Here is a 113,056-nt window from a genome sequence, read left to right on the forward strand (position 1 = left end):
TGCATTCCCCAGAGCGAATAACATCCCCGATGGTGTCCGCGTCCGTCCCACAGCCGACCATCCAAAAAGGCGCCGTGTGCTTTCGCGACCGGCCGTCTGTGTTATTACAGCGCGGAGGCGAGCGGAGCTGGCATCGCGAACGCTGATTCCCTATCGCCAAGAAGCGCGCCGATGACCATCGAAGTGAGCTGCCCCTTCCCCGGGCTCGCCGTCCCCGTCATCTTGGGATATTAATTGCGATTCGTGGCGTTTCCGCAGAAGGACATGGCCAGCCCCGTCGCACCAAGTGAATAAAGTTTATTTCCACTCACTTGCGGTGACGTGCCAAAGCATTACAAAACACCGGTTGAAAAAGGGAGGAATAAAAATACAAACCCCCCCTCAAAAAAAAAAAAAAAAAAAAAAAAACAGAAACAAACAGGAAGGATCCCAGCAGAGTGGCTGAAATCCGACCCACATCCAGCTGAAGGCGGTATCGGGAGGATGCAGCAGTTTTGCGCGGAGAGATTCAGATCAGCTCAGCAGCACCGTCTGGCTCTGTGTCCGGGAGGATGCACGCCGCTGGGGCAGCGATAAACGTCTGTCTGTCCGCCTAATCACGGAGCCACCGCCCGGTCCCCGGTCCCGTCTCCGCTTGCGAAGGGCACGGATCGCGATCCCACACGGGCTACGAGCTTCTGGGGCTGCGGAGATCCGGTGGATGTGCTCCTCGGTCATCGCCGGTAACGCGATCCCTTCGAAACGCACAGCATCGCTGCCCCCCTCCCTCCCCCGGTGTCTGCCCGCTTTACGCGCGTACCCGATCCGTGCTCGTTCACCGCGGCTGACTGACGGAGGGGGTGGTTTAAATGTAACAGTGACCGAAACGCAGGCTGCTAAAAAATCCAGGGGGCTGGTCATCCAGTTGATGAATTTCCAGAGCAGTTTAGGGAAACACACTATACATATAAATCAAAAGGACACAAATGAATATTTGTAACAATCACAACGAAATAACGGCGCGCAGATCCGCCCCCGGACTGAAAATATCGCTCTGTGGGCGGTCTTCCTCGAAACGTGCCTGATGATCTCAAACATCAGGGGAGCAGAGATGGTTTTCATCCAGATTAAACGCAGCATCAAACCAGCTAATATATCCCACCGTCTTATTTCCGGTGGATTACGACTCCAAACTGGGTTTTAATAGTGGGAGGCTCCGCTGATCTGGGTGGATTCAAAACATTGTTTTATATATAAATAGATTCATTTGTTTATTCCTTATTAATTAACTGAGTAAATTGTGCGAAGCACGCCCAGTATATATAGAGAGCATAACAATAGGTATTAAAGCTGCGTTTTCTGCTGTTGGTTCGAGTTTAAAAATACCAAATGAAACTCCATCACCCGGATGCCTAATATATAATCACACACAAGGCAATAACATGTAAAATGGGGTAGCCCAAGTACCCGTACTGGGCGTCAAACGTCCTTATGAAATCAGATTCACTTACTGCGGAGACATAAAGCGAAAAGGCGGCGGCTGCAGCAAACCGCTCCGATGAGAACGTCTTACTTTGACGAGGAATACAAGAATGCCTCTTAGCGTATATTACGGGACATGAGCAGAATATAAAAAGTTTATTCCGTACCTGTAAGGAAACATGCCTTTGCGTTATGATATTTGTCACTGACGTGTTACTCGGTCTGCAAAAGACAGGCTCCTTTTCACTGATCCAGCAGGTAAACGTTACTCTCCCGAGAGTTTGGGGGGGTGGGGGTGGTGAAGACAAGGTTTACCTGGGTCATCTGCTGGGGAGTTAACAGGGGTGTCTGCATGTCCTTGGCACTGTGTCAGAGATTTTCCATTTTCAGTGGTGCCACTTTCTTAAGTGTTGGGGGGGTTTTCTGGAGTATCACTGGGTGCGGTTAGGAGTCTTCCAGCCTTGCATGGTTGGGGGTGGTGGGGGCCATCATCACACACTACTGAAATGGAATGACCAGCCCATAGAGCCAGGAGCGCCCCCCCCCCCCCAGCAATGGTGAAGATGAAAAGTTGTCAATGGAGAAGCAGAATGTAGCTTTAGGTTACCAGATAAGGACTGGCATGGACTCCCAAAATACCAGAATCAGCATGAAACACCCAGAATGGGGGGGGGAGGCTTAAAAAAGCCTGGGCCATGTGGGTAGGGGGCACTGAGGGGTGCGGAGGTTAGTCAGTTAGATGTGTTAGTATAAATGGCTGAGTTTCTCAAGAAGAAAAGAAAACATAAGTAGGTTACAGTGAAACAAATGTATGCATGTGTTCAGCTCAGACGAGGATGGCGGTGAGAAGCGTTTGGGGGAAATGAGATTGATCGCCTGAATTAATTCCTCGCCCGGCTATTAACGAAGGATCCTAGCCGAGAGCAATTAAGGCACAGGCAGGCCCACGGCACCGCCTGAAATGAGGGAAGGCCCCCTTCCCCATCTCTCTTTGTTTCCAGCATCGCCCACCCCCCCCCGCTAAAGCCCTCCCCGCTCGCGCCCCCGTCTCTGCCAGCTTCCCCGCTACGGTCTGAGTGAGATATAAAGCCGCCTGGCATTTCACAAATGCCACGGCAATGTCGGACTTTGTCGCAGCATCTGAACAAACAAGAGGGCACCGGGCAGGGACGACTGTCGCAGATCTTCAGAGCAGAGATGCGTGTGTGTCGAAATGTTTCTGGCCCTGCAGCAACGAATGAACTGGTGACAAATATCCACGTCGTCGCAGAATCCCCTTACCTTCATCAAGCTTTTCTGGGTCGCCATGTGAGGGAGCGTGTCACGGCCCTGTACATCACGCCATATCGTATATACGATATCTATAAATGTCATAATTTTATTAGGGAGAAAACTAATGTTCCACCTTGTTCCCAAAGCTATTTCCCAGTGCAAAGTGTTTGGGGGGGCTGCGTCCTCAGCACATCCAAGGTAGCGGGACGTGCTTCCTAATCAAGACAGCAAAAGGTGGTCATCCCTCTTTGCGGAATGTTCCGGAAAGCTTCTCCGTTCAGTTTCTTCTGCTTCAAGTGCATCTGTACATGTTCACTCCTGTTCATATATGTATATCACGTCTGTATATATCTATATTCTCCTTTACTGCATAATTATGCTGCATTTATTCCTCTTGTACTGTCTTTTTGGGTGTTGTAACAATGCAAATTTCCCTACTGTGAGATTAATCTTATCTTATCGTATCTTACGTCGTGCCTGCTGGGAGGGATCGACAGTTTGCCATTTATAAATGGGTTTTATGAAGCAGAATAACACCGAGGCTATATCTGTCATGCGAGCTAAAGCTAGTAAAGTATAAATAAGCCCTGGCCTTCTCCCAGAGTCGCCCCGTAAGTCAAAGTTACGACAGATTCGACTCCGTCAGGCCCCGCACGTCTCACTGGGCAGGCCGGCAGAGGTCAGAACTGAACAGACCCCTGGGTGGATCTGCAGAGGTCACTCTGTGTCTCGCGCTGCAGTCAATTAAAGTTTATTGCAGTTTGGGCCTTTTTGGAGGCTTCCGTCTCTGCGGGGCCAAAATAGCCTCATTTTTCAGCTGGATTGATTCTCCCCGCGCCGACGCTGCTCCCCTCGTTAATTTGTATTTCTGTTGCCTTCGCCGATGCCCTAATTTTGTCCTCGCCGTAGTTTCAGCCTCACCTCAATCCATACAAGGTATCGATTAAGCGGAGTCTAATGGGAGATTACTTTTCTTTAATTAACCTAATTTTGATTAAACCAAAGGCCGCCTGGTGATGTTACCGTCTAGTCCATCTGTCTCCAGTCGAGCTGCCGCCGCCGGTCTGTTTTGATGCCCCATTTCCGACGTCCCGTTTGCAAGGTAAACTTAAGATGGAAAGCGGTTGATTTGTAGAACGATTTGTGCTGCAGCCGGAGTATTAATCTTCAGGCATATACTGGGAACTGAAGTCCAGTAATGGTTTGTGTTGAAATAATGCATAAATATAAATCTTACTGTAAATGTAATAAATCTCACACATATAAGATTTCAAGTCGAACGTGTCAGCAGGGGCAAATCTAGGATTTTTCTAAGGTTGGGGGGCATAAGAGGAGCCATAATTTATACAGAGGGGCTAACTTTATCATTAGCCAATGATAGGTTTTGAAGCGGTGAGTGACAGGGAGGGTCTACTCTGGGGGCCAATCAGCTTTCAGCTGGGGTCAGCGCTCCTGTGGCTCAGCCCCTGTACTTCGTTACCAAATGGCCTCGTTTTGGCACTTGAGACTCGTACGTGCTTCTCCATCCTCACCTGGGGATTTGGGCCAAATTGGGTATTAATTGGACCCCCCCCCCGCCCCCCCCCAGATGTGTTGTCTCGTGGCTGTGGCCATCAGCAGGATAGATGGGTGTAGACCAACCAGATCTGGCTTTGCGCCGCAGTGCCCTACCGGGTGCGAGTAAGCTTGCTCTAAACCTGGACACATGCCTCCTTCTGACATCAGCAAACAGTTTTTGCTGCCACAGCTGATTCGGGATCGCTGCAGGAACGTCAGCGAAAGGCGTCGCATTCGTTTGCACCGGATGCCGTCCCAAATCGCATCCAGCGGGCGCTAGCAAGTGAGAAAAATGTACGATCATTGGGGCGGCGCATGGCCAAACAGGGTCATTAAGGTTGTGTACATGTGAGAAACATCTCGGCGGTTTTATCGAAAAAGCTAGCAGCTTTTGGCCCCCATCTTTTCAAAGCCCTGACGACAGGTATTCACTTCACGGTCTTAAAAAGGATGATTACATTTGATGAAGGTGATTCTATTCACCTCGTGCTCCAGGAACCACAAAAGCTCTCTGCTGATGTGAACATTGGAGTGGGTTTGTAAATGTCTTTCATGGAGGACATAACGAATTATAATCACGCATTCCGGTTTGCTTACCTCAGCAAAGCATATACGTACACCGATTTGTGCAAATCTAAAAATTATAAAAACAATTATTGTTTAGTCAACCACCACTTCCTTCCTAAGAGAAAGTGTCAGCTTATGGACAATTTCTTGCACTGTGAATTATATTCCTTCCAGACCTTACTGGAGAGAAATGTTGACCTAATTAGTTAACCCATTATTAAAAAAAGAAAAAGAAAGAAAATTAAACATCTGACAGAATTACACTGTATGCTACATAAGCCATCAGAATGACCCCTTTTGACAACTTTATTAGAAGAAGACAAGTGATAGAGAAAAAAAATTGGAAGGGAAGACGAGTTTGGTGCGTGTGACCGCGTGTTGCCGCCATGAGAGGTGAGGCAAACAGCGAGCAGGGCTCCACCCCCTCCCCTCCTGTTTGCCTCTGCGATTATAGTGTTCAGGCAACTTCAGGGCAAACTGTGGATCAGGGGAAAGGATTTCAGGAGAGAGGAGTCTGGTGAAGAGAGAGAGCAGCTCTTACAGATGGAGATAAAGGTGTTCGCGCCCTCGCTTAACCCTGCCAAGAGCAGGAAGCTGAAAGCCAAGCTGAAGCTGAAAGCCAAGCCCGGCTCGCTTGTAGCATCGAATCGGCTTCGCTGCAGAGATTCTTCGGGGCCCTTTAATTCATCTGTGCCCATGACCCGTGCCCTGGCCCGTGCCCTGGCCCTCGTAGAGCGTGCGGCCGCAGCCTTAACTAATGACTCTGGGGGCCCAGAGGTTCCATGTGTCCAAAACTCTGGGTTCGAAGAGCAGGCAATTAGGTCCAGTCAGAGCGGAACTGACGTAAGGATGGTTAGTGGCCAGGAAGGAACCGGCCCAACTGATTTCTGTTTCTCAGCTTGTTGGGAGAGGGAACATACTAAAAATGAGAAATTGAGGTCTTGCAGCTCATACATGTCTAAAACGGCTCACCGCAAGCCCGCTGCTCTCCAGCTGCTGCAAGGCATTATGGTCCATGAGTTATGTAACCGCGGTACCTTCTGCCACGCCACCTGGTTCATGTCTCCTAAACGGTGTCTTTTTTATTTTCACCTTGATAAATTTTACAGGAACGTTTGCCTGTTACGTCAAAGCAGTGATGGGGTGGGGGTGGGGGGGTCGGTATCACCCCAGGTATTTTTTTTTCACTCAGCGCTCAGATTATCCGTAATGAAGGCTTTTACAGACGTGCTTCTGCCTGTCAGCAGTGACTGGGAGTATCCAAGTGGTGGGGATGGGTGGGTCGGGGGGGGGTGGGTTCGCCTTACTATTGCATCACTCGGCCACAATAATTCCAATCATTGTCAGCTTCTGGCCATTCACCTCCCCCTTCACAATGCCCTGATGGGGGGTTAAGATAATGACACTGACGGACTGCATTTTCAGGAATGGGGCCGTCCCCTCTCAGGACGGAGCTTTCCGAGGCCCTGATTGGTAGATGCGTGACCACAGATGACCCTGATGACCCATTCACCAATGAAGCAGGTCATGACATTTATTACTGCCTGGAGGCTGGGTTAAAAAACTAGCGGCCACCTACCTCTGCACCCTGTAAACCTTCAAGGCCTTGCAGATACGGTGCCTGTAGATCTGTGGCCGTAGGCTGCCATCTACTGGCGATTGTGGGGAGTTTCAGCCAGTGCACTGCAAACGATTCCCTAAGACATTCAGGATGTGAGGCCACAATCTGGCATCCCCGTTGACCAGCGGACTGGACAAAGGTCACAGGACAGTAACAAACATTGTTCTTAGAAATCACACTCTTGCTTCCGGTAACAAGGGAGGATCCCATCAAGTCTAAAAGGTCAACAGGCTCCCACTTAATGGAGGGTGGCACGTGGGCTCATAGTATAAACAGGCTGGACGAGCTCCACCCAAACAACTCAACTGTCTGAGGGGTCCCTTCCAGGACAGCCTGGACGTAATCAACTAATGGAGAAGGGTCAAATCCAGCATTCTAGTGTCTGCAAGTGCATTTAATACAAATAACACTCCCCGAAATTAGCTTTCAATATCAAATAAAAGAAGGAATGTGCTTTGTTAATCTATAAATCAAGAGTCTGCAGCTGTCCTGTATGTAAAGCGGTCTAAAGATCTATTACTTTGTCGTAGCGAGAAAGTGAATGTGAGATGAATGTTTGGTCATGAGAAATATTAGACAGATTAAGATGCAGCTTTACCTGAGGGAGTGTGAGTCCCATCAAACAGAGGTAAGGCAGGATGGTGGGACATGTGCAGCTAGGTCACGTACATGCGGTCTCTGCAACGCTACACTGCAGTAAAGTGTCCTGGGAGGACATCCACACCGGCTTCCAGGAAAAACTGGCTGTCGAGATGATGCAAGCAGGCATCCGCTGCACCCCACTGCCCGGGCCAAGGTAACCATGAGCATTTGACGTCAACAGGATGCAACCCTGTGAAAGGACAGCGCAGGTGATGCGATGGCAGGGAAGAGCGCCATGGGGCAGCGTGACAGACAGGATCCAGTGTCATCGTCACACGTGTCCCATTCTTATACTACAGGTGCTGGGTAGGGCTTTGAAGAACAGTGCCTTCGGGTGTGAGACTCCTGTGGGAAGTGGCTCTGAGTCAGTCACAGCGACGTCTGCACTTCCGCCCATCAGTAAGCCTCAACCGGCGATAACAGCGGCAAAATGCCACGAGGTTACAGACGGGGGGGGGGGGGGGGGGGGGGGGCTCATCATACTGGAAACGTACATCAGCATCGTGGCGAGGAAACCAGTAGGGTAGCTGGATCCGGGGTCTTGTTTCTTGGCTTTGCAGTAACTGCATCACGAATGCAAGTTAGATAATTCTTAGTCGTCTTTACCTTCGGTCATAAATCGGGCCGCTGGTGTCCATCACTGGGCCAAAGCAAGTCAGGCGGAACTTACTGGCTAAGAGCCAGATGAAGATCCTGTGGGTCACATGACCTCTTCAGAAGTATGCGTGTGTTGGAGACCTTCATCTGGCTGAGGGTTGTGATAAGACATGATTTTGTCTCGTCTTCCTGGAAGGCAAATGAAAGTGAATCCCTTCTTTCGGAGCAAGCGTGACCTTCGTCGTCCTCTCGGGCGGAGCGTCGAACGAGCAGAGTCACGCCGATTTGGGCACCGGGGAGCTGGAATAAATGAACACGGACAAAGCAGGAGCGTGACGTCGCTCGCGCCATGCACCTTCATGCTTATTTACCCCCCACGCGTCCCGCCAGGAAGGGCGTATTTAAATCGGGCAGAATCACAGCCCTGCTCTCAGTTTGATTTAGACCGTCAATAAAACGCATCGCCCGATGAATCTGAATGAGTCCTTACCAGATGGGGAGCAGGGGGAGGGGGGAGGGGGGCAGGTAAGTCCATTTGCTTACCTGCGCCAAACTGCCAGTGACAGGAGGCCAACTACCAGTTCGTCTGCCACCCCGTGATTCCGCTGGTTGTCCATTTCATCCCCCCCAGAATGGTTCCCACATTTATTGCACCCAGATTGACTTCCAGATCAGCAATCATGTCCCCAGCACATGGTTCCGTTCATCGTGTCTAATCTTACAAAGATCTGGTGAAGTTTTTAAAGTGTTACTATCGATATTATGGCATTTGATGAATCTGCGGCAGGTTTCTGTATCATGACAGAGCAGCACCCCCCTGGGTAAATATTAACACATCCATCAGGGACTCTTTGTGCTGAACGTTACTCATTTAGGCAAATGTCTCTCTAAACAGTGAAATTCACTGCGATTTATGCAGAATAGCCTGCACTGCGAGCACTCTGCATATTTTAAAAGTGAAGAGGGCTTGACAAATGTCAGATCTGCGGGTTGTCAATTAGGCAAAGAACAGCCAGAGCTAATTTACTTCGTTAGTGTGATGGCTCGTGGCACATTCCCACAAAAGGTCACCACGTGTCACACGTCCAAAATAAGGACCTTCGCATATTTTAACCGTCCAATCGCGCACCCTCGTTTTCTCTCTGCCACACCCTCATCTCCACCTGATTGCAAACAGCCACTGATAACAGACCCTTGTTGCATACAAATCAGCATCAAAAAAGAAAAAAAATCTCATTATTAATGAATTAATTCACTGTATCGATACAGCATTTCCCTCCTATACACAGCTGCTCGTATGACTTGTAAAAGATGTTTACACAAAACAAAATTAAGCCAGCCGCTCAAAACACACCGCAACAAGACAGACCGCAGATGCATTTCCCATGTATTATAAATTAAAACTTTAATTTGGTATATTTTCTTTAAACCATTACAGTACATTAGTTTTCAAAATACAGGGATGAAATGCAGCCTTGGGGAGGGAATGTGCAGATTGGCCTTTGTCCTAATGCTTCGTATTACACACCAGTCCCACGCCGAACACCGTAGGTTCACACAGTTTTCAATCCATAAATCCTCTATTCATAGTATACAAAATAAAATTTTTCAATATTATTGCAATTTTTTTTTGCATTTTGCCAGACAATGAATCAGCAGTGTGAGCAAAGAGGGAGTGTTTTAGCGGGGCGGGCGGGGGAGAGCTGAGCCGGGGAGGGGGTGTGTCCCCTCTGGAGGATCCTCCTGGGCTTCGTGTATCTTCTCCCGTCGCCAGGTCGACACGCTGCTCTGCAAAGCGGTGTCCCTTTTGCAGTGAAGTATTGCTCTTACTTAACAGTTCCATTATAAAGGTTTCATGCTTTTTGTATGCACAGTGTAGGGGGGGGGGACACTATTTCTAAGTGGGAGAGAGAAAGGCACCGTCCAGAGAAACCAGGTCCTCTGCGGTTCACAACCGCTAACCAACATCCATTCTGACGGACAAAACTCGGAGGAAACTTCCGGTGCTGGGCCCTGCTTACATAAGTTGGGGAGCCACGGACGGATAAGGTAACAAACAGTGGCACTCCACTGTTCCCCCCAGTGACGGCGACCCAAGGGCAACAGGCCGTGCAGAAATATCAGGAACAGATATCAAGAGGAGAGACCAGAAGAGGAGGAGATGAATGCATTGGTCAGGTATAGTCTTTACGGAAGATAAAGAGGAGGTGGGGAGGAGGTGAAGGAGCTAAGCCCAGATGTGGGACAACCCTGTTACATCTACATGTTCATAAAAAGAGCACTGAGACGACAGGGGCGGGAGGCTAGTAGGGGATGCTGTGCTGGGAAGGGGAGGTTATACAGTGTATCACATATACTTGGGGGGAGGGGGACGCTCAGCAGGATCTTACAGGGAGGATGGTACACAAAAGCATACTGGAAAACACACACTAAGGATGATAACAGACTTGAAACTGACAAACAGAGGGTTTGGGATTTCCCCGGTTAACAAAAATGGAACCACACACTTACAGGATTAAGAGGTTACATCTACTGACATCCCAGTAACAGCAGGGCACAAGGCCCCTGATGAGAAAACTCTGTTAAAGTACTTTGTTGGACACCCCAAAGTGAACTTTGAGAGGATATACGAGTACTGTGCACGCTTTCATTTGTTTGCACCTGGTCTGGGACACTGAACATGTACATTCTTCTGTGCCCTACATACTTGATGCTTTATGAACAAGCATTTCCCTGTGGGATCAATAAAGTTCCTTAAATTTTAAATCTTAAATCGCTCAATAGACGATGCTAAGAAAAAGTGCGGATCAGATCCAACAAGCAGATCTGAACTCCAACCAGCTTCTCTCACTTAACTGGTCCAATTAGTCTCCACTGGTAAAATTATTTCCTAATTATCATCATCATCTGCTTCCGTTTTCAAACGGCACAGCACAGGACGACAGGTGCATTGCACACAGGTGGCTGCTGATCTCCAAACGCACATGATCATTTAATTCATCTACCCCACAGAGTGAGCTGGCTGTTACAAATCACCGACTCCCACCACAAGAGGGTCTGCACCATCTCTACTCACCGTTACCCAGAATGCCCCTTCCAACTCTACACAGCCACTGAAAATTGGGGCATTCAGATAATTGCATCACTATATTCATGTCACACAGGCACACACAGCGAATAATGCATGGATTCTGCGCCGGCCTGTGGTCTCTGCTATGAAAACATATGGCGCATTGGTCAGAATCCGCATTTCCTCTTGTGGCCAGCAGGGGAGCTTTGGAGTGTGGTGACATTTTTGACCTGTCCTACTGTGTTCATGTGTGGTACCAGCCTTAAAGGAGTCACACATATACAATACAGAGCAGTTTGCAATAGTATGGCAAAAATCACAGTCTATTAACCATATATCCCAATTTTGCCATTTTACATACATCATCGTTTACCCCTCACTCCCACAACACCCACCCTGCCATTCAATAAATAACAAACATACGTGAAATGTGTGTTGCATAAACTTATTTAATTCTTATTGTATTTAGTTGCACGGAACATTGCTGTGCAAAAGCGTTAGGCAGTGAAATAAAGTGTTTAAATCTAGTCTTATCTGGGTAGCAAGTATTTGCTCAGAAGCACAATTGAACATCAGAATACATGCAACTGAGCAATAAACAAAATAAATGTATAAAACATGATCTCCAAAATAACTGATATCTAAGAACACAGCATCAGGTCCCAAAACTCTCCCTCAGCTCAATTAATCAATTAATTAGTTAAAGGGTTAATTAGTTAAGTAACTCAATGAAGTACTGATTAGCCAAACATGGTGGTGTCTCGGTTGGGGTGATATGATCATTTTCTTTGACTGCCTAAAACTTTTGCACGGTAATGTAGGTCTCGTCTATTTAAAATGTTGTCTATCCAGTGACATGGTTCGTTCAGGTATTAGCCTTCGCATTGTTTTAGCAGGTTAGCTTACAGATGACTCAGATTTCGAACAGCGGAGTAATGAGACAAAAGTCAATATCGCAGCTGGCGTGTGACGTTTCGTCCATTACAGCTTTACACGCTGGCAAGTCACTCTCTACAAAAACTTCCTTCAAACAGGGCCCACATGGCTCATGGTCAGGGTGCAATTTCCTGCTAACATCACTAGCACCTCTTAGTATCTTTAGACCGTTGGGCAGCTAACCGAAGTATGACGTCCGCTGTGGGAGAACGTGTGGCGTCTGCACACGTGTTACGAAAATGATCACGATCTGGAATTAACCTGAATTCATGTGAATTGGGAACATTAAAAAGTAACTGATATGCATGTGATAATACATAATTAGCGCATGTGTGAGGGTGACGGATAGTAACACTTCATGACGTTATTGTTAGGGGGGCACAGCGAACACTGCTGCCTCACATCAAAAAGGCCCTGGGTTCGACCCCGGGTCCTTTCTGTGTGGAGCGCACACACTCTCCCCACGTTCACATGGATTTTCACCAGGGGCTGATTGGCATGTCTCAATTGTGTGTGACCCACCCAGGTCTGGTCCCCGCCTGTGCCCACTGTTCCTGGGATAGGCTCCAAGCCCCCACCCCCATTAAGCGGTCATGATGACAGATATTGTTATTTTAGCATCGATATAAAACAACATTAATGCTACAACCATTTCCATTTTTTTTTATCCTGGTTAACCATCATACCGAAACACCCCTGGTTTACACCCACAAACAGGACAGTCAGCAGGTGATCATGTCTGACATGAAGACAACAACAAAAAGCAAATATACAGATTTAGTTGTAAAAAAAATGTCAAATGACTGTAGCTATGATTTACAATTGATTTCGTTAAGCATGGGGTCCCTGAATGACTTAAACGACTCACAAAGACAAAGGAAAAAAAAAATAAAAAATTTTGTGCAGTTAGTTTGCACTCCCAGTACACGCTGGCAATTTTAACCTACCTGAGAGCTGACAATCTCCCCCCCCCCCCCCACCTTCAGTGCATTAGCGGTTCAGGTATAGTCACGAACCATGCAATGACTCAACATGGCCAGCAGGTGGGGCAAAGTGACAGAAGAAAAAGGGACACAGGAAAAAAATTACAAACTGCTGGAGTGGAGGCAGGTAATGCAGTGTGATGGTGGCCAAACTATACGTTCAATGAACACCCATCACCTCCCTCCCCCCCCCACCCCACCCCCAGCAGAGAGACTCAGAGAATCTGCTGGTAACCATTAAAACTGGACAGATAGGATCGGAGATCCTCTCTCTCAGACCGTTCTCAGGAAGATCATTAGTGGCTTTGGGTAAGACATTCAAGACAAATGGGAAAGGGAACTTCTGCAGGTATACAAAATAGTGTTTATAATATCATGGCAATAAATCTATATTTCTGAAGAAAAGAAATTTCTAATAGTTAGCGATTAATTTAGTAATAATTAGTAAGGACTGCTCGTCACTACGTTTAACATGGAGAAATGCCGAGATGGCTTGTTTTTCACATCCGTGAACGTGCCAGCGAATGAATTAGCAACACGGGCAGACAGAGACAAAACAGACACAGAGCAAGTGTCAGAGAGGGACAAGACAGACCACAAGCCGCACAGTCACACACCCCCAGTCAGCTGCCAAGCACCTCTACCGACACCCCCCGGAAATCACAGTAGTCAGTCGATTAGTACACAGATGATATTGCTTAAGAATGAGAGAGACACGACATAGAGCCGACAGGCGATGTTACAATACACCAAGGGTGCTTTTCCACTGCACTAGGTTCTGAACGTTTGGTACTTCAAAACAGTACCCAAGAGGATGGTACTTCCTGTGTTTGTTTTATACCGGTGTGATAATCTGGTACTGCCAGAAGCATTACACCATGAGGCAGGGTGGGCTGGGCTATGTGCAATATTAATAATCAACATCATGTGTTACGCACACGCGATTCTCACATTGCAAGGACAGCCACAGTCAGCTGGGTTGAGATCACACATTTCCACACCTTCATACTGTCCAGACATTACAGCGCAGGAGGTTCAAGTTCCACTCAAACATTTTTACGCTCTTAATAAACAAAACTTGGCAAGCTCTGCAATTTTAATGATTGCTTTTCAAGATTCTCGTACGAGTTTAAAAATCAGTTTAGTGCCTCAGTTTGCATGAGCTCTGCGTACATCTTGCGAGGCCCTCATTTTCAACCTTCCCATCCAAATCGCTCCTAGACAGGTTTGTGAAAAATTGTGGACCTATTTTGCTTTGTAAATATTTATTGCAACAAAATCACTTCGCGATATTTGATTTTTTTTCCCTATATTGTGCAGACCTAGTATAAGAACTGCTTTGAATCAGAAGTTCAGCACCTCGTGCAGTGGAAAAGCTTTCCCCGTAATTTAACATTTGGGTTTTTTTCCCTTTTTCCTTTTCCTTCTGAAGCGGATGCAACAACAATCATGGAACATAAACGAGATGAACTCTGACGTACAAGAAGAAAGTACGAGAGTGCCACCTGGTGGCGGCGGAGACGACAACACCACAAACACTGCATGAAAACGGCCCAAACCGGGGGTGTGGGGGGTGTCAACCCAGCCCTGAGTGGGTGCCGCTGAAGGGGGAGGTTGGACCCACGTCAGTCCTCCTGAAGCAGGAGCGCCACCCTTTGGTAATGCATAGTACTGCAACCTGGGCCTCCAAAGCACCAAAGGCTTATGACGCAGAGGACATTAAAAACAGACAACAACAATGGTACAAAATAAATGGCTGTATTGTGTTTTCCTCTTTCAGTGTCAGTTTTTTTTTTTGGCTTGTTTCAGTCTTTTAACTCAAAAATCATGGCGGGACAGCATGGAGCAGGGTAGTCTGCCACCTCCTTGGGGGGGGAGGGGAGCAGTGCTCGTCATGGGAGGAAGGGCTCGTCCTCTTCCTCAGCTCCGCCAGGCCCCGGGTCACTCAGGCACCGCATCAGGCGCTGCTGCTCCTTACCGCCGTTCTGCTCCTCCTGCCCCTCCTTTTCTGGGTCTCCGAGGGGCACCTTCATCGTCAGGCCGCCCATGTCCTCATCCTCTTCCTTCAGCGGCACGGCCTCCTTCTGGAACTCGTCCACCACGCTGACGTACTCCGGCGACTGCGGCGAGGCCAGGTCCACCTTGATGATGGGCACGTTGCCCAGGGTGGGTTTGGGGCCGTAGTTCTGGGGGTCTGGGGATGAGGCGACCCAGGAAAGGAAGGGGCTCAGACACTTCATCACGAGGATCACGGACAGACCATGAGCCCAGGGGCATAGCTGGAAATTCTAGGCCCCGCAAACAAAACGTCACCTTTGACCCCCCCCTCCTGGCTTATATTACAGTCTGCATCGAGACTTTCCCCACTGCAGAGTTGGCACAAGGAATTAAATGGGAATTTTATGGTGAAATAAAAGCCGCAGATGACAGATGAAGGCCAGCAGACGGCACACAAAGTTTGGTGACTCAGACACATAAAATATATGTACAGTGCTGCTTCGGAGGATGCCAGGTGTAGTAAGGGCAGCCTCATGTGATCTCACAGACATCTTTCTTACTTGCATTTGTCGTACCTTTTCACCAAGGGGACTGAAATTTTTTTTGCTGTTTTTCCAGATTGCCGATGGCCTCCGCCCCTAACACCCGCGATGGGAAGTACATCTTATAATTTTATGCATCGAAGGGCTCCTGAACACTACCAAAGTATGCATGCGCCTACTGTGCCTCTGTCAGGGACACAAAGTTGTGTGTGATAAAGGTCTCAAGACCTCCATGCCCACACCAGAAGGTCCCTGATTTCATGCATTGTGACTTCTCTGCATTACTTTCCATCTCAGAGTAAGGTCTGTCTCGTGAAGTTAGCAAGCTGTGAGCTCTCTCTGTCATTCATTGGGATAACAACTGTGGCAAGCGCAGCCATGGCCACTAGGGGGCTCTCTGCCCTCCCCCACTCACCTGATGCAAGACGGGACCGGCTAAGCGTGGGCGATTCTGGGGGAGCCGCTGGCACGGTGAGGTAATTACTCATCCTTGATATCTGCTACAGAGCGCAAATAAAAAAAAAAAAAAAAAAAAAAGATTGTGATTAGACTGGGCGGCGTCCATATCACAGACCGGTGCGGCCGTGACGAAAGTGGAATCTCACCTTGTCTATGTCCATTATTTTCCGCCTCTTGAGGAGCAATTCATTCCAGCCGTCCTCATCGGGGTCCCCCACCAGCGTGTGCCTGTTGTAGGAACGCAACTGGATCGGGGAAAGGGGAGGATTCAAGCTTTGTCTCACACACACACACACACACACACACACACACACACACACACACACACACACACACACACACACACACACACACACACACACACTGTACTACTGTGTATTGAAAAACTTGCCCACCTGCTGCCTGGATTGTGCTTGAGGAAACAGGTAAAGAAAAAACTAAATATTAAAAGAACAAAATAAACAGATAAAATTACTGCAAAATAGACAAAATCAGAAAGCAGTTGGAAATCCTCCAGAGCAGGCTAATTAGTGCATAAAGTGCTTGTTAGCTAAATGAATACTTGGACATTAACACAGTCTCAGGGTAGAAGCCTTTCCTGAGTCTCTTGGTTTTAGCCTTCAGGCTGTGAGAAAAACCTCCCCGACCACAGATGAGGCTGCTGGGACTGGCAAGGTCTTTCATTTTCGATGCTGTGCACCACTTACTGTGAGTGGCCTGCAGGTTCAGGAGATTACAACAGATGCGATGCTCTCAATGGGGCAGTTGTAGAATGGCATCAGGATCTTGGGAACCAGTGTGAACATCTTAAGCATTCTGAGGTAGTAGCAAGGCCGCTGGTGGGGGCCAGGTGGGGCTGTCCACGCCAGGTCCCCCATGATGTGGATACCCAGGTATTTGAAGCTGAACACCCTTCTCCACTAGAGTTACACAGACACCTTGTTTTCAGACCGAGTACGAGAACTTACATCTTTGTACTTGCCGATACCGAGTACCAAACAAGTACTTAATGTCAAGATTTGATTAGACAGCAAAAAGAAGAAAATGCCACAAATGTTACCGGCCCGATACCCAATGCCGGTGTTGCTGCATCCCTACTCTCCACAGGCAACGGACCTGATTGCGAGCGGGTTTTAGTGGCCCACCTATCAGCTCTATTGTCTCACCGGGCTCAGGAGGAGACTGTTTTCCTGACTCCTGCTTGCCTGGTTCCGCACCTCCTTCTGGTGGGCCGTTTCATCATTACTGAAGATCCAACTCGCCACGACCGCGTCATCGGCAAAGCGAACTATGATGCGACAACCCAGGGTCTGCACGTTTGAAAGCACAGCTACACAGGGTGGTGATCAGCCCCCAAGTCCTTGAGCTTGCTGATGAGTTTGTCAGGGATTATTGCGTTAAAAGCGGAGCAGTAAACAAACTGCAGCAGGACCAGACTGTGCAGAGCAGATCTATTCCAGTCTCCCACAGCACTACGCAACTGTTGAGGTGGGTAGGTAGCCGTTAGGGGTGATGTTGGTTCTTTTGAAGCACGGCGGTGCTCTGGCTTGGGACTATGTATGAAAACACCGGAGCTAGATATAACCGGAAAGCCTGCAGAGAATGTCTGGGAATGCTCTCTGAGCTTCGCATGTCATCTTTTGATTATATTTTGGTTATAAGAAAACAGCCAATCATCCAAACGGAGGTCGAGACAGATTTGTAACAAACCCTGATATGTGAATAGCAGTGATCGTTTTCTTCCTTCCAAGTCTGGCAGTTCCTTTTTCAAATCAACCTTGTCAAAGTCCCCGGCTATGATGAGGACTGAATCCAAGTTGTGGGTTTGGTGACTGCTGAACATTTATACAGCTCAGAATCTGCGATATCCGTTTTCGCATGGGATGGCAAGTAAACGGCTGAGAAGACAGAATGATCGGCATGTAACCGTTAGCTGCTCCAGGTCAGCTGAGCACAGATGAGAGAGTCATAACCTTCTCCGTTCATCTTAGCCCTGAAGTCATCAAGCTAGATTTCCGAGGTCTGCACGTTCACCAGCAAGAAAATGAACAGAGGTGGTTCATATGGTCAATGTGTCAGTTTTGTACCTCAGACTGCTTTCTTCAGGTCTCTGCTGGTTTGTTGTCGATCTGAAGCATGTCCACCAGCAAGGCGGAGTCGGTTCTTTAAAAAGCTGGGATACCGCGAGTAGACCGCAATCCTAAATTTATGAGTGTCAGACGATCTTAAGTGACAAACGCTAAAACACAAGCAAGTAAAAGCACAATCCAGTCGGAGCAGGCAGGACTGTGTCTGGACCAAGCCAAACCATCTCATGTATCTTGAAGTGAAGTCAACCAAATTGAAACCTTTGTGCTACACTACAGGGATCAAATCGACCTACAAGACAGGAGATTCCCAACTATTATTTTCGAATGAGCACCGTCTCTGGCAGACAACACGGGAGAAACTAAAAGCGGATACAGTGCCGAAAAATAAGCGTATACTTCGACGCAAGACCACAAGCTTTGCGGCTGCGCCCTAAGAACCTGACTATCGATCGGACATCAGTTAAAGCCCCAGGTTATTCTGGGTGGTGAAGGAACCCAGAAAATGCGTCTCACCCTCTGCCGGGTCTTCTGCAGGTTGTTCCGCAGGATCTTCCGGATCTCTTCCTCACGGCTCTTGGAGATTTGGGGCAGAGCGCGGTCAGAGTTGGGCTTCTTGGGTTGGATGTTCCTGGGAAAACGAGAGCACAACGTGAGGCACGCAACCGCAGTGCTTGTCGACGTCTCTCCGAAATACAACTTAGAAACCTAAGGAGATGTGCGCTCTCCCCATAAATCCTGCTTAATGAAAATCAGCAAGTTTTAGTGACCTGGTGGGCCGGAATAAATTCAGCATAGGAGGCACTTTCCAGCACCTCCATGGCCCATCACTGTTCATTAGGAGCTCGGGGTTCACCATGTAACAGCTGCCACTTACCCAGCAAATGCCAAGCTCTTAGTCATCGACCAACCAAACAATACAGACAATCGAAAGATTATTTTTGGAATGCATTTTCAAAACTATTTTTGTAAGAGGCTATATTGTGCCAAGCGGAAGCCGGCGGTAACCTGTGGTCTAGAGCTGGGAACATTTGTCTGATCCCGGGGGAAATTCTTGTGCATACAGCAGCAAGGTTCTAAAAGTAGACAAACCCGACATACACCTGAAAAGCTGGGGGGAGCTGTTAGGGTGAACTGTAGGACACCCTCAGCGGGAGTTTGGGGGCGTGGCTTGGGGCGTGGCATGGGGGCGGGGCTTACTGCATGGACACGGTAGAGGGCACAGCGGAGGGTAGCTTGACGCCGCCACCGCTCTCCACCAGCTCGATGGCTTGCTTCATCTCCATCTTGTGGTAGAAGGCGATGAGCTGTGGCTCCTTGGAGCGTTCTCCTGCGATCAGACACTTCTTCACGTACTTCTTATTGAAGCGGTTCAGCCTGCGGGTAAGACAGTCGCTCGCATGACATGTGCGAACCAAAAGACGCTGATAGCAGAGCACAGGAACCCTCCCCCCCCCCCCACCCACCCCCCCGTATCTCACACTAAAATGCAGTGTCACTGGCGGCTGTCACAGACGTTGAGTCAGCCCTCTAATCCTGTGAAGATTAAAAGCCTGCCAGCTTTGATGTAATCACGTGGGCTGTGTTAAAGAAGCTCCACGCTGGGGGGCTCAGCTGGGGGCCCTGCTAACATTATTTTATGTCGCGCAGCCCAAACATGAGCCAGTCTGTAATATTACTGCAAAATCCCAGACATAACTGTCCTGCAGTACATAAACACACAGACTCCCCATCCCGATCAGTAAAATATGAGCACATTCTTCTGCTGGAAATCCGATACAGGAAGAGAGACCCACTTGTCCTTCCAGTGATGGTGGCCGTAGTGCCCACAGATGTCCTCGATGCCTGTCAGTAGGTGGTCTAGGAACTGGAAAGAGGAGAGAGAGAGTAAGCTGTCATTCATGAGTGCCATCTGCATCAGAATTTGCCGCCGGAAACAGCCCCGAATCTGCGACAGAGACGCAGTGCTGCAGGCTGCAGGCCTCAGCTTCCGACATGCAGGCAGACGTTTGATGCTGCACAGAGCCACAGCAGCAGAATTCTGCTGACTCATGCATGCAACTGGAGGCTTGAACACAGCAGTCAGCTGTCACTTCCTGGGGGGGGGGGGTGGATCTCCCATCTACCCTAAGAGACAGCCAGCAGCCCGACTAGCATCTGCCCCAGAATAGCTAGTGCACCAGCTCCATGGGACCAGCAGGGGGTGCTATTGCGTGGTCTCTTGAATCACTACTGCAATAAGTCAGAAGCAGTACCCAGCACCACCTAGTACCTCAGTCCCACGCAAGCATAACGGCGAGAACAGGTTTGTGAACCGGATGCCCAGCAGGAGATTAGATGTCAATGGTGAGGAGTCGCTGCAAGGCGTCTGACGCCTGGAATCTGACGCCGACTTTGGCTCCAGCCAGGTCTAACCGGGTCTACTGGCCAGGGTAGTCAGCGTTCCGCTTCGCCCATCACCATGGCCACAGCGAGGACCTACCTGCGTGTGGATCTCCTCGTTGATGGAGCGCTTGGTCTCCTGCTTCTTCTTCACGGCCAGGAGATCCACCAGAGGTCGGATCGTCATGCCCTGGTGCATATGGGGGATTACACAGCAGGAGGAATCAGTCCGGAGAACTACAGGCATGATAAAACAAACTTGATGACGTCATCCTTAGCTGTGGCCACAATGCCGAGAGACCAGGTTCAGTAAAAAGTCTCCTATGGACCTTAATGAGCAATAGCAGGAGGTCCCCTCTGCACTCCGTCACCCCACATTGCCACAGGCCACGTGACGAAAAACACCATGACCAGGCATCCAAAAGGTGCAGATAAATTATTCACACTGAGGCAGAGCGGCTTCATCACCCAGCCTAACCTTCGTGACAATACCAGCCACACATAAAAACTACTTCTATTATTTTCCCCGATTTCTACCTATTGCACTCTCTCAGAATCTTGCCTCATATCCGCGAGATGTTTTAATAAATCACAGATCCAGGTGTCCTTGACCCAGCGAACGGCTTGCTGTGGGAGGCCGGAACAGGATTCAGAGATCCATCTCTAACCTACTCTGCAGCATCGGTCTCTGCAGCATAATATAATAGCAAAGGGTCTAAAGAAGGGATTTAATCATTTTTAAGCGAGACCCTTTTATCCGGAAGATTCCGGGGCTGAAAACACATTTAATCCTGGTAGACTGCTGAAGCGAACAAGAGCAGCTCTCCTACTGGGATTTGAACCTATCAGTCGCAAACCCAGTTTGCAAACAGGAGGCTAATGATCTGCCTTGGGAGGACACAGTACACAGATCTCCTACTGCCAGCTCTGCCAAAGGATCTCTCAATTCACATGCCGCAGTGGGATAGGGTCAGGGTTATGGACCTGTGCTATATCCGGAAGGTCACGAGTTCAAATACAGCAACTGGCTGAACAATATTATTACCATGGGGTGTCTGTGCAAGACCCTTAGAACCCTAGACTGCCGCAGGAATGGATGCTGGCTGAGTTCGTGCTCTGACCCCGAACTTGTGCTAACCTGTATATACAAGTGTCTCTCTCAAGGGAACATAAGCAAAGACTACCCAATTTCTCCATGGGGTTGAACAAAGCACAATCACTCATATTATTCCAATTAACTCTCTGAAAGGAGTCTGCATCACAGTAACTACGGCCTCAAGAGTGTTGCAGGGATTGCGGCTATACTTTTCACACAAGACCTACCTGCACAAAGACCGTGAAAAAGATGACGGTGATGATGGTGGTAAGGAACATGTTCCGCATGGGAAACTCTTCGGGATGCAGGAGGTAGCCCAGAGAGAACGCTATCGCCCCTCGCAGGCCACCGTAGGCTATGATGAACTGGTCTTTGTTGGTGAGCTTGACGATGCGGAACTTGTTGATCACGAAAGTGAGGCCCATCACCCCTTGGGGGAGCGAAAAAGGGGTATGAACAAGGGATAGTTAAAGGCAGACAGCTCAGAGGGTGATAAAGTTTTACACTAACACTGGGTAAGGGTGTCGATATGGGGACGGGGGGGGGGGCGGCTATTGTGGTTTTGACGACACAGTGGGCAGGACCGAAGATCGAAACTACTCAAGCCTCAATAGGAAATGCCGCCGGGTGTCGATGAGGAAAGGGGCCAAGAGTTACATGACCATAAACTGAGGCGATTCTAGGGACACTGGGGGACCTACACGAAAAAATTACTCCTTGCCACCCTCCCGCTCCAACTCCAACATGATGAAATTTATTACCACTATTTTAACATGAAGTCCCTGTCCTGTCACTATGCTCAGTATTCTATTCCCCAGAATGTCCGGGACACCCCAATGCCTGGTCCCAAGTACTTCACCACCCTTACAGACACATCACTGACATAGGGGTCAGTTGTGGCGGGTGCGGGCTCTCACCAAGCACACGAGCCACGAGGCAGAGGATGATGGTGACTGTGACGAAGGTCCAGTTCCACGCGTGGAGCCCAGCCACCGTGGAGACGCCGAGGAAGATGAAGATGAGCGTCTCGCTCACGCTACTCCACATCTTCAGGAAGTACTTGGTGGTGGTGTGCGACTTGTGGGAGATGTTAGCCTCCACATAGGGGCGCATGACGGCGCCACAGGCGATCAGCCTGATGGGCGACGTCAACGCGGACACAAGGGGAACAAGAGAGAGCCTTTGATCAGGACCATCCTTCAGAAGTACACAGGCTTAACTGGAATACGGAAAGTAAAACCTTCACCATCAACAGGGTCACCATTTTAACACAGCCATCCTTTATACGGACTCCTACCACAAATCCGTCACAACTCAAGACCACAACTCACCGTCTGCTTGCTGCCACCGGTTATGATACCACATGCTCCCCATAGGAGAACCACACCGGACACAGAAACCCATGAGCTGACCAAACAAGAGCCACCAGGAACCTACCACCCCCAAACCAAGCCTAACTTCTGCGAGATGATCCGGACACAACAAACCAAAACACAGGCTTGGGCATCATGCAGAAGCACCACTGTTACTGAACCACTTGACTGCAGAAGCTGAACTATGTCCGAGTCACAGAGTTCTGCAAACTCAAGTAACATTTTCCCCATCTCGTTCATTTCTTTCAAACTCCAGTTCATTTCTAAACTGGAGTTTCCACAATGTGGAAACCACACAACCCGAAAAGAGGGTATTTGACATCCCGCACGAAGAAGCGGAGGAAGGGAAAGACGGACAAACGTCCAAGAGCTTACGCCATGATGCCGGACAGGTGGAACACCTCGGCAGACAGGTACGACATGTAGCTGTAGACGAAGACGAAGAGCGGCTCGATGACGCGCGTGTGCGAGGTGAAGCGGGAGGTGAAGGCAGCCAGGATGCCGTAGAAAGCCCCCACCAGCACGCCGCCCAGGGACACCACCAGGAAGCAGACTATGCCAAGGAAGACGTCCAGGAATTCGACCGTGCCCACACCAGAGTACTCCTCAAACAGGTGGTACAGGACCTGGGGAGAAGGGGACGAGAAGGTAGTCACCCATCTATCCATCCATTCACTCAAAACTAAGAGACCAACAATTCTGGGACTGCAAAATTCTGGGAGTTTTCCCATTAATTCTGATAAATTCCCGTCAATTCCCATGGAAAGTTTCCAAACTGTGGGTGGGGTGGGGGAGGGGGAGGGGTTACCACTGGCCTACTGGTTACCTCACCTACTTGCTGGCACTGATGGGCAGATTGATATTATATAATTTTTCATTCTCTGTGGAAAACGGAAGACCAATTCCCAGGCCACATTTAATAAGGCCGGTAATCTGAGACCTCTTCTAAGTGATGAATGTGCCAACAATCCCTCGTCCTCCACTACAGAAAATGGCCGATCTCTGATTTTCCAACTGTCTGCATTATTTTAGCAGTTATATCTTTAGCTCTGGTGCTGCTGACTTTGAATATCGATGAAGTTTACATATTAGCTCACAATATCAACCAAGACTGGAGAGACTGGGTCTATGACTTGGCTTTTAACGAATATCGGCCATTAACCGATACATTGGCTTCTTCTCTAGGCTTCTTGTTTGCTGTCCGAGATCCTGAAATCAGTCAGAGCTCCTTGGGGTGTCATTCACACTGCAAAAATGACGGCATAACAAACTCTTTCTCACAGCCACACATCTGCAGTGCCCTGCAAGAGCCATTCATTGAGAGAGGCGGCAGCTAACACACTCCTTTATCTCCGAGGTATTCGGGTCCGGAACAGTCCGACTGCGCACAGTCCTCTGCCACAGAAAGGGTGCTGTGTGCAGAAAGGGCTCGGGCACGGCCTGAGGAGAGAGACGGGGACAGCGAGATCCCCAGAAAGGCTCAGAGAAGAGAGACAGCCGAGCGTGTGTGCAAGAGCGTGCCTGTGCAGGAATGCAGATACCCCCCCCCCGCCGCCTTGTGGGCACCTGTGAGCGTGACTCATCCCCAAATGAGTGTGACTCAGCCTTGCCATTAAGCCGTTTACATATCTTGATGACCATACAGAGACACTATTATTAGCATAGATGTCCTTCGTGCTGTGAGGGGAAGGTATCACTGCAGAATATCAATAAGACTGGGTCTAGCTAATCCTGAGCTGGGTCTGAGTTGGTTTGAACAAGTTCTTGTACAGGAATGTTTTTTTTAAGACCATTAAGGGTTTAACAAACCACAGAAACGTAACCCCTCTCTCTGCCCAGCCAGAGTCAGGACACGGCCTTCCCTCTCTGGACCGCAGTATTTTATTCCTCATCATCTCTGCTCTAGAACAGTTCGGGGCCTGCGGAAGAGTTGGCCCTTTAACAATGATGCAGAAGCACTGCACAACACTAAAGCTGGAATCAGGCCCAGGTACATCACCACCTCCCCCCCCCATGCCACTGCAGAGCTTCCCTGCATTCTGAAGACCCACAATGAAGCAGCTCCATGTCATTTTAGCTTTTATATTTATATATATATTAAAATATACTCAATATGACTCAAAGCAAGATATCAGATTCGGTCCAATGCGGCAATCGTGGCCGATACGGCACCAAAGGCGCACAGGCGCTTTCACACCACAGGAACTTTTTTCAGGAACCAGACATTTTTTTCCCCCCAGAACCAAGAACTTCCGACGTGTTCAGACCACAGGACCTCAGCCCAATTGTAGTTCCTCAGAGACAGTTCCAGAACCCATTTTTAGTACCTTCTCCAGACTTTTTCGAACATGAACTACCGGGAAGGCGCTTACAGCAATACGAGATGATTGGTTGACCACAAACACACTAAGCAATGCCAGTAAGGCAAAAGGTTTCACTGCCAGCATCAACCAAACCAGCTCAGCAAGTGGCTGAGAAGTAAGCAGGTTATGTTGGCAATGTGCAATATTAGGCAAAAATACATTAGTTACCAGTAGGGATGCCCGAATCAACAGTTTCGGAGCTAATCGCTGATCACTAATATAAAAAGACATAACTTATTATTATAAAGCTTAAATAAGAAACTTTGATAAACTGTCGATAAGGAGCAATGCTTGATAGTACTCTTGATCCGATCACGTTACAGAAACAATGCAATCCCCACCGTTCATATAGTCGTTTAAGAACAGACAACAAATGCACAGGTTGGTAGAGTTAGCCTGGCACGCCGTATACTACTCTTCTGGAAATATCACGGAAGAAATAAGCACTACCTCAGAAGAAACTTCAATTCTCGGTGAAGCCGACAGCTCAGCCACCACACAGTCTTTTATTTTGGAGACATTGTGGACAAACAAGCTGAAATGACATGGAGCTTCTATGTTGGTGAGCCACTACCGTTAACCCACAATGCCCAACCAGCATGATAGGACCAAGAGGAAGCAGAACACATGAAGGGGGAACACAACTGACCATGGAAGCAATGGAGTGTGGAGGAGTCACGAGGAACTGAGAGAAAGGTGCACTTCTAATATATAAGGGGCAGAGGTGGAAAATTTAGGTCCAGAAAGTACAAATCCAGACCAAGGTTTTGTTTCAACCAACCAGTACTCTGTGACTAAGTTTTCATACTCGGTGGGTTGGCTGAAACAAAACCTTGGTCTGGATGGTGTACTTTCTGGACCTGAACTTTCCACCTCTGGTAAGGGGTAGGGAGTGGGAATGTAGGGCTTTGTCTATCCTCATGAATCATTTCTTGTGGTATCTCAGGGGTTGAGGTTCAGCAGATCACTATGAGGGAGACACAGGCATCCTGGGGACGGGTTGGGGGGGGGGGGGCGGGCGGGGGGTTCTGAGCGCCTACTCACGACAGTGACTGCATCATTGAGTAGTGACTCCCCGAACACCAGGATGTGCAGGAGCTCGTTGATGTGGATCTCCTCGAAGACGGCCAGCACCGCCACAGGGTCCACGGCGGAGATGACGGAGGCGAAGAGGAAGCAGGGCAGCAGGCCGATGGATTGCAGGTCGGTGCCTTCTATCTGGCAGACGGCATACAGCAGGCCCCCGATGAAGAAGGAGTTCCAGAGCGTGCCCACCACGGCGAACATCAGGATGGTGCCCAGGTTCTCCGAGAAGGGCCGGATGGGCAAGAAGTAACCGGCGTCAAGGATGATGGGCGGCAACAGGTAGAGGAAGAAGACGTCCGACTGAAGCTCTGGTGGAGCCCCGCCCACCAGCTTCATGAGTCCGCCCACCAACAGCCCCACTACGATGAGCAGGCAACTCTCGGGAACGATGGAGGAGAGACGCGGGATGAGGTGGAAGCCTGCCGAGAAAGGAGAGAGAGGGAGAAGAGATGGGTTGTCAGGTCTATCTTCATCCGTTTATTGCAAACCAAGATGGACGCTTGTGTGTACACGCCTCAACCTGAAGGTACAGTGGAAGGCCTATTTTTAAAAGTGCTTCATGCCAAAACACATTGCACCACTTCTGTCTCCAACGTTTTTTCCAAGGAACCACATTGCTGTAGCATTTCCAATCAGACTTAAGTAGGGATCCATTACAGACCTTTTACAAACAAGGACATGGTTATGAATCGGTGAGCATACGGGAGCATAAAGACCTCGAACAATGCTTATACACTCTTTCAGCTTATTCATTAATGTGGGAACATGGCAATGGTAGTCTGCAAACTCGGCATCCATTTCAGTGTCTAAAATGATTTTATGCCACCCAGCAATTTCTGGTGTCGTATTACTTGCTGGGATTCCCACTCATTCCCCATGGGGGAGCAAAAATCGGTAAAGGTGCGACCAGCAATTCTGCTGCCTTCACCTTTGCCTAAATTCTACACATTCTAACAATTCTTAATGCATTCACATCCTGTGAACATGTTGCCAAACCTGTTTCTCTCTACGTTTTATGCAAGTATGTAGCACCGTGGTCTTCAGGAAGTGTTATTTCATGCCACAGTATGCCGAGAGCTGAAAATCACTAGACTTGATTGTGCAGTGGCATACGGAAATGCAGGAAGTGACATCAGGACGTCTCCACTGGACAAGCAGAGGCCGAGAGTGTAGCATGCCAAGCCACATACAGGGGCAGAGGGGGCTATGATAAACTTCCTTTCAAAACATTACACACACGATTTGATTAGTTACACCAGCATCTTCTTGAACCAGTCCAGCCAAGAGGGGAGTGAAACCGTATCCCATTGTTCTCAAAGCAGACACCACAGGAAAGATGGCTGGTACTTAAAGTGGGTGTTAACTGTGTCAGTCAGCATTATGAAGACCTCCCAAATCCTGAATGCTACGCCCTTTGATCTTTCGGCTCCCCACCAGAGAAAGCTCTACGCTGTCGTTCGCTTGTACAGGCTAACGGGACGTTCTGAGGATGCGGTTTCACAGCCGACAGGCAGGGGGCAAATTATGCAAATAAATAAGTAAAAGAAAAAAAATACAAAAAAAAAAAAAAATTCATAAATATTTAGGAAAATTAAGAAAATAAAAGAATCACAAAACATTGAGAAAACTAAATTTTGTTTTGCAGTTTCTTTCGATTTTTTGTGTTTCGCACGTCCAGCCCACTGTAGAATCTCCACCACAAGATCTGGATGCTGAGTATTAGCCAGCACCTGCCTCTGGAAACCCCTCGTTGAGGGCAGCGTGTGGCTCAGTGGGCTATCCCTGGGTGCCTGTCATCAGAAGGTCGTCAGTTCGAGCCCCGCCTCAGCACATCTACGGCATCTTGAGCACGGGCCTTAACCCCCCCCCCCCAGCTCCCTGGGCGCTGCTATGGCTGGCTGCCCTTCACAGCCAGATTGCTCTCACCTACAGTTAGCTAGTTGGGGGAGGCGTGAAAAGAATTTCGCCAGGGGGACTAATAAAATATCTTATCACATGTCATTACCCTGTGCTTTTCCAGTTAACGTTTATCTGTAGCCTTCTACCTCCCACATCACATGACCATGAGGATGACCTTTAATAATACGACACGTGTATGAAACGCTGAAAGCCAATGCAAGTAAAATGCTTTAAAAGAGAAAAGCTCTACGTGAGAGTAAAACATCACAGCGAACCCTAATACCGAAATTTCAATATCTAGTGCAGGTACAGAATAACACATGAAAGGGGAAAATGTGATGCCATCTTCCCATCCACCTGTCAGACACGGGGGGGGGGGGCGTTTTCTCTGCAGATTAACGGGCTTCACGCTGACGTTCCCGGATGACGCAGACCCCCAGACGAGGAGCCCTTGGGTGTCCCTTCGCCCTCTGTCCTGCGAAGAGGATGACTCACACGACACGCCTGCACCAAGATGGCGGATCGTCGCTTCTGTACCGACTTCTAGGGGGCGGATTGGGGACAGAAACAGGTGCGAGATCACGCACGGATTGGGTGCAGCAGGACCCATGGCACCCTTCTGGTCACCATACCCCCTCCAAGGAACCCCTAGGGGCCTGTGAGACAAAACCATACTACCCCCTGGGGGACTTCCAATCAAAAGTATTTAAGAAATTCCTGACCAACAGCCTCACTAATACCCAAAAACGGAACACAGTCCTGTGGTCACACCCTACACAAACGTTAAGCAATACTGAAACATCCTCGCACCTCAGCTTGTGCAACCTGCTGCCTGCAAAGTAAACAGCACAGAAACCCAGTGCAAGATATACTGGAGGAATGGGCAAGCAGATCAAATACAGCGATCGCCTCCCCGCAGCACGACCACTTCACCCGGAAATTACCCAGGGTGCAGTTCAGGGGCGATAACATACACGCATGTACCAAGTAAATAAACAAACAGGAAACCTATACCAGGCATCTTCAGTCACTACAGGTCATGCTTTAATTCTGGTACCTCAACCTCCCATTCAACTCATATAGCTGACGAACAATTAAACGTAAGAAAGAGTGCAGTAACCCCTTCACGTTCGCGCATTTGACATTCGCGAATTGGCCGAAAGATGACAGAAACACGCAGACGACGCGGCAGCCAAAAATAATACCGAAAATGATTCAGAGCACTTAAAATATTATATATCGTATTAAATCGGGTACGCCGCGCGTTTTTGTCTCGGTAATCAGCATTACTCCCTTAGATGTCTTTGTGACCGCGGAATCTCACGTTTCTTGTAGCAAGTTAAATTTTACACTGCCGTTAATTTTACGTTTTGTAATAATGGGTCCAGAACGCAGTACCCCCATTACGAACATTAGTAACTTTGCACTTACTGGGATATAACTTGAATGGTTTGTATATTAACCAAATGTCTAGATAAGAACTGAACATGCGAAGTGTACAGTACAATACTGGTGGGAAATTGGTGGTAAATAATGTTCAGGCTAGCAGACTGTTATGAGTTGAGATAAGGTGTTCCCCCCCCCCCAAAGTATTTTTCGCGAATTTTTAGATTCGAGGGCATCTAACGTGCAACGTAACTGCGGCCAGCAGCACTCTGCAACAACCCACCGTGCAGCAAACACTTGCACTGAGACAGAAAATGTCAAACGATAACCCCCGTGCAGTGAAAATAACGGAATGTTACCCAGCATATTGCTCTTAATGACCAGCCATTATCGGCCGCTAATGACGTCGGATTTCACCACCATCTGAACGTGTCGGAACCAAAGTACAACACTGGCAGTCTTAACAAGGAAGCATGACTGGTGTCAGCAGCTTAATGCGTGAAATAACTGCAATCAGCTTCGCCGGTGACATTACCTACGCAGCGGATACGTGAGTATCACTCGCCAGCGGGTTGTGCTACAAGCAAAGAAGTTTCAAACATTTGAGATCTGAGCCATTTATTTTATGCAGCCTTGTTCCGACTTACATTCGCGTTCGGACCGGGACCAACGGCCGCAAGATAAATTTGGGCGTCCCTCGATATTGTAGCTGTCCATCACATATACATACTGAATTATAAGTTAGATTGGGGGGGGGAGCATGGTCACCTCAGACCTCTGGGACCCGGGTGCGAGTCTCCGCCAAGGTTCCATGTGAGTGGAGTTCGCATGTTCTCCCCATGTCATCTCCTCCGGGTACTCCAGTTTCCCCCCCACAGTCCAAAAACATGCTAACTGGAGTTGCCAAATTGCCCATAGGTGTGCCTGTATGAGTGAATGGTGTGAGTGTGCCCTGCATTAGGTTGGCGCCCCATGACCCTGTACCTGTTCCAGAAAATAGATGGATGGTACATGGACAGCAGGTCATGACACGCCTGGCAGCGCTGCCCATTCTCCTGTATCTGTTACACACAGCTGCTGATGACCTACATCTGCTTTTAGGCAATCAGTGTATATTATTCACTGTGGACCGCAGACATAACTATCAGGTGTAACTAAACACAAGACTGTATTTTATTGTATTAAATGGCATTGCCATAAACGGGGTGGCATGGTGGCGCAGTGATTATTGCAGCCGCTTCACAGCGAGAAGGTCCTGGGTTCGATCCCACGTCGGGCGTCGGGCCTTTGTGTGGAATTCACATGCTCTCCCCGTGTTCGCGTGGGTTTCTGCCGGGAACTGCCTTTTCCCCCCCACAGTCCAAAAGTGTGCAGGGCAGGTGGATTAGCGAGTCTAAATTGGGCCGGTGTTAGTGTGTTAAGAGTTTTCCTCCAAGCATCAGTCTCTTTTGTCATTTTCTAAATTGTACAAATAAAATAGCGGTATCAGTACTGATACCGAGTACCAATAAGCGAGCGTCGGTACTCATACTCAGTTTTCTTTTTTAAAAAAGGTACAGAACATCCTTATTACACATGCAAAAACAAAAAAGACAATGTTACCAACGAACAGTTACGAATGGGGGATTAGGGGTCGGGGGTAACAGGGGCCAGAGTACGAAAGCAGTTTCTGGAAAAACTTTGGAAGGAAGCAAAGCATGTACCAAAATGAAGTCATTCAGCTGTCAGGTTGACCGTTTCTTTAATGCAAGCGGTAAACAGCGGCATGTTCAAAAGAAGAAATAAATCAAAACGCCATTACTACTACCGACATCTACGCAACATCAGATTCTCGCGCAAACTTAGCAATCAAGTGATTATCTCAGAAGAGTCATTTCAGCAAGATATTTTATAACATTCTGTAGAAAGGGCAAGTAAATATTGTGGTAGGACATCCACACATAGGGGCGGCATGGTGGTGCAGTGGTTAGCACTGTTTCCTCACACCTCTGGGACCCGGGTTCGAGTCTCTGCCTGGGTCACATGTGTGTGGAGTTTGCATGTTCTCCCCATGTCGTCGTGGGGTTTCCTCCAGGTACTCTGGTTTCCCCCCCACAGTCCAAAAACATGCTGAGGCTAATTGGACTTGCTAAATTGCCTGTAGGTGTGAATGTGTGCGTGAATGGTGTGTGAGTGTGCCCTGCGATGGGCTGGCCCCCCATCCTGGGTCGTTCCCTGCCTCATGCCCATTGCTTCCGGGATAGGCTCCGGACCCCCCCCAACCCAGTAGGATAAGTGGTTTGGAAAATAGATGGATGGATGGACATCCACACATGACATACCTTGAGAATTAAAGACAAGAATTATAGACACAGAATTACAGACTAACTCAGACATGAAGCACGACATTATTGGCCCACACTGCTGAAGTTCAGCGAAGTTCAAAGCACCGCTTATCAGGTAACATCCATCCCACAGGACTACTGGCCAACAAAAGTTTCCCACCATTTCGTCAACAAGCTCTGAAGACAAACAAAAAATGAGATGTTTCGGTACCTATGGGGGGGGCATAAGCTCAGAGTGTTGCTGAAGCTGGACACTCAGAGGTCATCTCCCATAATACAGTAAAAAATGGGGGGGGGGGGGGGGCGTTAGCCAGGTGAAGTTCAGGCCTTGGGGAGAATAGTCGCACCTCTATTACAAATTACTTCCTTAAATAAATGGTACGTTTATCCAGTTCGGCTGATGGGTGCTTAAGCAAGGCCCTTCAGAAAAGCATTACAATGTATTGGTCAAATAAAAAAAACATACCCAGTTCGGGAGAAACTAGAAAACGCAGACAGTACAGTTAGTTGCTAGGTTCTCTCTCCACCTGCCTCGCTGCTTTGAGTTGCCACCCGTCCCATATTGAAAAAGAAAACCCCGTTTCCCGCTTTTTAACCAGTACGGGACACAGCTTGTCTTGTATTTCTTCAGGTTGGAAGTGGAGATCCTGAATACTGGTGTCTGCGGTGATGTTTCACGTGGCGAAACAGGTTTGCCGTATTTCACGTGTTAGTTGGGAAGTTTTCGGCAGAGTTCACAGCACGCGTCCCGCCTGTCGGACTTTAAGTCGGTAGAGTACAGCTACGCCACCAGTATCTTAAGATGCTGTGGCAGCTGAGATGTTGCTTTCTTCACAAACACCAACATTTCCACTACGGCAGTGCTTATCACTTCCACAATACAGTTCCCTGTGGATACCGAGGGTTAACTGGCTCCAAGAAACCGTGGATGCACAATTCTCATATAAACTGGTGTCGTATTTGCATATGACCTACACCAATCCTCCTGTATACTTTAAAACCTCTCTAGATTACTTAGCACCTAATACAATGCAAATAAACAGGGGAAAATACAGCTGATAAATAAAAACGGCCTGATAATGTAAAATAATCTTCCTGCCTTCACTCTAAAGACTAGTTATCATATACACACTTCAACTAGTGTCCTTTGTCATCGGCGCACCAAAGCATTATGGCGCAAACCAGAAAGGAGAGGGAGCCACTCCGGCATTCAGCCTCACCGGTACGCCAAACCAGAACAGTAGGAGCAGAAAAGGATTAATTAAATCACGTTACATTTCATGCTGCACCCACAGGTGACTGAAAATCATGACAGCCCACCCAAATCACGCCTGCAGCGTAGTGCTCAGCAAATGGAAAGCTTAGATTTAAAAACACCAGCATGTAGCGTGCTCTGCCAACTCAACCAACCTTGCTATGCATTTGTCACGCACAGGCCGTCTGTTCTTAAAAGATGATCATACAATTGGCTGGAGTTGCATTCGTTTCTGTGCCATCGAGCAGTGTTCCTGAACGACAGCTTAAAGCTTTTAATTTTATCATTTGAAATGCATATTTTGCTCGTATCACCCAACCCTACTTGATATGAGATGACAAAGCGGCACTCGAGAGTCACAGCCGGTTCTCGCCACCCGGATCCTGATTACCTCTGCGTGCTCCAAAAAGCCACACCCTCTGCTTCACTAGCACGCAAAGAAGTCATGAACACCTAAAAAAAAAAAAACCCCCATACTACTGCCTGGTATTCCCCTGCTGCATCAGTCAGGAAGTGGTCGCACTGCCGGGCCACAAATGGCGAGTTAATACCTTCCAGCATTTGGAAAAGACGCTGGAGAAGGGCAGGTTTTAACATATTTGTCGGTAACTAAAATCCCTGATGTCTACGCTCAACATCCTGGTTCTTCGGCAAAGCTCGATGACTCGGTGCTTCCTGCACAGGAGGATTACGGGAAACTCAACCTGATTTTCCAGGCGAAGAACAGGCACTAGCAGGTCTGCCAGGGACAATGCGTGTGTGGATGTGAGGCGAGAGGATCGCCGTAAAAAACAAGACGAGCTTGCACAGCAGGAGAAGGCGCGCTTTCACACCAAGCCTAATCCCGGCTACGGAACAACTCCAGAGCTGAAAACGTAGCCTAAGAATGCTACCAAACACAAGGCCACTGCCCCAACGCGAACCCTTACTTATGAGAGTGCGCCCATCAGATTATTAGTGTTATGGCCATTATTTAGGAAAAGAATTTGAGGAAATGAGCAAATTTTTAATTTGAGGATCTCACAAACTTATTTCAGAGGCAGACAAGAAGCTGGTCTCGTCAGCAGGCCCGGCTGAAAACAGGGAGGCCGCCGGTAGGATATTCTCTGATCAGCCAAGCGGCGAAAAACACAACACACTTCCTTCAACACACCGGCCGCTACATCTGGGCCCCCGAGGCAGGGAAACACACTTTGTCACACTTGAACTGGGGGAAAGAGATAAAAGTGGAGAACCTATAAGGGCAGTGGCGATGGTGGTGGAAGGGAGGCGGGCCGCTCTTGTAAAAGCTGTGGTGAACTTAATGTCACCAAGGACTGACGGGCATTAGCAAGAGGTGGAAACTACTGCAGGGGACTCCAAAGCACCGTTTTGTGTCATTTTGTGTCAGAACTATAAACAAAAAAGTCAGGCAGCACAAGCGAAGGAGCACATTATTAAAAGGCCAATACTTTGCTTGCAAGTTATAAATCTCACTTTTGAGATGACATTTCTTTTGCTTCAATGAGAAAAGTTTTGCTTGATAATATTGGCACAAACCTGATAGTCCCAGTTTATGATTATGGGTGCTGCTGGAGAAATTAGTGGAAGGACCAGCAGAGAGGAAGCTCTGGCAGATAAGATGCTACACCGTTTAGCCAATGACGGCGTGGGACACATGCCGCAACTCGGCACCAATCACAATCCAAGGAGCATTGTACATACGCAACCCAAAATTATGCCATTTGCAAAATGTACAAGGAGGTTCCCACAGAAAACAAACCCCAGACAACAAGGGACTGAAAGTCACTCTCTGACGACTTGCAGGGATGGAATGAATGACCGGAGCGCAGTGCCGATCTTTGACACACGAGCTGCACGTCTCACGCTGGCAGACTGCCAGATGTCTCCACTGACCAGCCAACTCGTAACTGCACCAAGAACTGATGGTGACACTCCTCCCCATCTCATCACCCCACACCTTCCGCCGGTGATGCAAGTTGGGCTAAAGCCATCAGAGAAAAATACGGCTTCACCCTGCCATTACAGGGCATAACTGCCGAGTGTGACCCAGCACCTACCACTTAGTCCAGCAGTAGTTTTGGACCACAAAGAGGTAGACTCCAATCTCTACATTATCCACCACATGCAATTAACCGGCCAGTTCATCCAGAAAAAAATACCAGAACCTTTCCCTGACAGTTGCTCCCACAACACTCCCATCCCCTCATCTCCAGAGGATCGTCCAAAGGACATTATGATCAAAAGGGGCCAATCTAACAAGCAGAACCCTAGAGCAACCTTCACACCCAAACGGAGACATCAGTACTTACTGAAAAATATTTAGCCTTCCAAGTGTGGAGGTTTCATCACTGCAGGACCTGGAATACCCACGGCACATTTTAAAATTGGCAAGTGCAATAAACACTACATGAGCCAAGAGAAAGATCTCTATGTCAAACCAACCCAGTCTGTAACCCATCCACATGCAGATTCTCTCAATTTTTATTGAGTTTAGGAAAAGCAGTCCTGCACTCCTGACTTGTAGCCGCTAAACATCGCACAACCAACTCAAGTTCAAACACAGCTGTGCAGATCATTTTCCTGATACCTCCTTGATTACGGTCTACAAAGGGTGTACTGCAGGGAGAAGTACATCTACTGAAAGCAAGCAGTGTCACATCCACAAAGGCAAGACTCGTACGCCTTAACTAAAAGATGCCGGCAAGTACACCTTGAAGACAAGCCAGGTATTATTAGTACATATTTGTTAAGCAAACAAATTAACCATAAACTGAAATCAAGCTTTTGCCGATAACCTAATTAAACACACACATGGATCGGAAAATCAGGGTGTGACGGACCTGTAATAGCAATGATTAATCCAGGTTGGCAGAAGATAGGTAGACATATCAACATGTAAATAACTTAAGTACAACATTAAATAATTTTTAATAAGCAAGCATCAAATTTCTGCCTGAAATGCACCATAGGCTTGGAGCACTGGGGACAGCATCCCCACTTCAGAGACACTGGGTAATTTGAGGTTTCCTAGAAAGGCTGCAGCTACTGAAGACCTTCCAGTTGTGCAGCTGCCACATCCCTTGCATCGCGAGTGCCCGGCGTGATTTGGCCAAATGTCCAGAGGCCAGGAGAGCACTGGCTGGTTGAGGAAAGGTCAACACAGTGTGATCGCCGGACAGCTGACGATGTAAATGACCACACACTACCACAAGGCCAACCACCGGTCATCAGGCAAAAGGTGATGCCTTTTCTCTCCACCCTCCTCCAAGGTGAAGTAAGCCCGCTATCAGTAACAACCAGTGAATCACCTCCCCAGTTAAACACAGACTTGACTTTTGAGACGGTACTTCAGCCTGCAATTTCGGATGACACCGATTTTGCCACATAAATACTGAGAGTAAACACAAATATATACTCCCTTAGGTAACCTTAACACTGACGCTGTGAGGTCACTTAGCCCAGGGAGGAATAACAACAAAGCCCAAATTGTTTTCGCAAGTCTACCCATCGTGCCGAGCAAGAGCATCTGCTAAGTGAATACAAACGCAAAACACTGATGTCATCCCTCGCAGGCAGCCATAAAGAAACACGAAAAAAAAACCACACACGTGCGAATCTGGACGGGTCGAAAACGAACCTAGATAAGCGTGAGAAGGTTTTTCCCAACGTCAAATCATTGAAATCTGGGAAAAACTGGTGGAGTTAAAAAAAATAAATAAATTCTAACTGAGCTGTGTGCTGTACTGTGGATTTCTGGGACAGGATAGAACAAGCAAGCAGTGATCACTTCCTGTTGCCATCTTCAGAAAGCTGTGCTTGAAGGATAATAAAGAAACCCTTTATTTGGTTTCTCCTTCAGTGTGTTGTATTTGCACAGCTGAGAAGGCAAGACGTCACTGTAAGGCATCCACAATGCACATCACTTGGACATTCAAACCAACGGACAGCCAGAATCTGACTGTCTTCAGCTAGCACTCCGTTCACCCAAGATTATCTTCTGGGATAAGACCACAAGCTTACCACTTCTACCACACATGCTGCAAGTCCTGCTACAGAAGCTGCCGGTATCTCGGTGCTTTGCAAAACACAATCAAGTTGGAGTTATTAAACGGGGAGAAACCAGAACTGTTGAAAGGTGATAGTCAACAGTCCACACCCAGATTAATGAAATGTACGTCACAAGGGGTGGGGGTCGGCAGAGCACACACCCCATCCAAAGTACAACCAGGTTCTCTTGTCGGAAACACACTGCACACAGCCCTACCCATAGAATTCCTACTAGGACCAAGAGAGAGACCAACCCTGAGGGCGTATCAATAGAGTCAAGTTAGTGGTATGCAGATTAGTGCTGGGGGAGGGATAAGATTGAGAAAAGCAGGTAAAAAGGCTGCAGGAGGGAGACAGGCAGCTGCACAGTGGTCCTACAGAACTTGATTAATTCTCATGCGAGTCTGCTCTTGATAAGTGAAAGAAATATGCAAGGTATTTAAACTCATGCAAATGTACAAAAACATCTCCTCCATCACCACTGAGGACGTTCGAGCTCACATTGCAGTGCATCCTGCACACAGGAGGTTTACTGCCTTTTTCTACTTCCAGAATCTCCATTTCCCAATGGGCCTCATCGGCCAGGCCTCAGCCCAGCATGCGGTGACCAAAAAGCGGCTGGGATCCGAGATTCTTCTGCACCGTCTTGCCTTATGTTCGACGTGCCGAGCCCTCAGGGCTCACTGGCCATGCAAAACAAGCCCCCCCCTCTGCCCCCGGGGCAAAGCAGATTAAAATTTACCACATACCGATTTCACGCATGCTCGGGAACAGGGAAGGCCTGACCTGCATACCACGACAAACATCCCAACACGCAGGAGAGTGTGACCCTCCCTTTGTTGTCACCTCTAGATACCAGCAAGCACAAAAAAAGCAAGTGACACAAATATAGTATCAATCAGGTGGAAGGTATGTGAGTGACAGCAAAGGGGGGGGGGGGAGGGGGGGGCACAGCTGCCAGGACGTGCGAAGGATGGGCAAACTGAAGGCTGCTTCATCAATCATCATCCACCACAGAGGCAAAACATCCACAGGAGAGCTGGAGAGGGCAGGGTGTACCTGATTGGGGGGGTCAGCTCAAGAGATCATAAATATCGGGGGGCCAGGGTCAGTGATACAGGAACAGACATGGGTGGGGCCAAAAAAAGAGGATTTAGCCAGAAACAGAGGGAGGAAGTCATAGAAGAGAAGGAGAGGAGAACAACACAGAAAGAGGAGATGAAAGAGGGAAGAGCATCAAATCGCACACCACTGAATAAATTAAGGAGGGGGCGGGACGACAATGGTTGCTAGGATATGATATCGCGGGGCATGTGCATGCAGGTGTAGGCCGAGCGACGGGGGCCAACGTACGGCGCACAAATCCCAGCGAGCACTTCCGCGGTAAACCTGCAGAGTCACGCGCATCTGACAGCAGGAGAACGAGGCATTGTTTCATCTGGACATGGGGGGGGCGTGTGACTCAGGAGAAACCGGCTAAGGAATTATCAGGGAGCACGCTGGCAATCCCCGGAATGCTGGGAGACCCAGCAGGCCACATTTCCGACGCTGAAACCATACATCCATTGGTCTCCTGTCCGCAGCCTCCCCTCCAGCTGTGATGTTAGGAGGACTTCCGCCAGAGGTGCATGCAAAGCAGGGCCCTGACCCAGCCACCGTTTCTCTCTCCTAAAGGGGAATGTGACTTTCCACCCTGTTTTAAACATTGATTCCCTTTAAAACCAAAACGTAGAAATAACTTCAGCACAGCGAAGGACGATCAAGACGGCAAGTAGTAAGAGAGAAAAGCTTAATTCGGTTACACTGACAAACTGACATAAAACATGCACTGTGATAAATTCTGGATGGAACAGATATCTGGTACATCTGCGCTCTGGGTACACTGTTCCTGGTGCTAAGAGTGTGTGTGTTTGGGGGGGGGGGTGCATCTTTTAAAGATTTATTTGGTGAACATGAAGACACCACCCTCTAAGGTAAAAGGTAAGATAAAAACTCTGTTCTCCAACAACCATTACATGAAGGTGCCCCAGACTGCCTGTGAAAAAGTCACCAGAAAAGGAAGTGTGACAGGCACTGATCCCACAGGAGGAGACGCACCTCCGAGGGGAGACAGCCTTACCGAGCTTCATGAGGGAGGCCAGCAGGACCCACAGCGAGATCTCGAAGGGGATTTTCACATGCGCGAAATCGAAGGTCAGGACGGGAAAGTTCTTCTTGGTCTTGTTGCCTCCATGCCCGCCGCCGTGCGAGTCATCCGGCGGCATCGTGACTCCGGTCCCGTGGCCGTCCCCCACCGACCGCCGGGGCTTTTCCGCGGCGCCCAGGGACAGCGCCATCGGCACAAGGAGCGCAAGCCCCAGGGCCAGCACCAGCAACAGCGCCCGACGGGTCCAACACGACATACTGGGCTGCATCCGAGAAAACCCGATCGCTGACTAGCAGGCTAAGTCTCATCCAGTTAAACCAGAGTTACACTTGTTTTATTTGCTCTGCGCAAAGTGATGGATGCCGGTCCGCTGCGGGCTGAAGTCGGAGACTGTGACGAGGCTGGACTAGCAGCCCGGGATGAAGCCGAGGATCGGCTAGTGCGCCCGAGCTCTGCCGAGGTCCGGGGAAGCGCAGCGCTGCACGCCTGCGGCCGACGCGGGGAGCCGTGCGAACGGACGCATCACTGCCGAGCCGAGCCGAGCCGATCCGAGCCCGTCAACACTCCGCCAGCTCTGCGCTCATCGCCGGGATGTCCCGCATGCTGCGTATCTTCCTCCTCTTCCTTCCCGCATCTGCTCCTTTTTCGTGGGAGAGTCTGTATGTGTCTCTTCCCCTCTATCCCCTACTGCCGGTGTACGCCGATCCACTGCATCTGCCACGCCGTGCACTTCCCTCAGTGCGCCCTTAAATACAACCTCCGGGGAGGCGCACATATTACACACCCTTTAGGGGAAGGGCAATTAAACGGAGGAGGGCGGTGGAAAGTTGGGGTTGGGAGTATTTTCCGCACGCAGCGACATCTACAGGAGAGGAGGGTCAACGCATGCGCCGTAACGTGGCAGGAATGCTGCCGAGCTGCGTCTTCGGTAGCTCCTCATTTAACCCTAATTTCGTGCGGCCGATCCTTGCAGCGACAGTCTGTTTGCCGAACCCTGATACTACTCATTGCAACCAGGAGGCTGCTTATCTTCAGCATCGGGTTTTAGATGTGTTTCTAACCCCGACATGTATATACACGTCAAAGATACGAACACCTACAAACACAGGTGGTGTGTGTGTGTGTGTGTGTGTGTGTGTGTGTGTGTGTGTGTGTGTGTGTGTGTGGCAGGCAGGCAGGCAGGCAACGCCCGGGGCAACCAGGGTCTATACTTGGAATTTGTTTAAGGTGGTAGGACATAAACAGGCTGTAATTCATTCAGATGGACCAACCTTATTATTAGCCAATGGTATGTTTTGAACCTGTGAGTGACTCGTCGGGGGGGTCAGTCGGGGGACAGATGGCCGTAACATTTTCGTTTACCTGACCTATATTATGTGAGCTCACTCTCCTGTTACGCTCCTTCAGCATTCCTAAAACTTTTTTTGCCAATAAAATAAAATTCTGAAGTTCTTTTTTTAAGCGATCCTCCACAGAGGCGATTCTAGGGACTCTGGGGGGCCCTAGGCAAAAATACTCCATGGGGCCCTCCACCTCCCCCTCCCCGTAAATTTATTACCGTTATTTTCAAAAGTCTCAATGAATACTATCAACAAAGAGAATGGAATGAACACAAGTACTTTAATTTATCTTTTGTGGGAAAACAGAATGCACAAATAAAGCAGACTTGTCATTGTAATCTGCTACACAATAGGTCGGCCTTGGGGGGCCCCTCCCAGCTCGGGGCCCCAGACAATTGCCTGCCTAACCTGTCCTGTCGTTACGCCTCTATCTGTCTATACCTCTGACCCCTCCCAACTCGGGGCCCTGGACAAAGGCCTGCCTGACCAGTCCTGTCGTTATGCCTCTATCTGTCTATGCCTCTGACCCCTTCCAACTCGGGGCCCCAGACAAAGGCCTGCCTGACCTGTCCTGTCCTGTCGTTACACCTCTATCTGTCTGTGCTCCTTACCCCTCCCAGCTCTGGGCCCCAGACAAAGGCCTGCCTGACCTATCCTGTCCTGTCGTTACACCTCTATCTGTCTGTGCTCCTTACCCCTCCCAGCTCGGGGCCCCAGACAATGGCCTGCCTGACCTATCCTGTCACTACACCTCTATCTGTGTGTGCCCCTTACCCCTCCCAGTTTCTGTTGTGGAGTAAAAATGAGGCGTCTGCAAAGCACACATTTCATTATGGCGACACCACAGACTGCGGCTTCTCTGTGGGGCTGTGGCGATCGTAGGTCTTTGGCAGAGGGAGCGAAAACAGCAAACAAACCGTAGAAAAGTTTGGGCTTCCGAGGGTCATATGTCAGTGCATCTAACTAAATATTTACTGAAATCTCGTATCACACCTCAGCAGGCACCCCAAAGGGACACAGGCCTTTTATCTTGAAAATGTCCCGTTCACAGTGAGTTTTGACATTGGCCCCAGAGATAACAGTACATGTTACAACTGGTGATGTGACTTCCTTTTGTTTGTTTTCAGTCTTTATTTACGTAAAATGGGAGCAGCAGTAGCTGTCTTGCCCAGGCTGGTACTGTCTTGACGACATGGAATTTTCTTATTATTTTTTTATATATATTTTTTTATATTATATTGACATGTCCATGGATGACATGGACGTTTGGCATCTCAGTGTGGTGTTTCTGCCAGTAACGTAGAGGTCTTCAGAAGTCTCCATAGCTAGGCTCCTACCTGGATGCATAATGAGAATTAAGCCCACATCACCGCCACACACTGACCCTGTGGCTTGTACTGCAGTTTTGAAGCTGTCTGACAGAATTCTTGAAATCTCAAATACATCACGCCGGTCTATTTAAAACGGTCAAAGTCCACCTGAGTCACACGAGGCAGGAAGGATGTGTGTGATCTTTTTCTCTCCTGACAGGAGAAGGCTCACTACTGTAAACAAGCAGTAATAAATTTTAATCTGTCATCTATCTTCATGAATATTACTGCTTCCCAGGCATATGAAACATACCTTGTTTTTTACTGAGCAAGCTGTCTACACTTAAATATAAATAAAAACTTTAAAATAAAAAAATTAGAAAAATAAAAACTGTTTTTTCACTTTTTCAAGTATGCATGTGTTTGATTTTAACTTGTGCTGTAAGACTGTGTTTTTCAATACCGGTTTCCTTTCACTAGTAGCTTTTTGTACTTTCTCCAGGCCTGTCTGTATTCAAGCATATAAATCAATGCACCTCCCTCTTCTTTTTGCTGTGGTTCTGGTCCCACTGGCAGCCCTCACTTTGCACAAGGGAACAGCCCTGCGATGCTGTCAGCTGCTTGAGGACCCAGGATCACGCACGTGGCCACGGTTGGGTGAAAATAGACCAAATTACCCAGCATGCTGCAGTTAAGGCCACGTTGCACTTTCTTTAAAATTGCATAGGAGCCGTGCCTTTATGTATGCTATGAGGTACTGGAAGGCCAGTTTATTCATTATTGCTGTAAACTGGCGAGGTTCCGATTTTTTCTAGTGACCCATAACCCACAAACATGTTCTGGTTCGACAATTTAAAAATAACATGAGATGCTTGAAGATCATCCATGTTGAAAAAAATCACAGAAAACAGAGCTGATGTTTTGGCAGAAGTCAACACGCTTCCTAAACCCCACATGAAAGACTTATTCTGAAGCGGGGGAAGATTCCTCTGCAGGTCCCTCACTGGAGTCACGTGGCTCTTTAAAAGTGCCTATTTTTGCATCTCCGATTGCAAAAATAATTTCCCCAAAACAATATAATTACAAAACACTAAACAAAACAATTGTGTCTCTTTGAAGGAATTTAATAAGAAAGAGGAAATTTCGAAAAAGGGGCCGGCTTCATCTGGCCGCTTCTCCCTTTGGCGTTATTGCGCGTCTCAGTCGCATTTGAAGCCGGCATGGATGTGGTCCAGACCCTAGAAGCTGGACGAATTTGGTGGGAGACACTGTACACACAGCCAGCCAAGTGGATCGATGGAGCCTCTGTGCATCGATTATGTCTGTGGTTTTTTAATTCCTCACCCAGGACGATAAATTAATGAAACTTCGTACAGACTCCATGTCCTTCTGATGTGATTTAAACCACAATGAGTATTTAATTTGTTAAGCTACTGAGTGCTCTACAGGGTATACAAATAGCATCTGTTCAGATGGAGGTTGGGGGCGGGGGGGGGGGGGGGGCAGAGCTGCTTGTTTCTGGAGTGAGACCTGAGGGAAGCGGCTTCCCCATACAGGCGACAGTCCTTAGGTCCCACAGTGTCCCGACAGCAAATTCCCCCCCCCCCACACACACACACACACATATATTTGCTGATGTGGCAAGATGGGATTGGCCAGGTCACCCTGCCACTGAGGACAGCATTCGGAGTTGAAACGCCAATAACGACAGGCTGGTACTTAGGAATACATGAGAAGTGATGGGAATTGTAGCGCCTATATTACAATAACTACTGCAGGCTGACATTCTCCCATTACGCTGTCGAGGGTGTACGGTGTCCCGCTGCATAATTCATCTCTGCTTATGTCAGCCACTCATATAGCATCCTCAGGGGAAACATGCTTTCTCAAGATGTTCGGTGCCCTGCAATGGGTTGGCGCCCCAACCTGGATTATTCCCTGTCTTGTGCCAGTAGCCCCCAGGACAGGCTCCAGACCCCCTGCAAGCCCGAATAGCATAAGTGGTTACAAAAATGAATGGATGGATGGATGGAAGATGTTCAGATGCTCCTAATTTTAATCACAAACCATAACCACAACCCCCAATACAGCACTGGAGACCTACTGGTGATGTAAAACAATTTCGCCTCTCCAATCCTTTCCAGTAACCATGTGTCCTTCACAGTTCCCAAATTCTGTATAAAAGTTTATCTTGTGTTTCCCTGGCTAAAATGCCAGCCTGTGTGGAGGGGGAAGTATCCAGTGCCTCCTAGGATCCCTGGTACTCGTTGTCCAGTTCTGGGGTCATCTTCAGCACCTTACACTGCTTCTCCGTGATGCTTGCACAGTCATGTGATGTAGTGGTATTGATGTGTGTTCACCTGGAGCCAGTTACAGGAAGCACAGGGGTAAATGGGCCCAAAGGGGACTAAGAGGCGAAGCGAGGGGGGGGCGAAGAGTGTGGGGAAGAGGGTCTTAAAGGGCACAAGGCAGAATGGGGGCAGACAGTGAAGCAGAATATGAGTCAGGGCACAAGACAGAATGTGAGGTAAAGATTGGGGAGAAAGCGAGGCAGGGCACGAGGCAAGGAGTGAGGCTGGGCGCGAGGCAGAATGTGAAGCAAGGTGCGGGGCAGGACATTTGGCAGGGTGCAGGGAAGAGCATAAGGTAGGGTGTGAGGCAGTGACAGAGGCAGGATATGAATGACATAGAGTGTGAAGCAGGGCAGGAGACAAAGAGAGAGGCAGATTGTGAGGCAGGTGAGAGGCAGGGAGTGGAAGCAGCGCTTCAGACAGGATGTGAAGCAAAGCGTGAGTAGGGGCGTGAGGCAGTACTCTTTCTCTAAAGTTCCGTGGAATTCTGGAGTTGAACAGTGATAAATTCACACAGAGATGTGCTGATAAAATGGCCTGCCAGTTCCAAGTAACCAAACATAGGCTTTCAATTCTGAATTCACTTTTATCCTGAAAATAAACAACCGAGTGAAAATGGAGGTTGAGTATAAAGAGAGACAGCTCTGTCGTCCACTGAATCCAAAAATACAAAATACACATTCGGCATTGAAGTCAGCAATGAATCTCATAAAGTTTATTTAGTTTTTGGAAATTAATCGTTTGGTCAGTAACAATATCTGAGCTAAGAGGGGAAGTATTGAGCAGCGGAATGTACATCACTGTACAAAGAGCCACAAAACGACTTCCGGAAGTTGGAAAGGACTTCTCCTTTATCACATGTGTATTTTGTCATTAAGAACCGGAAGCCCCATTGCAGGCTGCCCTCTCAACAGCCTGACATTTCATCGCTTGCCTATATCCCTCGCACTTTTCACAGAGAAGTTTAACCAGTTCCCAGTGAGACCGGCTGCCACCTGGCAGGAACTGGCAACGTCAAATATGATGCATGTGCCCCCTGCTGCTGGTTTTCCCTTATTACACCATGATAAGGAAGTGAGGATCAGTCTGGCCTAAGAGGACTTGACCTAGAACCTATGCAACACTTCCCCCCAAAACACCAGTCACACCAGATAGAAATTTTGAAATACTCTCAACATGCTTCCCACATTTAGGCTGTCTGAAAGCACCAGGCTTTGCTGATCACGATTTGGCCTCTTTTAGGGCTGGTGGTGAGAATCCTGTAAGATGCAAAATGAACAATTCATCATTTCTGCTGATATACTATCACATTATAAAAGCAGGTTTAAAATAAAATAAACCAAAGATGATTTAAATGTGCTGGATGAAGAACATTCCCTGAATGTTCTTATGATCCACCTCTGATCCTTGAATTTCTTATTAGGCTCTTGCTTTGTTAGACGTTGAGGTGTAGCTCTTGCTCCAGGACTGTTACACTTGTGCACTCATGCTTAGTTAACTCCTCAACAGAACATATATTTGCAATGTCAGCTAAATAGGAGCATGTTATATGTAAATGCATGTCAGAGGAACAATGACTGCGAAGATATTAAAGTGGCAAATCATCCTGCGGATATCGCCAGCAGTCAGGAACAGTGGAAAATAGTTTCTTGGCTGACTAATTGCACTGTAGTTTGAGATAAGTACTGCCACAGGAAGATATGATTTGGTTAAGGGCGTTAGTGTTTTTCGTGCAGTAGATGGCACAGTGGGTTCTAGGAATGCTTTGTGGAACTGAAGTCATCTACGTACGTAAACATTTCCTTCTCTGAAAATTGCTCCGAAGACCTTTTACATTTCCATAATGATCTGTCAGCAGATATTTGCAGAGAGTTGACCTAGTCACTGGAACTTAGTGGGCCCTGTTCAGACCTTTCGCATTATTTACGTCTCATCGAAATTCTGTTGAGTCATTTTAAGTTACGGTTTCCTGGTCACCAAAAAAGGCTCAGAACTCTATTTGTGGCATTTTTTTCTATCAATCACAGGGTCCTTTCAAATGATAAACAACAGCTGTGCAGTGACTGACTGACTCTGATGGACTATGAAGCTAAATGTTCGAATATATGTGACATTACAGGTGTACCTTGTCCTTTATGATAAATAATAAACCTTTCCTTTCACCCATCCAACCATCCACCCATCCATTCATCCATCTATCCATAATCCTTTCCTTAATTTAAACCTGCTTCACATAAACACTCCAGCTTTGTTCAGCTGTCTGCCATGTTTGGTGGCTGTTTACCTTTTCCTTACTGGATGTACTGGTTTCGTGCAGCATTTGTACTCTGCAACCACCGCAGTGCAAAGCCAGCGTTGTTCAGTTTATTTCTGCTGATGTTCTTGGCAGCTTTTGCTCCCAACGACGTCACTGTCCCAAAGGTGCGTTTTATCTGGCAGGGCTGAGAATGAATAGAAACGATTACTCTAAAGACGGCAGGCCACGTTAACTACTTCTTGTGTAATCGGATGCAATCTCAGTTTTAAAGGTGGAAGACTGTAAATGGAGATTGATCAAATGATTCGCTAGTCACTGTTTTCAGCGTAATGCGGTATACAATATCACGTGTAATTAACTTAATGTTGTTCCCTGAATGCCCAGAAGAGGGAGCTCTAAACATGCCGCAAAGACTTCAGACTGGGGGAGCTGTTTCTGTTCTCGGGAAACACACTTGCTCCTCTGCAGAGAAAAAAGATGATAACAATATGAAGCAGGCCACAAATGAATCGTTCCTTGAATTAATATTAATTAAATGCAGGATGCCCTTGGTGAATCTTAAGGTTGAATAATGTTTTGCAGAACAGCTGCTCATGGAGGTTTTGAGCCTGCAATGGGTCAGTCATGGCTTGACACTGGGAAAGGTGAGGTCGCATGAGGTCGTATGAGGTCGCATGAGGTCGTATGAGGTCGCATGAGGTCGTATGAGGTCGCATGAGGTCGTGCAGGCACATCATATTTGCTCATCTCTTCCAAAGCAATCATTCTGATGGTCAGGATGCTAGAAAATGCACAGAAAACAAAAGCAATTTAACATGATCTCTAGGTCTGTCCTCCCCCTTCATGCATCCCCAGAAGGGCCAGCATCTCCCACTACCTGTGAGTACAGGCTCTGGCTCTTCGAATACCCTGCAGGTTAGTGTAACGTTACCCAGAGCTCTCATTCCCAAAGCCAAGCCCAAACATCGGCTGTCACTTCTGTTTATTTCACTGTTCGTTTATCTCTTTCGGGTGGGGTGTAAATCGGGGCCATCGGCTCGCGGGTGGGGTTGCAGTTTCGGAGACATGGGAAGCTCCGCAGTGGTGGTGCATCGCGGCCGTCCCACATCCCACATGAGAGGTGTCCCGCGGCTATAAACGGAAAGTGGGGGGGCCCTCGGGGGCCGCGGTCTGCAGGAACCACCCACGGGCCAAACGCCGGCGCCTGAGCGGTGGCTGAAGCAGGGCCAGTATACCGGTATGGCATGAGATCCGAGCCTGGTTTTGTGCATGTTCACATAGACAGTGATCACTTACAGACCCAAAGTAACAGGACAACCACCCCAACAGCAGCTGTGGAAGTGTGCACAAGGCATTGTGGGAATTATTCCTTAAATTATGGGTAACTATCTATGGGTGCCACCAGAGATGAAACCATGCCATTTTGGGCCCCTATACAGGACCAATTAAATTATGCTGCAAAAATTTTAGGGCCCTTGTCACTCAGGGGCCCTTGGAATCTTCCTAACTTCCCCCCTTGATGGTGCCCCATAACTATGATTTTTTTTTTGCCTTTTCAGCATAACAACTATAAAAGAAAAAAAAAATTTTTTTTTAATGTGCAATGACCTCCCCCGGCACGAGGGGGGCGCTGCTCAATAGTGAGTCATCCAGATGCGTTTACCTTCTTAGACCAGCATCTCATTTTTGATCTAGCATACAGCAGCTCAGATCCTGCATATATGAAGTAAGAAGTGGAGATTAGATCACAGGAAGGGACAATGCCAGGTATCTGGCAGAACGATAACCGGCAGAATAATGTGTGATTAAGCTTTTAATTACTAATCAGCACCAAGAAAAACAGATGAATTATCGCTTAAAGGTAACTGCAGTGGGGCACAACTGTGGTGTGTCCCCTGATGGGCGGCAGCTACACGTCAGTGGTGTTTCGGCCAAATAGCATGCATCGGCTGCAGCCATGTTCGCTAAACCAGTAGCTACATCGTCATTGCCCTGGTTTAATTGGTCTGTTGGCCTTTAATGAATCACAGTGTTCAAAATTCATATTAAGCCCAATAAGGCAGAAGTGCAGCATACAGAGCTACAGGAAGTTTAGCTATAGGAAGTTTGGTCAGCTAGGTGTCTGGCTGGCAGAGACAGATCAACATCCAATCTGGTGTGATTACCCCACAACTGCACTAAACGTGTGACACTCATTAGCTGCCAGTTCTGAAGAGCAGGTCATGTGTATCCAGACTGAGCAAATGGTCACCAGATCAAGCTGTTGGACCACGACTCACACTGGCCAGCTCTGCTTCTATCATCACATCATCATCACTGCATGGCCTCCCAAAGACCCTTTGCGTGAGGATGGTGCTGTCATGATTGCTGAGGTGTCCCTGATGATGAAATTTGCTTAGAGACGCCTAATGATAACGTTGGTCAAGTTGGGGGACGGGGGCAGGGGGCTGTTCTCTGATGGTAGACATGATGCTCATCGGGCTTGCAGGGCTGATGGGGGAGCATCAACCTGCAGATGTGTGCAAAACAGCTACTGTAGCTTGACTAGGATGAGAATTCAGCTGTGTGTGTGCGTGCATGTTTGTGTATGTGTGCAACTGTGTGTGAACTTGTGTGTGTGTGTGCATGTTTGTGCGTGAGTGTGCGTGTTTATGTGTGTGTCTGTGTGTGTGTGTGTGTGTGTGTGTGTGCTACATTGAACATTGTTTTTCCACACGGCCCGGGGCAGACCACAAAAATGTGGGTGTAAAGCAAAAGTGTAGGAAGCATGAATCATCGCATGGGGGGGGGATGGGGCAACGGGGGGACGCGACACAACGGTGGTGGGGCTCCCCTAGCGAGCTAACCCCCTGCAGGGTACTTTAAGGAGGAGTGTGCTTGGTGCCTGTTTGGCTGACCCCTGGCCCTGGGTTCCCCAGTCGCCCCCTGAGGACCGCAACACTGCCTCCAAGGGGCCATACACGCAGTGACAGAATAAAGAGATCCCTGTTGTCCTGGGGTGGGGGCTCAGAGTTTTATTTTGAGACGTTGTCGTGGGTTTGGGACAAAACCACAGAACCGTATGTACAACAAACTGGGGGGGCAGGGATGGTAAAGCCAAAACGGGGAGGGGGATCAGGATGGATATGTACAGCATCCCGACGATGAAAGCGATGAGTTAGAAAAGAAAAACAGTACATGGACGTCGGACAATGTCGAGGATTTAGTGGTGACTCAAAAACAATGTGTTTTCTTAAGTTACGGCAGATTAAGAGTCGCGCAGGAGGAACATCTGGCAAAGAGTTTGAGTTAACGACCGTGCTTTATTGAACTCGACATGACTCAGTCGTTTGTAGTCCTCAAAGATCCAGAGCGGGGGGACGAGCAGAGCAGCGGGATGGGTAGAGTCACGGGACTGGGAGGCAGGGGAGGAGCATCCGGACAGCGATGGCCTGTGCTCCCACCCCCGCGGCCACGTGCCTCCGTCGCCATGCCAGAATGGTGAAAGGTCGCTGCCCCCACTACCACCCAACCTTACCGGAATTTCACTCCCACACAAATAACTGCCAGACAGAATCTTCTTAGCCGCTCACCGTCAAAAGGCTGGAGCCCCCACCAGACTAAAGGACAGCGAAGCAGCACAGACCGGCAGTCTGTTATCTCAGCCCCTTTGGGGCGGGGGGGGGGGGTTTATAGAGCAGCAGCCTCTTCAAGAGAGTGGCCAAAGGTGGACAAATGGGCACCCCCCCCCCAACAGAGACAGACCAAAGTTAAACAATCATGAGTGACTAACAGAATCATCCTAGAACCCCCCTCGTCGTCCCCCCCCCCGTGTAAGAGAGAAAAATAATTCAGTGCCACCCCCCCATCCAAAACCTCTGACACTGATGCCCACCAAGCATACTCACATGGCGACCCCTAAGCACCCCTAAGCTTCTTTCTGGTTCTTGAAGGGTTGGGTTGACCAGGGACCCAGGAGAACTCAGCGCCATGGCTGGTACTACCCAGATACACGGCCAAGACAGGAAGTCAGAGGCCTAAAAACAGCCTTTGTTTAGATTCGGTTGGCCAGCAGTAGCGCTGGGCCGAGACAGGGCGATGTTGCGGCTGAATTAATGATGCTGGGGGCGTGATCATGTGACACTGTCCAGCAGGACCAGGATGTTCTCCTGCTTAATAAATGATAATGTCCTCTCTTTGTTCTTCTCTAAAGGGCAGCTTGGTATCTGATGTAGGTGTAATAAGATGCACTTTTCAGTTGAGCTTGGACTGATAGTGATGGCAAGAAAAACATTTTCAGTTTGACCCCAAGCCTGTTTGGAATCTTTTCTGGTCACGTGCACAGACAGGTTGGTCTCCCGTATTAATGACTGTGCACCAGGAAGCAGGAGAATCTGAGAGATGGAGAGTAAGCAGGACCGGGTGGAAACGTCGCTGAGATTTTCATCCCATTTAGAAATCAGAGCTGATTTCGATAACAGTGGCATGAGCGAAGGTGGGCGGTGGGCCATGTGTCATCACCTCACCAGAAGGCTAAATGGCACCGTATGTCTGAACACTGTGTGCCGGACTGCTCCGGACATCTTAGGGAGGCAGATGAGGGCCAGTATTGGAATAGGGTTGCTTTTTAGGCGACCGGGAAAAGAGGATGCTGGGAAAATTCGCCAACCAGGTGGAGCAGGGTTGCCCTGCTAGAACTTCTTGTCAACCAGTTGTACTATCACCAGGTCACAGAAAGACAGATTTCTGGGAGATTGCACATCATTTGTGGGCGGCAGGGAAGCTGCTGTCAATTTCCAGGAGACTCGCGGAAAGCTGGGATTCTGCTGCTCCTGCACAGTGCTACATGCTGGTGACTTTTCAGCGCGGGTACCACAAACGGGACTGGACTTCTGTCAGCATGATTTATTTGCAGGCCTTGTCCTGAGCCGGGCCGTGCAGTGCACTGAAGCCACCGCTATAATTAGAGAGCCTCTTCTGCTTTGAAACGTTAGAGTCATCTACAGCTGGGACTTTCACCGGCGATGACATCAGCGAGATGCATGCCTTCGCGTTATTAAATGGCACATCCACGGCCTCATCCGGAATGTGCCGGAAATGCCTCTGGCCAGGAAGCGAAAACACACCTTTTATATTTTACTACCTTAATCCTAGCTGCACTTCACTGCAGCTTGCAGTGTTTTGAAATATTAAGCACAGGGTTCTTGCTCGCCCCGAAAGGGAGAGGCACAGCTGCAGGTGGCTGCACTCCCACATGTCATATTTGTGGTGTGATTTCGGAGCATTAGAAGTAGATAAGATTAGACGGGTAAATAGAGTGTGATGTCTCAGTCGTACACGGTAAACATCAGCCTGGTTCCCTGTCAGGTGTTGGCACAGTGTGTGGATGTCTCAGTTTACCGAGTGTGTCACTGTGCATCAGTGTGCCGATCTGAAGGCCTCGCCCAGTCATTCACGAGACTTTCACTTTCACATCTCTAACACATGCACACCCTTCATGACTGCGTTAGGCTGCACGTCGCATCTGCAAAATACCCTGAAATACAAGCTGCTTAAACTTTATCAGAACTGTGAGTCCGGGCTCTTTGTTGTAGCGGTCGGAACGTTCTTTAATTGGAATAACAAATTCACAGTCCGGGAGGCTTTCAGACACCGGGTGTCTCTGCCCATCGCTGGGGAACAGATGGGTGAAGCACACACAACCCAGGTGACAGAAGCAGCGATTCACAACTTCTGAGCTGCCCGGAATTAAACTCCTCTCATGGAGGTTTTCCGCACGATCGCCCCCACAAGGTCACATGCCTCTGTGTGTGTGTGTGACTGTCACTGCTGTACCTCTGGGCCTGTCGCCTGTCCTCTCCTTCCTGCCCCAGGGACTGTCCCCACATGCTCCAGATAACTTCAGGGGGAAGGAAACACCCCCTTCCTCCTGTTTCCTCTTCCCTGTACCCCAAATGATCCGTAGCTCATTCTGCCATCTTCTGCCCCCTGCGTTGACACAGCTGCTGCCCAGGGGATTTGAATGGACTCTACCAGACTCCATCTGTGACCTCCTGTTAAGGTGGGGGGGTGGGGTTTATCTGGGTCTCCGGGCCTCCTGCAGGAACATGCTTCCTTCCGATGACAGAGTACTTTACAGTGACTCACTGGTGCCCCATAAGGCTCAACCCCCGGTTATTGTAAGTGTTTGTTTTCATTCTGGAGAATTTCTGGAGACCAGGGCATGTAACCAGTACATGGCGCACATGGTGTGTTTCTGGTCTCGATTTTCCCAAATCGCGGTCATTCCATGCTCTTTGGAACCATCCATCCAGGGGCACCAGAGGGGTACGAATACCGTGACAAATTCAGGGGGGGCCCCTCACTTTGTAGGGGCCCCATGGTCGCTCGGCAAAATCAACTGAGCGACTGAAAGTGTCAACCAGAGCAGGGGGCCCAAGGTGACATTTTCTCAGGGGGCCTGGGATGTCTCGCTAGTCCCCTGCGAATATCGCTAGGGAAATAGCAAATAGCAGCTAGGGAACCCCCACTTCATGCGCAGCTCTCCCAGCTACAGCCACGGGCCACCAGCAACTCCTTACCTCTCCACGCAACATTTCCTGCTGGCTTCCTGGCGTCTGAGCCGACATTGTAAAGAACTGAAACAAGAGGTAAGAGAATCCCAGCTCTTGACAACATGCCATGCCTGCTTTCCCTGAGGGTGCGAGCCCTTCTCTCCTCCTGCTTTTTGTCACCCGACGACTGAAGCCTTTCAGAGATCTCCTCCTGGGTGGCTGCTCCCAGCAGCTCCTAGTGGACAAAGGGGTCCGTCTCTGTTCCTGTTTATAACCCTCCATCATTCATGTTTTGTGCCCAGAACGCAAAGCAGAAGGTGTGGAGAGATAAGGATGTGGGGGGGGGGGGGGGGGGGGGGGTTTGGGAATGGCTTGGTGTAAACACACAGATAAACAAGCATGCATGAAAGGTGGTCTGGCTTGGGGTCTATCCAGTCTGAGGAGGTCAGTGAAATTAAATGATGCTTTACTTGCCATGTTCTTAAATATGTTAGAATTCTTCTTTTGTCTGAGCTTTGTCTCTTTGAGACACACATATACTGTTGAGAGTAAAGCTTGGGGCACAGGGTCAGCCATTTATCTGGCCCTCCTTCAGCATTTTTTTTTTTTTTGGGGGGGGGGGGGTCAAGGGCCTTGCTCAGGGGCCCAATGGAGATGTGATTATTCAGGCGAGGTTGGGATTCGAACCAATGACCTTCTGATCAGGGGCACAGAGGCCTACCCTATAGCAGAGAGCCGCTTTCACTGTGTGGTTCCTACCCTGTGGTCTGCCTCCATGTCCGTGGAGAGCCTCCTCCCTGGTGGAGTGTCTCTCCAGCAAATCGTCTCCCCGACAGCATGACCATCCCCCCTACTGTGCTTCTCCAGGTAGAGCTCCTCCCCTATGGTGTGCTGGCACAGACGGTTCTGAAATTACTCCCTGCTCACAGGAGACTAGGGCTTCTGATACAGGCCATCTTCCCCAATACAGCATTAAACAGTTACTTCCTTTGAGGGGGGTGGTGTGTAGCTCAGTGGGTTAAGCCAGCTATGATCAGAAGGTTGTTGGCTCAAGTCTCATCCTTGGCAGAATATTTGTACCTCTGTTGGGTCCATCCAAATTGACTTGGCCCAAGCCAATCATTTATCCAGCATGATAAAACTGTATTTGAGTTTGTATTTAAAAACAAATAATTTGAATATAGCAATTCTGGATATCTACTGCCACTAGACTAGGAAAACTAGGGAAAACCCTCTAGTTTGTCTGCCTGATTTGGATGAGATCTAGGACTTAGAGGTTTCTACTATACTTTACTTCTCAAGCTGAAGACAGAGTGTCAGAGATCATGACCTTGCCGGCCAAACCCGCATGGTGTGCTACCCACACATCCAGAACACAACCTGGACAGAACTTCCCCACAACCAGGAGACAGTGGTTAGTGTGTAACGTGACTGGGTCACAAATTTAACATGCCCCCAGGTCCATAAAAATGTCATCCCACCAAAGGGGTCCAACAATGGGCCTCAATGTGTGAAAAGACTTCATCAGGTTCTGACTGGTGGTGCCTCCAAATCGTAGCGACGCGAGAAGATTTAAGGTTCCTCACCACTGAGACTGAATGTCCAGCCTGGTGCTGGTCACACTGACTGAATTCCAACAGTGCAGGCCAGCACACCTCAGGGTTGAAAGAAATTCAGGCACAAAGGGCCGCCTTCCGTTGCAAGCACAGAAGAAGCTGGAACGGCCCCTAAAACTGATTGATGGATCAGGAAGGGGGGTGTTTGCCCCCCCCGTCACACTCCACTGCACCATTTGGTGGAAGACAGCGGCAGAAACACAAAAGGTTACCAGCTCATGTGGTGGGCACTCCTGGTATCGCTGGAGTCCTGTAGTGCGGGAGATAAACACAGCACAATGCGGGACGTATTCACACAGGAAGGATCCGGGATCCGGGAGTTGGAATTAATGTTACAGGCATCTCACAAGCATACAGCGCTCCAGACGAGCTCTGGTGCGTTAACAAAACCCATCAGTGACACGTTGGCATTTTTTGTTGCTCCTTATAAACGCGGAGGAAGGACCACTTGAAAAGGCGTCTGGTAAACAGTGAGCAGAATCCGGGAAGTAATGAATGTTGTTCATCTCCGTTTTTGAGATGTAGCTGTGTTATGAAAGCTGTCTGATGATGAGAGGATGGCTGTAGAGAATACGCTTTGGGAACTCTTTCACCCTCTCGTCCTCCCGTTCTGTTTAAAAATTCGAGCTTGTTCGCCATCTGGCCTGAGTCACCTTAGGTCCGGCCGCTCTCAAAGCTAACAGGAGCTGCTTTAGTCTGACACGTGTTTCCCAGATGTCTTGACGAGGGAGGTCTACCTCAGGGCGGCCCCAAGCCTGACGGCATTTAGCTTGCTCGGGATGTTTGGCAGATAGCTGCAGGTGTCCAATGCAGCATGCATCTCTCACCGCCGAAACGACCCACAGTCTGGATACGGCTGTTTACATCCACGGCCCCCTTGGTCCTATGGAATTTCCTGGCTCCAATCCTCAGCCCCCATCTAAAGGAGGGGGCCCGGACCCGTGGTGAACAACCATGATGGCATCCTGATCCCGCCCTCCAAGACAAGAGAAGCGAGAAAGGGAGAGTCCAGTCCCATCTCCACTTAGTAGCTTCTGTTTGGAGACAAGGTGTGTGCTGACAGGACACATCCGCTGGTGTCACTGTTCCCAGAACAGAAGGAGGGCATGCCCATGCAGGTAGGACCCCACAAGAGCAGGTGTCCAGCTCACATTCTTGGGGGGGGGGGAATTGGCCCTCTCAGGTAACTGTTTAGTGTTATGTTCTGCAACATCGACACTGGGGAACAGGTGGAGGGACGTGTCTAAATGGATCCCACCTGTGTGCACCCCCCACTAAGCAGCAGAGGAGGTCTACTGCCAAGGATCGAGCATAACCATGGCTCTCCAGGGTCTGATATGGTGAAGACCTGTTTGGTTCAGTGCCATTCCTACCTTCTGCACAAAGATGTGCTGTTTCCAGATTGTTCTTTTTTCCCCCAAGACCCATCTGCAAAGCCGACTGGGCCTAAATATCTGATAGATGCCTTCTGCCGTCCCAGGGTTTTATTTTTTTAATCCATCTTTGAAGTCTGCTTCTCTTCCCCCTCTGCCTGCATCCTTCCCGAGTCCGTCTCTCCCCATAAAGCCTCACAAACTCAGAGCCGGTGCCGGCTGAGGTAACGACACTGGAGAAAATGCACGACATCCTCAGCGCTTGCATCTGTCAGATTAAAGTGCTTCAGTATTCTCAGCTTCCTGGAAGCAGGAGCCGTGAGTTTGAGAGTCCATTTGGTGAAGACTGTGACTCAAACAGCACTAGGCTTTGACACTGACCTCGGAATTTCTTCTGGGTGTGACTGGATAAATGCGTTTTTTACACTCTCACAGTGATGGTGTCTCCTGCAATATGGCCACCAAACACAAGCCCTATCTCCTGACAAGTTTCTAACCGCTTGTCAGTATTGGAGACCTTCACATGGCTGAACAAAGGGGAATCTTCAGAGTCCGATATCTTACCCTTGTGGCGTTAATGCAAATTGCTTTCAAGCGTGGGACAATGTGACTGCCGACATCCCATTGAGTCCTCTGTTCCCTCCCTGCCCCTTTAATTCTTTCATCGATGCATGAATCCTCACCTGAGGTTCCCTGGGAAGAAACCCCTACCTGCCATGTTGTTCCTCCCGCATGCTCAGGAAAACTATTGTCTTTTAGTAACAAAAAGATGACTGCTCTGCATTCCTTGTTCGTAAAAGACCGGCCCCTGACTTCCTCTGATCAAGAAGGACTCCTGTGGACAAAAGGCAGAGGATTCCACGTGTAAACACACCCCACATCCTTGCACATCTGCCATCCATCAGGACGCGCCATCCGCCAGGAAGCCGTGCGTCTGGATAGCCGAAACAGTGTCCTCTGCCGATCGGCCCTCCCCATGGTTCCGATCACCCATCCGTCTCCCATCAGTGACACAGACGTCCGAGGCTGTGAGCAAGCTGGGCATGTCACAGAGTGCAGAGAACCTGTGGGTCAACAGCTGCCCTGTTCTGGAAGCGTAAACCACATGCTAGGACGGACTGTAGAGGGAACAGCAGGGGTTCAATTGCTGTTTCACCATAGCCACATACTCTGGAGTCAACAACTAAGGCAGCACTTTTACGTCATCTTTGTTAAGAAACCAAAACCACTCATAAAAATAGAATACGGGACCAGATCATTTGTTCCTCAATTCTGTGTTTTGTAAGAGATGCTCCGTGTGTATGACTAGGATGAGAAGGTCTGTCACGTACGGTCCGAGAACGGAGCGTGACAGGAAGTCGAGGAACACGGGGTTTACTCAGGATCGCACAGAGAGAAACACACAACGACTGGGGAAACAAACGAGAAACAGCTGGTGACATTGGGATTGCACACGAGGTAGCGAGGGGGGCGTGGTGCACAGGAGGATCGGACGAGCAGGGCATGACAGGGTCAGGATTTTAAATAAGTAATTCCCTGCAGGGGGTCACAAACAACCAATCGAGGTGTAGTTCAGTCTGGAAAGGGGAGCGCCGGCTTGATCTATGCTTCAAAAGGCATTTCAAGGCCTCAGTGCTGAATCTTCCAGACTGGAGTAAATAGATACGTCACAGGTTTATACACATCCCTGAGTTGTGGAAAGGCACCCAAGCCTGCCTCTTTTTTACTGTCGAACAGGGTCTAGAAGTCAGCCACCAAGGAAAAAGACATAAACAGGCAGTGGAAATGTGGTGGGTGGGGGGGGGGGGGCAGGAAGCACACTCCCACCCTTGTAGGGGTTATTAATCACACAGGTGACCCCTAAGGACGACAGTCAACAATCGAGGTCCCTTTGCCTACATGTGTAGCCTGTGTGAATCACTCTGGGTTAGGTTTGGCTGAGGCGGCTGAAAACCTTTTATTTAGAGAATGCAGGAAAAGACAAGACCTGACAGCGACAATTCGGAAAGCATGAAAAAAGCTGCCAACATAAACCACTACATAGCTTTAGATATCCGTAGCTCACAAGCTGTGCAATACGACAGAAGTATGACGCCCTGTGTAATTCGGCTGAGAAAACCGACGTTGGGTGCGGGAAAAAGCACTTTTGACTGTCATTGAGTAGTTTTGCTCGGTCGAGACCTGTTTCTCAGCCAGCGTGTGCTGGCATCTGACAGGCAAACAGCCGGATGATTCAGTGTTGCTAAACACGCAGTGCTGCCAGCGGAGGCTTCCGGAAGCAGCAGTAACACGACCTTGCCGGTCTTGATAGCACAGCGATGTGCCCATAGCCACAAGACAGGATTCTGGGTAGGCTGCCCAAAGGTGGCTCTCTGCGAGCTGCGCTGATCCTGATCCTCCAGCAGGGGGCTCTGAGGGACCCCCAGGAAGATGCAGAGGCGGGGTGGTGCATGTCAGGCTAACATTAGCTCCCGTTAAAGCTGTGCTCTCGTCCCCCCCCCAACCCCCCACATTTCAGGAATGTGGGCGAAGGGCTGAGGCAGCGCGGTGGGCAAGCTGGGGACACGGCCCACCTGACATGGGCACTAAACCACAAGGTAGAAGCATCAGGTAATCTGATGCTAAGTCTCATTCCTTCTACTGTATATGTACCTGGTTGATGCCTCCGGCGGGATGTGAATCTATAGCCTACTGGTGTAATTCTGTTTTGTAGCCAATATAGCTCAGCAATTCCATGAGTCACACATCAGCAGCTCTCACTATGTCAGGACCAGAGTTCTCCAGAATTCCCAGAGAGTTCTAAAAGTGGGTGACGTGTACTGTCACGTTCCCAGACGCGACATAAACACACTGATCGGGACTCCTTGCCAAACCTTCGTGCGACATGCCGGCGATTGACAGAAACTCGCAGGATTGTGGGTTGTAATATAAGACCAGCGCCGGACAAACAAGCAGCCAAAGCTTTGAATGTCAGCCCACATGAGAGCGAGAAGCTTACGATCATGAAGACGGGAGCCACCACCTCCCTGCACCCCAAGGTGATAATGCAGGAAGCTTTTCCACCACACAAAGTACGGTACCTGGTGCAGTGGAAAAGCCCCCCCCCCCCCCCCCCCCCCCCCAGTAGCTGCTCTCTCAGCCAGACGGTGGATGAAAGACTCACATCTCAAAGGTCATCCATACGGAAGAAGGCAAACTAACATCTCCGCTCTTTTGACCTCATTTCTTAAATCGGATCAAATGTCTGAGTTTGACTACACTTGTAAAGAAGAAGTTCTATGTTTGTGACCTCAGCGTCCATATGTGTTTGTAGGTAGTGTGTGTATGGTGTGTTGGGAAGGGGACTGTCACTTAAGTGTGTGTGTGTGTGTGTGTGCGTGTGTGTGTGTGTGCGTGTCTGCCTGTCACTCTATCTGCCAGTCTGTCTGTGTGCTGATTCTGCCTGACTCCCAGGGAGAATTCTGTAGCCTGCTGCGATGCCTGTCATCTCGGCCTGAGTGATGAGGTGGTGATAAGGGACAGGTGTGCAGTCTGCAGATTCCCCCGTCGTCAGCCTTTTGCAGCAAGCAAAGTGGGATGCAAAGGATTCTGGGAAGAAAACCATGACACTGTTGCGCTGCATGGGGGGCTGGGAAAAGCCCATTGATTGGCTGGTCTTGGCACATGACTTTTCTGTGTGCAGATGGAGGACCACTCCTAGTTTGTCGATGTTTGTATGATCACTGGCCATGACCACGGCATCTCCCACAGCACCCCCCATACAATCACGCACCTAGAGCACCCACCAGGCAGTCTTTCCGGATGATTCCGGGCTGGTTCCGAGAAGCGGCATAGTCTCAGGAGGACAAAAAACAGGATCTGTTGGTGACTTTGGGATGTGGATTGGTTCTGCTTTTATTGCAGGTCCAGACATGCAGCAGACAGCTTGGCTGATGTGGAACATGCCCACCACTTACCAATGCAGATCATTTTGTCTAAAGTGGCATGCAGTTTTGATAAAGCAGGGTCAGGTATCTCGGTGCCTGAGAACCTCCCACCTCCTTGAAAGATTTTGAGTGGATGGTCCAAGAGGAATCACACCCCTGGACTTTGGGATCCCCTATGGTAAATTCTGCCAACTGGGGGGGGGGATTCCCCAAAAATACATTTTAGTAATTTTCTAATGCATACCACCATAATGCATTTTACTGACTGGGAGGGTTAGTTTGTTTGGCTGACCTGCTGGGAAAATGCCCTGATTGCTTCCAAATGATCTGTGGTATGAAGAAAGATTTCTGTTCAGCCTCTACAAGGGGGGCGGTTCTACATTAGAACGACCAAGACAGACGGAGAAGTAAAAACCAGATAAAACACCTAGACAGGGACTGCTCAGATTTGGGAGGGGGTGACATCACACAAGTGACCCCTAAGGATGACAGCCAATCGAGTGACACCCCTTTGCCTATTTCTGTAGCCTATGTGCAACAGCATACAGAGAAATTCTGGACCCCTGACATAATAACCCCCCACCCAGTTTTAAGTATGATTTCAGGCATTAGAGGACCCCTGTCAAGTGCTGGGTCCCCTGAATTTGACAGGATATCCCCCCAGGAAGACCCCTCCCTGTGTGAGTCTGAAACAAATGAACAACACAACCTCTTTCTGCACAAAAAAAAAACTCCATAGGTAGCAATATGTCTACCTCTTTAAATCTTCTCCGTAAAAACCGAGAAACCTTTCTCTCTTGGCCATTAAGCGGGCTTGTCCGGCGTGAACGCTGTGGATTTGTGGCCCAAAGCAAACTCACCCGATATGCGCTCAAAGGAACTGATGGGTGGTAGTAAGCGGACGGCGGACGATTAGATGTACTGACAGCTCTGCTCCCCAGACCGATGGTCCAATTAAATAAACGAGGAGGGAAAGGCCTCTTAGCAACCTGATGCTGCAAGGCATATCGGGCCATTTCAAGGTTTTATGCATCTAATACGACTTAATGGTTTTTGTGGAAACACATTTCAAGCCATAAATTACTCCGGACCCGATGCGTTCCACTTTCCGTGTTACTTAATTGCCTGTTTTTTTTCTGAATTAGCTTTTCTCTTTTTAGCCATTTTAATCAAGTCCGTATTAACGTGAAATATTGACACATGTGTTGCTTAATATATTTCAAGAGAGTGGAAATCATTTGCTACGCGATTGCTAAAATGTTAAAAATACAGTATATTTTTACACTGGGTATTTTACAAATAGGACCGCTTTAATAGAAAACAGAGGGGATATGACAAGCGTGATTAATTGTGCTGGTATTTCTGCTGTGAAGTGTAATTAAAACTGCATTATAATAATCCAAATTAGCGTCATTAATAAGATGCGTGGGCTCCCTGACACATAAGCTGCTCAAACACAACATTTCAGATTACGTCCTGTTAAATTCCTGAAAGGGTTTTGCGTTCAAATCGGGGTCCTTTTATGTTTTCAATAATTAGAGATAAAAGGGAAAATGTGACAGGGATGATAAATGCCCATAGTGGGGTTCCCTTCGTATTAAACAAAATCAACCAAAGTACGTGACGGGAATGAGGTATAGGCGGCACTGCAGCAGGGTATGCGGTAACGCGCCCGGAGCGCAGGGTACGGAAAGCCCCCTTCCCCCTGCCCAAAGTCTATCCCAACCCACCCCCATGCTAAAAGGTGGCAGGCGGCCACACCTGCCCTCCCCCCCCCATACACACACGCCGCTTTACAGGGCGATCCTCACTCGCCACTTCGCAGCGGACGCGCCAGCTCCGGGGCTGACTGATCAGAATAGCGGAGCTCGGATAAGATCCCGGACGGAGTACGGGGGCTGTACCGTAAGACGTGAGTAAATAACTTCATGTTTGCTTGTTGTGGTTAAACATGCTTTACATGTTTCATCCCGTCTGGCTCAGGGATGCCGGATGTCCATACAGAAGAGTGCATGGAATTAGAACCTGTCACTAAACTGACCATTGGACTCTAGCGGTACCGCTTGCAGTTTGACTGGAAAGAAACTTCATTAGTTTAATTCCAACCTGGGTGCAGACTACCTGTGACACAGCATATAAAAGCGGATGAAGTTAACTGTTTTTTTGGAGATCGGGTGTCTCTAGGGTATGGAGTGGTAAAGTACTTTAAAGCGGTGATCCAGTGCGGACGCGTCCGAATTCGTTATTCTGACATGTTGATACAAACGGACGGAAACATTTAAAGCAAATATATCGAAACTGAGTCCTGAGTGCCCATGCATGGTACCACGTATTGCGTTTCATATGCTTACATTGACACCTATATTAAGTTTGATTTCAAACTTGCTGGTAAGTTTAACTTCATTAACGTGAACACTGAGTTAATTTGGGACTAGAGTGAAAAAGTACAAAATTAATGCAATCCAAGCGTTAAATTGAACGTGGTTAAGATAATAAATACTATAGGTTGTTGATCTATGGGAACTCTCTGCGTGATGATTCCGATGGACCCGTTGGTTGTAAAATACCGGTAATTTAATTTTTGTTAAGTGGACCTGGTTTTTTTCCGTCGCTGTCTTGCCAGTAATTAATTTTGTGCGTATTTTTATTTTTTTTGTGGGGGGGTCGCTTGATGGATCTAAACACATATCCTTATTTGTTTGGCCACTTAAAACTTATATGTGCAGTCTGTTAATGTCGCGAGCTTTCTGTCAGCTAAAATGACTCTGTAACTCAGTCTTATGCCATAAATAATTTTTGGCGGAGTAAATTCAATATGCGGCCAATTCGCCGCGCACATTTTCCTTCTCCCGATTTTTATGTCTCTGGGACAGGCGATACAGAGACAGTGAGCTGATGCCGTTGTCCTTCACTTCGCTGCCTGCCGATTTGCGATACAAGGTCGCGGCATAATTATACAGAGGCGTGGCAGACCTTTAAGTCTGAGTGAATGAAATCAGTCTAGACATGAGAAATGTCTTAGGATGCTGCACATCTTGAAGATTAAAGAGGGCGATAGCAAAACGGTCAGTCTAAGCACCGCTAACATGCACTACTTTTCCCTGTAATTAGACATCAGGTTCAGCTGCAGTCTTGTGACATTATACATCTACACCTCAAGACTCCTGAGTTCACAGGGGCCACCAGTTGCAACTGAACACCTCTAGCAAGCACTGAGGAAGCGTGAATAGGATTTATAAGAATTTTTGGGCATATAAATGAGGAGAGTGTGAGTTCCAAATACTGACATACATGGTGAGAGGCCCACATACCGACCAGGAAGAAGGGTCTTGTTTGATATGTTCCTAGGGTACAAAAGTTGTTAACTGAGCTAACGAGGACATTTTGATGGAAGGGTAGTGTTAGAGATCACTGTACACACAGACAGACTCTGACAAACAGACCACAAGCCCAAACAAACTTCTCAGAGCAGAGACTAAACTTCTCAGGGTCAGCCAAAACTATACCGACGGCCTAGACCAATCTCAAGTGAACTTTCACTCAACCACATCTCCACAGCGATGTGTCTGACTTTGAAGCCAGTGGCTCATCACAAAATATCAATGCGTCAGGAGTCAGTGCTATCAAGAGTCTGTGCTACCAGGAGTCAGCGCTATCAAGGGTCTCTGCTACCAGGAGTCAGTGCTGCTATGAATCAGTGTTATGATGTGGGCACCAGGGTCTGTGACTGGCACTGGGGTGACATCCCATGACACTGAAGATACTGGGTGTCCCTTGTTAACTTGAGCACAGGAACTGCAAAACTGGGCATGGGGGGGCGGCTCATGTGAGCCCATACCCAGGTAACTTTTGGAGCATCATAAATAATGCTGTGATGAAGGATAATGAAAAAGTTTAATTATTTGAATTAAACAACTTAATGCAAACCAATGAAACTTTATCAATTAAAAACCTTAATTATACTGTTTTTTTTTTTTTAAAAAAAAGTTTATCAAAATAAAACTGACAAGTAAAAATGACTTTATGCCCCCTTTAAGCCCCCACTCCCTTTGTTCAGATGCATTCCGCTATCCATGGGTGAACCCCAGCCCCCCCCAATACATACTGCACAAGGCACACACCACACTTGTGAGTTTGTTCAGGTGTTACTCAGGAAAGCTGCAGAGAACATCAGACTGTTCCTCTCACAAGCGGCCAGGTCCTCCCAGCCCCCCCCCCAGTCTCACGGTCATCCCGTCCTGGGGGGGTGATGGGGTAGTCGTTGCCTTATTAAGCTGGTGGAAAGAGATTTGTGCACTTCTGCAGGGCTTAAAATTTTGTGAGGGGTTTCCGGACAGATTTCAGAGCCCACGGGGGGGGGGGGGGGCATCTCAGAGTGACCTCTTGGCCCTGTGTGTGCTGGGCCACGTGCTTCTGACACACAGTGCAGGCTGCCAGGGTTAGAAATCTTCACAGACCCCAAATAGCTGCGGTCGATGTCTGCAGTAACACTTCTCTAAAGTGTGGCACATGTGTAAGAGGGTGTCCCAAGTTAAGATTCATGCACTGGCGGGAGGGCAGTGTTAAAACCCATGCCTATGAGCAGATTGTTGCTGGTTCGAATCCCAGAGTCAGAAGAGTGATTTCAATGTTCCTGAGCAAGGCCCTTAGCCCCCCTGAGGGGCTGTGTGACCCAGCTTTCTCAAAAATGTTTTTCAGTTTGGATTAAAGCATCGATTGAATAAGTACCATGTAAATTGAAACATGTCCATTCTTGGTTTGTTGCTTTGTTTTTTCTTCCTTTCTTTTTTCGGAACGTCCTTAAACGTATAATCTTAAGGTCCAGTTCTGCTTTCGCAAATCTAGCATGTCTGCTGGCTGTGCTCTTCTCCGCCACACCATGGCTTTAGCTTACAAAACGCTGTCTGCGCGGGGTGAAGTTCCTACGGTCCCTGCCGCCCTCGCTGCTGTGAGCAGCTCGCATTTTCCCCTTTAGCAAATAGCTGTTTCCAAAAATTGAAACATTTGCTTTCATAATTCCTGCCTTCTGCAGTGGGGGGCGTGACTAGGTCGGTGGGTAAATGCTTTGAGTTACAGAGACACTCTCAAGTTTCCTAATTAGAGGGGATAGTGTCCCCCTAAGTGACATCACCTGCCCCCCCCCACCCCCACACCCTCCCCCGGCACTTTGGGGAAAGGTTGAGGTTCTTTCGTGTGTGAGAGACAGCTGGTTTGACAGCCTCGTCTGTGGCACTTCAAACACCGGGATCTTCGCACAGATCGCGAACGAGAATCGGCTGTTAATTTGCCTTCGTTATTCCCGCGGCTGCCTGCCCCACTGTCTCACCGTCTATGGGAACCTTCCTGCAGGCAACTTGGCAGAAAAAAGCATGAAAAAGCATGTGATGAAACTAGAGTTTACCTGCAGTGTCAACATAATTAATTGTATTAGGAAGTTCTGAAATCCTGATGCCGCCTTAGAGATTTTAACACGCTATATATCTATGCTTAAGATCTATGATTCACGTCTGCTTCCCTGATCCACATAAGTGACTCCTTATGTACATGTGATCTATTCATATTTAAATCAATATCTCTGATTGGTTAATTCTCCAGAGAGCCATTTCTTCCCTTGTTTTTTTTTTTGTGGTTCTGCCCTGTCTGATTGGTCCTTCCTTCTCTCCTTGTCTGTCCCCATCGACACGCATCCCAGGGAGAGTGACGCTGTTTATGGGGAATATGAGTAACAGGCCCCTTGCGGCCACATCGGGGGGTGTTGAGCCTGAGCTTGAGTAGAGCAGATTTTTTGCTAACGAGTTTGAGCCGATGACAGCTTCGCTGTGGTCAGCTCGAGTGTAGGGATGCAGGGCGGCTTCAGGGAGATCTCCGGCATTTTAATCCTTACAGCTGCTGTTTCTTTATTGGAGCGTGTAAAAATTAACCCCCCCAGTCTGGAAATAGGAACGCAACAGCAGGATCTATCCCCAGCAACATGTAGGCAGAAGGTCGAAAACAGTGTCGTCACAACATTATCCGGAACTTACTGCAAATGGCGGCATTTTGGAAGCACCGTCTTCTGCATGTCCGGACCTATGTGGGCGGTACTGCATAGTGCAAACGTCGCATGGCTGTTTGAGCCCATGGTCAGCGTTCCATCCTGCCAGTCGGTGATTAGCACGTGGATGCTACAGCCAGGCCACACCCACCTCTCAGGAATGGGGGGAGGGGGAGAGAGGTTAATCCATACAGCCCAAACATGTGTCCTCTGGGCCAGCAAAAGCCAACTGGATCTCCAAGGATCCCCCCCCCCCCCGCCCAGGCTCAGGGTTAGGATTAGGGTTAGGGTTAGGGTTAGGGTTAGGGTTATCTGCTGAAAGGACAAGGTGGATCTGCACCAGCCCGCGTCTTCGTTCACATGCTCTGGGTCCCCAGCCTGAAACGTGATAATGTAACACAGCCTTCACGTTCGCTAAGCTCCTTATTTGAAGAATGTATTTTTCTGATATGGGTTGAGTAGTTTGCACCAGCATGCATTGGAATGCTAACTTCTCACATTTCGGAGAACGAGACAGCAGGTAGGGCAGACTGTCCCGGGCCATGTGCATCTACTGTGAGCATGTTCGCATCCAAATCCCTAAGCCACCAATCGGATCACTTTCCCTTGAGATGATTGCCCATTTAAGGACACCATGATACCAGCGCTGGGGTCCTGCTGGGTTTTATACAGAGGTTTAAAGTAAAAATCCAGTCCAAGATTTTGTTTCAGCTGACAAGGTGAGAATAAAGAGTTACAATCGCAGATTACTCAACTGGCTGGTTGAAACAAAGTCTTGGTCTGGATTTTTTACTTTCTGGACCTGAACTGTCAATCTCTGGTTCTGGACATGGGAGCAGCACAGGCTGCAGGACCACAGCTGCACTACACCTGGGCTGTGCATGTGAGGGACAAAACGACAGAATGTGTGGGGGGCCCCAGGGGTGTGCAGTAAAACAGCACCCCCTCCCACGGCCGACCATCCTTCCCTCTGCTTGTGAGCTGTCTGATACGCTCCCAGCATCCCTTTCTTCACAGCCACCAGTATGGCGCACGTACCTGAAGTACACGGCCAGGGACATGCGTACATTTTCACCCGCACAACCCCGCCTCCCACCCTCCATCATCCCAGAGCGATATGGGGCAGCGTGCATTCCTGACTGCAGGGGAGGAGGGGCGGAATGTACGTGTGTCTGTGACACCCCCCCCTAACCCCCTCCTCATCCAGTGTAAAGGTCACACGGGGTTTGCGGTTGTAGGTTGGTGCCCCTGTCGGGATCGTCCCGCTGTCCCCGTAGGCGTGGTAATTAGTCCGGTTCCCAGCCAGGGAGTGAGAGGGTCCCGGAAGAGTCGGTGGGACAGCTGAGCCACAGGGACTGAGCGAGCGACGGAAGGTTCTGGATACGGGCGGGCAGCTGACCTGTTTGGCGCTATGGGTTTTCCGAGAGTGATCAGAGCGTCAGAAGGACGCCCACCGTCAGCTGGATCTCAGGTCCGACTTTGAGCTCGGAGTCACCCTGGTTCTCAGAGTGGTTCCTGGGCCCAACCGGACCATCTCGCCCTATTTCCCACGTAGTGATACTCAAATGTGATTTTTAAGATTTTTTTTAGGGTGGGGTTCATAAGAGGAGCCATTATTCATACAGGGAAACCGACCTTATCATTAGCCAGGGTTATGTTTCGAATCGGTGAATGACAGGGGAGGGGGAATTTCAAGGACCAATCAGCTTTTAACTGGGGCCCTGTGCCCCCCTCCCTAGTATATGTCCCATGCGATACTTCATGGTGACCTAAGGCCATTTTTGTGGGGGGGATGTGTCAGGGTTCGAGCTCCTGCCTTACAGTCATTAGTTCTGATAGACAAAGGGGCAGGGGCATTTGGGGTACTCAGCTCGTGTTGGGGACCCACTGAGCTGCCCAGTGACCTGTCAGTGTGTCACGTGGCAGGGCAAAGGGCAAGTAATGGCTCTGACAGTGTCTGTGTTTGACTCATTTTTGGTTGTTTTGTTTTCCGGGGGTTGGTCAAAGAGAACTGCTCAGCCCCCCCAGCCCATCTCTGCTGCCCGACATGCTTGTTGTCTGGCCCCATCAATAATGCTGTCGAAGAAAGGCTTCCCTCCCCCCCCCTCAGCAGATCCTTGGGACAATTAGCCCCCTTTGTGATGCTGTGCAGTGACTGAACGCGATTCGGAGCTGGCACTTCTCGCTGGGTAGTGGCCGATGTGATGGAGGCTCCGTGCTCCTTCGTCCACTTAAAGGAGCCGCTCGTTTGTAAACTGGGCTGTACCACCTTCTCGGAAAGGTGGGGGGGTCCATGCTCCGTGTCCCGTGTCCACAACATGCAGCATAAACCGGCAGATGTTTCCAAGGAAGGCAAGTACGTACCGTCAGCCTGTTTTGGTCCAGGAGCCGCCGGAGGTGGGTAGAGGGTGACTGGGGTCATGTGACGGGCTAAAAAAGAAGAGTTGTCCAGCATTTAAAGAGAAATCCTCCCTCTTTCGGCAGGAATGAATGAGGCGGTGTTCCGCTTTGCTTATTCCCCATAGAGGTCGCATCGGATATCTTCTTCGGCCGTAGATGGACTCCCCAGGAAGGACGGTCCAGTAAACCTACACAAAAGGTTAACAGAGACCAGTACAAAGAGGCTTCTTGTTTACCTCATTCAACTCAAGCATCCTGTGGTGAACTTTGGCATGACCCCCCCCCCCCCCCGCCCCCCCACAGACACACACATGTCTTAAACAAGAATGATTTTGCTGCCATCCAGACAATCCTGTTAATTAAGGTCCAAACAGAGTAAGAAAATGCATTTAAGGGGCCTTTTCTTTCTTGGAGGGGGGGGGGGGGGTATCAGTGCTCTAATGACCACTGGGGGCCTCCATGCTGCTGATGTTTGTCCAGTATCCTACCCCCGGACACAGAACATCTGGTTCTCCTTTCACGGCCCGAGCCTCAGCCCCCCCCCCCCCCACCCCACAGTGCCACAGGGGGTCGCATGAAAGGCTTTGGGGGGGCATGATCGGAGCTGAGAAGGTAATGAGGCCTTGGAAGTCAGTGGCGAGGTGCAGTGCTCATGTCTGTCCTGTCAGAACTGATGCAGGACATGTGACTGTGCAACATGGGGATGGGGGCTTCCGGTGGTCCTGAAGAAACAGCCAATAAAAAAACAGAATAGGTGACTAGCAGCCACTGCCTCCTATACATACAGTGAAATATCATCGCCAGTTACATTCCTCATGTCGGACAGTTCGGTTACCTCCGGTCCGGTCTGCCCAATGCAAACAGTGCTATTCTGGGTGATTGCAGTTTAAAAAGCACAAGACGGTTCAGCAGCGCTCTCTGGTTCTACGGCCAGTGTGGTGGACACTCAACTGGTTGCTCTGTAGACACCGGGAGCAGCGGCTGGTTGCAAAGCCAGACCTGTGGAAAGGCGGCTGCACCTTTCATCAGAACATTGGCGCAGCAACTGTGGGCTGCTTGTGCTTTTACCTTCAGCTTGATGTTAAGATTGAGATGCACTTAATTGGTCCCAAGGGGAAATTCTGGACCATACAGCAGTGAGAACGCAGTGTCATCAGGCAAGTTCCAGAGACAGCACACCAAGTAAATGCAGTGCAAACAGATTTAAAGAGTACACGATACACATACAAGTAAAATATCCCCCCCCCAACATGAAACAGAATACTGTGATACTATAGAAATAAATATTTAAAGAATAATTAGCGGTTTATCCGTGACTCAGCTAACAGTATGTAGTCAGGCAATGTTTGTTTTTTCTTTTTTAACCAATCATGGCTTCTCCTTACACTGCTGGGGTGGGGGATGGGGCTCCGGTTTGATATGGCTTGCAGTGGCTTATTTTCTGTCCTCTGCTCAATAAGGAAGTGGAGATCTGCACTGGGGCTGTACAGTAATCCCACCTTGTGATTTAATGCCCGGGTGCCTCCAGGTACAGTTGGGGGGGCAATGAGGTGGGGGGGGGGGGGGCTCTGGGGTAGCCTACACCAACACCCGCCATCAGTATTAGCACATTCCCCTGCATGCCTCCCCTCCTTCCCACAGCACCTGTTGACAGTTCCTTCCCAGGCTGCTCTCTCAGGCTGACGGACATCTGGAGGACATTGCAGACCCTTTTATACTGGATTTATGGCCGAAGCTTTGAAGGGAAAAATGGAAGAAGCAGAAAAGTACGAACCTGTCAAGTGGCTAGGGGGGTGGGGTGGTTGTGATTTGTTTTCTCAAAGGTGTGTGACCCAGCTTTTGGGGGGGGGGGGAATGCAGTTACTAGGTGTGCCCCAGACAAGGCAGCCGTTCCCACCAGACCTTCCCATAACATACATCCTGACCCGCCTTCTCCAAAAGGCCGGGAACATCACCTCCTGCAGCTGTTTAGCGGCTTGGGTAATTGTCACTGAGAACTTCCACTGGTTCCAAACGCCTGGTTCTGTTTGCCTGAGGTGAAGACGTCTTTCCCGGCAGAGGAGGTGAACTATTGTTCGTTATCGAGACGGGAAGCCTTGAAATAGCTCTGTCTGACATCTTGCATTACATATGACTCCTTTTGGTTTTAAGCATCGTTTTGGTGGCCCCATGAGAGCAGGCTGAGGTAAAATGAAGCATTCTGTACCAAGGACAAAATGTGTGATTTGCATTTAGGCCAGAGTCTAACACTGTGGTCAAGTCAGACGTAGCGTCTGTTGAGTACTTATTATCCCTTACCACCATATAAACATGGCTGTGAGAAGCGCAAGCCAATCAGAGATGTTGTCATTTTGGTGTGAAGTTGCCTGTTTCTCTCTTGCCCAATAATGTAACAAGATACTGAAACTCAGGCATTGCTAAATAGTTTGCTGCTTTTACAGTTTACATAATTTAAGGAAATCTAAAGCATTCTATTATTTAGAGACACCCTTTATGCCCTACAATTGTATGCATAATTAAGATCATTTCAAATGATTTCTATAGGATACATTACTATTAAGAAAATGATATTCATGTTGGCCGAAAATAATCTTCATTTTGGGGTAAAACTAGTCTTATGTCTATCAGAGTTACTCCATAACCATCTTTTTGCTGACTGGGCTATTAGCATATATTTGGCTAATCAATAAATCGTCACTTTCTTTAAGAAGTTAGGTTAATGGTTAAGCTGGTTTAACAAATCCATGGAATGGCTGGGGTGCCCCTGGGGAGAGATTTGGGAACCGAAGCGATGTTCATCTAGCCGTCCAAGAAGATATCAGTGACTTTTTGGAGAACAGGAAAAAATCTTCTTAGTTTTATTGTTACTTTTAATTTGCACATGGTCTATGTTTTTCTGAGCAAATATACACTTTTGCTCAGTACTCCATGTATTGTCTAAAAGTGCCAAATAAAAGTAAATATTTTTGAGAACGCAAAATCTGTAAGTTTTCAAGAACCTGAGCTCTAGCTGGTGAACTGCCTGCTTCTTTCGTCAATGCGAAATCTTTTGGAGGAAGATCTGGAGAAAAGGGAAAATAAGAGAGTGAGGACTGGAGTGACTGGGCGGCGCCAGGCTCGGTTGGCAGGATGGACCGCAGCCTCGCCGCCCTGCCCACAGTGGACCCTGATCCCCCGCTTTCAGTCACAATCCGTCGTCTCCGCCTCCGAGACTCGCTGTGGAGTACTGACGCATCGATACATACGCAATAACCGGGTGGGAGAGTCTTCCCAACTAAAAATATCCCGCGGCTATTCCGGGATGTCGCCGCTGATCGGACCCGTCCCGCTGCAAACGCCGCGTCACTCCATTCCCCTCAGCCCATCCAGGGCCTAAAAATAACACCCCCTGGTCTCTCGGCGTGGGCCGTTCTGTTGCCGTACCGACTCTCTGGGAAGGAGGCTGCCTCTTCACACTTTTAGTAGACCTTTCTTTCTTGTAGCTTGTTAGGAATTCACCGGCTGATGCATTATTTAGTCCCAGCTTGTGACTCGGGGCTCCCTGGGACTGAGTTGCGATTCCAGTGCCGTGGAGCTTCTGGGGCGGCTGCATGACGTGCCGACCGACTCTGCGCCTGCCAACCCGGGGAGAACCGATCTGCTTAATCCCCTCCTTCATTTATTGTCCCATGCTCATGGTTCTCAAGCATTTTATCTAGAGACCTGCCCCAAAAAACACAGGTCAAGTCTCGCAACCCCTTTAGATGTGATGAAAAATGGCAGCCGCAAGGGGGTCCAGCCTTGATCAATTTTGTTGGCCGGATGATAAAATTTAGTAACGGACTGCAATGGACAAAATATGTTGTGGGGGGGGGGCATTATGGTCTGTTGTCGAGGATTATGATGCAGATTCTCAGGCAGGAAAAGGTTTTGTCAGGAACAGCAGGAAATGGGGGTGAGGTGGAGGAGCCCACTTCCGGGTTCTGAGCTGCCCTGGATAGCGGGGGGCTGAGTGACCCCCCCCCCCATGATCCTGGAGACCGGAAGCTTCTGTCTACTAACGTGATTCATTTTCTCTCTCTCTATCTTTCTCTCTCTGTCTCTCACCCTTCCTTCCACCTAGTTTCTGACTTCACAGGGAGCATCGTGAATAAGACAAAGATCTGACACGGGTCACCCCATCAGCGGCGGTCAGGACGTCAGGCAGTCCCGAGACAGCCGACAAGGGCAAATATTTGAGTCAATTACACCTCCCTTTCCGGGGCCACCATCACAAAAGGAAGATCAAGGGGGAGGTGGAGCTCTTGAAGGGAGAGGGACAAGGCCAGGGAAAAATAGCGGCCCCTTCCCAGTGAACTCTGGAGGCTATTTCTGGTGCTTCGTGGGCAAACTGGCTACTCATTTAGGGAAACTTGGATGTTGGAAAAAGGATTTACCAGTTGCCTACCCATTCATCCCCGGGTCTGTGTAAGTGCTGGATATAGATATCAATTTGTACGGCTCCCAATCTGACCGACAAGGACGCTAACTTTAGCGAAGCTGAGAGTGAGCTCTGCTATTGCGGCTCCTGGAATTGGTACCCTTCTCCGGGACCGACTTCCGACACCACGGGGTCCTCTGTTTGTAGCTCTGTTTCTCTAACTGGGCTCTTGGAGTAAAATTCATGTCCATCTCCAGAGCCACATATCGTTAGCCTGTTGCTCTCTGGCAAAGTGTGTGAGGGTGTGCCGGCCCACATCAGAGTCACGCCCTCAGTGCCACCAGGCAGCCGTTTGCTGCCCCAGCTGCTTTGATGTCCTTTACCAGCAGGGCGGCGCACCATGAAGCCTCTGACGCCAATCGGCTCCCCGTCCCCCCTGAGGCTCCTGAACAAGGGTCCCGAATACCTGCGTAGGCAGATGGATGGCGGGGGCAGGGGCCCTGCACTCAGTGCCGTGGAGCGACTGGAGGCTGACAAGGCCAAATATGTGAAGAGCCAGCAGGTCATCAACACCAAGCAGGAGCCAGTGCTGGCACCCTGTGCCACCCCTCCCCCCGTGCCTCGGCGTCCCCTTGCTGTGTCTGGCGCCTCCACACCTCGCCCCAGCTCCCGCCGTACACCAGACTCTCCGTATTTAGTCCTGGGCTCCCTCGTCATTCGACATGAGGACGAGGAGGACGCCAAAAAGGAGAACTGGCGCAATGCTGGTGTGGAGGAGCGAAACTGGAGCAACACTGGGCGGGCATCCCCGGGGCCCATCGTCCTCATCTCCCCTCTGGTGGCCCCTCACAGCGCCCCGCTGCTGCGGCGCAGTACCGGCAAGCGTATGCTGCGGCCCGACTCGCTCGTCATCTATCGGCAGAAGAAGGAGTGCAAAAACACCAGTGGCAGTGGCAGCAGAGTCGAGGCTAAGACCTATAGCTTCGTGCGGCGGCTCTTTCAGGGGTCCATGCGGGATCGGGGCAGGCCCCCGAAAATGACCATCAGCGAGGAGAGGGCGCAGGACGAAGAGTCCCGCATGTCCTGGACAGACCAACGGGATGCGTCACAGGAGACCAAGAACTCGATCAAGATGGACCATGGCTCTATGTCGACCCCCAACAGCCCTCGTTCACCTGAGAGGATGCAGCACAGTGCGCCACAGGACCCCAGCGACCCCTGGAGGCTGGCTGTGCCTCAGGAGACAGTCGGGCTGCGGCGGACCAAATCGGACCTCCGCCTACGCTGTTCACTGGCACTGTCTGACAAGGAGCGCTTCTTTGACTACTGTGGGCTGGACTTGGAACTGGTGCAGAGGCTGGGCCCCGAAAACTTCCCATCAGGCAGCAGCTCCGTGGACACGCTGTCCCTGGTGCTGCGCAGCGTCAGCGGCGGTGGCGGACCTGGCTCAGAGGCCAGCGAGTTCTCCCGGCACTCGGGGGAGGGGCTCGCCGAGGAGGAGCTGACAGAGCAGTTGCCGTCGGTCGTGTCCATCATCGAGAGGAACGCCCGCGTCATCAAGTGGCTCTACGGTTGCAGGAACGCTGTCCAGCAGGGGCCCAAAGAGTCCACTGTATAGCCAAATGCCTCTGCGGATTGGCATCGCGTACTGTAAATTCTGGGGTGTGCCCCCGGTTTGGGATATCAGGAATCTCGGCAGTCCGAGAACATCCGGCTGGTGACAGTGTCCTCCCTCATCTTTTGACAGAGGCCAGTAACGACAAGGCACATAAATTCCAGAAGGGAAACTCGCAATAACGCCAACTGTGTTATTTACCAGTTGGTGGCTCTGCTGTTTTGGGTGACGCAAGCATCCCTCAGCAGCAGACAGATCGGCCCTGGCCTCCACCGTGCTGGATCTCTCTCTTCTTGTGTAACGTGGCCAAGAGACTACCTTCAGGCCAGTTAGAGTCCTGAGCTGTTTGGTGGGGGGAGAGGAGGGCAGAGGGGGGAGGGGAAGATTGGCGAATTGAAAAACAGGTTTATCTCTGCGCTGTAAACATTCACAGGGGACAGGGAGGCATCTGAGTGCGAGGGGAGTTGAAAACCCCATGGGTTATTTTAACATACTGCCTCTTTGGCATTTCTCATGAGTCTGGTAATGTGTGTGTGTGTGTGAGTGTGTGTGTGTGTGTCTGAAATGCATTGGCACCCCCATCCTGCCTAGATGCCCCCTGCCTCATAATCTGGGCTTCCTGGAATAAGCTTCAGGCCCTACATTGGTTAAGCTGTTATGGAAGATGGATGGAGATAGCGTGAACAAGTGGATGGAGGCTGGGTCTCCTTGTCCGGAGTTTGTGTCCTATTCTTCATGTATTTCTCGTCAGTCTGAGCAATGCAAGGTTGTCTTATAAATACAGTCATGAAACACAGCACACGAGTCCTTAGATCCATTAACAGGTGACTGGCAGTATTGTACCGAAATCAGAATCACATGAGCATCTGGAATGTGTCATTATTACCGTCATGGGGTACAGCTGCCAGCTTCTCGCCTGCTGTGTTAGGTCACTCCCTCAAGGTCCCTTCAGGACTTTCCCCTTTGGCCATCGTTCTGGGTGGGACCGAAGGCACGTAGTACACAGGGACACGGAGAAGGCTCACGACCTTCATCAGACATGCTTTTAGGGATCACTTCTTCTGCAGCATGTTGCAGCTTCATGAAAACCAAGCCAGAAGTGTTTAGTGATATTTCTGAGAAATGTTGTTATGCATGTTTACACCCACGGGTCTGTATATATTTGGTTTATTTCTGAGAGCTTTATTCTCACAGGAAACCAAATCACAATAAAGCAGTTTTTTTTCTGACTGTGAATGGCTATTTGTGATTCTGTTTTTGTCCACGTTCGTCTGAGTACCCGACCTCGTAATCTACTCACCACACAGCCACGTTGCACATTGACCAAAAACGAGTTCTCGGGTTATGTAGCACTAAAATACTGAATTTCTAATTCGAAAGTCTCTGTATTTAATTGTTGACATTTCAGTCTCAAAAAGGGCCCGGTGCTGCAGGTTCAGACGTGGGGCGTCCCACACAATCGGCCTATGACTCACAGTTCAGATGGGGCCTGGCTGGGGACCAGCGTGTGGCTCAGTGGGCAAGGGCACTGTGATCGGAAGGTTGCTGGTTCACGCCTCATGGTCAGCTGAGTAATTTCACCATTGGGCCTCTGAGCAAGGCCTTTACCCCCAATTGCTGAAGGGACTAATCTGCTAATTAAAAGTAACTGTAATTTTTTTTCCCCTCTAGCATCTCCACCCTCCTCGTCTCTCCTTTCACAACTCCAGCAGCATCGCTCTGTTCTTCCCTGCTCTCCTTTGGGAGAGAGCGGGGCAGGGGGTGGAGCTTAATTGATTGGCAGTGAGAACTGTTTGCACATAACAAAAGACCAGAAGCTGGTTCTGGGTCCCGGTGATCAAGTTACCTAGCCCCTGACGACAAACCCTCCCTGGGCTGTGGCCCCCCCTCGCACTCGAGGAGGACAATGGGCCCCCTGTCACTCACACTCGCTGTGGGGCCCCATGACTCATTCTGTTTAGGCTTGTAGAAAAAGGTTTTTTAATGCTCATTTGGATTTGGATCCCTCATCTCTCTGTGCCCCTCCCACCTTTGTTGGTCCCATGCAGACAAACAGCTGGTGTCTAGTCCTAGCCCCCCAGGCTTAAAACCTCAACTCAGGGTAAGCGGCCCCAGCCACCCTGGTCTCCAGGTGTGATTGCGGTTGCAGTTCTGCTCGCTAGCAGGACCCAGCAGGACGTGGTGTTTCTGACAGCTCGAGGCTTTTAAAGCACCACCACGTCTCCTGGGTGGGGAGGTGGGCCGGTCACGAGGTCAGTGGTGGAGCAGAACAGAAGTTAAAAGTCCCACTTTATTGGGGTTGCTAACTTTGAATGGCTGGTAGGTGCCGCATTAAATGGTCTGGGCTTGCAGGAATTCAAAGGCACGGATCCCGCCCCCCGCCGGAGCGGGATTATCGCTGACCACTGTTTTTCCAAATATTAAACTTCAGGGAGTCAGGAAGCCTCACCACCAACATTCTTAGGTTACCTAGCAACGGGTGTCAAATGAATCGCTTGCACGTACAGCCTGAGATATCAGCCCATTCTCTCTTTCTGCTGTCTTCCAGTCCCTGGCATGGGTAACACAGCAAGCAGGGTAAAGTACCACAAAAAAATGCCTTCATTGTTTTCAAAGGCAGTTACATAATTGTGTGTATGTGTCCAACCCTTACAATTAGGAATTCCTAATCAGACCGCCTGAGAGTGCAGTGAGCGAGTGCAGTGAGTGAGTGTACGCGTACATAAACACAGGCGTGTTAACATGGTTCGAGGCCCGGGGCTATTTGGGTTGTCAGATGGCCCACTATCATTTTCTACCATGGTGTATTTCTTGGCTTTTGTGAGGGGGTGGCAACAGTGAAAGTAGCTGATTGGGGGGGGGGCATTTTTGATGCCCCTTTTTAGCAGAGGCCTTTGAGCTTCAGAACACGTGCCTCTAAGTGCCCCTGGTGAGGTAAGCCTGGGCGCAGGATATTAGACCGATTACCAGAGGGCAACACGAGCCCAGAGGTCCACAAAGGCTTGATCCGCGGGCTGTGGAAACATCAGGCCTTTCAAGAGCCCAGAGGACAAGAGAGCTTCTAGCAGAAAAGCTTTTAGAAGTCCCCCAGAAGATATGAGAGTCACGATGGCTGTGGATGTGAGGCATGGCGGGTCAGACCTAGTTCTTCTGGTCCAGCAGTTTGATGGAGCACAGTGAGAGGGGTGGGGGGTCATCGAGGGTCGCATGTGAGGCGGCTCTCTGAGCACTCGCATTCACATTGCCCCTGGGGCAATCTTGCCGAAGGAGCAGCCATGTTGTTGGGAGCGAGACAGCGCAGAGTGAAGCGAGATCCGCACAGTGGAACACCTCGGGCTCACAGCTTCCGGGAGGGGGGCATTTACACACCTGGTGTCATTCGGGGAACATGACCCCCTGCAATGCGACGTGTAATGCGATTGCCGCATGTCTGTGAAAGCGCTGACAGTGCAGCACTCGCAACCGTCCGTGATGCAGCGGAGGCCGGAAGCCAGAGGAGCCTACGGCTTCCTGTCGACTTCCGCACACGCTTGGGACGTACCGCTCACGTCGGCACATTGCACTGCTAGCGTGCATTTAACACAGAAGGAGGCGAGCCCAACCGAACACGATACGAACGCTAATGCTAGGAAGGAAATATACGAAAAAATGTACTGGTAGGAATTCGCATAGGTCATCGCATAATTCCAAGGTAAATGCAAATCCATCCACCATTTCCAAAACCTAAAATTTCAGCTTCTCATTGTCTGTGGAGCATGTGGCCGGTATGTGACTGTCCATTTTGTGTTTTTCATACGAGTGGGACAGGAAGGCTATGACTGAGATTTGTCCTCACAACCCACCCTGCCCCCGACACTGTCCCAACAGGAGCCGGAAACCTGACCCATCTGCCCTGGTGTCCCTCCCCCTAACAAAACCCTGGCCAGGGCAAAAGGAGATCCGATGGCGGCCTGAGCTCATAAATCAGGAGGGGGGGGCAGCCCTTTTCTCTGCTCTCTTTCACCCATGACCCCCCCCTGGTGCCCCAGGGCTCACCGAGCAAGGCTCTGCTTCTCCTATCTGTGACTAATAGTCCCCCCCCCCGCCAGTGCAGGCCTGACGTCACCCATGGTATAGAGAAAGGGCAGAGCTGGGTCATCCACAGAAAAGCCCAAAGACTTGGGCAGGGCCAGGAAGTCCTCTGAGACCCGGTTCAGGTACACAGCTGGGCCGAATTCGAACCCTGCTCACCGTACTCCATCGCTCAGGATGGCTGGCAAACACGGCAGCAGCGGCTGAAGATGATGCCACCTGCTTATTCAATCTGCAAGTAGTGTCACATTCAGAAGGTCTTAGTATCGCGTTTAGAAGGTCATCCTTGAGATACATATTTAAAGCGAGCGTGTGATCCAGAGTGACCTGGCACAAGGCCAGGGCAGGGGGCGTGATTAAACGGGTTTGCGTTGGAGAAGGGATGCGTCGTGGCATGGACGTAGCCCAGTTTGGCCAGCAACATTTGGACCGATGGCAGCGCCAATAGTCACTTCATGTCAACCAATGAAGATGCACGGGGAGGGGGGGCAAGAGTGGAGGGAGCTGTCAGAATGAGTGATTTGTGTCAAACCGACCTGGCGACAGGCCCAGGATGGTGGGCAGGATCCCCACCTGTTACAACTCGTTTGTTTAACTCCGGCACTAATAGAACATTACTCAGTGCCTCGGCGTTCCCGCCTTGGCAGCTGTGCATGCTTCCTGTTTTTCACAAATGCCCCGGCCTCACACAGAACCCAGTCTCCTCTCCATCCTCAATGTTCATGTGATTCTTAAAATACTCTCAGGCTGGACCATTCTGGGGTTATCGGGATAAACGGGCCGGAGACAATGGCCTTTACGCACTGAGGTTTGTGGGGGAGACAATCAGGCTCAATCCAGCAGTTAGGAGTGTCTGTCCTGGGGTCTGTAGTTAAGGCGAGGCCCAGGCTGCTATGAGCGGAGTAGGCCTCCTGTTGAAGATGGAAGAGGGAAAGGATCCTCGGTATTTGGGAAGAGGGTGGGTGGGGTGACTGTTTGAGGTTTTTAAGATAGAGAGAGACAGAATTGGTGACGGAAATGCCGCATCTGCCAGCCTCTGTGTGTGGCTGCTCTACACATCAAAGTATAGCCTCGCCCATGGCCTCGGGGCCGAGCCGCTGTATTTAAAGCTCAGGCTGGTCAACCACGGCGCCACATGGCGTTTGACCTTCCCCACCGACGCCCCCAAACTAACCCATGCAAGACGTACCCACTCCATACGGCAGAGGTAGATCAGGCTTGGGATGTAAGCCCTACTGACACACTTCACCAGCAACACACCATGCATGAACATCTGGAGTTCAAAACGTCAGCTGCTTCTTCTCCTGGGTGCCACAGATCGCATAACGTCCGTTGATCCATCCATCCATCCATCCATCTTCCATGGCCGCTTACCCATTTCAGGGTCGCAATTTCGGTTTATCCTTCCAATAACTTGGAACTTCCTCTGGTCTTAGGGGAAATAATTCAGACAGCAAAGAGATAGCCAGTGTTTCTCCAACGAAACAATAAAAAAATTAAAACACTTGGGGGATGCTGCAAGTTAAAACAAAGACTTTTATTTTGATAGTCCTAATAAATAAACATTCCCATGTGACTAGACTGCAGTTAATGCGCAGCTTGCAGCATGAAAAAAAAATCAAAGCCTAAACTGTTTAATATTTTCTAAAAAAAAGCTTTCCTGTGTCTCAGGGGGCGGAGTTATCCAGCCTTGCAGTAAACCTCCAGCCTTTGCTAATCAGCATGAGGTTATGATAATGACTTCCTATTGTCTTTCCAAATAAGTATCAGTGAGGTTGCAAGGACCATATCCAGAAGATGTGAGAATCAACAGTCAAAGTTGATGTCTGCAATAATCAATAATAAGAAACACTGCCGGCAATTTTACCCATATGTTCCAGAATTAGGTTGTGGTCAAAATTGGGTCACGCAACTGAAGCCACCCAATTTGAACATCACACATACAAAAAGTTTGCCTAACCTATGAAACAGGAGCCTGAATTCACTGTGGAGCCCAGGCCTGGTCCAGCAAGCTTAAGCACGTTTTCTAACTGTTGACCTGTCCCTGATAGATGGAGTCCCCAGATAAGTAACTAGGACATCACCCTCTCACCCTCAAAATTCTAAAGCAGTGTTTCCCAACCCGGTCCTTGGGGACCCCCAGACAGTCCATGTTTTTGCTTCTACTGAGAGTTGAGTGGGAGCAAAAACATGGACTGTCTGGGGGACTCCAAGGACCGGGTTGGGAAATAATAGTCTAAAGCCCTATTATTCCAATCACAGTCCTCGAGGTCCGAGCACTGCTGGTTTTCCAGCCGTCCTTTACCTGTAAGCCAGGTGAGAAGCCTCTGACCAATTAGAATCAGTCATTATTAAACTAACTACCTGGGAGAGATGAAAACAAGGCCTGGATTTGGAATTGAGGTCCAGATTGAAGAGCCCTGGTCTAAAGCTTCAAGTAGGCTGACAACTTGCAGATCCAAGGTATGTGAGGAATCTGCTGCCTTCATTCTAGGCTCTGATAATTAAATCAGCCGCTATAGTCATTTGGTTTTTTCATTTTTATCATTTAAGGTGATCTATAACCCATCTGATCAACTTTATGTATAATTAGGTAGAAATCTTGAAAAGAAAAGGTCATGAATTTTGCCTTTCTAAGTGATAACTGCATCCTTAACTGCAGCCCTAACTGCAGCCCTAACTGTGGCCCTAACTGCAGCCCTAACTGTGGCCCTAACTGTGGAATTGCATCCTTAAATGCAGCCCTAACTGCGGCCCTAACTGTGGAATTGCATCCTTAACTGCAGTCCTAACTATGGCCCTAACTGTGGAATTGCATCCTTAACTGCAGCCCTAACTGCGGCCCAAACTGCAGCCCACCACTTCCAGCCACCCCCACCATTTCTGCACACGCTGGACCCCATACCCTGGCCATTAGCGCTGAACATGGCCTGAGCCCTGTTGCTGAGAACCTGTGGAATCCCTATGAAGTTTGGCACATTATCCATGCTGCATGGAGCCACTGGTGGGGAGGCATGTCTGCCCCCATCCCCTGACTATGAAAGCCCCCTCCTCCCCCAAAGACTGGAAGGTGGGCCTTTAGCAGATAACATCACCGAGCACCTTAGGATTACTGCCGTAACGAGCGCATTCACAACAGAGCTTGGGGTTGGGGCTATGGTTAGGGCTGATAGAGGATGGGGGTGGGGGGGGGGCATAAGGTCCCTGGTGGCTCCAGCCTGGGAGCAGGACAAAAAAAACAACATCCACAACAGCTGTGGAAACAGAAACCAGATATAGCCAGGGCTTAGCGGGCAGAACGAGAGCGGATGGAAGAGCAGGTCCCACCTACCTCCCACCCCCCACCCCATCATTTGTTATTCTGCCTCCTTCATCTACTCATTTGTCTCTATCATGTGCTACTTATGCCCTCCTGCTTGGGCAAGGGGCAGTTTTCTCTGGTACGGGGGTTTGTTTGCTCTCGTCATAGCCACAGAAATGACAGCCTTTGAGGGAATGTGTGGCCGTACGAGGGAAGCTGATGCGAGACTCACCGAATCCGGCACAGGAGCTGTACGGCTTGGCAGCACGGATCAGTGCTTCCCTGCTAAGATTTGGCACGGCTCTCGGACATGTCCGCAGTGTCCTAGTCTGAAGGACGTCACCGTGTAGCTGGCTTGTAAGTTCTTTGGTTCGGTGTTCGATTACGTGTTCCCCAAGTCACGGTATTGTCGATACAGAGGAATCGATTTCCAGGTTAGTCCAAGCCCTCGTGCGAAGGAATGACAACAGAGCCCTGCACTGCTTACTTGGGTGTAGCCCCTCATTGCCGGGTGTGAATCAAATCCCTCCATTTATTAAAAGAGATATACGTAATTCTGGGCTGGCCCACGGATCAGGTTCCTCATGCTAAAAGAAGAGGGCCGAATGGCCACTGGGCTCAGTCTGAGCTGCAGAAGAGTGAGCAGCTTGAGAGAGAGATTAACCCTCTTCAGGAGATAATGAGGGATAGAGAGAGGCTGGGGCCATAAAACCATAGAGCCAGGAGATTATCAGACGAGATCAAACTCCGCATCGCAGAGGCGGAAGCCGGAGGGGTCAGGAACCAAAACAATCCCGTAATGGTTGTCTCCCCATAGACCCCCACTGGTATCTTCTCAGAGACCGTGGCACTGTGCTGTTCAGTTCGCAAGGTGATTCGCCCCCTGCTGGTTGACACATTGCATTACACTCTTAAGCACCATCCAAATCACGGGAGACTTTTCTCATACTTTGCGGGAATCAACTGACGAAAAGTTTTCCCCCCAGGTCCCTGAAAGCAGCACTATCCAAAATTATGCCTCACGTCACGCCAACATCTGTTCCTCAGAGTGCTGAGGGTGCAGATGGGGTGGGGGAGGGGCACCTGGCTTCAGGCAAAGGTGGATTTCACAGCCACGCCCCCCCTTCCACCAGTTCTAACCAGATGGGCTCACCATCCAGGCTGTGTGACTCACCGCTCCATGCTCACGTGCTCTTCTCATCCGGCGTGTGCCCACACGTGCCGGTGTGTACATACGATCACATATTGGCATTTTGGTGTGAGCAGGTTGGCCTGAACATAAGCATTCTAATTCTAGGTTTAGACTGGATAAGCCTTTGATTATGGAACCCCATGTATTGTGGATCGCTGTGGATCACCAAGCATTGCTATGGATTGTTGTGGCTTGTTATGGATTGCTGGAGATTGTTCTGGATTTCTCTGAAATTCCCCAGCAGATATATTACTTTTCTTGTCAGGCAGACGGGGAGAGAAGTCAAAGCAGCAGCCATGAAAGAGATGACAGGGGAAGATAATGCCGATTGTTTATGAGTCAGTCCATGTTTTTGCTTCTACTGAGAGTTGAGTGGGAGCAAAAACATGGACTGTCTGAGGGACTCCAAGGACCATCTCGTGTTTAGGGGATCTTGGTGAAGGTCTAACTGTAGAGAAATGAAAAACCAGTATGTAAGCTCGGGGCCCGGCACCCGAGAGGCTCACACGCCATTGGTGGCCAGCACTGAGGCCTATGCTCTGACCAATCCAATCTGCTTGCACCACATGATTATATTTTTTTATGGCCAATCACCGGTCACCGAAATGGAATCCTGTATCATAGCAGAACTGAGTTAAAACTGACATTATTATACGCAGCTATCTGTGGAAGCAGGTACAGATGTACCAGCAAGGCACTGAGTGACACCCGTCAGCTAGCTATGACACTTTGGATTTTGCCATCTACTAGCTCTGTGCTATCTATGGTGACTGCCTCTGTAGGGGAGTCAAGGCCAAGTCCCACACTGAAGCTGGTGTAAAGGCACCACATCCAACAGTCCCATAATGCACCTGTACCCTGAGGCTCAGGGTGAGGGGGTACATGTGGGATGGAGCCCCCTGCCTAAAAAAATAGTATGATAAAATTTGCCAAGCAAGAAAATTTTCACCATCCATCCAACCTCCCATTTTCTATATCTGCTTGCCCTTCGCAGAATCGCTTGGGTCTGGTGCCTAATTTTGATATGATAAAACTGAGTTGCAGACCAAGGTTCTTATGGAAGAAAAACAAAACAAAAACTTTTTTGCAAAACCCCGGAATCGTCTTTGCGATTCCTCCAAATCATTTGGCGCCGCACAGTTTGGGAGTCGGTCTAACTGATGGTCACACGGAATCTACCTATGTGAAGCTGTGGCGGCATGAAGCAAGTGTTTAACAGGAAGTTTAAATGTGAAATAAGAGCTCGTCCCACCAGCCACTTCCATCCCAGCCCCCCCACGGTGTCATTTCATATCCGCTCCGCTTCCCACATCACGGCTTCCTGTTCCTCTCATGGTTATATCTCCAGACCCCTTCAGATGTCTCGTATATGTTAACATTTTAACTACCACTTATATGGTGTAATGTACAGTGTGTAGTTATGCAATAATAAACAAACTACTCTTCCCTAAATAGAAATATTCTCATTCCATTCCGGCTTTGGGACAAGCACACTATCATGGACCTTTCCGATTCTCTAGCCACATGCTAACCCCCCAGTGGGATAGGTTTTGCTGTACAAACCTTGTTTCTTCAAATCTGCTTCAAAAGCTGTTTTTGATGTCCGGGAAGCAAAGACAGGTCTGGGGGTGGCCTGGGGGGAGTGGGGGGGTGCGGAGTTTGTTATTCTTAATGACAGGAAGTTTGTCCCACGGAAAGCTGAGTGTGTTTTAATCCGCTTGAAAGTCCCTGCTTTTATTATCCCATAATTCCTGTCAGCTCTGCTCCCACTTCCCGGCCCAGGAAGTTCAGAGGAACAACTTGAAAGGTGTGACAATTGAAGCAGACTTCAGACCAGGCGGGATCGCCGGAACTGCGGCCCTGGTGCTGGAAGTCTGCGGATTGCTGCTGTTTTCTTGTTAAGCAGGAGAAGGCAGAGTCAATAGAGACAGGAGAGAGGAGGAAATGGGGGCGTCCGTAATGACTGGAAGGGAGGAAAGAGAGAGAGAGAGAGAGAGAGAGAGAGAGGTAGAGCGAGAGAGAGAGAGAGAGGGAGAGAGGAGGAAATGGGGGGCGTCCGTAATGACTGGAAGGGAGGAAAGAGAGAGAGAGAGAGAGCGAGAGAGAGGGAGAGAGAAGGAAATGGGGGCATCTGTAATGACTGGAAGGGGGGAAAGAGAGAGAGAGAGAGAGAGAGAGAGAGGGAGAGAGAGAGGGAGAGAGAGAGAGAGAGAGAGGGAGAGAGGAGGAAATGGGGGCATCCGTAATGACTGGAAGGGGGGAAGAGAGAGAGGGAGAGAGGGAGAGAGAGGGAGAGAGGAGGAAATGGGGGCATCCATAATGACTGGAAGGGAGGAAAGAGGGAGAGAGAGAGAGGGAGAGAGAGGGAGAGAGGAGGAAATGGGGGCATCCGTAATGACTGGAAGGGGGGAAAGAGAGAGAGAGAGAGAGAGAGAGAGGGAGAGAGATGGAGAGAGACTCTCGGTAGGGGTTTCAAAATCAAGGCCAAAAGCCAAACACAAGATTTTCCAGCAGCATTAATATTATTGATATGAAGCTTGACATTTTATTTTCAGATGGGTTAATAGTCATCATAGTAGCTTATTCCCGCTATGACAAACATTGCCGCAGTTTTAACACAAGTATAGTGCAAGATCTCCCTCTGCTGGTGAGGATATGAATTGAGAGGCAGCCTTGTTCCCATAATTCAGGTGATTCTGCACCATAGGCACTGTCCGCTAGTCATGAATGGGACAGATGATAGTCAAGACGAGACCAGAAAGACCTAGATTTGATCAGAGGGGTTTGGTGTTACCCACAGCAACTCCACATGCGGGTGGGTGGCGGCGGGGGGAGGGGGGAGTGGCGCTAATAAGTTCTCAGAGTGTGAAATGACTCCACAGCATTAAGTGATTTTCAGTGCAACAGCATTTATTGAAACACAGGAGCTGCTCACATTTTGTCACACGAGAACAAAGACAGCTTTTGGGAAGAATGTGCCACAGAGTCGGCTCTCTGCGGACCGGCGGATCAAGGGGCTTGCCACCCCCAGACCCGGGGGCGAGACACCTTCCCATCCATCTCATGCCACCTCTGTTCATCCTGAGCCAAACCGGATGCCGTAGATGTGTTGAAGCCTCGTGAAGGAACATGTGCTACATTTCAGCGGCGGGGGAGCTACTCCATCGTGAAGGTGAAGTGGATCAGACCTCACTCTCTGTCTGCCTTCTCCTCCATAATCTCTCTCTCTCTTCATCTCTCTATAAATCTATCTCTTCCTCCAGCTTTCCTCCTTACTTCATAATCCCTCCCTTCCTCTCTCCATATCTCTTTTTCTCTCCATAACCTCTCTTCCTCCAGTGGGAATGAGGTGCATTGTAAATCTCCCGATGTGCTTTGATGCACAGGCTTTTGCGGGCTGAAACCCAGGGGCCTCTGCTAATCGTGAAATTCTCAGATGATCGGATTGACGCTTTGGGCTTCAAACTGCACCAGCTCCAACCGCAAACGGAAGCAGAAAGAAACGAAAGATCCCTACTTGTTCCAAAAAATCCCAGTGTTTACAGAATATTTCAAACAGTGTCTGCATTTGCTTCCAACTCCATTGCTCCTCTTCCAAGGGCCCCCGACCACGTCAGTGTGCCTCTGCTGTCTGCATATGGACCCCGTTCTTTCCTCAAAGACATCAACATTCACAGCGACAAGTATGTAGGAAAGGACAGCAGCGATGAAGGATCCTATTTAACACACAGTGTCTAGTGCTCTATAAACCACTAATAAACCACTAATGTCACGGTGATCACAGTGATCTATGGAGGACGTGTAAGCGGGGCTGGAAATCTGTGTGCTGGCCGTGGGTGGGATGTGGGACCTTGGAGGCAGGCTGCACCGTGTGCCTCCCCCCCCCCCCATTTCTGGGCCCACCCCCCAGGCCATTGGCTAATTTGTCTTGTTCATGCTCTTGGACTTCAATTCGACCAACTTACTGGTGACAAAGTTCCACTTAAACGGCGTGTCTTCGCTGTTCCCTCCGGGGGAGGCGTGCTTGGAGAAGGCGTTGCCGCTGTCTCCCCCTTCGTTCTCTTGCCTCGCCTGGCTCACCTCCTGGCCATGCCCCCCATCCCCCTCTGGGCCTCCGGCCCCCTCGTCGGCCTTGCCGCCGGCCGCACCCTGTCTCATGGTGGCCGCCTGCTGCCACTTGGTGGCGAAGTTATCCCAGAATCCCGTGTTCTGCTTGCTGGGCGGCGGCTCCTCCGGCTTGATGGCCAGTGGGCTGGGGGACACGGGAAAGGTTAAGAGGCATGGCGTCCACATGTTCTCCCGCGGAAAGCAGAATCGGAGTCAGGGCATTTTTGCCAAATATGTTGGCACACACAGGGAATTTGTCTCCAGTTGTCAATGGCCCACATATAGACAGTACCCATATGGAAAAGGTTTTTAAAAATAACATAAGACTCTGAGTGTTTTACCAAAATCATATAAGTTCTTTATATGACACTGGAAAATAAATTTACCATGCATATTAAATAAATATCATTAGACATGCATGTCCTTTATTCATGTACAGTACATAAAATTAATTTACTGTCAAACATACAAGTCCTACATTCATATACAATCCATATTAAATGTATGTGTCATTGATCATATATGTCCTTTATTCATGTAAAACATTAATTTAATATGTATTTTGTGAAACATAAGTTTGACATTAATGTAAAGTGCATAATAATTGAATGATTTGTCAGTATAAGTTTTTATGTATAATTCATTGAATGAGCTCAATTGACTATTTTGAAATGAAAACATTTTTTCCTCAGTTGATGCATCACTTTATGGTCTGAAAAATTAACACAGTCAAGTTAAATCTTACCGAATTTTCTCATGTTTAATAAAACCAACTGAATGTGGAGAGATCATGCATGTCATTTGTTATAATAATATAAAAGCAATATACATTTTTATTAAAAGACAACAAGCAATTAACATAAAGCCATTTGTTATCCCGTATGATAAAATGTAAAGTTCATGTAAAGGTTTTATGTTTTTCTACAAGCTTTTCTCTTGAGTGTCTTACCTGTCAAGCGTGTTTTTTTAGTATGAATGTGGCCATAATCATACAAGGAAAAACACTGACTTGTGGTAAACATATAAGAAACATCATGTGTTGTCATATATAACTGAAATATATTAATTAAAAATGCTTGATGGCCTTATATGAACCATGGGTAGCTAAAGACACAATTAAAGAGAAGACAAGACAATGATTACAGACCACAGAATGATCGCAAAGAAAGAAAGAAAGAAAGAAAGAAAGGAATGAATGAATGAATGAAAGAATGAATGAGTCGCGCTGGGACAGTGCTGAATTTCACAGTGCCCCAGAGTAATGATCAGCACTTGCTTGGTACCTGACTTACCTGAAGATGCTACATTTTGTCAGCCTACAAACCCATCGGCCCGGTATGTCAGATACCCCTCTGATCCTAACACTCCTCCCAGCGGCAAACCCTGTCTGCCTCTCTTTTGCTTTCTTAGCAGTGACTCTGACATCTAGAGATGGCCTTACATTTCATAAATGTCCACGATTGTGGACTGATGGCTGTCAGGCCCAACAAAGCACTGTACAATAAGTAAGTCCAATGCGATGAAACTTTATCGTGAGAAACAAACAAATATCCACAGCCAAGCTTGTTTCCTGGAGTGATTCGGGCTAAATGCCCCATACCAGAGTGGTTTCGCTGCAGAAGAAGATGGGTCAGATTTCACTTGCCTCCAAGATCACATGACTTCTTCAGATCATGTGACTGGTTTGTTGCGGAAACTGAGGAGAAGATCAGAAGCCGGAGGAGAAAGAGGTCTATCTTACACAAGATGATCCTTATCTGCTGTCACCAGACCATGGCTGGTCGTCCAGACAACCAGTCTTGAGACCCAAGACACCAAATGCAACGCAGTTGCTGAAGCTACAAGTGAGTTTAAATCAGGCTCATTTTAAAGATGCGAGGGCTATTTGTCATGCGCAAGGTATACAGTCAGACTATAACCTGCAGTGAAATGCAGCTCCACGATAATGAAAATAAGACAAAAAGGTAACAATGTAATAAATATAATAAATAAAGAACAGAATTATACTGAGAAAAAAAGAAAAACACTAGTGATGTGCAACACATTTTATAAAAAAAAGTGTGAAGTACATACTAAAGGAGCAAATGTTAAATTATAACCATCGATTAAGTATTTAGTAATCTGGTGCCTTGAGGATAGAAGCTCCATCTGAGCCTCTCAGTTCATTTTTCTACAAGGCTACAATGCCCAATCAGCTTAGGGGGGCGGGGCTTGGCAAGGCGGAGCCTGTGCTCAAAGGGCGGAGTTACTCACTGGTCAGCAGCAGGCTGGGTCTCCGCCTCTAGCAGCTGGTGCTCATCTTCCTTGTTGAAGAGCGCCGACATGCTCTTCCAGCCCCTGGATCCCGCCCCCTGCATCTACGATAAAAGGCAGACAGAGGGGCTGTCTTTCACTGCCCCTACCTACCCTACTAAGGACTTAGACCCACTCTGTGTGCTCATTAGTTCTGGAACCATACCTCTGCTAACTGATGTCGGCGGTGCATTTAGAGAGGCAGTAAGCCATTTTTAATCATCATCATGCCATCGGCTGTAGCATGGGTCCAGTACTTTACACTACAGAGACTGTATGCCAGTGGATCATCTGAATGATGCTCTCTGCACTGTATGAATAGTGTTCTGTGATCCGGTACCTGTTATAGTTCATGTAAAACAGCCACAGGTGGAAGGTTCTGGACTCAGTCCAACTCTTACCTTTTTAGCCAACTGGGACACAGTGTTGGGATTCTCATCCTCCTGGACTGGTGTCAGGTTGCTGTCCGGTTCGCTGCTCTGCTAATAAACAGAGTGTCAATGCACTGTTAATACTCCACCAGCCGTACTGACATTTTCAGCGCGTTGGCTTATTAGTTTTGTAATAATACAATTAGAAAATTATTAGCTTATCTTGTTGCTTTTGCACTGCAGTAAACGTAAAGGCTTATTTTCGGTCACACAAAAAAGACAAATGCATACCTGTGAACTAATTATTGCACCGATAAAAGTAACACTGCCCCCTGTCTCTGTGTACCAGGACCACAGAGCACCCTGAGGGCTGCTGGATCCTGTGAAGCCACAATTTGTGTGTACAAATGAGGAAAAGGGGGGATGTCTGGCTACATCGGAAAAGGAAGGAGGAACATAAAATTAGTCTCTGAAACTGTGTTTCTGTGTTCTGTCTTTGAACGTTGCAGTTTCCGATGAGATTTTAATCATGTCCTGAATGTGGTCGGTTGCATTTCCCTGTGTTTGCGCACCTGTTTGGCGCTGGGTCTAACTTTTGCTCATGTGGCACAATTGTTCGCAGCCTCATTTCATCACAAACATGACAACAGCCAAAACGTCATCACTCAAATCAGACGGTACCTTCAGCCGAATACACTTAATCTACAAGGCTGAGGTCCTCAGACCAAAGACATGGCAGCTTATTAATGCTTTGGTCTGAAAGGCAAAACACAACAAAAATGTTTACCACGGACAGCAGTATTTTCTTCAGAGTAATACACGTAATCATTATTTTCAGTTTAACAGTTGATGATTTGGTTTTATCTAACATGAAAAAGCTGTTAGTTATGTTCCAGGCACTGCACATGAGTTCCTTTCTTTCGGTGCAAATCTTCAGTGTGTACTGGGAACCCAGTCAATTTATACATCCTTAAAATTAAGTTTAGCGTAAGTAGTTGCAACCAGGCCCATGATAGCAGAATGGTGTATGCGCAGGAATGCCTCCCTGCCAGTCAAAGAGTGGCTCTCAATGTGGATGAAGCCGTTATGCATTACAGTGGACTCTGTCACACCTCTCCTTGTGGAGGAAGGTGTGATATCGTGAGAGTTTCTGGATGGTCTTCTGGGCCGATGTCAAGTGTCCCACCAGCAGTGCAGAAATTACTTTGGCGAAAGACTAGTCAACTCGAAAGTACTACAATAGCCCATAGGGGAACATATTTGGTGACTGGTTCCAGGGGGGCCTGGTCAGTCTAGCATATCATCTGTCAGTCACTGTAATGTCATTCTATCCTACATTCCGCTTCTGGTCTACGGTTACAACTAGTTCCACAGAAGATTCGAAGAAGGTCAACACAGCTTTAGGGATCAAATGAAAGGAGGCTCTAGACATACTAAGTAAACCATTGAAGGCTACTGTTGGCAAACAGATCTTTTGGTTTTGAGGCTTTAATCAGTTGTCAGCCCAGTGAGCCATCTAGTTTCCCATAAGCATCTTTGGTAACAATTTACTTAAAACAGCCATCATAATACATTATAGATACCTTCATAATGAATTATAATGCATTCATAAAGTATTATAAACATGGCTATAACTATTTATAAAAAGGCATAACACATTATAGCCATGTTTATTATGCATTATGAATGCTCTATGATGCTCTCATCTATAATGCACTATGGATACCTTCATAATGCATTCTGAATATCAGCATTAGAATCAAGGATGCTTTGTTCTGCATTATGAAGTTATCTGTATTGCATTATAGATCAGAGCTTCATAGAGAATTCACAATACATAATAAACATGGCTATACTGTGTTATGCTTTTTTCAATAGTTATGGCCATGTTTATAATACTTTATGAATGCATTATGATGCATTATGAAGGTATCTATGTATTTTACATGCTTTAATTACTAATTGTAAGCGTTACTGAAACTTTTAAACATCTATCGGCAATGTCTTACCAGCATTCGCAGGCTGTATAGTAGTCTATAGACTTGAAAGAATGAAAATTGACAAATTTTGACTCAACAAAATCTAACATCCAAACGACAACATAATAGAGGCTAACATTCTGCTAAAGATGACATAACAAGTCAGCTGGAAGTTGGAAGGTTTGGTCTGTTGGATTCAAAGAATGTAATAAAAACCTGTGCAAGTATCTGTAGATCCTTCACCACACCACAGCATTCCTAGATATTACACAACCAACAATTATACACACAGAGCATCCAGGGAGAGATACTATGAGCCTGTTCACTTCCAAAGGGAACGTGAACCGCAACAGTCTCCAGCCTGCCCCCCTCCAGCCCCCTCAGCCTTCCCAGCTTCAGCACGACCCAGATGTCAGTTTGGCCGTAGGGCTGTAAGAAGAACGAGCAAGAGAGCAGAGCACCAGACAGGGATAGAGGAAGACCAAGGGAGCACCAGCAGCGTTCAACCTCTACCTCATCCACAGCATCTTCTGACACTTCAGGGTTGATGGTCTTCATAACCTTGCTCTTGTACGTTTTCCAAAGCGGATTCATGTTCACGATAAAAGGGCCTGTGTTTCAGTCTTAATTCCTTAAGGGACTGATGTCCTAGTCATGGACCTACAGACTCAAGCAAAGCTCTACTTCACATGTATACATATATATTCATCTGTGAAGATACAAGAAAACAGAAACTAAGCTGAAGTCCAGAGCTCTTCAGACCAGTGTGGGTGGGAGCCGTCTCATGGTGTCCTGGCCGGGTGTCGTGTCCGAACCCAACGCAGACAGCGCTCCCGTCCAATGTCGAGACTAATGACAGACGAAGACACGCCCACCACGGCTCTGTTACCTGGAGACAGGTATGGGTTTTCTCATGAAACTTTTAGGAGTCCCCTTTTCAATATATGGCAGCCATTGTGACTTTGACAGGAATATGGGATGTGTAATTCTAGCTGTGGAATGGGCACAGCGACCCCAAAAACCGGCCACTCTCATGCCGAGGGCGGGAATGTCTGCACTGTGCTAAGGATGAAGGAAGCACGTGAACCTTCAGAGTTTTGGATGCTGGACGAGAATTTCAACAGTTACATTTCCAAATACTAATCTGATCACCATAAACCACCATACGAGTACCTCACTGTTGCCTGCCCATCTGTTGGCCGAGTAAGCTGGGGTGTAAGACCGGTCTCACCAGGACACGTAACTCAAACCAGTCTGTTAGCCTTCTGCTCACATATCCTACCACGTGTATGGTAACATAAACACTTACATCCATTCAATGCAGGACTGTGTTTTCAGACTCATGTTAGCTTTTACTGTTACAAGTTTTCCTATGCATGAACACTCAGAAATACATCACAGTCATTATTTCTGCTCTATTGCCCTAAGACACCCTCCCGCAACTTCTTATAGATGCTATTGGCGCAGAAATAATGTCATTTAAGGTATCAGCCAATCAGAAAATGGTCTTTTCATCATGGTCTCCTAGCAACCAGACTAAGCTTGATATGTGCTAGGACACAATAAAAGATTGATAGGTATAACCGTGTCAGTCTGCTTTTTCCCTACCAAGAGACAATGGTTCAGAAGGATTATTTAGATTGATAATTATGTTTCTGTTACTGTTCTATCTAGAATATCTACATTTGTAGCACATAAATCTATTTTCATTTTATATCTTTAGACCTCCCCATAAACAAGTCAGCAACCATCCAAGACACTCATGGATTTTTTCACTCAACCACCAGCATGTTTTGTTTAGATAAGCAATACCTCACTGAGATATTTAACTAATCAAATTAATTAATTAAGCGTGCTGCTGGTGAAATTTAGCAAATTCATGGAACAGCTGAGGTGCCTCTGAGGAGATGTTTGAGAGCCTGGATGCTGTTCATCTTTGTTAGATTTTATTGTCTTACTGTTAATTTAATTTGTTCTAATGGGAAAGACACTTACTACCTAGAACAATAACCTCAAACATTTTATTTGAAGTGACTCTGGAGACAAGGAAGCAATAATCACATTAAAAGCGCAGAGCGCTTAGTGAATCTGCTATATGAAATACTACAGCATTACTCTACATCACAGGAGTACGGCACACAGAAAATATCACAGAACAACACTTTAAGAGCCAATTAACTATCCATTGAACAACTACATACATAAAAAACCTGATACTATAGCCAAAACAAAGTTCTTAATTTACACAGATATCCTAGCATGAAGACAGAATGCTGTTGAGACTATTTACTCCATCCTTGTCAGTCCTCCATTTGCAGATAGCCTCCTGGATGAATAATGACACTCCAGTGGGAGTAACTACAGGCACAACATGAGATACAGGCTGTCAACCTGATCCTTCACTGCTCCCGGCCGCTGAACCCTCCACAGACCACTGGCAGTTCCTCAAATTGCAGATATTTCCATGCCACATCCTCGAAATTGTGACAGAGTTTGCTATCCCTCTAGAGGAGGCTGGGCTGCCTGGCAGCAGCCAGCTGTCAGCTTACTTCCCTGGGTGATATTTACAAAGTACGTCTCATAAACTGCTTTAGAGGTGTCTTCTCCCATCCAAAGAGCCTGTTTTATGTTACCATAAAAACTATGATAATCTGTAATATTATGAGAAGATACAGCACTGGCTACCCTATAAATCTACAAAAATGTGTAAATTTAACATCTACTAATACAACTGCAGCTGATTGATGTCGACATAAATGCTATCAGGAGAACCACCGGGACACAATTCAGTCACTGGCAGCTTCAATTCACTTCATACTGCTCAGTCAGACCTCTGGTTTTGGTATTGGGAAGTCCACAGCTCCAAACCCAGCAGGTCCCAGTCCACCCCTGACCCATGACCAAACAAACATGACCGCGTGAGCTCAGCTTTCAGTCTTCTTGGAAAAGCGGCCTGCATTATTCACGAAGACCCAACACTGCAGTTCAGATCTCAAAATAGAGCCCAGTTCTGCTCCCTCGCACCAGTTGTCAGGGAGTCATCAGCCAATCACAAGTCCCCGTCCCGCTTTCGCCACTGGAACCATAACCATTTGTGTGAATGTGCAAATTCACACAAAGCTTTAGTCTACCTGTATACCCTGGAAGGCGTGTCATGTGTAAGTTGTGTGCTACAGCTCTGGAAAAAATTAAGAGACCACAGCAAAATTTTCAGTTCCATTCATTTCTTAATTAATGGCTGTGCTCCTGTTTACGTGATATACAGAGCTTGGCTCTTCCCTGCTTTTCATGCATGAAGAGCTTCTCCTTGCTTATAAGCATCCTAGCCCTAACTGTCCTAGCAGGGCACTTCACACCACTTAACTATGGCTTCATGGCACTATTTCCATTCTTTTTGAAGGTCACTTGAGGTCATCCTCCAATTTATGAGGCTCTCCTGGATAAATTAACGGTCATCTCTGGCATTAGAAAGACGCTTCTTGCCCTCTACCTGGCTGGTTACTGGTCATTGCCAGTGTCTCCTGCTTCACCTTCACCTTGTGTACTGCTGTCTTAGAAAATCTGAGCCTGTAAGCAGCCTGCCTCACAGTGTAGCCGCCTGCCAGCAAAATCAGGGTTAAACCAGGAATTAAAAATGCAGACAATCCCTAGAGCAAGTGGGAGTCAAGGGCCTCGTTCAGGAGTCCAGTGGTAGAGACATTCTGCCGATCCTGGGCTTTGAACCATTGAGCTTCCTATCACAGATACAGCATGCTGATCCACTGAGACACACAGCACACACACTGTTCCCATTACTGACTGCTTGTTAAGGTTACTGGTTCATTTACTATTGGTCCCTCTCTTGGATCAGTGCTCGGACCTCCACACGGGGCTGTATCGGCTACCTCCCTCTTTGGATTTATGGTCAGTAAGATGACAGTGTCTGTGATGTCATCTCTATAAAGGATATTACTTATATGTGTCCATGAAAGCTTTTTACATCTTTATACTACAGGCACTCTGCTATCCAGACCTCTCATTGCCTTCACAGAATTACGACCTTCCTCGGTGATGCCTCACACTCTGGGCACCATTTGTTCCAACTTCTGCCATCCGGTAGAAAGTACCATCAAAGTCCACACTAACAAACTTAAGTACAGTTTTTACCCCAGTGTGGTAACTGGGCTGATGACTGTTCTCCTTGGCTGCTCCAGACCCTTTCACGTCTGTCACATGTGCACAGGGGGAACCTGCTCTCATCTGTGAAAAGCACAGGGTGCCAGTGGCGGACCTGCAAATTCTGGTATTTCATGGCAAATGCCAGTCGAGCTCCACGGTGCCAGGCAGTGAGCACAAGGCCCATTAGAGGATGTCAAGCCTTCAGTCCACCCTCATGAAGTCTGTTTCTGATTGTTTGGTCATAGGCATACACACCAGTGGCCTGCTGGAGGTCATTTTGTAGAGGTCTGGCAGTGCTCATCCTGTTCCTCCTTGCACAAAGGAGCAGATACTCCTGCTGATGGGTTAAGGACCTTCTACGGCCCTGTCCAGCTCTCCTTGAGTATCTGCCTGTCTCCTGGAATCTCCTCCATGCCCCTGAGACTGTGCTGGGAGACACAGCAAACCTTCTGGCAATGGCACGTATTGATGCACCATCCTGGAGGAAGTGGACTACCTGTGCAACCTCTGTAGGGTCCCGGTATCATCTCATGCTAATTTCATTGCCATCAAAGCAGCTGAAACTGATTAACAAACCACTTCTGCTACTTAACTAACTAGATCAAAATCCCAGAAGTTTAACTGACTTAATACTAAACTCTGATTAAAAACGGTTCCTTTACTTTTTTAGCAGCGTACTTTGCACATATTTATTCATTTGAATGTATTTACTGTTACTTTAATTTTTATTTTGTGTATATTGGTAAATGTTACATGTTTTGTCCTGACCTATGTTTTGTTGCTACCCCTGGGGAGCCGCTATCCCAGTGTCGTTGTATTATCATGTACAATGACAACTGAAGAGTTGAATCTGAATCTACACCAATGGAATAAAAATGTGAGAGAGGATCTTTTGGTGTCAATACAGAAAGTGACCACCAGATGTCACCAAAGCAGCCATCTTCCCATCACATTCAACTATGTTGTATGTCCCCGTTTTTCACTGAAGCAAACATGAACAAGATGTACAGAACATATCATTCAACACCAGAGGTCTCAGACTACTGACCCACAGGCCAGATCTGGCCTGACAGAAGGTTTTATATGGCCCGTTGCATGTTATTAATTCATTATTAATTAGCTTTTATTTTATAGTTTGTAAATTTTCATTTAAGTGATGTCCATATACTGGCTTTCTTACAGATTAGCAAAATACAGATGTTACACAGATTTTGTCTCTCTCATTTACACTCTCGAGTACCTCAATTACAAGACAATCGGCCATTTTATGCAAGTACATGAGATGGGCCTTAACTTTCTATAACTTGTAAGGGTGCAAGTTTAGCAGATCTTCTAAAGTCATTTATTACTTGAATAGTTTAACACGATTGACTCAGATAATGCACCACATGTGTGACTCACATCCACGGTTAGACCCCTGATCCACACATTCCCCTCACATATGGTGGCAAGTAAACTTTCTTTATATAATTCTCCAGTAATGACGGAGTACTACATCATAAAAACACCACGTGCAGAATGACGGAGTATCATGCTATAAAAACACCATGTGCAGAATGACGGAGTACCACGACATAAAAACACCATGTGCAGAATTCTAAGGGTGAAGTGACAATGTCAGGTCAGGGATTTTCTGTCTGAACGCTGGTAATTTTCCCCACTTAAGGTGCCCAGAGAATACACACATACACAGAAGTTTATAATATCTTTGTAGGTACTCTCCATTTCTATGGTGAAAACTCTAATCCCAACATGACGACCTTAACCCCTACCCAGCCCTAACCTTACTTATAAATAACCCAACAAAATAGTAGACTCTTGCCATTTTTAGTTTATTGACTGCATTCACCGATATTTGTGGCGACCTGAAAAAACTGTCCCCACAACATGAAAACACAGACACACACACATGTAGGGTATACCTATCCTTATGGGGCCCACTCATTCACTTCTATGGGATAAATGATTACGCTAACTATGACAACCTTAACCCCCACCCTGCCCTAACCATAACCATAAGTATCCAAGCAAAATACAAGAGTTTTTGCATTTTTAGTTTTTTCATAGCAGTCACCGATTTTTATAAAATAGAGTTTTCCCTTATGGGGACCAGGAAACCGGTCCCCATAAGGGAAAAAAAACTGATATTTATCACGTTATGGAGACATTGTGTCCCCAAAAGGATAGGTATACCTGCTCACACACACACACACACACACACACACACAGAGCCCCCAAGCTGAGCGGGACACTGTGTAAAAACAGCAGGCAGATCCTTTCTGCTCCTGCCCTGCTCCTTCCGCATCCCCAGCTCCCCGGCACTGAGTGAATGTCTGGCCCTGTGTTTCACACGCTCGCTCTCCTGTTGCTTTCCTTTGGCTCATGGCCATGCTGACCGACTCCCCATAGTCCTTCTGCCATGGTGAGGTGCCCTGTTACAGGCCTCAGGTGACATTCCCGCAGGAACATTTCCAGCTTTCCAATGATGACATGGAATTGAATTTACAGGATAAAGAATAATTACGGCATCTTAAATAAAAATAATATCTAAGTGCTGTATTATGTTGACTTCATAAATAGTAAATCAACCCACACAAATGCCAACTTCTCAGCTGGATGAGTTAGATCTGCAGACCCATTTATGATCTAGCATTCCTGTGTTCAGCAGTGTACTCGGTTACCCTCCCTGCACCAGGCCCAGGCACTGTGGAGCCTTCAGACTCCCACATAGTACCAGCTTCCAGAAGGTCCCGTCACCATCATGTCTGTTCCACAGGCCCCCTGTTCACAGGACAGTAATCCACAATCAATAAAGCTAGAACCAAATATGGGGAGGAGGGTTAGATAAATAACAAGAGGTGGATGGAGATGTGGTCTGATGGTACACATTCCTTTTCATCGTCATGGTAACACCAGTGATCCACAATCCAGTGCCTGTATTCACAATTCACTTCTGCATAACCTTCAAGGTGTCACCTAGCTACAGTCCAAAAAGTATAGCAGAGGTACTGTGTAGCCAGGAGTGTTGGGGGGGGTATGCAGGGTCTCATGCTTGCCCTGTAATCCAGGCAGAGGCAGTTAACACATTCCACTCGTTCTTATCCCCTCTGTTGCCCCTTGACCCTTAGCACACCAGTGCTCAAATTCGAGCGAGTAGCTTTCTATGGCGAAATAACAGCATGCCGACTGACATGACGGGTTTCCCCACTTTCCTAGAGGCCAGATCTGTCCGTAGTGATGCCTGTTCATTTTTTTAGGGAGATTCACAAGAGTGCCGCTATATTTTCAGCAGTGTTGACCTTGGCTTTGCCCTCCTGGCAGACCTAGAGGCTGGTGGTAAAAAAACTCACTGGAGAAGATCTGCATGAAACCAGTAAAACACCATGGGAACCTGATAAGCACTTACATCCAAATCATCCACCCCACACTGGTTAACAGCACACATGTAAAGCAATGCATGAAGGTCCTTCATGAACACCCATAATAAGCCTTGCTTACTGAATTTAAAGGGACAGTTCACCCTAAAGCTAAAAAAAGATATTTTAGAGGGGCTTTAGTGCTATATATCATCTAGGTCCCCGGTTGCCAACTCTCACGCATCTGGCGTGACACTCACACTTTCTGCAAATGTACATTACTTCATTATAAACTTAAGATTAGCGACATCTAAAGCATTGCGGTACCTTGAAAACCCTACAGACTATTTACAGTATAAGGTAATATAATTCTTACATACATAAAAATGTGTGTGCAGACATGTCTGGAATTGAAAATCTCATGCCAGCCAGCTGGCAAAAGTCAATCCTGTAGGTTGTTCTACTTGGAGAAGATTAATTTTGGAGATATCAGTTGTAGAGATGTTGGGCTTCTCACAAATAAAATGGAGTTCGGTAGAAAAAAATACCTGATGCAGATTAGGAAGCTGTGCTGTCAGAATGCAGTGCTACCTTCCCATTTGCTCCGCTGGATACTTGTACAAGCGTAAACTTGTAGAGAAGCAGACAGCCAGTGGCAAAACCCACGGGCATCTGCGGCTGTATGCCTGGACGCACTGTGTCCGCTCTTAGCTTTTTTTTGCTTCATTATGCCTGCAACAGGGCGGCATGGTGATGCAGTGGTTAGCACTGTTGCCTCACACCTCTGGGACCCGGGTTCGAGTCTCCGCCTGGGTCACATGTGTGTGGAGTTTGCATGTTCTCCCCATGTCGTCGTGGGGTTTCCTCCGGGTACTCCGGTTTCCCCCCACAGCCCAAAAATATGCTGAGGCTAATTGGAGTTGCTAAATTACCCGTAGGAGTGCGTGTGTGAGAGATTGGTGTGTGAGTGTGCCCTGCGATGGGCTGGCCCCCCCATCTTGGGTTGTTCCCTGCCTCGTGCCCATTGCTTCCGGGATAGGCTCCGGACCCCCTCCGCGACCCAGTAGGATAAGCGGTTTGGAAAATGGATGGATGGATGCCTGCAACAGAAATGTAAAAAGAGCAGTCGAGCTGCTGACTTTTTGTGACTCAAAATCAAGATCACAATTTTCTTAGTATACAAAGTTGCTCAATGTTCAGAGTTAGCAGCAGCAGAGCTAAAAACACAACAACTGAAATAACATGAGAGCACTGGACAAACAGCCACTTTCCGTGGTGGAAGACGAGGGATTTCATTGGCTCATTCATCACTTTTAAAGGCCTCAGGACACCGGCCTGTGAAATATCTATAATCCATAGATTGATCTTTCGTTTAACACAGAATTTTAAAAATGATGTAACGTCATTCCATGCCAACCAGGTCAGCAAATTTCACCACCATTGGCGATATTACACAAAAATAAATCAGTTATCGATATCTGTCAAAATTTCACATTAATGCACCACAAACTATATGATTGTTACGGATCTAGGACTGGCACATCACATTAACTTTGCAGAAGAGAAAGGGAACATTCCAGTTTTTTTTCCAGACAACTCATTTCCAAATGCAACTAATACTAAAAATAAACTTTACCTGCCTTGTATTATAACACCTGTTTTTTGTAGCCCCTCCTCCTCTCTCTCAGTGCAACGCAGCGCTGTCACAATAGGCATGTCAGATACAGTATGTGTGTGTGGCTTATATATCGATTACATTGTGCAGACCAAATGCCCCCACAATGTAATAAAAACCTGTCATTTTCACATTGTGGGGAACATTATTTTGGTTACCTGAATTTTATAAAAGTTTGTAACTGCAATCAAAAAAGTAAAAGCATCAAGTCTTGTATGTTGTTTGGTTACTTATGGTTAATGTTAGGGCTGGATAGGGGATAAGGTTGTCTTTGTTAGGATTAGGGTTTTGCCCATAGAAATGAAAGATGGATATGGATACCTAATGTGTGTGTTGGGGGGAGGGATGGGTCAAATAATCCTGCAGGTCCCCCTGGCAAGATCTCAAACTACTTTCCATATAATCAACTTCGTCCGCCACACATGTGAAAAGCTAAGAAGACACTCCATGACCACCCCTGACACCCCGAATACATTTCACTGCCAAAAGGTCAGGAAGACAGAAAAGGCTATAAAAGACACAATCTGCTTCTGTAATGTGGTCATGTGACTGTGATTGACCTATGGCATGGATTTTTTTGTGGCTATGTTTTAGGTATTCACGGTGCACCAATGTAAATTACACTAACTAAACCGAAAATAACTGAGCAATCCGGGACCTGTTGTGACAGTTTGCTTGTCCAACCGGCATGCTCCTCGGTCAGCTGTCAGCCCTATTGGTTGCTATCTATGCTCTAACCCACCCCGCCTGCAGCTGTCTGCCTGCAGGTCACCACAGCTTCTCTGGATGACTTTCAGCACCTGTCGCTCCACAGCCGGGGATCACAGCAGACCGTCGGAATTCCATGTAGGACACAATGGAACTGACCAGGATATGAAATGCTGAATTCTGAAACAGGAGGAGAAGCACAGAGTTAGTGTCCATTAAATAAAACTAGTATCTCTGGCCCTTTAATGTGGAGAAGCCAGTCAGGCATGAAGAGTAGTTACAGAACGAGGTGCTTGGCCAAGCAGAAAACAGCACTTACGCAACACCCAATAAAATTAAAGACATTCACGTTGCTCTCAAAAGATGGCATACAGTGTCAGACCCTGAGGTACCTGACAGCTTTCGTAAACATTTTAATGCCTTAGCTTGTGCTAACATGCAGAGGACATGTTAAAATAATCTAATATATAATAACACAGAGCAGAGGGGCACGGTAATATGTAGTAATACTTTGGTCTCTCTTGTAAGTCCCTGTCAGTGGTGGCATAGAACATTTTGTCGAGGAAGCTTGTGCCATCCATGATGCCTGTGCATCATGCCCACTGTCAATGAAAGCTGGGTGATGATGAGAAATTGAGCGCGTATTGAACCCACAGCACGTCGTGTTTGCGCTAATCAGAAGACTATGAAGGAGGATCAATGAAATGAGGGTCACGGGGTCACCAGGGTCGCTCTCAGGTGCCAGTGATCACACCCCAAGATGGCTGAGTGACCACTGACCACAAGTAACCTTAACCAGCACACGCTAATCCCCTCCTAATCCCTGAGGACCTCCATGAAAAAGGAAGAGGCTCTCACAGAAAACCCACAAGGCCGCAAAGTTCTAACGAATAGCTGTACCTCAGGCTGGCCTGAAGCCTCCGACAGACAAGCCAATCAGAAAGGCACACAAGGCACATTATCCCCAATACCTACGAATTTGAATTCACACTCCATTTTCCTGAACACTGGTGTACTGAAACAAACAACCTTCAGGTTTTATTGTCACATGTGTTCCAAGGAACACAAGGAAATTCTTATGCTGCATTTGCAGGGTAGGGCATCAGGGGACAGGACAAAAAATAGTCTAAAAGTGGGTAAGACAATCCATAGGACAAACAATCAGAAGATGGATGCATGGATAGTGTCCGGTGTCATTCGATCTATGTTCCTACCCTCATCGGTGTTACACGTTCAGGGTAGTGACTAAAACAATATCACAGATACAACTGGCAGAAATGAGTTTCCTCCACTGGGTGTCTGGGCTCAGCCTTAGAGATAGAGGGAGGAGCTTGAACATTCAGGAGGAGCTCAATTTAAAACCGCTGTTCCTTCGCCTCAAAAGGAACTAGTTTTGGTGCTCTGGGCATATCCAACCAGGAGGAGACCCAAGACACGCTGGAGAGACTCTCTCTCGGCTAGCCTGGGAACACTTTGATATTCCCCCAGAGGAGCTGGAGGTAGCTGGGGGAGGGACGGCTGGACATCTTTGCTCAGACTGCTGACGCCTTGTATTGGATAAGAAGTGGACAATGGATCAACGAATAGAATCAAAGACATTTATAAAGTAAAACTACATTTAATGTACCATGTTTTTGATTTAACCACAGATTTTAAAATCATTCATGCTAAAATATGGTCCACGATTACGCGCATGGACTAAAACTCATTAATTAGATTAGAGAAGAAGCAAACAGACTCCCAAGCCTTACGTTAAAATCTTTATTAAAAACAGATAAGAACATATCCCAGAGGGGGCCTCTCCCCTCCCCTCTGGGAACTGAAAAACCATTAAAAGAACACTTTCAGACAGCAGCCTGTCCAATCAGGGCAGAATGAAGTTGGCTGGTGGTCAATAAGACTGGAGCCGCCATATTAAAAAACATATTACCTTCACGGAGCTGTACAAAGCGGTCACAGCCTAAGGTCTGGGAGAGACATCGTGCACAGCTCGCAGGCTACACACAAACATTAAACTCAATCCTCTCTGATCCCAAAATCTTTTGGGATCTCCTCACAATCACAAACCAACATCCTGACAGTCTCACCATGCAGAACTTTCAAGTTACAGCTAAACAGGATTTCAAAACAGGTTCAAGTACTTCCTCAAATCGCCAAAAATGCTAATGAAACTATAATGGGACCCCCCAAATGTGAAATTATTCCAGTTACACTGGCCATCTCTTGTATCACCACTGGGGGTCCCATTTCCACAACTCTTATCTGGGTCAACTGAAATACCGTCCAGCGGTAGCCAATAGGATCACCGCTCTGCCATTCCAGCCGGCTTAGTGATTCAGAAGCTTACAGCCCATCGCACAGCATCACATCAGCTGGCGGGCCTCTTGGGTCCTGCCCACAGAACGCCCCACTCCCCCCGCGACTCCCAGACAGCACTGGCTGGCTGTAGGGAGGCGCCTGAGTCAGGCTACACAGCACTGCAGCTATTCCATAAATTTTTCGTGTGTGTGTGTGTGTTGTTTTGGGAGTAACACATACACCAAGCAGTGCCTCCCGGTTAGTGTGCAGTAACATTGATGGACACAAAGCACATGCACCTACACACACTACATTTCTAAAAAGCTACTTAACCAGTTTGCATTAAAAACCCAATAAAAATATCAAACATATAACCAGAATCTACAGTAAATGTGAGCGTCTTTGCAGGCGGACTTCAGCAGACTGACACGGTACGCCTGGGTTACAGACAGGCGGAATCGCTGGCACCCACAGCTCCAGCCCCACCCCCCATCTCTGCCCACTTCCTCTCAGATGGCACGCTCTCGCAGAGCCATGCAGGAAGAACGCGGCAGCAGTGACCAGCTCCAGAGCACATGTGCAGAGGCAAACACAAACAAAAAACAAACAAGTGCAACCCCTTTAAAAGCTGGGCAGCTCGTACACTAGACCATGAAGATCCTCTCTTCACATGTATAGGTCATAGCTTTATTTCACAGTTTTAAAACATATAGATAATACAGCAGACATCATATTATCTCATTCTAAATCATCATCTCCACACCCATGCAGAATCTTCGTAGCGTGACTCTGTACCTCTGCAGTCTTGCAGATAGTCTTGCTTTTAATAGACAGTTGAAACAGATTTCACACCAAATGGGAAACGGGAAAGAGGCTGATTGTCGCCGCCCTGGTGGTGAACAAGCCCCCCTTCATTTCAGCATGACTGGGATCCTCAGGCTGACACTGTGTCTGAGACGCAGCCGATTTCTTCTGTTACGTTTTCAATATTGACCAGTCACTGTCTTGTCTTCATAGTATAGACCAGGAACTCAGTAAAGCTCCATTAAAATCACTTTACACAAACTAAAAGATGGTGTGTGTGTGGGGGGGGCATTCCTCAAAAGTACCCCTATTTCTAAAGTTGCTCAAAATTCCAGAACAGAAGTGAAATTTTGCTCCAAGTGTGGAGAGGCCTGCAAGCAGCTTTCAATGGCGATTTTTAAGTTGGTTTGCCAAAACCAAGGAGTCCCAAGTAAGCACCCCCCTGGATGATGAGGTGCTCACGTCGACAGTAGCTGCGAAGAGCAGGGAGGCAGAGCGGCTCAGGAGGGGGGGCCTCAGGCAGTCGGCCCGTTGTGCACCGTCTCCGTCATCCGCCGTGCACTGTAGTAGGACAGGCTGAGGCCCATGGTGGCCAGCAGGGCAGCGAGCTGGTTTATACCTCGGTCCGGGGGCGGGGTCCGCACCTCACCTGCCACCTGCCGCTGTTGAAGGGATACTGTAAATTAGTGGATCGAACTGGCACAGAACGCCTGGCCCTCCCTCCACATTCATGTTCCCTTCACATTTTGCTTTAATATTGCACCCCACTGCTATCAACATCATTTGCCTGCACCGCCAGCAGAGGTGCACTGACCTGGAGGAGTCTGAAGTATCCCGGAGTGAGACGCCCAAGCCTGAGTATCATGGTTCCAGCACGGCAAGATCACTGCAGCACAGCTCTGATCTGTGGGAGGGAGACGGCACCCAAGGTCAGGCTACTCCCCTGCACAGCAGTATATCAGCCTCGCCTCACAGAGTAAACCCCATCGGTGTTACGAGGCAGAAACTGGGGCTAGGCTGGGCCTCACACCACCCCAAAGAATGCAGTCACTCGCCCCCCTCCCTCTCTGGTCAGGAACACTTGATGCCTCAGGCCAACATGAGCATCAAAATCCCCCCACTCTCCCACCCCCTCTTTGACCTGTACCATATCCCTACAGACTGACCAATCAGATCAGACGGCATGACCACACCAGTCCCTTTACATCTGGTCCTGCTTTGGACCAACACCGCCCTATCACATTTTATGAATGCACTGAATTAAACACGCAAGCCTGAACTGGATTCAATAAGCAACAACAGAGCTTTCATTCAAGTCCAATTAACCACTCTGGTGAAAAAAAAAAGAAATATTAAGGCAGGCTTCAGACCGAACGGTTTCCCCCACGATTCATAATTGCCGACTTCAGTTAAAGAAAAGGAACTTTCTGACCGAACAACAGAAAGCTGCTCGAAAAAGCAATAATTTGGATTCTGAAGAAATCTGCCCAGAGCTCCGGAGATCCAGATTATCAGCAGATGGGGAACTGACTCGGCACTGTGGAGTTATGCATTAACCCAGCTGAGGAGACTGAGGTACTCGTTTACCCGGGACGACTATCGAGAGGAGAGCAGGACCAGCCGTATCCATAAAACTCCATCTACCTCCAAGAAGTTGGCAGCGTAACATATGTGGGAACGGGGGGGGTCATTTTAACATTCCATAAACCTAACTATATAGCGCTGTGGTTCAGGTGTGAAAATTCAATATCTAAATCACACAAAAATGAAATCCCATGGAACATTTCAGGAATTCAAGCAGGTTCAAGGAAGGAGTCGAGTACCCAGCTGTGTGTATATGAGTGCGTGCATGTGTGTGTGTGTGTGTGTGTGGGAGGGGGGGTTAAGAAAAGGGGAAGACCCTTAGAATTCTCACCTTCAACAGGCTGTTGGGGACCACCGGTTCTCCACACAGGCCCGCCTCCCCACCAACTAAAAGCCCCTGACAGCAGATAACATCCCAGAGCTCAGCGAAAACTCGTCGTACTGAGTGGGCTCCACCTCACGCTCCGCCCTTTTATACAACCTACCCCATCCAACCAGAAGGGCAGGCTCACGCACGCGCTCACACAAACCGACACACTCACAGAGATGTCAGCACATGTCACTTTATCGGCAGACACACCTCCAAAGTCATCAGAAGAGACTCTCTCATCTAGTAGGCACATGGGAATGTGGTTTTGTGAGGTTTGGGGGGTTACAACAAGCCTGAAAACATGATTGCATCAAAGAGCTATGGAGAGTTTCTGAGATAACCACAGTACCTTAGCTGACCCACTAGGCTAGTGGAAAGCAGAAAGCAGATTTGCGGAAAGCAGCCAGAGGGAGGACCGGGATGTCTGGTCACATGACTAGCGACCACCATAGAGGGCCAGGCAGGCCACATGTGTTGTGACATCACAGCAGGCATGCCCATTCCGGTCTGCCTGCAGGTCACGCAACCAAAATGGCTCCTTTACCGAAAGCCTAAATTGCGTATAGTGAATCAAGCGACTACATCTAATGCAATGTGACAGCGCCGACTATGCCTGGAGCCAGAAACCCAACCCATGCATAAATGTAAAACTCAGCACGAACCAGACAGTCGTTTGACCACCGAGCAATGTGGTAAAATACAGCTACACAGCCCATTGCAGCATAGGTTCTGTGCTACATGCGCCCCCACCCCAGTTAACTCTGTGACCTTCTTTCACAGAGCAACACACCAACATGGCATCAATATAGTCACACCTGTCACCTGAGGCTATTGACATGTTTGCACCTCACGAAAGGAGCACCCATAGAAGAAAAGCGAAAGAACTCAGTTTTCCATCAAACACGACCATGTAAGGTGGGTGGAGGAGCAGGTGTCTGGTGAGCCTCCCTAAAATTCATTAAGGGGACTGGTTGCGTGCCTTTGACACAAACCGTTTAGCAGATTAAATCCAGTAACACCTTGAGGGTGCAAAAACATCAGTACTTTTTTTTTTTAATTAAACGTGCATCTCGCATCTCTACTTTTAAGAAAAAAATACTACGTCAATTATACTCAATATAAATGTGCTAGTGTGGTTAATGAAACATTTCCAGCTGCCTGTGCACATCACCCAAAAAAACCCAGAATGCAGCCCCCCCGGTCAGGAACACTTGATGCCTCAGGCCAACATGAGCATCAAAATACTCCCACTCTCCCACCCCCCCTGTGACCTGTACCTTCTCCCTACAGACTGACCAATCAGATCAGACGGCATGATCACACCAGTCCCTTCACATCTGGTCCTGCTTTGGACCAACACCGCCCTATCACATTTCATGAATGCACTGATTTAAACACACAAGCCTGAACTGGATTCAATAAGCAACAGAGCTTTCACGAAACATTTCCAGCTGCCCATGCATATGGCATATGGGTGTGTGACCTCACTCTGGGTTCCTTGCCCATCCCCCACACTTTCCCCAACCCAGTGAAATGCAGATCAGCTCAAATGGAAGCTCTAATTGCCTCTGATGCCTGCATAGGTGTGGGTGAAGATGACCAGGAAGCCAATGAGAGGCCTATGAAAAACAGCCATGTCTCCCTTACATACTGCCTTGTCTCACCACACCCCACTGAAGGATTTCCACTCCTCTGAACAGTAAGTGCCTGTGCTGTTATGACAAGAAATTACAGTGCATTTTAACCTATATACCACAACGGCATACTTGCGTACCAGTTATGTCAGTCCCTACCTATATGATCAAATTAGTTTAGCTAACAAGTACAAAGATGGGGGTGGGACTAGAGCCTACTAGTATAGGACACTAAGCATTGGTACCCCTGGGGTTCCAATGAGATTACAGTCCATCTCTGGGCAGACATGGAGGATTGCTGGGCAAAAGCAGAGTACTCAGAGGGAACCGACTTAGCGGGGCAAGAACACGAAAACTACACGAACTGATTAGATTACTGAACTAAATTTAAATATTTTACACACAGTGGAGGTCCCTGGATAACTTAAAAGTAAACAAGCGGAATTAGGTTTTTCTCTAATGATTCACAAACAGGCACCATACATTTTAAAAAGTTAACATCCTGCTTAAGATAAGCTAGATGTTTTCCGGACAACAACATTCGGAGAGACACTTTGCCCCAGCTAAAGTAACTGGTTTCATAACATCTTTACGCACGAGCCCCATACTTAAACTACAGCAAACCTGAAAAAAGAAAAAAATAATAAAACAACTAATCTCCGGTTAACAAGAATTGTTGCGTAAAAGAGAGACTGAAAAAAGCCAATGAATGAAATTACACATTAAGAGTAGCCAAAGCGCCAAATTCCCTCCTTTCGCTGACTGCCAAACCGACCAAAGGTCCTAGGGTTCATGGTCTCAAGGTTGGGTACTAATATGCCAGTTCAGCGACGATTAAACACACTGCTAGACCAGGAATTACACCACTTATCAGGATTCAGCGGGGAACCTCCTCTTGATCTACGTGCCCCTCCCGTACTTCTACTTTAATCTAAAATAAACGCCCCCAGCCCGCAGGGAAAACATCAGACGCGAAATAAGTTAAACTGGAATCATAGAAAACGCCCCATACCGCCGAATCGTTTGCACTAAAATGAGGAGCAGTGGGACAAGATTCAAACGCAAGTGACGGTTACGATCGGCTAGTGACAAAATTACCAGACGAACGAACTAAAGTAGAACGTGCAGATAAAATGTCTAGAGAAAATGAAGGTGATGCTCCCTCCCTTTCAGTCAGTCTTTGAGTGATGTCCATTCTTTTGATTACCTTCGGTCAGTTAATTCGGATAAAGTCGTTTTTCCCTCAAATACTAGCTATTTCAGTGTGCCTTGCCGCATTAAAACAAATATATTGCGCCGTTTCGCAAAGTTACACTCAGTCCCCCAGCCAAATAACCACGAAAACATGAAGTCCTCTAAAGTTATTCCGAATATACTTACGCACGCACCATATCCGGGTCCCGGTCCAGACAGCCGTGTCGGAAACTCTCGCTTAAGAATCTAAAACTGCCAGTTCTAATGATATTAATAATAAGCTTACGGAACAAGGCTCTATTGCGTCACAATATAAAGTCGTGCGGCGGTTATTCGAACATTTTTCGTCTGCATGAAATCTGTGCGTCTCTGTTGGCTACCAGATTAACCCTTTGTTTGCCGCATCGATTCATTCGACGCCGAAGCACGTTATCCTCTTACCTGCCCCTGTCCCCCTCTGTCCTGGTACTGACCAAGCTCTGGCTGTTATATGGCATCTCACAGTGCACACGTAGCACGATACATACAAAACCAACGCAGCCTATATGTTCGGGGGTGGGGAAGGGGCTGACAAATGCGTTCACAGATCACTGTATGTACGTAACCCCCCGGGTATAATGTACTGACAACAGGTTGTTTTCCCCGCCCCAATGGCATTAATCGCTTTCCTGGATCGCAGCTCGCAATACTATCGTACTATATATAGCTCTCCCAGTTGGGTCATTGGTCCACCTCAAATTAATGTAATTTATTTGCCTCCAATGCTGAACCTTTCTGACGGTTGACCAAAAAGATCCTCTTTCAGAATGGATTAAAACTGTATCTAGAGAAGTTTGCCATTCTAAATGTATGTATTAATTCTTCATCAGTGTGCATTCTGTTACAAATACAATAAATCCAAGTAAATGAATGAAGGAGCACGAATGTAATTTTTAATCTAAAAACGAGTTTCAACATACAGCCTCTCCATTGTTAGGAACAGCCTTTGTGGGATACGTTATACATTTCATGGGTGGAATTTGTCTTACTCCAAACTTGTATCTTATCAACAGTTGGACAAAAGTGCAGGGACACCTGGCCATTATACCCACAGGAACTTTTATGACATCCCATTCTAAATCCACAGGTATCAATATGGAGTTGGTCCCCCCATTGCAGCTAAAACAGCCACCACTGTTCTGGGGAGGCTTTCCAAAACACTTTGGAGTGTGTCTGCAGGAATTTTTGCCCATTCATCCAGAAGAGCACTTGTGAGGTCAGGCACTGATGGAAGGCATGGCTCGCAATCTCCATTTATCCCAAAGGTGTTCAATAGCGTCGAGGTCAGAGCTCTGTGCGAGGCCAGTGAATTTCTTCAACACCAGACTCACCCAGTTATGTCTTTATGCATGCCAAGACATTTTGCACAATTCTATGCTACCAACTTTGTGGGAACAGTTTGAGGAAGACCCTTTTCTGTTCCAGCATGACTGTGCCCCAGTGCACAAAGCAAGGTCCATAAAGACATGGCAGGGTAAGTTTAGTGTGGAAGAACTTTACTAGTCGGCACTAAACTCTGACCACAACCCCATCAAATTCCTTTGGGATGAATTAGAATGGAGACTGCCAGCCAGGCCTTCATCTCCAACATCAGTGTCTGACTTAATAATAATGTGAACACTGTGATCTTCAAGGACAAAAGACCATAACTGTGTATGCCCTCATTCAAAGTAACCTGGGAAGGCTTATATCTGTAAAATCGTCATGCTTTGCACCTGTGCAACAGCTCCGTAATTAATTGAAAGGCCAAACATTTAAAGTCAGCCTTCACATCTGACATCAGTACCTGTCCGCAGAGGTACGCTTCAAAGTCTTGTGGAAAGTCTTTTCAGAGGAATAGCAGCTGTTATAGCTGCAAACGAGGGACCACCTTCATATTGATGCCTATAGATGTAGAATGAGATATCATAAAAGTTCCTGTGGGTGTATTGGCCAGGTGTCCCTATACTATATTATCCATGTAGGGTAAATGGGTAATATTAAAAGCAAAAGCAATTGATTTATACTTTTTGTTTGATAAGCAAAATATGTATTGAGCATTCTTCCTGCTTGACTCCATTTTTATAAGCATTGTGTCATTATAACAATTTGCTTATTATATCAAAACTTTGGCCACAAGTAATTTTAGATAGATAGATAGATGGATGGATGGATGGATGGATGCTGTACTGACCTTAGGCTGGGACAGAGAGTGACACCTGCTGGACAGGGGATATCGTGCTTCACTGTTACTGTACGCTGTGTCTGTTCAGTACAAGTCTAATGTTGGTGAAAGCCTGCCCTCTACTGTGAATCTTCTGTACTACGGACCTTGTCTTTACACACATGGTTTGACGTTACCTTAATAATTATGTTTCATTTCACTTATTTAGCAGATGCTTATATCCAAAGCAACGTGCAACTCAGAGCAGGGACAGTCAGTCCCTGGAACAATCGGGGTTGAGGGCCATGTTGAAGGGCCCAATGGTGAGAAAACTTTGGCAACCAAGGGATTTGAACCAATGACCTTCCAACCCACTGAGCCACACAGAATCCATTTATGACCCTAACCCACAGCATACTTTATTTGGCCCATAAAAATTTCAACGAATGCATTTTTGTTAATGTTCTTTGTGATTTTTGTTCCCTGTACCTGCACTCTACTGGAAAATGATCCAAGATTGAAATTGTTTCATTGGCCATGTGCACAAAGCGCTTTGGAATCCACACCCAGTTCAGGAACTACCAGCATATAAACTAATAGCAACAGACAAGCAATAGTACAGAGTAAACATATAACAAGACAGTTCACATAAAGTGCAGGTGCGAGTACTATAACAGTTCAGATTTAGATGATGATGATGATTTCTAGGGGGAAGAAACTGTTGGCAGAAACAACCTTTTTGCCATATTCAGACCAGATTTTTATTTTTTTACTATAACAAAATGTAATATACAAGAAATGCAACTGAGGATTGTTCCATAATGATGTTATTCAGAATGAATTTTAAAAAAATCCGCTATATTAATTTATCACACACACAACCATGCAGGACTGTGTGGGTAGGAACCACATTGGGATTGTTTAATTTCTATTATATTTCTGCTGGTTTTTTTTATTATTTATTCTGAATTACAGCACCTGCATTTGTAATTGATAAATACAGGGTTTGAGTACCATGCCTAAAAATTGTTTTCTGAATGATAATTCACTCTGTGAATAAAATTCAATTCACAATATTCCATATCAAGCATTAAACAAACTACAGCTCTGGTTATATTGTGTCTTGCACATTAACCGTTAAAGTCTGACATCTATCGTTCCAACAAATGATCTTTTTAATTTGGTAATGTGTTACCTAAGACCTGTGATTTCAGCATTACCACTAGACATAAAAGGTACTAAAGCAAGTACCATGTGAACAAGAGCTACAAAAAATCATTCTGATATCTGAAATATTTTGATAAATTTTGCATTATTTATAAAACAAAACTGACCCAAAATAAAGCAATGCTGACAAATTACATTTAAAAAAAAACATACCCAAGGTGACCTTCAAAGGGAACAATCATTAAATTGCAAAGCTTGCTAAGGTTTGTGTCCTATGACAGTAAAAATGTTTTAGCGAAACTAATTC

General features: G+C 48.0%; 3 protein-coding genes and 2 long non-coding RNA genes across 10 annotated transcripts; 1 reads left to right on the top strand and 4 right to left on the bottom strand.

Moving 5' to 3' along the window:
* Window positions 1–11,218: 11,218 nt before the first annotated feature.
* slc9a1a (solute carrier family 9 member A1a) lies at window positions 11,219–39,943 on the bottom strand. 2 transcript variants are annotated; one of them, XM_049025132.1, is made up of 12 exons: window positions 39,126–39,943; window positions 26,051–26,511; window positions 23,019–23,269; window positions 22,188–22,405; window positions 21,498–21,700; window positions 20,275–20,364; window positions 19,589–19,659; window positions 18,993–19,169; window positions 18,309–18,423; window positions 15,852–15,950; window positions 15,662–15,746; window positions 11,219–14,900 (listed from the first exon to the last, which is right to left on the bottom strand). In XM_049025132.1, the coding sequence occupies exons 1-12, from the start codon at window positions 39,418–39,420 to the stop codon at window positions 14,599–14,601; spliced, it is 2,367 nt and encodes a 788-aa protein (XP_048881089.1). In that variant the 5' UTR covers window positions 39,421–39,943; the 3' UTR covers window positions 11,219–14,598. The 2 variants fall into 2 exon arrangements, with proteins under 2 accessions (XP_048881089.1, XP_048881091.1); XM_049025134.1 differs by lacking the exon at window positions 39,126–39,943 and adding an exon at window positions 33,508–33,780.
* Window positions 39,944–44,796: 4,853 nt separating this feature from the next.
* LOC125749440 (uncharacterized) lies at window positions 44,797–53,216 on the bottom strand. Its single transcript, XR_007399920.1, has 3 exons — window positions 52,225–53,216; window positions 46,438–46,594; window positions 44,797–45,412 (listed from the first exon to the last, which is right to left on the bottom strand). It is a non-coding gene; the product is annotated as an uncharacterized LOC125749440 (long non-coding RNA).
* Window positions 53,217–61,636: 8,420 nt separating this feature from the next.
* fam110d (family with sequence similarity 110 member D) lies at window positions 61,637–75,542 on the top strand. The gene is made up of 2 exons (XM_049026706.1): window positions 61,637–61,770; window positions 72,395–75,542. Exon 2 carries the CDS (start codon window positions 73,092–73,094, stop codon window positions 74,307–74,309), a length of 1,218 nt encoding a protein of 405 aa, XP_048882663.1. The 5' UTR covers window positions 61,637–61,770; window positions 72,395–73,091; the 3' UTR covers window positions 74,310–75,542.
* LOC125749441 (uncharacterized) lies at window positions 68,263–82,235 on the bottom strand. Its single transcript, XR_007399921.1, has 3 exons — window positions 81,911–82,235; window positions 79,567–79,808; window positions 68,263–68,480 (listed from the first exon to the last, which is right to left on the bottom strand). It is a non-coding gene; the product is annotated as an uncharacterized LOC125749441 (long non-coding RNA).
* A 3,533-nt stretch (window positions 82,236–85,768) lies between these two features.
* LOC125749197 (uncharacterized protein C1orf232) lies at window positions 85,769–109,319 on the bottom strand. 5 transcript variants are annotated; one of them, XR_007399800.1, is made up of 5 exons: window positions 106,534–109,312; window positions 105,433–105,522; window positions 105,081–105,280; window positions 101,609–101,696; window positions 89,735–89,751 (listed from the first exon to the last, which is right to left on the bottom strand). XR_007399800.1 is itself a non-coding variant. In XM_049026217.1 (4 exons), exons 1-4 carry the CDS (start codon window positions 92,211–92,213, stop codon window positions 86,789–86,791), a joined length of 597 nt encoding a protein of 198 aa, XP_048882174.1. In that variant the 5' UTR covers window positions 92,214–93,413; the 3' UTR covers window positions 85,769–86,788. The 5 variants fall into 5 exon arrangements, 2 of the variants coding, with proteins under 2 accessions (XP_048882174.1, XP_048882173.1); XR_007399798.1 differs by lacking the exon at window positions 89,735–89,751 and adding an exon at window positions 97,097–100,233 and having other exon boundaries at window positions 101,551–101,696; window positions 104,610–105,280; window positions 106,534–109,319; XR_007399799.1 differs by lacking the exon at window positions 89,735–89,751 and adding an exon at window positions 97,097–100,233 and having other exon boundaries at window positions 104,610–105,280; window positions 106,534–109,317.
* Window positions 109,320–113,056: the final 3,737 nt, after the last annotated feature.

Source organism: Brienomyrus brachyistius, chromosome 9 (assembly GCF_023856365.1).
Source record: "Brienomyrus brachyistius isolate T26 chromosome 9, BBRACH_0.4, whole genome shotgun sequence".
Taxonomy (NCBI): domain Eukaryota; kingdom Metazoa; phylum Chordata; class Actinopteri; order Osteoglossiformes; family Mormyridae; genus Brienomyrus; species Brienomyrus brachyistius.

Coding starts and splice junctions, on each gene's coding strand:
- fam110d (XM_049026706.1), top strand. CDS start 73,092: ATGAAGCCTCTGACGCCAATCGGCTCCCCGTCCCCCCTGAGGCTCCTG.
- LOC125749197 (XM_049026216.1), bottom strand. CDS start 92,213: ATGAATCCGCTTTGGAAAACGTACAAGAGCAAGGTTATGAAGACCATC. Junction 89,752..92,132: donor CAGAAGATGCTGTGGATGAG/GTAGAGGTTGAA, acceptor TCTGTTTATTAG/CAGAGCAGCGAACCGGACAG. Junction 89,335..89,670: donor TGTCCCAGTTGGCTAAAAAG/GTAAGAGTTGGA, acceptor CTTTTATCGTAG/ATGCAGGGGGCGGGATCCAG.
- slc9a1a (XM_049025132.1), bottom strand. CDS start 39,420: ATGCAGCCCAGTATGTCGTGTTGGACCCGTCGGGCGCTGTTGCTGGTG. Junction 20,365..21,497: donor TTTTCACGGTCTTTGTGCAG/GTAGGTCTTGTG, acceptor CATATGCACCAG/GGCATGACGATCCGACCTCT. Junction 19,170..19,588: donor CACCATCACTGGAAGGACAA/GTGGGTCTCTCT, acceptor TCTTACCCGCAG/GCTGAACCGCTTCAATAAGA.